General features: G+C 46.0%; 4 protein-coding genes and 3 long non-coding RNA genes across 9 annotated transcripts; 2 read left to right on the top strand and 5 right to left on the bottom strand.

The window, feature by feature from the left end:
• Positions 1-2,335: 2,335 nt before the first annotated feature.
• On the bottom strand, positions 2,336-47,064 carry P4HA3 (prolyl 4-hydroxylase subunit alpha 3). Of its 2 annotated transcripts, XM_079973836.1 has the most exons (13): positions 46,473-47,062; positions 39,310-39,452; positions 30,058-30,281; positions 28,102-28,251; positions 24,881-24,932; positions 22,905-23,068; positions 21,886-22,062; positions 14,713-14,777; positions 10,548-10,707; positions 9,340-9,402; positions 7,578-7,646; positions 5,506-5,602; positions 2,341-3,087 (listed from the first exon to the last, which is right to left on the bottom strand). In XM_079973836.1, exons 1-13 carry the CDS (start codon positions 46,640-46,642, stop codon positions 3,017-3,019), a joined length of 1,605 nt encoding a protein of 534 aa, XP_079829962.1. In that variant the 5' UTR covers positions 46,643-47,062; the 3' UTR covers positions 2,341-3,016. The 2 variants fall into 2 exon arrangements, with proteins under 2 accessions (XP_079829963.1, XP_079829962.1); XM_079973837.1 differs by lacking the exons at positions 22,905-23,068; positions 24,881-24,932 and having other exon boundaries at positions 2,336-3,087; positions 46,473-47,064.
• LOC307215250 lies at positions 7,636-7,964 on the top strand. The gene is made up of 2 exons (XR_013838427.1): positions 7,636-7,690; positions 7,804-7,964. It is a non-coding gene; the product is annotated as an uncharacterized lncRNA (long non-coding RNA).
• Positions 47,065-53,285: 6,221 nt separating the features above from the next.
• LOC307215169 lies at positions 53,286-59,965 on the top strand. Its single transcript, XR_013838342.1, has 3 exons — positions 53,286-53,689; positions 58,103-58,226; positions 59,808-59,965. It is a non-coding gene; the product is annotated as an uncharacterized lncRNA (long non-coding RNA).
• A 2,012-nt stretch (positions 59,966-61,977) lies between these two features.
• Positions 61,978-70,062, bottom strand: LOC307215453 (sialidase-3-like). 2 transcript variants are annotated; one of them, XM_079974682.1, is made up of 3 exons: positions 69,936-70,062; positions 64,559-64,770; positions 61,978-63,235 (listed from the first exon to the last, which is right to left on the bottom strand). In XM_079974682.1, the coding sequence occupies exons 2-3, from the start codon at positions 64,763-64,765 to the stop codon at positions 62,174-62,176; spliced, it is 1,269 nt and encodes a 422-aa protein (XP_079830808.1). In that variant the 5' UTR covers positions 64,766-64,770; positions 69,936-70,062; the 3' UTR covers positions 61,978-62,173. The 2 variants fall into 2 exon arrangements, with proteins under 2 accessions (XP_079830808.1, XP_079830807.1); XM_079974681.1 differs by lacking the exon at positions 69,936-70,062 and adding an exon at positions 65,976-66,177.
• Positions 70,063-74,106: 4,044 nt separating this feature from the next.
• LOC307214873 (sialidase-3-like) lies at positions 74,107-89,117 on the bottom strand. Its single transcript, XM_079973937.1, has 4 exons — positions 88,836-89,117; positions 84,005-84,235; positions 75,997-79,384; positions 74,107-75,748 (listed from the first exon to the last, which is right to left on the bottom strand). Exons 1-3 carry the CDS (start codon positions 88,872-88,874, stop codon positions 78,335-78,337), a joined length of 1,320 nt encoding a protein of 439 aa, XP_079830063.1. The 5' UTR covers positions 88,875-89,117; the 3' UTR covers positions 74,107-75,748; positions 75,997-78,334.
• A 1,198-nt stretch (positions 89,118-90,315) lies between these two features.
• On the bottom strand, positions 90,316-92,506 carry LOC307215176. The gene is made up of 2 exons (XR_013838350.1): positions 92,080-92,506; positions 90,316-91,837 (listed from the first exon to the last, which is right to left on the bottom strand). It is a non-coding gene; the product is annotated as an uncharacterized lncRNA (long non-coding RNA).
• Positions 92,507-92,578: 72 nt separating this feature from the next.
• On the bottom strand, positions 92,579-101,186 carry LOC307214899 (sialidase-3-like). Its single transcript, XM_079973978.1, has 3 exons — positions 100,652-101,186; positions 95,508-95,713; positions 92,579-93,611 (listed from the first exon to the last, which is right to left on the bottom strand). Exons 2-3 carry the CDS (start codon positions 95,706-95,708, stop codon positions 92,628-92,630), a joined length of 1,185 nt encoding a protein of 394 aa, XP_079830104.1. The 5' UTR covers positions 95,709-95,713; positions 100,652-101,186; the 3' UTR covers positions 92,579-92,627.
• Between the last annotated feature and the right edge of the window lie 7,684 nt (positions 101,187-108,870).

Genomic DNA, 108,870 nt, shown 5'->3' with positions numbered 1-108,870 from the left:
GCTCGGAAACGTACTGGGAGCCAGTGTAGGTCTTTCAAGACGGGTGTTATGTGGTCTTGGCGGCCGCTCCCAGTCACCCATCTAGCTGCCGCGTTCTGGATTAGTTGTAGTTTCCAGGTCACCTTCAAAGGTAGCCCCACGTAGAGCGCATTGCAGTAGTCCAAGCGGGAGATAACCAGAGCATGCACCACTCTGGTGAGTAGCAACATAGTGATATCTCTGAGTTGCAAGCCTGGGCTGTGTGTCTATATAGATTGTCTGGTTGCTCCCACCTCCGTAGACATTTGAATCCCTTGTCCCACACCTGACAGTCCTCAGATTAAATGAGAATAGGAAGTCATAAAACACGATAGGGATACATTTGAATTTGCAATTGGATATAACAGGAACAATACAGATATAAGGTAAAGGTAAAGGGACCCCTGACCATTAGGTACAGTTGTGGCCGACTCTGGGGTTGCGGCGCTCATCTTGCTTTACTGGCCGAGGGAGCCGGCGTACAGCTTCCGGGTCATGTGGCCAGCAGGACTAAGCTGCATCTGGCGAACCAGAGCAGCGCACGGAAACACCGTTTACCTTCCCACCGGAGTGGTACCTATTTATCTACTTGCACTCTGACATGCTTTTGAACTGCTAGGTGGGCAGGAGAAGGGACCGAGCAACGGGAGCTCACCCCGCTGCAGGGATTCGAACTGTCAACCTTCTGATCAGCAAGCCTTAGGCTCTGTGGTTTAACCCACAGCGCCACCCGCATCCCATCAATACAGATATAGCAACAGTTAAAAATATATATAAATTAAAACTTAGTCACTAACACATAACCTAAAATTATCATTTAAAACCTTAATCATTATGATAATACAGTTTCTTCCCTATGTTTTATGGAAATCGCACAGAATTTGGCTACCCTTAAAGTGATCTCAGGAGCCTTATCCTCTATCAGGGATTTTAGATGCTGAAGTTCGGATTCATTTGGAGATTTTTGCATAGCAGGGGTACTAAATACCGAGGGTATATCCCCTTAGAAACGGCAGCCTAACAAGGCATGAGAGACAGCTTCTAACTCCATCAAGCCGCAGGGTCAGAATATAAAAAAGGCTGCTTGTATCTAGTCTCAGCATCTTAAAAAGTAGAGACATCACCTTGCCAACAAAGGTCTGTATAGTGAAAGCTCTGGTTTTCCCAGTAGTGATGTATGGAAGTGAGAGCTGGATCATAAAGAAGGCTGATCGCCGAAGAATGGGTGCTTTTGAATTATGGTGCTGGAGGAGACTCAAGAGTCTCCATGGACTGCAAGAAGATCAGACCTCTCCATTCTGAAGGAAATCAGCCCTGAGTGCTCACTGGAAGGACAGATCCTGAAGCTGAGGCTCCAAGACTTTGGCCACCTCATGAGAAGAGAAGACTCCCTGGAAAAGACCCTGATGTTGGGAAAGATGGAGGGCACAAGGAGAAGGGGACGACAGAGGATGAGATGGTGGGACAGTGTTCTCGAAGCTACCAGCATAAGTTTGACCAAACTGCTGGAGGCAGTGGAAGACAGGAGTGCCTGGTGTGCTCTGGTCCATGGGGTCACGAAGAGGCGGACACGACTAAACAACTAAACAACAACATTATCTAGTCTCACAGTGGCCAAGCAGATCACCGCCGCCATGATTTTATTTGTACTTCATCTCCCCAGAGCTGAGACTTCGCTCGGGGAGGCTTACAACACTTAAAGGTTTATGCCATCACAAACGTCGCAAAAGTTGTCATGAACAATAAATAAAAGGCACCCAAAAATACAAAAACAAAAGGAACTATTTTCACATAAATCATATCAAGATCTAAGAAGAAAGGTACAAAAAATTTAATCCGTTCTGGAAGTCCTTTTCAAAGCCAAAGCGTTCCAAAACCAAGGCGTGCTTTCCCATAGAAAGTAATGCAAAAGGGATTAATCCGTTCCAGACTTTTAAAAACAACCCCTAAAACAGTAATTTAACATGAATTTTACTATCTAACAAGACCATTGATCCATAAAATGAAAGCAATAATCAATGTACTGCAGTCACACAATCAATCAATCAATCAATCAATCAGTAAGAACTGATATGGATTTGTTTTTGTGGTTTTTTTTTAATGTTGGTTTTTGTGTTTTGTTTATGGTTATTTTTTGATATTTTTCGTGTTGTTGTGTGGAAAATGCTAATAAAATTTATAATTAAAAAAAAAAAAGTGAAAAAAAAACAACTGGGTTCCACACAGTCACAAAAACAAAGCAAAAAAGCCGCAAAAACAAAAATAAATAGCAAAAACAGACAGACCTCAGTGTAACACTCAAAATGGAAGTGGTGGCACTCAAAATGGAGCATGTTCGACTTCTGGAAAAAGTTCACAAACCAGAACACTTATTTCCGGGTTTGCAGTGTTTGAGTTCCAAGTTGTTTGAGTACCAAGGCGTTTGATAACCAAGGTACCACTGTACCGGCAACAAAAAAACATACCCTGTCAGTTCAGCCTCAGCTTTTGCAGCTGGAGTCAGTCCAGGCCCTGCCCTTCCAGGGAAAAGACCAGCAAGGCAGGGAGCAGGTCTTCCAAGACTCACAGCCAAGATGGCCGCAACCAAAGGCTCATGGGGAACCTGCGAGCAGGATTCGAACCCAAGAGCAACTATCCTCTCTTGTGGCTTCCAGCAACTGAGATTCAGAACCATTACCGCCTCCGACTACGGCTCCAGAGGCCACTGACAGCCCTTTCCTCCACGAATTTGCCCCATCCTCTTAAAGCCGTCCAGGTTGGTGGCCAATCACTGCACCCAGTGGCAAGTAGTTCCATAGTTTAACGATGTGCTACATCAACAGGTCCTTTCTTTCTCGGATGCCTGAGAAAACCTTTGCCAAGGTGTGGTTTGGCCGTGGTTCACTCCGAGGTGGTCTTTCCGGACCAGGCTGTGTTGGGATAGGGAGTGGGCCCAGATTCCCTCCCCACACTTGAGCCTCTGGCATTCGCCGAACGCAGCTGAGAGTACTTGAACATTTTAGTCTTCTGGGCTGGTGCCACACGGCCTCCGAAATTCCTGTCCATGTTCATGGAACCACTTGTTGGCCACTATTAAAAAGAGGTGGGGATTAATAATAATAATAATAATAATAATAATGTCCTGCATTCCCCCCTGATAGGAACAGCTCAAGGCAGCTTACAGTTAAATCAGAAACAGCTAAAAACACAGAGAGAAAAAAGCAGTAACTAAAAAACAATTAAATATGAGTCTGTTTGGCAACTTTCATGATTATTCAATATGTTTGGTACAAAGAAGAACCTTGTATTCATTCCACTGTTGAATATATTTTACACCACTCATTCTTTTTCAACCATTCTTTGATTATTATGATTATCGTTCTATTATCTTGTGCTTTTATTCTTCCTGCTCTTATGACTGTTTTTATTATTACTTCTAGCTTGATGTTTTCAAGTTAAATTGAAAAGCAATTTAGATATAGATATAGATACAGATACAGATATATAGATGAGATCTCTTAAGATATACAGAGCATTATGATAAAAGCAGTATGATAAGAGCGTCTCCACCCCCATCATTCTGCCCGGACACTGAGGTCCAGCTCTGAGGGCCTTTTGGCAGTTCCCTCCCTGCGAGAAGTGATGTTGCAGAGAACCAGGCAGAGGGCCTTCTCGGTGGTGGCACCCGCCCTGTGGAACGCCCTCCCACCAGATGTCAAGGAAATAAACAACTATCTGACTTTTAGAAGACATCTGAAGGCAGTTTTTACTGTTTGATGTTCTCTTGTATTTTTAATATTTTGTTGGAAATCGCCCAGAGTGGCTGGGGAAACCCGGCCACATGGGCAGGGTATAAATAATAAATTATTATCATTATGATGATACCCACCAGACTGTTTTCATTCAAAACAGTCAGTTCCCCAAAGCCTGTTGGTCTTCACTTGCTAGCAGGAGGACAACAAGGAGGGAGCCATTCTGACTTCTCCAGGCAGGGAGTTCCAAAGTTGCCTGGGAGAAGCCACTGCTGAGAAGACCCTGTTTTCCCTGAAGGGCATCCTTGGAAGTTCTCAAAACTCGGGCAGGTTCTTATGGGGAAATACAGTCCTTTAGATAACCTGGACCAAAGCCATATAGGTAAAGGCACCCCTGACCACTAGGTCCAGTTGTGGCCGACTCTGAGGTTGCGGCGCTCATCTCGCTTTACTGGCCGAGGGAGCTGGCATACAGCTTCCGGGTCATGTGGCCAGCATGACTAAGTCGCTTCTGGCGAACCAGAGCAGCGCACGGAAACGCCGTTTGCCTCCCCGCCGGAGTGGTACCTATTTATCTACTTGCAGTTTGACGTGCTTTTGAACTGCTAGGTTGGCAGGAGCAGGGACCGAGCAACGGGAGCTCACCCTGTCACGGGGATTCGAACCGCAGACCTTCTGATCGGCAAGTCCTAGGCTCTGTGGTTTAACCCACAGCGCCACCCATATAGGGCTTTATACGTTATAACCAGCCCTTTGAATTGTGCCAGGAAGAAAGACCTGCTTTATCACGAGAATCGTCTGCTCACCATAACCACCCCCGGTCAGAAATCTAACTCCAGCTCTTTGAGCCAGCCGAAGTTATTATTATTATTATTACATTTATTCGTCGCTTTTTCTTGCCACATATTGGCATAACTGGAAACGATTGCCCTGTGCCATGAAAACACAAGCAAAAAATAGCAATTCCCCTGCCTGGGTCTTTTCCTGGCAGGCTCTTTGAAGAGAGGGCAACCAGGTTCACACTTTATTTTATTTTTTATATAATTTTTATAAAATTTTCTGCTTTACAATTTAAAGTACAGTGCTCATTTTTACATCCTTCAGATCTCAATGACGTCTTCTCTTTCCATGGCTCATTTGGCATATCATCAGTCCCCGCATATTTTACAAAAACTGTACCATTGTTCCATTATTACATCCATCAAAACTTATTTACACTCTTGAATTTATCTTAACGCTGCCCAGGAGTCACATTTTGGACATTCGCCCCTTTTTAGGCATCCCTCGCCACAATTGAAGTCAAAACTAATTTATAATTTATTGTTATATAATAGTAATTTATTGTTTATTATTTTATAGGACAAATTTAGCCAGCTAGCCCTGGTGATCATCTAATGTTTATTGGATGGATTTCCCCCCTAAATTGATTTTTAAATTCTGAATTTATTGTTATTCGCGTTTTATACTGTATTTTATGCTGTTTTTTGTTGCATCAATTAAGTGTTTTAAATTTCTTGTTAGCCGCCCTGAGCCCGGTTTTCTGAACCAGGAAGGGCGGGGTATAAATAAAAAAAATATTATTATTATTATTAATCATGTCTATTTCACTTCCCAGCTTTTGATGGCACAGCAGTGAAATAGACCGAGCTCCTCGTCAAGGCATTTTTTGTGTGAGCCCCCTACCCTCGTAGGAACCTGACAGCTGAAATTAGCCAGTCAGTTCCTTCCTCCCTGCACCCTAAGCTCTGCTCCTTACCCCATTTGTCTCCGGCAAGGACCGGGCAGCCAGCGTGGAGGGTGTCGTCGTCCCCCTCCCCGTTCCTGTGAAGGTTCCACCAAAAGAGAGCCGCGTTCTGCAAAGGGGACCAGAGAATAAGAATTTTCATGGCGTGTCTGCAGAGAAATAACCCAGGCTCCAGACTGAGCAGCGTGGCAGGTGTGATAAGAATTTTAAGGTCTTAGATCTGTAATCAGTGTTCATAAATGTACCAAGCAAACACGTACATAACTATATAAACCACATATCTGAAAACCCCATGGAAAAAAAGTCCTGAACAAATTGACCTCAATTATTTCTCTGCAAGGTCAAAGTGGGAAACCTCCCCATTGTCTTTTTCCTTCACAAATCCTGTCTTAAGGGCACATTTAAGATATGAATAGGATGTGAAGCTGTGACCTGGCTCAGGAACTAAGTATTTATCATTACAAAAGACTGGCCAGGCTCCCCAGGGTATCCAATCAAGTGACCATTAAAGAGGTAACCTGGCAGATGAGATAAACAAGTCACTCAGATTTCTGCTGTAGACCACCTTTTCTGTGATGTAGGTATGATGTATGGAAGGGTGGTCTTGAGCTCCAGGGCAGGGAATTTAAAATGTCTATATAAGGCCTTGTATGCCATTGTTCTGGGTTCCTCCTTCCTCCTGCGTGTAGTGAGTGAGGACCCTGTTGCAACAGATCAATAAAGATCAGGCTTACTAGCTGCTTTGCTTCTCTATGTTCTCTGGTTGGCCTCTGTTATTTTCTCCTACCAATAGGGAACCTATCTATACGGACTCTTGGATACCCCATAAGGGGAACAGGGCAGATTTTTTGTTTACAACATAGGCACCAAGCTGAGTGCACAAATCCCGTTCCTTTGAGCATGTACAGGGGGCAGTTTCCCTGAAAAAACGTGTTGAAAACAGGTAAAGGTAAAGGGCCTCTGGACGGTTAAGTCCAGTCAAAGGCGACTGTGGAGTTGCGGCTCTCATCTCGCTTTCAGACCAAGGGAGCCGGCGTTTGTCCACAGATAGCTTTCTGGGTCATGTGGCCAGCAGGACTAAACCGCTTCTGGCGCAATGAGACACAGTGACAGAAACCAGAGCGCAAAGAAACGCCATTTGCCTTCCCGCTGCAGTGGTACCTATTTATCTACTTGCACTAACGTGCTTTCGAACTGCTAGGTTGGCAGGAGCTGGGACCGAGCAACGGGAGCTCACCCCGTCACGGGGATTTGAACCGCCGACCTTCTGATCAGCAAGCCCAAGGGGCTCAGTGGTTTAGACCACAGCGCCACCCGCGTCCCCAGGGAACAAGAACCTTCATGGCATGTCTGCAGAGAAATAACCCAGGCCCCAGCTGAATGCACAAACCCGTTCCTTTGAGCATGCGCAGAGGGGCAGTTTCCCTGGAAAAAAAAACATTTGCTGAAAACAGACAGCCCCCTGAACACAAAGGGGTGTGTTGGCACAGCTGCCAAAGGGGTGAGAGGATGATAAATTTGAGCCTCAGACACCTCTTTTTTATTTGTGCAAGGAAGTGATGACTTGTTCCTCTCTCTCTTTTGATCTTGTTACCTTTGATACCTCTTTTCACTCCCCAGAGAACCCTTCTTTCTGCAGTTCACAACACACAGACCCAGGGGCGCCGACTTATAAAAAATATTGGGGGGGGGGGCGGGGGCCCATACCGACTTATAAAAAATATTGGGGGGGGGGCCCAAGACCTCCAAACCGCTGCTGCTGGGGGAACGAAAGGGGCGAGCCCCGGGCTGCCCCGACCTTAAGTGAACCTGTGAGGGCCCGCCCTTTGCGGCAGCCGATTGGCTGCCGCCGTGGGTGGTGAATATTAATGAGCTAGGGGGAATCCCCGCTTCTCGCGGGGCTGACGCCAGCCCCGCGAGATTGTTGATGGGTCGAGAGCCCGCAACCCCACCCCCTCTCTAGATTGGGAGTGGCTTTGTTTTTCTTAAATTATTGGGGGGGGACAGAGCCCCCCAAACGAATTTTTGAGGGGGCTCGGGCCGCCTCAGGCCCCATGGAGTTGGCGCCTATGCACAGACCTCACCTTGGCAGCAGGAATGCTGAGGTTTGCATAGATGAAGGCTGTGGACCCTCCGGCTTCTACCAAACTCAGCTGAGCAGGAAAAGAAATGGGACAAGGTTATCCTTCGGCTCAAGGTGGCGTATGTGGTTCTCTATATCTCTCAGCCTAACTACCTCACAGGGTAGTTGTGGAGTTTAAAAGAGGACAGGGAGAACCATGCTGAGTTTGTTTTTTGTTTTTTGCACAGAAAAAGAAAGTTTTGGAGCTATTTTCTAGGAAATTCACCAAAATCTACACTTCCGGCGTGGGTTGCCAGACGTATGGCAGTGCTAGGATATAAAGCATGAGACTTTTTTTAAAAGAATCGTTTTTATTACTTTTCCAATGAAAAACATCCAATTGACATGAGACTTAATCTCAGGGTCATGAGTCTGAACCCCATGCAAATAATAATAATAATAATAATAATAATAATAATAATAATTTATTTATACCCCACCCATCTGGCTGGGTTTCCCCAGCCACTCTGGGCGGCTCCCAGCAGAATATTAAAAATACAATATAACATCAAACATTTAAAACTTCACTAAGCAGGGCTGCCTTCAGATACCTTCTAAAAGTCAGATTGTTATTTATTTACTTGACATCTGATGGGAGGGTGTTCCACAGGGTGGGCGCCACCACCGAGAAGGCCCTCTGCCCGGTTCCCTGCAACCCACCTCTCGCTACTTTGCAAAATGGGCAGAACTGATCCTCACTGCCATTAAAGAAACTAAATATAGTAGCTGCTTTGGCTGGTGTGATGAGCATTTAGAAATACCAGGGGAGGTCTGCTTAACCCTGTTTTCCCTTCTCCAAATCAACCTTCGACCCAGTGAGACTTCCCTCCCATGAAAACATCTCCCAAATCACAGTGTTATGTACTGAGTTGAATAGGATCCAAACTGCAGCAGTCTGATTGGTCCTAGAACAATAGGATTCAAATGCAGCAGTCTGATTGGTCCTAGGACAATGCAGCACTATGATTGATTGGCAGGAGCCACCCAATCCAGCTCCAGATAGAAGTGAATCCACAACCTGATTGGCCTACAGGAGAATCCCGGATTAGCCAATCACGTGCAGCCCATTGTGTAAATAATGTATACAAAGCAGATACAGTGGTGCCTCGCAAGACGAAATTAATCCGTTCCGCGAGTCTCTTCGTCTAGCGCTTTTTTCGTCTTGCGAAGCAAGCCCATTGACGGTTTAGCGGTTTAGCGCTATTAGTGCTATTAGCGGCTTTTAGCGGCTTATCGGCTTATCGGATAAGCGGCTTAGCGGCTTAGAAAAGGGGGGAGAGGGGAAAAAACCCGCAGGAACTCGCAAGACATTTTCGTCTTGCGAAGCAAGCCCATAGGAAATTCATTTTGCGAAGCACCTCCAAAACGGAAAACCCTTTCGTCTAGCGGGTTTTCCGTCTTGCGAGGCATTCGTCTTGCGGGGCACCACTGTACTTTGAGGGGACTTTCATTCCCTCCTCACCACTATGAGCTGAATAAAGAGCATGAAATCCACTCTCGACTCTGAGTATATTTCACACGCTTGTCCTAGAAAATGCACTGCAGAAATCTAGCTGGAGAAGAAACACTGGGCCAGCTGTTTGAAGCTTGGAACTTTCCGTTTTAGCCATGGAATGACAAAACAAAAAACAGGAGCAGCCCAATCCTTCTTGAAGCATATACAGAGTTCCCTGGCAAAACCGCAAGATCCTTTTGCAGATCCCAGCAAAGAGAAGAAGACTCACATAGACCATCAACGTGGCAATTCGGTTTCCGGATTTCATCCTGTAAAGGGGGCTTTTCCTCGACTGCATTGGAAAAAAAGAGAATTCCTAGATTACGGAACACCAGGTGGTTGCATTCATACCGTTCTAGTACTTCCAGAACTGGGATTATCTACCACAAGACCTGAGCGTAACTACAAGTGCAGAACTTCTGTAGTCAAACTGGTGGGAAGTCACGGGTAGAAAAAAATTTGTACGGGAAAACAAGTATTCAGTTAAGAATCTATGCTGTAAAGAAAACAAGTATATATGTATATGTACAATTTACATTTAATAAAAACTATATAAATACACACACTGGTTTAAATTTTAAAGTGTAGGTGGAGTTTAGGACTGTGCTTGTGGCAAGGGGAAGCAGGAAATATAATTATAATTATAAATGAGAGAAGTTTAAAAAGACAGAAAGGTTTGGATTGCTTCCAACAAAAAATGCAAGTGTTTACATCTCGGAAAATACAGTGGGACCTTGGTTCTCAAATGCCTTGGTACTCAAACGCCTTGGTTCCCAAACTCTGAAAACCCAGAAGTAAGTGTTCCGGTTTTCAAATGTTTTTCGGAAGCCGAACATCCGATGCGGATTGTGTCCTCGGCGCCTGCACCAATCAGAAGCTGTGCCTTGGTTTTTGAGCATTTTGGAAGTCAAACGGACTTCCAGAATGGATTAAGTTTGGTGCTTTCGTTTTTGCTATTTATTTAGCGTTTTTGTTTTTGAGGCTTTTTCGGTTCATTTGTTTTTGTGACTGTGTGGAACCCAGTTCAGCTACTGATTGATTGATTGTGTGACTGCAGAAATGGATAAAAGCCCCCCATCCAAACAATGACTATCATCAGTGCAGGTAAGAAAACAAAATACTTTTAATTTTTTTCATCTACAATACTGTCTTATTTACTTTATAGTACAGTACATTGATTATTGCTTTCATTTTCTTGATCAGTGGTCTCGTTAGATAGCAAAATCCATGTTAAATTGCTGTTTTAGGGGTTGTTTTTAAAAGTCTGGGACGGATTAATCCATTTTGCATTGCTTTCTGCGGGAAAGTGCACCTTGGTTTTGGAACGCTTTGGTTTTGGAACGGACTTCCGGAACGGATTAAGTTTGAGAAGCAAGGTTCCACTGCATCAAACTGCTTTCATGCCCTGCCGGACTTTGCAGCAACAGGTTTACTCACCGTCGCGTGGTCAAAATGGGGCTCATAATGCCCGCCCAATCCGTAGTTTACCACCTGCAGGTATTCTGCGTAAGGGGGCTGGGTGTTGAGGCCGGTCAGGGCTGCGATCCGTCGATCTAAAGCCACGATTGCTGGATCCAAGGTGTCTTTCAGCCAGGCACTAAACAAGGCACAATGCCAGAAAAATTGTACATATTTACCATAGCTGTCAACTTACAGATTTGAAAATAAGGGAACAACAGCCTCGAAAATAAGGGATCAGCAGCCCCTCCGAGCCAAAGGCAAAAAGCCCAGCCAGCAGCCAAATGAAGCCTCAAGCGGTGGTTCCCACAGCGCAGCAACCCAGCAAAGGGGATGCAGCAAGGAAAACCACCGTCACCTCTCCGCTGGGAAGCGCTGAGCAAAGGCGAGACCCCAGGCAACGCAGCCGATTTGATCGGCACAAGGCATGCAAGCTCCACCCCCCAGTCGTTCTTAGACTCCTTATTGGGTGAGCAACACAGCCAAGCAACACAGTTGGAGCCTCCCTCCTCCCTGGCCGGCAGGGAGGGAGGAAGAGGAGCTGCTTCCTTTGAAACCCGGGAAATTTAAGGGACATCATCAATAAGGGACAGCAGTGGGACACGGCGCTAGGATAAGGGAGTTTCCCGCCAAATAAGGGACGGTTGACAGCTATGCTCTGATGTTGTACTGGCTAAACCTTTGATACCTGCAGACGTTTGGGTATTTTAAAATTTTACCGTATTTTTCCAGGTATAAGACTAGGTTTTCTTCTTAAAAAATGTCAAAAATGAGGGGGTGTCTTTCCCGCCAAATAAGGAACGGTTGACAGCTATGATATTTACACAACTGCACTTATGAGCTCAAGTGCAGTCGTGTAAATATGAACAATTTTTCTGGCAAAGGACATTTAAGGAGATAACAGAAATCCCTGGGTTAAAGCTGAGCAAAAGTCCAGAGGCAGCATTATTATCAATTTACCATGGGGTGGAAGGTTCACAGGCTACAAAGGACTCGCTCACAATTTTATTGACAGCTGCATGAATTACGATAGCTAGGAAGTGGAAGGGGCAAGAAAATATAAAAAGGAAGAATGGTATAAAGAAGTGTGGGATATAGCTATTAATGATAAATTAACATGTGCCATTAAGGTAAGACGGGGAATATGCATTTTGAGGAGATATGAAAGGTGTTTGTAGAATTTGCACTGCTAAAACGGAAAGGGGTCAAACCAGGACAAGAGGTATTGAAATTTTGGGAGGTTGAATAGTTTGCAATGGAATGGTCCCGGTGGTGGGGTGAACATTTTTTTATTCTTATTTATTTATGATGATTACTTTGTCAAAATAAAATAAAATAAAATAAAATAAAATAAAATAAAATAAAATAAAATAAAATAAAATAAAATAAAATAAAATATAAAATAAAATAAAATAAAATAAAATAAAATAAAATAAAATAAAATTAATTTAGATTAAATTAAATTAAATTAAATTAAATTTACCATGACTGTAAAAAAAGGAAAAAGAAGAAGTGCGGTTGTGGCAGGGTATGGGTGGGGAGAAAGAGATAAAAAGGTCAGGGCTAGGGGTGGATTTACTATAAATCTAATGAAGCTTAGACCCTCCTAGTGTCCCTATTTTCCAGGGACAGCCCCAGATTCACAGAAGCTGTCTTGGGACTCAGCTACATTAATAAAAAAAACCACAGAAGTGTTTTAAATGCATAATAAACTCACAGCAGCAGGTGGCGCTGCAGAGCACAAAACTTCCCATGTGATTTTTACATAGCTTTTACCCCCTTTTGTTATAACGATCTAATGTATGACTTAATTGTAGCGGGGGTTTTCCCTGTGTGTAGATCCACCCCGGTTTTTTATTTGATGCCAGAATGTCCTGCTTACCCTCGTGATGTTGCACGATGTCGTGACCTTATGAGAGCAATGCCGCGAAGAGCCAGTCTGCTGAGCCCAACGCCCCCTGAATATTGAGGGGGCTCACAAAACTACTTTGAGGGGCCCGAAACTGCCTTGGCCCCTAGGACTCAGCGCACCTGCACAGAACCCAAAACAAACTACAGCTCCCAGGATTATTTGGGGGGAGGGCATGGCTATTTAAAGTGGTAAAAGGTAAAGGGACCCCTGACCATTAGGTCCAGTCGTGGCCGACTCTGGGGTTGCGGCGCTCATCTTGCTTTATTGGCCGAGGGAGCCGGCGTACAGCTTCCGGGTCATGTGGCCAGCATGACTAAGCTGCTTCTGGTGAACCAGAGCAGTGCATGGAAGCGCCGTTTACCTTCCTGCCGGTGTGGTACCTATTTATCTACTTGCACTTTGACGTGCTTTCAAACTGCTAGGTTGGCAGGAGCAGGGACCGAGCAACGGGAGCTCACCCCGTCACGGGGATTCGAACCGCCGACCTTCTGATCGGCAAGTACTAGGCTCTGTGGTTTAGACCACAGCACCACCTGCGTCCCTATTTAAAGTGGTACAGCGCTGCTTTTAAATGCATAGCGCAGATGAGGCCAGAGTATTAATCGATTTAAAATAGCTTCACTGGCATACGATTCTGTTCATTTTACCACTGCCGTTTCAAGCCAAGTTCCTTCTGTTTTTCCCAACGGGGCCAGAGGTGAGGGAAGAGTTAACTGCTCGTTCATCCAATCATAATTCAAAGCCCCCCACCCTGCAGAGAATGGCATTCCGGCAGTCAGTGGGGGTCTCTGAAACCCAGATTGCAAAACCCAGCACTGAGATCATCTTGGAAAATATTTGCCAAGGCTGCTTTGCAACCACAGCCTATGTCTCCGTCAAGCTTTGTGTGGAAATTCCATATCTAGCTCTGCATTGCAAGACGACTCAATGAAGTCATTTTTCCCCAGCCTCGGAAGCCTGGAATGATAAATGCAGCTGTTGGCTATAAATCCTGCCCTTTGGCAGTTTGCAGAAGAATGGAAACCTGGATTATAGCGTACTAGGGAGATGGGAGGCCTAATCCTGAACTATTCACCTCTAGATTGCTTGCTCAGATTCCTTTGCTCAGTGGCAGAACACCTGGTTGGCATGCAGAAGGTGGCAGCTTAACCAAACAGAACGCCTGGTCCGCTCCCCAGCCTCTCCAGTTAGAAAAAAGGATTTTGGGAGAAGCCCATGTACATTTAGCAGGAGCTTCCAAACTTTTTTGGACCACTGTCCCAATGGTTCCATAAACTCATCCCCAGTGTCACGCCCGGCCTATGAAAGATTCCATCAACGGTGTCACCAAAAAATGTTACACATCACTTGGGAAGACTGGTGAACTAATGCCAGTGTACTGGAAGAAGCAAAGATCACCCATGTCGAAGCAATGATTCTTCGACATCAGCTTTGTTGGACTGGTCATGTTGTTTGGATGCCTGATGATCATCTTCCAAAGCAACTACTCTATTCCAAAATTTAAAATGGAAAGTGTAATGCTGGTGGTCAACAAAAGTGGTTCAAAGACTGTCTCAAGGCAAATCTAAAAATATGTAGTATAAACACCAAGAATTGGGAAACACTGGCCTGTGAGCGCTCCGGCTGGAGAACAGCCTTTACCAAAGGTGTTGTGGGCTTTGAAGACACTCAAACTCAGGACGCAAGGGAGAAACGTGCTAAGAGGAAGGCACGCTTGGCAAACCCTCACCGTGATCAACTCCCACCAGGAAACTGTAGAAGGACGTGTGAATCCAGAATTGGCTTCCACAGCCACTTACATTGTTAAAACCGTGTTTATGGAAGACAATCTTACTCGGCTACAAGGGATCGCTGGAGAAGAAGAAGAAGACCCTATGAAAAAGATTTATTCGGAAGAGCAGTTTGCACTACCCACTGAGGAAGATCACAACGCAGTAAAATCCAGCAAATAATATTGCATGAAAAGTATTGTTTATGCATTCTTGCTAACAAAAACATAAGGTTGAAGGAAATTTAGGGCATAAAATGTTTTGATTGATTGATTGATTGATTGAGCTAGCCTGCAAACGTGACAAGAAGGCTAGCAACCTCAACCCTGCGGTGTGGGGTGTCCCTGGAGGCACCCCTAAATTTCACGAGGGGGCCAGCTCTTTGCACATCCGTTGGTGCATCAAGCGATGTAGCTCCTTTGTTCCCTGAGATTTCTGTGTGTAGCTAGCAAAGAGACTTTACCTTTTGCTTATTCGGTAGTCTGCCTTCTGCTGCTTTTCTCCCGAGGCAACCACAGACCTCTGCAACTGGAGAGGGGAACAGAGAGAGAAAAACGCAAGAGGTTGCAGTGTCAAATCTGGAGTGGAAGGGAGACAGAATTGGCTTCGCTTCTGATGTTTGGCTGAGTTATAATACAGTGGTGCCCCATAAGACGAACGCCTCACAAGACGGAAAACCCGCTAGACGAAAGGGTTTTCCGTTTTGGAGGCGCTTCGCAAAACGAATTTCCCTATGGGCTTGCTTCGCAAGACGAAATGTCTTGCGAGTTCCTGCGGGGTTTTTTCCCCTCCCCCCTTTTCCTAAGCCGCTAAGCCGCTTATCAGCTGATCCGCTGATAAGCCGCTTAACAGCTGATCTGCTAAAAGCTGCTAAACCGCTAATAGCGCTAATCCGCTAAGCTGTCAATGGGCTTGCTTCGCAAGACGGAAAAACCGCTAGATGAAGAGCCTCACGGAACGGATTAATTTCGTCTTGTGAGGCACCACTGTAATCAAAAAACAATGGGAGGATGACATAGGCTCTGAGATTAATCCCACTCAATGGAACAGAATGTGGTCTAAACCCCCCCCCTTTAAATCCATATCAACAAAAGAAAAGAACTCACTCTGAAACTCACCTTTCTTGGTACCTAACACCAAAACTAGCGCTAATAAGCTACCGCAGTGAGATGACCCAGAGTCACCCATGGAACCGAGTTTGGGGGTTTTCTTAATGTTTTTTTTAAAAAAATATATTTATTTATTTTTCCAAAAACAAAAAAATATTTTTTTAAAAATATATTTATTTATTTTTCCAAAAACAAAAAAAAAAACATCAAAACAACACAAAACAGCAAAGACAATACACCAAATAAAAAATAAGAAAAAAATAAAAAGTTAAAAACAAAAACTCCAGTTTTCAGACTCATGTTTACAAAACTTTGTTTCTTGACCTCCTCACGCCTCCCTTTTTTGTGTTCCTCTTTGTCCAATCAAATAAAGCAAATCCTTACCCTTCTTCAAAACTTATTTCTGGTTATTGTAATCACTTCTATTATGTCCCCAATCTTTCCTCCTTATAATTAAACACCTTTAACATATTGTTTGCTTTGACATAATATAACCTTGTTTTTTCACCCTTTTTCTATTACATTTTTTACATATTTTTTAACACTGTACCACTGATGCCGTATTATTTCATGCCCAACATCATTTTAGCATTCGTACACTTTACAGTGTTTCTGCAGATAGTTCTTAAACTTCTTCCTGTCCTCTTCCACCACTTCCTCTCCCAGGTCTCGGATTCTGGCAGTCATTTCTGCCAATTCCATGTAGTCTATTACTTGCATCTGCCATTCTTCCAAGGTGGGCAAATCTTGTGTCTTCCAGTGATCAGCCTTCTTTATGGTGCAGCTCTCACTTCCATACATCACTACTGGGAAAACCATAGCCTTAACTATATGGACCTTTGGCCTACGATGCAGGGATTCTCAGAACTGCACTCCAAGAGAATCTTGCTTCTGCCCTACCCACAGCCTTAGATTCAGACAGACACCATGCTCTGCCTTCCTGATTCCCTTATACATGACTCCTTCGCAGGTTTCTAACTCCCATCACTTTACCTGTAGATCGCACAGATGCTTTGTGTCCTTCCTAATGCTCCATCCCCAGGCTTTCACTTCACACAGGAGGCCAGCCTAGGTTAATAAGCCTTTAACACATGCTGATTTCAGAGGATTAGCAGTGTCTAGCACACAGCTTAATCAGGGCCGGATTTAGGTTTGATGAGGCCCTAAGCTGCTGAAGGTAATGGGGCCCTTTATAAGGAAGACGTGTGCCTTTATTCTTTTAGGAGGGAATCTAAGGGGTCTTACCAGGAATATTCCCCAATCTGGGGGTGCCAGATTGGATTGCTTAACTAAAGGGATTCAAATGAATCTGGAACTAGTTTCTTGCTGTGTAAAGTGGAACGAGTTGTGCTATATATGTGTGACTCACTAGCGTGAGTTAGGAAGGATAATATTTCACCAATATATACTCTCCTACTACCCACAACAGGGACGCGGGTGGCGCTGTGGGTTAAACCACAGAGCCTAGGACTTGATCAGAAGGTCGGCGGTTTGAATCCCCGCGACGGGGTGAGCTCCCGTTGCTCAGTCCCTGTTCCTGCCCACCTAGCAGTTCGAAAGCACGTTGAAGTGCAAGTAGATAAAGAGGTACCACTCCGGCGGGAAGGTAAACGGCGTTTCCGTGCGCTGCTCTGGTTCGCCAGAAGCGGCTCAGTCATGCTGGCCACATAACCTGGAAGCTGTACGCCGGCTCCCTCGGCCCGTAAAGTGAGATGAGCGCCACAACCCCAGAGTCGTCTGCGACTGGACCTAATGGTCAGGGGTCCCTTTACCTTTTTTTACTACCCACAACATTCCCACAGCTGTGCCTGGAGTTGCCACTGGAGACTGAACGTGGGGACCTTCGGTATCTAATAAGGATATTCCCACAAGGCCGCACGCCTGTTAAAGGTGAAGGCGCCACCTGTTCCTCCTGGCAACCAGAGACACTCTCAAGACGCTTCCAGCTGCCTAGCAAAGCTAATGTCTGCCTTCGTCTTTTGCATTTCTGGTCATACCTCGGGTTACAGACGCTTCGGGTTGTGTGATTTTGGGTTGCGCACTGCGCCGAACCCGGAAGTACCGGAACGGGCTACTTCTGGTTTTCGGCCCTTGCACATGCACAGAAGCACCAAATTGTACTTTGCACATGCGCAGAAGCGCCAAATTGCAACCCGTGCGTGCGCAGATGCAACGCTGCAGGTTGCAAACGTGCTTCCCGCACGGATCACGTTCGCGACCCGAGCATCCACTGTAGTTAAGGAAAACAGCCCTAGGCAGTTGTTAGGAGCAACGCGCCCGGCGGAAGGGCGTCTAGCCCGGAGAACTGCGGCCACGATGACACACTTGGCCGAGATGCCAGGATGTCTGGAAGCTGCCCAGAGGAATTGTGATGGATTGGCAGCCAGAGCCAAGTGCCGTCTGGCCTTAGGAAGGAGGAGAACCGCAAAACCGATGTCCCATCCACGCCGTGGATTAGGTTAATAATCTCCATGTGGGCCTGTTTGCGCGGTTGCCGAGGCAACCGGCCGGGATGTTGGATGGAGAAGGAATTGTTTTGGCCAAGTGTGGAGGAGCTGGACCGCAGGGTCTCCTCCTCTTTCTCCTCGATCTTGTCTCAAGGAGGTGGCAATTTCTAAGCTTAATTCTCTCGGCTGCTGAAGGAATCTGAATAACCAAAAAGGAAGTTTTCTGCCTTCTTGTTCAAAATAGGGTTGGGCACACCATGTTAGCAGAACTCGAGTGATACTTGTAAACACAACAAATACCGTTTGTGGAGTAGACGGGAACAATAATAATTATAATAATTATGATTTATTATTTATACCCCGCCCATCTGGCTGGGCTTCCCCAGCCACTCTGGGCGGCTTCCAAAAAAAATATTAAAATACTGTAATACATCAAACATTAAAAGCTTCCCTAAGCAGGGCTGCCTTCAGATGTCTTCTAAAACAATATTAAAGAATATAAAACTGTGCGGAAAAAACGACGACAGTATAAACAGTACAATGAGAATGATTGGAAGACTCGTTTTGTCAGAAGTCTTTTTTATTTAAGTGTTTATTTAAGTATTAATTAGGAAGTTTAAGATTTTTTTATGTATGTAAATCTGCTTTTTCTTCTTTCTTTTTTCTGTGTTTTCTGCTTTTCTTAATTGTTTTTTCTTTAATTTTCTTTTTGGACTGTGAGATTGTAAATTCTTTGTATATTCTTTGTATATGTGTGTAATTTAAATTAATAAAGATTATTTTAAAAAAACAAAGTAGGGTTGGGGATGCAAATTGGGGTGGTTCCCCCCCCCTTTTTAGGGGGTTTTCTAGTATAACAGAATTTGGAAGGAACGAAATTCTCCAGCAGATTAACCTGGTTAAATCTTTTGATTTAGCTGTGATTCCTGCATTGTGGGGGTTGGTCTGGATGACCTTTGGGGATCCCTTCCAACTTTACGATTGTATGATTCTATGATTTATTAGTTGTCCTTGGGGGACTTACTAACCAGTCATCAATACTCCAAACCCATGAGAAAGCCTCAAAAATCTCATCGACCACAGCAGCAGTTAGAAAACAAGTTTGTGGCCCAGGATAGCCGTCCTTTGGCTCCTATGGGAGTAAGAGGGGCAGGAAAGACACCCAAAGTACAAAATAAATGACGATCCATCAAGTGCTCTGGTAACCTCAAGGTTGGTTACTGCAAGGCATGGGTAGGCAACCTAAGACCCGGGGGCCAGATCCGGCCCAATCGCCTTCTAAATCCGGTCAGTGGACGTCCGGGAATCAGCGTGTTTTTACATGAGTAGAATGTGTGCTTTTATTTAAAATGCACCTCTGGGTTATTTGTGGGGCCTGCCTGGTGTTTTTACACTGCTGTTTCCAGTGAAATGAGGCTGTATTTTAATGTTTTAATTTTTTAACGTGGTATTTTAATCTTGTTTTTAAGTTGTATTTCAATCAATTGTTTTTATGTCGGGTGTTAGCCGCCCTGAGCCCGGTCTTGGCTGGGGAGGGTGGGGTATAAATAAAAATTATTATTACTATTTACGTGAGTAGAATGTGTGCTTTTATTTAAAATGCATCTCTGGGTTATTTGTGGGGCATAGGAATTCGTTCATTCCGCCCCCCCAAAAATATAGTCTGGACCCCCCACAAGGTCTGAGGGACAGTGGATGGGCACCCTGAAGACGGTTCGGAAACTTCAGTTGGTGCAGAATTCAGCAGCCAGGTTGCTCACCGGAGCAAGACGGTTTGAGCATGTTACACTGATCCTGGTCCGACTGCACTGGCTACCAATTAGTTTCCAGGTCCAATTCAAAGTGCTGGTTTTGACCTATAAGGCGTTAAACGGCTCAGGACCGCAGTACCTCAAGGGCCGCCTCTTTCCATATGAACCTACCCGGACCCTGAGATCACCTTCTGAGGCCCTCCTTTGTGTGCCTCCTCCTTGAGAGGTCCGGAAGGTGGCAACACAAGAACAGGGCCTTCTCTGCGGTGGCTCCCCGTCTCTGGAATGCTCCCCCCAGGAAGTTCGCCTGGCGCCTTCATTACACACCTTTAGGCGCCAGGCAAAAACGTTCCATTTCAACCAGGTCTTTGGTTGATCTTATTGACATCCCATGCCTTTTTAAAATGTAGTTCTTTTTTTGGGGGGGGGGGTGCTATTGGGTTGTTGTTTTTATTTTGATTATACACAGTGAGGGGGGAAAGTATCTGATCCCCTGCTAAATTTGCTCGTTTGCCCTCTGACGAAGAAATGACCAGTCCATAATTTTAATGGTAGGTTTATTGTAGCTGTGAGAGACAGAATAACAACAGGAAAAACCCCAGAAACCCAGAAGACAAAAGTCAGAGATTGATGTGCATTATAGTGAGTGAAATAAGTATTTGATCCCCTATCAACCAGCCAGATGTCAGGCTACCTGCTATCTTCACTGTATGTAACGAGCTGAGATTAGAAGCACCTGCTGTAAGGGAGAGGTCTTACCTGTAATCCCAGCTCGTTACAGTACCTGTACAAAAGACAGCTGTCGACAGAAGCAATCAGTACCTGGAGTACTGTGTCCAGATCTGGGCACCACAGTTCAAGAAGGACACTGACAAACTGGAACGTGTCCAGAGGAGGGCAACCAAAATGGTCAAAGGCCTGGAAACGATGCCTTATGAGGAACGACTAAGGGAGCTGGGCATGTTTAGCCTGGAGAAGAGGAGGTTAAGGGGTGATATGATAGCCATGTTCAAATATATAAAAGGATGTCACATAGAGGAGGGAGAAAGGTTGTTTTCTGCTGCTCCAGAGAAGCGGACACGGAGCAATGGTTCCAAACTACAAGAAAGAAGATTCCACCTAAACATTAGGAAGAACTTCCTGACAGTAAGAGCTGTTTGACAGTGGAATTTGCTGCCAAGGAGTGTGGTGGAGTCTCCTTCTTTGGAGGTCTTTAAGCAGAGGCTTGACAACCAGATGTCAGGAGTGCTCTGATGGTGTTTCCTGCTTGGCAGGGGGTTGGACTCGATGGCCCTTGTGGTCTCTTCCAACTATGATTCTATGATTCTATGAATCAAACCAGCAGATTCCAAAACTGCCACCATGACCAAGGCTTCGTCAGGGGGCAAATGGGCAAATTATCAGGGGACCAAATATCTTTTTCCCTCACTGTATATTGTGGTTTTTATATTGATCTTGTTCTGTGAACCGCCCTGAGACCCCTGGGTATAGGGCGGTATATAAATTCAATCAATCAATATTATTATTAATGTTGTTATTCACAGAATTGTAGGATATTAGTGTTGGAAGGGACCCTGGCGGTCATCTAGTCCAGCCCCCAGCAATGCTGGAATCTCAGCTAAAGCATCCATGACAGATGGCCATCCAACCTGCTTAAAACGCCCCAAGGAAGGAGAGTCCACCTTCTCCCGAGGGAGACCGTTCTACCATTGAACGGCTCTCCCTGTCAGAAAGTTCTTCCTGATGTTTAGCTGGAATCTCCCTTCTTGTAGCCTGAAGCCAACGAGGCAAGAGATTATGATGGAAAGAAAGGGAGTTAGTAATTTGAACTAGTTAATTTTATTAGAAAGTGAATATTGGGAAATTGCTAAAATGAGATTCAATGAAAATCCGTTAGGAAGGATTCGAGGAAGTCATTTAATAATGGAAATTAATTTGGAATTTTAATTGGAAGAAATTTTATATGTTTGTTTTTCTTCTTATATGTTTTGTTTATCGTGTTATGTTGTATTTGTTATAAATCTGGAAAATTAATTTTAAAAATTGGGGGACGGGACAAAAACGACACAAGAGCCCAGGAGTGACCCATCCCGTTTTGCCGCATAACACGCCTTCCATGCTCTGGCAAGATATTGCTAGAGCCCTGCAAGATCTCGCAGGGCTTTTGTGAGGTCCCACCAGAACCTGGAAACCACTGCCGCAGTCACTTCCGCAGCAGGCCTGCCCCTTCAGTTCCGTCGCCTGAAGCGGCTGCCTCAGTCTGCCTCCTGGATGGGCCGGCCCCGCAAGACCCCATTTCCTGACGCCCCAATGCCCCTGAGCTGCTCACCCGTGGAGCGGCAAGCTCCTTGATCTTCTCCGCTTCGGCATCGCTGACGAAGTCGTGGTAGAGTGCGATGTGGGGCTGCTGGTGGACAATCTCCCTCTTCAGAGGCTGGAACATCAGGAAGGGGGTCCCATTGGTCTCGTAGGAGCAGTAGAGGTGTTGTTGCTGATACTGGGGTGGCTGGAGGAGGACCAGAGAGAGAGGGTGATGCAAGGGGACCTACCTGCCAACCAACCAACCAACCAACATCAATAGGTCAATGTCTACTGCACCAAGTTATAGGCAAAAGGTCCTAGCCTAGCCCAGTAGTTGGAACCAGTGAAGGCAGTGAATGTCCTGTGTGAATGTCTGGAGGCAGTTGGAAGGTGGATGGTGGCCAACAGATTGAGGTTGAAACCTGACAAGATAGAAGTACTATTTTGGGGCGGGCGGGGCGGGTGGGTGTGGAGGACTCTGTGGTCCTGAATGGGGTAACTGTGCCCCCTGAATGACCAGGTGCGCAGCCTGGGAGTCATTTTATATTGCAAAATTGTCCCTCAGATATCACAAGCAGATCATTGGTGTTATCTATTTACCGTATTTTTTGCTCCATAAGACTCACGTTTTCCCTCCTAAAAAGTAAGGAGAAATGTGTGTGTGTTTTATGGAGCGAATGCAGGCTGCACAGCTATCCCTGAAGCCAGAACAGCAAAAGGGATCGCTGCTTTCACTGCGTAGCGATCCCTCTTGCTGTTCTGGCTTCTGAGATTCAGAATATTTTTTTTCTTGTTTTCCTCCTCCAAAAACTAGGTGCGTCTTGTGGTCTGGTGCATCTTATAGAGCGAAAAATACGGCATTTAAAAGCTCATCAGATTCCCCATGCAATGTTGGCATTTCTATCCCAAGGACATGGAAGGCACATCAATGCTCATTCCACAGTCAACACCCGTCTGCTAACATCATCCTAACACTGCTGGGGTTTGTCACTCTTTCGTAAAAACAAAACACCAAGGTTGGATTCCGTGCCTTTTCTGTGGCCCCACCTGAGACCCCAGAGTCTGACACAGCTTCTCATAAATATCTCTGGTCTCCAGCTGGGTCACGTTTGGCCTCTGCAGGGACACCCCTTCTTCGCCACTCTCGGGGTTCACCAGCAGCAGCTTCTCGTACTTGAGGACATTCTTTGCCATCCTCTTGTTGTTTGGATCTGGTCGAGATAAGAGGTAATCTGAATCCAAAAGTGGATATACATTTTTAAAAGCCCCCCCCCCTGCCCCTTTAATAGCCATCTAGCATGCAGAAATGAAGCGGTCGCCCATGTACAGGAAAGTTCACTCCATGTGCCAGGTTGCCACTGAAGGCAAAGGAGCAGAGCCAGTAAGAAAAAGTTGGCAACCCGGTTTTAATTATTTGTAGCTTTTCAACTTGGCCCCATGACCGTGCCAACTTGGCCCTGTGGCTGTGGGGGGGGGCAGGGTCGTGGGGGGGCCCCCATGCAGTGTGAATATCCCTGGCATAGAAATTTGTGGGTGCCCGGACCCTTCATGGGGAATTTTGTGGGTGCTTGGGCACCCAGAGCCCCAGGGAGTTGGCACTTATGCAGAGCAGTACTGAAGTATGGTAAGTAATGAGCATGACATTGAAACAAAGGTTTTGCTTTGTTTTATTTTTTTGGGTTGTTGTCTTTTGATCACTTTGTGGGTGGGTTGCCAACTGACTGTAAAAAATGTCCTGGCCTGCTCTTGTACTTCCCACCCCCCATTATTTTATTTTATTTTATTTTATTTTGACAAAGTAATAATCATAATAAAATAAAAATGTGCACCCCACCAGTGAGACCATTCCATTGCAACTATCCAGCCTCCCAAAATTTCAACACCTCTTGCCATGGTTTGACCCCTTTCCGTTTTAAGAGTACAAAATTCTACAAACATCCTCCATACCGCCTCAAAATCATTTCTCCTGCATATTCCCCATCTTACCTTACTGGCACATGTTAATTTATCATGAATAGCTATATCCCAAACCTCTTTGTACGATTCTTCCATTTTATATTCTGCTTGCCCCTTCCACTTCCTAGCTATAATAATGTGTGCAGCTGTCAATAAATTTGTGAGTGAGTCTGCCATGCTCTTGTACTTTTAACAGCAGCTGAATTCAGCCGAAAAGCTTCGTGGCAAGAAACTGAGCACAATCACCTGCTAACTGAACGGCTGTTAGTTAGAGGCTGTTGTTCAAAAGCTAGCAGCTCTGGTGGTTTATGTACAGGCAATATTATTATTATTATTATTATTATTATTATTATTATTATTAATACCCCGCTCTTCCCGGTTTTAGAAAACCAGGCTCAGGGCAGCTAACAACAAATTTAAAGCACTTAATTGATGCTACAAAAAACTGCATAAAATACCGTATAAAACGTGAATAACAATAAAATAAAAAAATCAATTTAGGGGGTAGAATTAGGTGGGTCTTTGGCCGGCTGCAGCCAGCTCCCTTTTACCTTCTGATTCTCAAAGTTATTTGAGAATCTCTGCAATAGAGAGAGAGATGATTTCAGTGTCCGTTACTGATACATGAAATCATTACCAGGAGACAGCATTACTTTCCAGTTAGGTAACCCAGAATAAATGTGGAATTGCTGCTCCTTTTTCAAATGGAGGGTTCTTAGTTGTGTAGGGAATTTCAGTAGGAAACAAGTCGTATCTGCTGAAAGTCCATTTTCACGGCTATGAAAAGTGCAGTAGCTTTTTGTTTAAATGCCCGCCTCGTTTTAATGTTCCTCTGATATTTATTTCCCCATGTTCAACCCGGAATCCCTTACTCCCTGGGAGAAAAAACGCCCTGGCTGGTTTGAACAGAAACTGTCCCGTCCCGTCCCCCCCCCCCCCCCCAGTTATGAAGGCCCACTGGTGATTGTGCAATTTTTGAGGAGCCCGTCTAATCCTTCAAAGCTTGATGTTTGGAGTGACTAAGTAACATTCTTCAGTCTGACAGGATCTGGACAAGAAGCACATACCATAGTGAAGAAATTCTTGGGAAAGGCTTAAGGCATGAGAGATGTTTCCTGCCTTTAAAAAATGAAGAGGGGAGAGAGCAAAAAGTTAGATTTCTGGGGGGAAACAGACACTCAAGCTGACATGAAAGCAAAGTGTGTGTGTGTGTGTGTGTGTGTGTGTGTGTGTGTGTGGAGGCTATTCTTACTCAGCGAATGGGGAGGGTTGCACTCTACACATGCTCAGAGGAACACCTGATTTAGACTTAAGGAGAGAAGGATGAAAGATGGTCCATAGGGAGTCAGGGCATGCTGTCAAGAGTCACCCAGGGTCCCAAGTCAACAATTCAGTCTTCCATTGCCAGGCAAGCTGAATATTCCATGCAAGGAGTTCCACCGGTGTGACAGCAGAGGGGAGCAGCACACTGTGAGTGTCTGGAGGCAGTTGGAAGATGTTTGGCGGCTAACAGATTGAGGTTGAATCCTGACAAGACAGAAGTACTGTTTTTGAGGGACAGGGGGCGGGCAGGTGTGGAGGACTCCCTGGTCCTGAATGGGGTAACTGTGCCCCTGAAGGACCAGGTGCACAGCCTGGGAGTCATTCTGGACTCACAGCTGTCCATGGAGGTGCAGGTCAATTCTGTATCCAGGGCAGTTGTCTACCAGCTCCATCTGGTACGCAGGATGAGACCTTACCTGCCCACAGACTGTCTTGCCAGAGTGGTGCATGCTCTGGTTATCTCCCGCGTGGACTACTGCAATGCGCTCTACGTAGGGCTACCTTCGAAGGTAACCCGGAAACTACAACTAATCTAGAATGCAGCAGCTAGACTGGTGACTGGGAGCGGCCGCCGAGACCACATAACACCAGTCTTGAAAAACCTACATTGGCTCCCAGTATGTTTCCGAGCACAATTCAAAGTTTTGGTGCTGACCTTGAAAGTCCTAAACAGCCTCGGCCCAGTATATCTGAAGGAGCATCTCCACCCCCATCGTTCTGCCTGGACACTGAGGTCCAGCACCAAGGGCTTCTGGCAGTTCCCTCATTGCGAGAAGCAAAGTTACAGAGAACCAGGCAGAGGGCCTTCTTGGTAGTGGCACCCGCCCTGTGGAATGGGCGGGGTATAAATAATAAATTATTATTATCCCACCCTCCTCCCCTTCTTGAGTGAATCATCTTGTGCAGAATGTGGGATGTGATACTTAAGTAGCAGTCAAGTGCAACATCCTTGTTTTCCTAGAGTGGACATGCAAGGGGATGTTTGGTCCAGCCAGTCGAAAACTTCCTATTTCCTCCTGGCTGGGGTATACTTCCTTTGCATGTGACTAGAGGTGGGCGTGACCTTACCTGCGCAGGTAAGAAAAGGACAAGTCACGCAGCACACCTCCTCTCTTTGACTTCATTAGAAGCAGCTTCGTAGAAGCAGTAGCCTTTTATCTAGAGATGCTCTGTTGGCTGAAACCCAACAGAGGACAAAGAGACCATCTCCAATAGTTCCACATGTATATACTTTGTAACTAGGTCGGCCTTCAGGGATCCCTCTGTGAACTGACGATGTGAGTAAATATCTTTTATATACTTTAAATAAGACTGCCGTGTGTTTATTCTTTTTAAGAGGGACAATAAGGGAACTTACCAGGAACATACAATTCAGTATTGAGTTGTATGATAGCAAGAGGCTTACACAAGCCTGCAACCAGCTACCCGCTGTGCGTTAAAAGGGGAATTGAAGTGAAGGGCGTGAGGCAGGAGTTGGTAATGCAGGCAAGCTGCGCATAAGCAAGCTGCCAGCTAGCTCTGCTGAGGCTCTTTTTATTGAACGACAAACCCCTGTGATGCCGAAGTAGTAAGTGAATAACAACGTAGGACAGTGATTCCGGATAATCTGACTGTTTCGTTGGAATATACATATTCATATGACCACTGCTCCTTGTGCATTTTTCTAAAGGTTGACAGACGTGTGTTCATTTGATTTCAAATATATTAGAGAATTTACAAGTGTACACATTTTGTTGTACTAAATCATGTATATTATGCAATAAGAACTGCAGTGCTATCTAGTATACTGGTCTTCGCATTGCTTGTATTGTTTGTTGAGGCTCTTTTTATTGGCACAATATGCAAAACTAGTCAGATACATTTTGGACTGTGCCCTTTGCACATCTTCCAATCACGAGATCGGGGTGGTGGTACAAAGTTATTTTGGCACCTGTTTCCACCGCGTCACTTTTCCCCTGAACAATGTATGACGAAGGAGACCAAGGTCACAGACAGGGCACGGCAGACCACTGAGAAAGCCAAAGGTTAGGTAGAGGGCATGATGTTCAGACAGCTGTGGCTTGTCTGCGGGTAGAAGTGTGCTCCGCACCCGGCGATCATTCCTTCAGGGAATGTAAACTCTGCTAAGTAAAGGGACTCACTAACGCGAGTTGTTGTTGTTGTTGTTTAGTCGTGTCCGACTCTTTGTGACCCCCTGGACCAGAGCACGCCAGGCACTCCTGTCTTCCACTGCCTCCCGCAGTTTGGTCAAACTCATGCTGGTAGCTTCGAGAACACTATCCAACCATCTCGTCCTCTGTCGCCCCCTTCTCCTTGTGCCCTCCATCTTTCCCAACACCAGGGTCTTTTCCAGGGAGTCTTCTCTTCTCATCTGGTAGCCAAAGTATTGGAGCCTCAGCTTCATGATCTGTCCTTCCAGTGAGCACTCAGGGCTGATTTCCTTAGGGATGGATCAGTTTGATCTTCTTGCAGTCCATGGGACTCCCAAGAGTCTCCTCCAGCACCAGAATTCAAAAGCATCAATTCTTCGGAGATCAGCCTTCTTTATGGTCCAGCTCTCACTTCCATATATCACTACTGGGAAAACCATAGCTTTAACTATACGGACCTTTGTTGGCAAGGTGATGTCTCTGCTTTTTAAGATGCTGTCTAGGTTTGTTATTGCAAGGCAAGTTAGGAAGGACATTAATAAACAATATATCCTCTCCAGCCTCCCTGAACTTTCCCACACAGAATCAGCATGGAAGTTGTGCAGGATGAGCGGGAGTTCTGCAGGAGGACTGTAGCTCGGTGTCAGCGCATCTGCGTTCATGAGGCAGGCTCCAAATTCAATCTCCAGTGTGGCATCCCCCCTGCCTGGAGAGCTGCTGCCTGTCCGTGCAGACAGTACTGAATTAGATGGACAGAGAGTCCAACTCGGTAAAGGCAGCAGCTCAATGTGTCCTCCTGCAACATCCTGTCTTACCTTGAAATAAGAAAAAGCCAGGTGGTCCAGAGCATCTTCAAGGCTCCCCTCGTCCTCCGTGTTCCAGCTCCCGTAGGAAACGCGGAAGAGCCTCACGGCCTCCTCCAGCCACAGAATGGAGTGGTAATAATCTTCCATGTCGTAGGCAACCTGGAAGAAACCAGGAACGGTAAGAGAAAGCCCTTAGGAACTTGGGACCACTTTAACCTGCGAAATCACTGTCTAGGTGAGGAGTTTTGCCTACATAATTTCTACTGCTGCCGTTCCCGTGAACCAATGCAAGATTTTAAGTAAGTACAGTGGTACCTAGGTTCTCAAACTTAAACCGTTCTGGAAGTCTAATCCGAAACCAAAGCGTTCCAAAACCAAGGTGCGCTTTACCATAGAAAGTAATGCAAAAGGGATTAATCCGTTCCAGACATTTAAAAACAACCCCTAAAACAGCAATTTAACATGAATTTTACTATCTAATGAGACCACTGATACATAAAATGAAAGCAATAATCAATGTGCTGTACTATGAAATAAATAAGACAGTATTGAAGATGATATTTTGTTTTCTTACCTGCACTGATGATAGTCATTGTTTGGATGGGGGGCTTTCCACAGGCACACAATCAATCAATCAATCAATCAATCAATCAATCAATTGGTAGCTGAACTGGGTTCCACACAGTCACAAAAACAAATTAACCAAAAAAGCCTCCAAAACAAAAACGCAAAATAAATAGCAAAAACAAAAGCACCAAACTTAATCCATTCCGGAGGTCCGTTTGACTTCCAAAATGTTCAAAAACCAAGGCGCAGCTTCTGATTGGTGCAGATGCCCTGGAAACAATAGCCGACAGCCACAATGGACGTTCAGCTTCCAAAAAACGTTCGAAAACCGGAACACTTACTTCCGGGTTTTCGGCATTTGAGAACCAAGGTACCACTGTAAAATATATTTTTAAACTGAACCCCCAAGTTGCTGCCTGATTCTTGTTTAAAGAATATCTGAAAAAACATGTTAATATTTAAATCTTAGAATAGCTTTGGAAGTAGATATAGGTTGTAGGGTTAGAAGTAGAAGATAGCATATTTTAAAATAGTATTATTCATAAGTGATAAAATGTGAAGATTTTTATGGTAAAAGTAAATGTGATAAAAAAATGGTTAAAAATTATGATATATGAAACTGCTAAAGGTGAGGTAAAATGAAAATCAGATAGGGGGGAGATGGGGAAACTCACCTAACAATGTTTAGGGGGGAAAAGGATAAGACAAGAATTTGTTTGTATTGTTTGTGTTTCTGTTTGTATAGTTTATTTGTGTTATAAAATGAATAAAAAAAAATTGGGGGGGGGGAGTTACTGCCTGATTCTTTGTTAAGCAGGGCGAAAAAGGGAGAACCAGTTTAGTAAAGGTAAATGGGTAAAGGGACCCCTGACCATTAGGTCCAGTCTTGGCCGACTCTGGGGTTGCGGTGCTCGTCTCGCTTTACTGGCCAAGGGAGCCGGCGTACAGCTTCTGGGTCATGTGGCCAGCATGACTAAGCCGCTTCTGGCGAACCAGAGCAGCGCACGGAAACACCGTTTACCTTCCCACCAGAGCGGTACCTATTTATCTACTTGCAGTTTGACGTGCTTTCGAACTGCTAGGTTGGCAGGAGCAGGGACCGAGCAACGGGAGCTCACCCCGTCACGGAGATTCGAACCACCGACCTTCTGATTGTTAAGTCCTAGGCTCTGTGGTTTAACCCACAGCACCAACTTTGTAGCTAATTCGTAATTTTGCAGCCTAATTCCTATGCTTTTAATGTGTTGGCAAGGATGGAGGGTTAAACTGCAATTCATATAGCTCGCACAGCACAACCCTAGCAACCCCTTGCCTCTTAGCATGCCTGCCAGGTAATCTCACTGACCTCCAGGGGGTTTGTTACTGCCCCCATTGGAAACCACTGACCTGCCCCCTCACCTTGCCAATATGGAAACAGTCATCGGCGGACAGGGAGAAATCCTGGCTGGGGTTGTAGACGTCCGGAAGCGGAGCATTGCTAACCCTCTGGAATTTCCCTTTGGCCAAGCCCTTCACGCTCAGGGAGTAGACATCTTGTAGGCGCATCACCCCCCGGGCTGCTCCTTCCAGGTCCTCAAAGATGGGCAGCTCCTCCTCCAACCGTTGGTAGCCATTCTTCAGTGCTGAGAACAAAAGGTAAAAAAAACGGTGAAGGATCCCTGGATGGTTGAAATATACTCGGAGTCGAGTGTGGATTTCATGCTCTTTATTCAGCTCATAGTAGTGAGGAATGAAAGTTTCCCCAAAATATCTGCTTTATATACATTATTTACACAATGGGCCCCACGTGATTGACTAATTCCGGGATTCTCCTGTAGGCCAATCAGGTTGCGGATTCACTTCCACCTGGAGCTGGATTGGGTGGCTCCTGCAGACCAATCAGGCTGCTGCATTGATCTAGGACCAATCAGACTGCTGCATTTTGGATCCTATTGTTCTAGGACCAATCAGACTGCTGCATTTTGGATCCTATTCAGCTCAGTACATAACAATGGTTAAGTCCAGTCGCAGATGACTCTGGGGTTGCGGCGCTCATCTCGCTTTATTGGCCGACGGAGCCGGCGTTTGTCCACAGACAACTTTCCGGGTCATGTGGCCAGCAGGACTAAACCGCTTCTGGTGCAACTGGACACCATGACGGAACCCAGAGCACAGGGAAACACTGTTTACCTTCCCGCCACAGCGCTACCTATTTATCTAATTGCACTGGTGTGCTTTGAAACTGCTAGGTTGGCAGGAGCTGGGACAGAGAAACAGAAGCTCACCCTGTCGCGGGGATTCGAACTGCCAACCTTCTGATCAGCAAGCCCAAGAGGCTCAGTGGTTTAGACCACAGGGTCACCCGTGTCCCTATCAAGATAAAGGTAAAAGGTAAAGGACCCCTGGATGGTTAAGTGCAGTCAAAGGCAACTATGGGTTTGCGGTGCTTATCTCACTTTCAGGCCGAGGGAGCCAGCATTTGTCCGCAGACATCTTTCCGAGTCATGTGGCCAGCAGGACTAAACTGCTTCTGGTGCAATGGAACACTGTGACAGAAACCAGAGCAGCGTGCAGAAATGCCGTTTACCTTCCCGCCTGAGCGGTACCTATTTATCTACTTGCACTTTGACGTGCTTTCGAACTGCTAGGTTGGCAGGAGCAGGGACCGAGCAATGGGAGCTCACCCTGTCGGGGGGATTCGAACCACAGACCTTCTGATCAGCAAGCCCAAGAGGCTCAGTGGTTTAGACCACAGGGCCACCCGTGTTCCTGCTGAGAACAATACCAATCCCTCCTTGGTACCGAGCCTTAACAATAGGGGCAGGGTAAAAAAATTTTAAAATTCCTTCCCGTAGCACCTTAGAGACCAAGTAAGTTTGTTATTGGTACGAGCTTTCGTGTGCATGCACACTTCTTCAGATACCTGCCTTCATAAGAAATCATTTTTATTTATTTTTTTGAATTTACATTTCAAAATATTCATTTTAACAATCTTAAACCAATGACTTCCCTTCTTCTCTTTCCGTGGTTCATTTTGCTTACCGTACATCCCTGCATATTTTACATGAACTAAACCATTCCGTATTCCATTATTACATCCATCAAAACTGATTTACACTGTTGAATTTATCTTAGTGCTGCCAGTGTTTTTAAATGTACACAATTTCCACCCACATATTCAGTAAACATTTTCCAGTCTTCTTTAAATGTATGTTCTTTTTGTTCTCTTATTCTGTATGTTAAATCTGTAAGCTGCACATATTTCATCAGTTTGTTGCCATCCTTCTTTAGCTGGGACCCCGCTGGTTTTTGATTTTGGGGCTAACGAAACATGGGATGCAGAAGTGGCGTACATAAATAGTCTTTTTTGAGATGTTGAAAATATCAATAATAAAAAAATGGGTTTGAAATAGAAATGGGTTTGTAAACTAAATGAATACTTAACTCTGGCAAAACTAACAGCTATTATAAGAAACCAATCAAATCAAAAATTAAAAATTAAAATTAAAAAAGGAGTGGGAATATTTTGATGAATATATGGTAAAATATCGCTCAAAAAAAGATAAGATAATATGCCTAGATTAAAATGTAAAGTATCTGAGGGAAGGTAAATTAGTAAGGAAAGATAATAAGAACATATAGAAGATTTGAGAAGATTGTAAATGTAAAGATGTAAAGATAAATGTAATCTCAGAATGTAGAGGACATCGAGTGGGGGCGGAGGGAAGCAGGGGGAGGGACAAAAGAATATTCAGTCAGCTAGCCCTGGGGATTATCTAATTGATTTTTGAATTTTATTGTTATTCATGTTTTTATACCGCATTTTATGCTGCTTTTATAATTAAGTGTTTTAAAGTGTTTAAATTTGTTGTTAGCCGCCCTGAGCCTGGTTTTTGAACCAGGAAGGGCAGAGTATAAATAAATAAATTATTATTATTATTATTATTATTATTATTATTATTATTTATTAATATTATGGAGGATGTGGTGATGGCTTTGGTTTATTTATATTGTGATGTAATATGGGAAAAACCAATAAAATACAGGATTGGAAAGGGGGGGGGTTAGTCTTTTTTGACACCTAGTAATTTCCCTCTGAATTGTGTGGCTATTCCCTCCCCCCCACAGGTGGAATAAATGAAGACAACGGACACAGAGTTTTAGGTTAATGGGCGAAAAATGGCCACAACTTTATTGATTACAGGAAAGAAGGGTATTGGCTTTAGGCATTGGCCCTAACCGACTATCCGGTCTGACCGGGAAGGGTTAAACACCAACAGGGGGAGCCACCCGAGATGCATATCCCTGGGCGCTCCCCAAGGGGTTACCGCTCGGGGGCGCGCTTTAGGCCCTAGCCTCCGTAGGTTTCGGACGAGGCGTCGCCCCTCGGAGTCCTTTAACGAACTACCCTTCAAGCATTGGGGGAGGTGATGGCGTTCCTCCCCCCCAACCTCATCTGCATGATAATACCCCGGCCAATGCCTACCGCCAAAACCGAGGGAGTTGTGACGATTTGCTACGAGGTAGGCGAAAAAACCAAGTGGCTCACAAAACCAGCCAATTAGCCAAATGGAAAAACTCCTACCAGGCCCCTTGCAGCGACCAGCCGAAGCCCATAGCAAGGTCAGTGGCAAAACCTAAAGGGCGGGTGGGTGGGAAACTGCGTCGTCTCCAGGGAAGAAAGGGGGCGAGCCAGGGGCTGCCCTGACCTTAAGTGGCCCTAGGAAGGCCCGCCCCTGCCACCAGCCAATTGGCTGGCACCACAGGGTATGCTAATTGGGTGAATCCCTGTCTCCTGCGAGGCTGACGCCAGCCTCGCAGAGTGAGTGTGGGCGGGGTCGTGATCCCACAACCCCCCCTCCTCCTGAAGATCGGAAGGGGCATTGTGTGGCTATTCCCTCCCCCCCCACAGGTGGAATAAATGAAGACAATGGACACAGAGTTTTAGGTTAATGGGCGAAAATGGCCACAACTTTATTGATTACAGGAAAGAAGGGTATTGGCTTTAGGCATTGGCCCTAACCGACTATCCGGTCTGACCGGGAAGGGTTAAACACCAACAGGGGGAGCCACCCGAGATGCATATCCCTGGGCGCTCCCCAAGGGGTTACCGCTCGGGGGCGCGCTTTAGGCCCTAGCCTCCGTAGGTTTCGGACGAGGCGTCGCCCCTCGGAGTCCTTTAACGAACTACCCTTCAAGCATTGGGGGAGGTGATGGCGTTCCTCCCCCCCAACCTCATCTGCATGATAATACCCCGGCCAATGCCTACCGCCACCGAGCCGCAAGCCGGCTCGCCGCCAATACCCTCAGACCTGTAACCAATCCCTAACGCCTTGAAAATTATCTGCCAACCAAATAGCATTGCCAGCATCAGATAGATGCACGCCATCCCAGTGATAAAGCATTTCCTTGTCAAACCGTATGCACGCCATCCCAGTGATAAAGCATTTCCTTGTCAAACCGTATGCATGGGTGCTGAATGACCCGACCGCCCCATGCGGCCACTCTACGAGCCACCGTGCGCTCCACAATCCTCCTAGCTTTGTTCACAGCCACGGGTTTTTCTGCATCCCTTTCCAACATCGCCTTTCCAGCAAAGATGACCAGATTATTGTAATGTTTTCATGGGATGCCCTCAACAATTCCAAGTCATTGATAATGTTCCATATCAAGTCCACCCCTTTCCTATACGCCAAGTCGTTCTCGCTCAGCTGGATGACCATGGCACTGGGTGGGCCCTCAATGCCACTCCCACCCAGGGCTGCCACTCTACGCACCACCGCCCAATGCCAGGCTTTCCTAGCCCTGTTTATGGCTATCGGGCACTTGCAATCTCTCCAAACCCGCCTCTCCATCCACGAGGCCCCAAATAAACTAGTAGTGACGTTTGGGTAAGAGGCCTTAAGTTCCTCCAAGTCACTAAAGATATGCCACATCAAGTCGACTGCCTTTCTGTAAGCTAACACTTTTCGCCTAATTGGATATCTAAAGCATCTGGGGGCCCCTCCGCCGCCTCTCTGGCCCTAATAGCGGGCAACATTTTTTGGCCCAGCGCATTCTCCTTCGAGAGATCCAAGATATATTTATGTAGCTAAGGTGCGGCCCGAGACCGGAATTGATGGCGCGGACCCTGGCCCAATGCACCATGCTGTGCCTGATTATCCAGATGCGCGCCCTCGTAGCTCCTGCACCCTAGGTCCCCATTAGCGGCATGGTTTATATCCCAGTGGACGGTGCAGGGCCTATACTCCAAATATGCATCACAACGTCACCTGAAAGCAAAAGAAGGTAACAAAGCCAGGTCAGGTATACTGTGAACAATCACAAGGTCTTATGAATATATCCTTTATATGCATCAGACTTCCCTTAATGCATCAGACTTCCACTGCCCCCAAGTCCTTCATCCTTTCAGATGAGAGTCCAAAATGCACTGCTGTGGTGGCGGCCCCAATCCGAAAGGAGTTAACCGTGAATTTAGCTGAGGGTAAACCTCAGGCAGCAATCGCCCTTCGCATAACGTGCATGGACTGATGCCGTGCAAGGCCGGAGCCATCCCAATGTTCGAGGAATGGACCTGAGACGGTTGGTCCCATGTACATGAATTGTTTAGTGTCCTTTACTGCTGATCGGTTTTGGAACATTGGACATGCAGGACTAAATTGGATCTGAACAAGGTCAGGTCTCTCAAACTACCTCGGGCAATGGAATCTGGTTGGCCCTTACAAACCACTTCGCCACTGCGCATAGCGCCAAAGGCAATGGAGTATGCAGCTGTAAATAACTGGGCCTTGTCCTCGGACCAACAGATACTTCTTAATTTTCTTCCTTCTTGTTTTTTTTTTTTATGGTTTATTATTATTATTATTATTATTATTTTACATTTATTTATTTATTTATGAATTAGCATAGAATGTCATAAGTTAAGGGCCTTCTACCATCACTTTTAGGAGGCTGCGGCCTGCGCCAGCCCCACAGTGCCCTTCACACTAAGAAGGCCACACCAGGGTCTCTGGATTAAACAACCTTACAGAAAAAAGAGATTGCCGCCTACTGGATGTTTAAGAGTCTTTGCTGCACGACCCAGCACTCTCCAATGTACCAAGTATTGCAGAGCTTCAGCCTTGGTAGGAGGTGTGTGAAGCTTAGGATTTTTAATTTACCTTGAGGTGTGTCAAGCGTAGGTTTTTGTTTTTTGTTTTTTTTTTTACTATTATTATTATTGTCATTATTATTATTATCATTATCATATTTATAATTATTATTTTATAAGTTTGCCTTGAAACTCCATAAAGTCCACCCAAGCCCTTTTAAAGATCTAAGCGTGGGCTTGGCTCCTGAAGCTAATACTCCCTTCAGGACATCATGTTCCCAAGGCTCCAAAGGTGCTCCCGGAATGGCTGTGGCAATTCGCTGCACCTGTGCATCCGTGATGCCCTTGTTAACCCCAGGGGTAAATTTGTTAGAGAAGTAGATGTTTATTTCTAAGCACTAAAGGTCAAAGGTCCGGGACAGGTTTGCCACTCTAGGAGTGCGATAATTGTTTAGACGGGACACTTCCCGAACTGATTCTTTGGTTTGGGGGGGGGGGTTCCCCGAGTTAGGGGGTAATGAAATGAGGATCCTGAGGCCATAAGAGAAACTCTTTGCTGCCTCTATTTTTAGGGTATCTATCGAGAAGGGTTCTAAGAGGTGAGGGCTCAACAGAAGAGAACATGCCAGTCAAGGGCCAAATTAATACCAGTTTCTGGCTGTTCTTTTTGGCGGGTCTGTGAGCTTTTCAAGACCCCTGATGGAAATGCCCCCTGCTGCCCGGAAAAGGCTGTTTACCTTTAAAACACGAAGACGCTGGGTGGTTACCTAGGCACTTCTCACATTCATGCACATACTTACAATTTGGCCCTTGGCACACACCCGTGTTGTACTCCCAGCAAACCTCATGGTGAGGGACTCGCTTGGCTTCAAATTTTCTGACTTTCCTTTTCCCACATAGGGACCCATATGCTCCATCCAGTAATTCTGGTCGCTCGGAACACAGCAGGTGGTGGGCAGCAGGAAGCTTTTCTGAATCGTCCTCGGCATCAGAAGGCTTACTTCTTTTGCTCTTCTTGGCCGAATGCTTCTTCTTACTTAGACTTCTTTCTCCCTTCCACAGCATTCCCTGTGGAATACTGGGAAAGTCTGGGGTATACTGAGAGGCAGAAAGGTTATAATTGTAAGCATGAGCCCTACCTCCCGAGGATCTGTCATTGGAAACCCAGGGACACGTAGACTGTAATTATGTGTGAGGATGCATAAATGGATTGCTACCCGAATGTGGAACCCTAAATAAGGAGGCCAAAGTGCAAAGGAGCTCCTCACTATTTCGGAAGAGGCCGTAGTGACCATGGGCCTGAATTGTTGGTAAAAGGTTTCCAAAGCAGAGGAAACACTGACTAGGCCTGTGGGTTGCAGGGCACAGGAGGCTACCCTAACCCATCTTGGACACAGGACTCACTGTTGAATCATTGGCTGCTCTCAGCACTGCTGCGGTGGCCGCGGAGGTACCAGGGCGGTCCACAACGTAGGTGGCGTATCCGGGATGCATTCTTGGGTGAGCGCAAGAGGTGCCGCTGCCACCTGGCCTGCGGGCCTATATTGCCTATAAAATGTCTAAGAGCATTGAAAAACTGTGCCAAAGTATGTGGGTTACTAGGCACTACGAAGGCCTGAGGCCCCTCTTGGTTCCCTTATGCCCCCCCCCCCGATACAGTAGGCATTACAAAGCCTGGGACCCCTCCTGGTTCCCTTGTGCCACCCCAGATATAGCGGCATTTTGAGCAGACATAGTTTGATACCCTTAATTAGCCTGGTTCAGTAAAATCAACGCCAACTAGCTTGGATTATATGGGTGAGGTGCGAGCAATATCACAGTAGTTCAGTATTGTCCGCACTGGTGAGTTTAAAGGAATCAAAGATGCCTAACTAATCTCCAACAAATTGTATTTAGCTGCAAACAATATCACCGTAGCTCATTATTATCTGCACTGGATAGCAAACCAAAATACCAGCCCACACCTCAAGCAATGTATTTAGAGGAATACTGAGTCTATAATAAACAGAAGAGCACCTTTGATAATGTCAGCAGCTATGCAGCAAGCTAGAGGTAGAATTATACATTGTAACCCAGCAATACAGCAGTGAAAGATGATAAGTTGACTTATGCAACAAACCTATAAGCAAAGCAAAGCTCCCAAAAGCCCTTAAGCACTATTATCAAAATCAACCAAATGATTTAAAATTGCCAGATTAAATATATACTTATAAACTAACTGATGAAATACCAGAAAGAGATGAACGTAAAAGAGGCATGAGCTATTTGCTTTAGATTCCCTATAACCTGTATGCAAAGCTCGCAAGAGATTGCAGGCGAAGAAACCCTTTAATAAATCAAATGATGTAAAACCTGGATCTCTTTTCCTTATAACTATGAATTGACTATACCAAATTATAAAATTAAAGCCTAGGCAGAGAGTAAATGACACAGCTCCACAGAGCACCGCAAGCTGAATGAAATAATTTGAATTCCAATATACTATGCACTAATGCTTCAATTTGATTTAAATGTGTTTCCTAAATTCCCAGAATGAAATTCTCGAGAGTGTAAGTATAAACAAAAGCAGTCAAATTAATTAGAGGATATTAATTCTAAGATTAGCCTAGCCAGAGACGCTGTAGCCAGCTCTATGCAAGCTTATGCACCAAGAGGAGGGGCTCCCTGCAGCCCCTTGCATGCTCATATTTAAGCTAGGCTCTATTAATAGTTGCGCTATCATCCTTTGTTTATATAGCTTGTGTTTATTTCCTTTGTTTATATTGTTTATATTGCTTTTGAATTTAAAACCAAATAGAAAGTGAGGGGCACTCAAAAAGTAGATCCCACGTGGTTTTGCCTCTCCTAAAATGGCCGCCGCCGCAAGGCCACGTGGGCAATCAAAATGGCGGCCGTAATGCGTTCCCACTGCCTAGCGGCAAGGAACATGTGCGGAAACACTTAACGCTAGCCCTATAACACTGAAAAATTCCACAACCGCAAGAGCAAAACCTGCAGGCATTCCCCACGTACCCCTTATGAACATTAATTATTTCCCTGGTTTTTCCGCCGTTTTTGCGACGTCTCCAGGGAAGAAAGGGGGTGAGCCAGGGGCTGCCCTGACCTTAAGTGGCCCTAGGAAAGCCCGCCCCTGCCGCCAGCCAATTGGCTGGCGCCACAGGGTATGCTAATTGGGTGAATCCCTGTCTCCTGCGAGGCTGACGCCAGCCTCGCAGAGTGTGGGCGGGGTCGTGATCCCACAACCCCCCCTCCTCCTGAAGGTCGGAAGGGGCATTATCCCCAACAAAAAGGACTCTGGTTTTTTTGGGGGGAAAGGTACATTTTTATTTTTTTTAAAGGTGCCTTTTTTAAAAAAAAGGTCCATCTATCTCAGGGCTGCCCGTACTGGCCGGCAGCTGCCGCCCAGAGTTTCAGGAAGGCAACATTCCTACCTAGAGGTGCTACTGTGGCTTGAACCTGGGCCCTTCTGCATGCCAAGCAGGTGTCCTCCCGCGATGCAACGAACCTTCTCCAAATGCCCATTGCTATCACTGTTATATTCCCAGCAGCTAAACAGTATGCCCTGCCTTCAGCTCACATACCTTGGGCGTTCTCGCTGGCTTCCACACTGTACACCACGTTCAGCCAGTCTGACTGCAACCTCTTGATGAGCGTGTAGGCCAGTAAAGGGTTAACCACGGTGTTGCCCGCGCCTTGGTGCAAGGCCTGGATCTTCCTGTAGAATCTGGTTGGGGAGGGAGGCATGAAGAAGGAGTTTAGACAAAACTCAGGAGGAGAGGGCTATGGAAGGCTCCTATGGAAGGCTCCACAGTTGGGGGCAGCGATACTAGCCTAGTTGTGGCAGCTAGACTGGGGACTGGGAGCGGCCGCAAAGACCATATAACACTGGTCTTGAAAGACCTACATTGGCAGGATGAAACGGTTAAATCAGCTATGATTAAATGGGCACAAGATATTGGTCATAATATTATGTTTGCGGACTGGGAACAGTTGTGGACCACCGGTATGAAATTTACGGCATGTAATGCCTTTGTTGTTGTTTAGTCGTTTAGTCGTGTCCGACTCTTCGTGACCCCATGGACCAGAGAACGCCAGGCACTCCTGTCCTCCACTGCCCCCCGCAGCTTGGTCAGACTCATGCCGGTAACCTCGAAAACACTATCCAACCATCTCGTCCTCTGTCGCCCCCTTCTCCTTGTGCCCTCCATCTTTCCCAACATCAGGGTCCTTTCCAGGGAGTCTTCTCTTCTCATGAGGTGGCCAAAGTACTGGAGCCTCAGCTTCACAATCTGTCCTTCCAGTGAGCACTCAGGGCTGATTTCCTTCAGAATGGAGAGGTTTGATCTTCTTGCAGTCCATGGGACTCTCAAGAGTCTCCTCCAGCACCATAATTCAAAAGCATCAATTCTTCGGCAATCAGCCTTCTTTATGGTCCAGCTCTCACTTCCATACATCACTACTGGGAAAACCATAGCTTTAACTATACGGACCTTTGTTGGCAAGGTGATGTCTCTACTTCTCAAGATGCTGTCTAGGCCTGTCATTGCCCTTCTCCCAAGAAGCAGGCGTCTTTTAATTTCGTGGCTGCTGTCACCATCTGCAGTGATCATGGAGCCCAAGAAAGTAAAATCTCTCACTGCCTCCATTTCTTCCCCTTCTATTTGCCAGGAGGTGATGGGACCTATTATGAAAATGATGTACAGGTGGTACATGACCCCAGTCAAGCTTGCAAAAATTTATCATTTGCCCGATAATAAATGTTGGAAATGTAAAGAGACTGAAGGTACATTCTTTCACCTTTGGTGGACGTGCCCAAAGATTAAGGCTTTCTGGGAAATGATCTATAATGAAATGAAAAAGGTGTTTAAGTACACCTTCCTGAAGAAACCAGAGGCCTTTCTCTTGGGCATGGTTGGCCAATTGGTGCCAAAGAAGGATAGAACTTTCTTTATGTACGCTACAGCAGCAGCAAGAGTACTCATCGCAAAGTATTGGAAGACACAAGATTTACCCACCCTGGAAGAATGGCAGATGAAAGTAATGGACTATATGGAATTGGCGGAAATGACTGGCAGAATTCAAGACCTGGGAGAAGAGCTGGTGGAAGAGGACTGGAAGAAATTTAAAGACTATTTACAGAAACAGTGTAAAATTTATGAATGTTAAAACGATGTTGGATTAAAAATAAGTGGTATTAGTGACAAAGTTAGAAAGAGTATGCAAAAATGAATTTATGGATGAAAACATTGGAGTTGTGATATGTTAAGGTACAAAGTTAAAGATGATAAATGGAAAGAGGGTAAGGATTTGCTGATTTGATTATGTAAATGGGAATACAAAAAGGGGAGGTGTGAGGAGGTCAAGAAAATAAGGATACGAGCTTCAAAGTTAGAAAAAGAATAATGGATTTTTTCTTTCTTTTTTCTATTTTTATCGATTTCTTGTGCTTTGTGTATTTTTTTGTTTTGTATTTTTTTCTTTTTTGTTGTATTTTGTTAAATTTTTTAATAAATATTTATTAAAAAAAAAAAAGACCTACATTGGCTCCCAGTACATTTCCATGCACAATTCATAGTGTTGGTGCTGACCTTGAAAGCCCTAAACCAGGGCTTTAAAGGACCAGGTGCACAGCCTGGGAGTCATTTTGGACTCACCACTGTCCATGGAGGCACAGGTCAATTCTGTGTCCAGGGCAGCTGTCTACCAGCTCCATCTGGTACGCAGGATGCGACCCTACCTGCCTGCAGACTGTCTCGCCAGAGTGGTGCATGCTCTGGTTATCTCCCACTGCAATGGGCTACCTTTGAAGGTGACCCGGAAATTACAGCTAATCCAGAATGCGGCAGCTGGACTGGGGACTGGGAGTTCAAAGTGTTGGTGCTGACTTTGAAAGCCCTCAACAGCCTCAACCCAGCAGACCTGAAGGAGCGTCTCCACCCCAATTGTTCAGCCCGGACACTGAGGTCCAGCTCCGAGGGCCTTCTGGCGGTTCCTTCCCTGCGAGAATTAAGGTTACAGGGAACCAGGCAGAGGACCTTCTCGGTGGTGGCACCCGCCCTGTGGAACACCCTCCCATCAGATGTGAAGGAAATAAACAACTACGTGACTTTTAGAGGACATCTGAAGGCAGCCCTGTTCAAGGAAGTTTTTAATGTGTGATGTATTTTCAATCTTTGTTGGAAGCCGCCCAGAGTGGCTGGGGCGGCCCAGCCAGATGGGCGGGGTACAAATAATAAAATAAATAATAATAATAATAATAATAATAATAATAATAATAATAATAATAATAATAATAATGGTCAGGGGTCCCTTTACCTTTTATACATTTTAATCCACTAACTATAATAATAAATTATTATTATTATTATTCTGAGTCCCAGTTGCTGGAAACTGCAGGAGTGGAGAGTTGCTCTTGTGCATGCAGGCTTCCCAGAAGCCTCTGGTTGGCCACTGTGAGAAGAGGATAATAATAATAATAATAATAATAATAATAATAATAATAATAATAAATTTTATTTATACCCTGCCCTCCCCAGCCAGAGCCAGGCTCAGGGCAGCTAACACCAGTAAAATTACAGTAAAAACATAATGGGGGGGGGGATTTAAAATACAGGTGCTGTACTAGATGGGTCATTGGCCTGATCCTATATTTCCTAAAACTGAAAAGTCACACACTCTGCAAACTTTCTTCATACAGGCATCGTTTCATCCCCTGGATCATTTTAATTTTCTGAACCTTTTCCAATGGAAATATATATCCAATATGTTTTTACTTATGAAAACCCAATTCTTTATGGGCTGTTCCCATAAGGGTTTTTTTTTGGTGGGGGCGGGGAGAGGTTGTACTCACTTTCCCTTTCAAAAAAAGCCCAAACCACAAAACCCCAGCCCTTCTGGTTCACATTCTATCATACACAGCCAACACCTACAAAAGGGCAGATGAATATTTGCCAAGACACTGTTTTGAATTGCAATGCTCTCTTGCCAATTTTGCCGTCCAGAAGTTTGGTGCAGAAGGATTGATTTTCCTCCACACCCATCCCCGGAAAACTGCATAGCGAAAACCTCAAACGAGGAGGGGCTGTTTGAAAGTGGACATGTTCGTGGCTGGTTCTGGCGTGGAACCGGGCAAGGTGGCTGCCTCAAGTGGCAGATTCTGGGCACCTGTTCTGGTGGATCTGGGCTTTTAAAAAATATGCACCATATTTTTCGCTCTATAAGACACACTTTTTCCCCTTCAAAAATTAAGGGGAAATGTGTGGAGTGAATTCAGGCTCCTTGGCTTCAGCGATAGCAACGTGAAGCCTCCGAAGGGCAGTGGGAGAGCTCCCCCCGCACTCCGGAGGCTTTGCGTTGCTTTCGCTGAAGCCGCCTGAAGCCCCCGGAGCGCAGGGAACTCCTGCTGCGCTCCGTGGGCTTCAGGCAGCTATCCGCAAAGCCTTCGGAGCGCAGCAGGAGATCCCACCGTGCTCCGGGGGCTTGCGGATGGCCGCCTGAAGCCCCCGGAGTGCAGCGCAAACTCCCGCTGCACTCCGGGGGCTTCAGGCAGCTATCTGCAAATCTTCAGAGCGCAGCAGGAGTTCCCACTGTGCTCCGAAGGCTTGCGGATAGCCGCCTGAAGCCTGGAGAGTGAGAGGGGTCGGTGCACACTGACTCCTCTCGCTCTCCAGGCTTCGCTGGAGAGGTGCTGCACAGTTTTCCCTCTCTGCACAGCGCCCCTTCAGCGAAGCGGGAGGAGAAATGGAAGGGGCTCCGTTTCTCCTGCCGCTTCGCTGAAGGGGCACTGAGCAGAGAGGGGGAATCTGCCCCCCCGTTCTCCCCCTCCTATGGTCCGGTGCGTCCTATAGAGCAAAAAATACGGTATGTATAATTGCAAGGCACAGAAGATGGAAGTAGGAAACAACTAGCAAGGAACAGTTGGGAGAGTGCCTTCTGGGAAGCCTCCAGACTGTTGTTGTTTGGGGTGGGAATCCATCACATACTGGCAAATTCAGGACCTGCAAGTAAATGTGATTTGGAGCTCTTGTGCAACAAACCAGCTCTCCCCAAATACCAGACTTTGTGATCGGGAAAGTGGTGAGAAAATGTGCTGGGAATCTTGGGATAACTTTTGCTTTGAGTCAATGTCGGGCTCCCTCATGCTGTCGATGAATGTGGATAGTTTTTGCACCTCCATTCGTTCTCCTTTGTCTCTATCAGTTGCTCCTCCAAATCTCTGTCTCCGCCTCTCCAGATCTTCAGACATGCCTGCAGGCGCCAACAGGAGTCTGCCAACATCTGGAGAAGTAGAGGTTCCCCATTCCCACTTTAACTAGAGATGGCAGGGATTGAACCTGGCATAGCTGTCAACATTTCCCTTTTTTAAAGGGAAATTCCCTTATTCCGAATAAGATTCCTCGCAAGAAAAGGGAAAAGTTGACAGCTATGAACCTGAGATGTTCTGACAGCACAGCAGGCACCCAGTATAGCACAAACAGAAAACTAATGAAACTGGCAAAATGGATTTCAAAAGGGACAAATTTCAGGTTCTGCACCAAAATAACCAGATACACCAAAGGTCCCTATAGTTAAAGCTTTGGTTTTCCCAGTAGTGATGTATGGAAGTGAGAGCTGGACCATAAAGAAGGCTGATCGCCGAAGAATGGATGCTTTTGAATTATGGTGCTGGAGGAGACTCTTGAGAGTCCCCTGGACTGCAAGAAGATCAGACCTCTCCATTCTGAAGGAAATCAGCCCTGAGTGCTCACTGGAAGGACAGATCCTGAAGCTGAGGCTCCAAGACTTTGGCCACCTCATGAGAAGAGAAGACTCAATGGAAAAGACCCTAATGTTAGGAAAGATGGAGGGCACAAGGAGAAGGGGAGGACAGAGGGCGAGATGGTGGGACAGTGTTCTCAAAGCTACCAGCATGAGTTTGATCAAACTGCGGGAGGCAGTGGAAGACAGGAGTGCCTGGCGTGCTCTGCTCCATGGGGTCACGAAGAGTCGGACACGACTAAAGGACTAAACAACAACCAGATGCACAAAGATAAGACTTGACAGCAGTACATGTGGAAAGGATCTAGGAGTCTTAGTTAAGCACAAGCTGAACATAAGTTCCCAGTGTGATGCAGCAGCAACAACAGCGAATGCGATTCTAGGCTGCATCAACAGAAGTCTAGTGTCCAGATTGAGGGAAGTCATAGTCCTGCTCTATTCTGCCTTGGTCAGACCACACCTGGAGTCCTGTGTCCAGTTCTGGGTGCCACATTTCTGAGCACAATTCAAAGTGTTGGTTCTGACCTTGAAAGCCCTAAATGGCCTTGGCCCAGTATACCTGAAGGAGCGTCTCCACCAAAACATCATTCAGCCCAGACCCTGAGGTCCAGCTCCAAGGGCCATTTCAGTGGTGGCACCTGCCCTCCCATTAGATGTCAAGGAAATAAACAACTATGTGACTTTTAGAAGACATCTGAAGGCAGCCCTGTTTAGGGAAGTTTTTAATGTTTGCTTTTTTATAGTGTTTTTAATATTCTGTTGGGAGCTGCCCAGAGTGGCTGGAGAAACATAGCCAGATGTGTCAGATATAACAAACAAACAAACAAACAAATAAATTGTTGTTGTTGTTGTTGTTGTTGTTGTTGTTATATTGACTGACTGGAAGGTGTACAGAAATCTGGAAATCGGGCCATATGAGGAATGGTTGAAGGAGCTGAGTATGTTTGGCCTGGAAAAGAGGAGACTGAGAGGGGATAGCCAGTATACCCGAAGGAGCATCTCCACCCCTATCCTTCTTTCCGGACGCTGAGGTCCAGTGCCGAGGGCCTTCTGGCGGTTTCCTCATGGCAAGAAGCAAAGCTAAAGGGAACCAGGCAGAGGGCCTTCTCGGTGGTGGCACCCGCTCTGTGGAACACCCTCCCATCAGTTGTCAAAGAGATAAACAGCTACCTGACATTTAGAATACATCTGAAGGTAGCCCTATTCAGGGAAGTTTTTAACGTGTGACATTTTACTGTATTTTTAATCTCTGTTGGAGATTTGTGGGAAACCCAGACAGATGGGTGGGGTACAAATAATAAATTATATTATTATTATTATTATTATTATTATTATTATTATTATTATTATTATTAAGGTAAAGGGGCCCCTGACCATTAGGCCCAGTCGTGACCAACTCTGGGGTTGCGGCGCTCATCTTGCTTTATCGTCCAAGGGAGCTGGTGTTCAGCTTCCGGGTCATGTGGCCAGCATGACTAAGCCGCTTCTGGCGAACCAGAGCAGCGCACGGAAACGCCGTTTACCTTCCCGCCGGAGTGGTACCTATTTATCTACTTGCACTTTGAAGTGCTTTCGAACTGCTAGGTTGGCAGGAGCAGGGACTGAGCAATGGGAGCTCACTGCGTTGCGGGGATTCAAACCGCCGACCTTCTGATTGGCAAGTCCTAGGCTCTGTGGTTTAACCCACAGCGCCACCCGCATCCTACTGCCACCTGTGTCCCTTATCATTATTATTTTAAATATCTGATGAGCTGTCACCTGGAGAATGGAGCAAGCTTGCTTTCTTCTGCTCCAGAGGGTGGGACCCAAACCAACACATTCAAATGCCGAGAAAGGAGATTCTGGCTAAGCAAAAGAGTAGTCAGAACTGTTTGACAGCAGAATGGAAGCTTATCCGGCAGGGATTATTCAGCTGCGATTCCCTGCATTGGAGGGGGTCGGACTACATAGCCCTGGGGTGTCCCTTCCAACTCTACTATTCCCTTACCTCCTGAGGTCCTCCAGCCTCTTGGCTTCCTCTTCCAGGTAGGTGTGCAAAAAGCGCAGGAGCTCCCTCTCGGTGCTGAGCGCCTGGTGGATGCTCAGCATGGAAGTGTAGGTCTCCGCCTGGACGCACTGCGAGAGACCGGCCAGGAGGACCACTGCGGGCCACAGCATCGCCTTACTCTTCTGCACAATGCCTCTGTCTCTCGCCTCCGCCTCCCTTCCTCTCCCGCAGGCTGGGATCCAAAATCTCCCCTCTCCTGCACCCACCCAGCTCTTCCAGTGCCACCCAGTCCCTCTCCCGAAGCCAAGGGTGCGTCGGTGGTGTCATGGGCGCAACCGGAGCATCCCTTTGCGCTGCTGCTGCGCGCCCTCAGTCCTTCTCCTCCTCTTCCTCTGGAATCTCGCCCTGAACTGCGAAAGCCAAAAGGGCATCCCAGCACCGACTTGAATCTCTCTCTTTCTCTCGCAGCAGCAGCAGCAGAAATGAGCCGAATGGAAACCAGATGGGGAAAGAGGCAGTAAAAACCGCTGTGCGTTTTTCGCTTCCCTCTCCAGTCTCTGCACAGCTCCGGCAAAGATTCGCTGGGGCTGCTCAGAAATCCGCCTATCTCTCCCTGTTTACTCCAGGATTGAAAATGGGGTGGGAGGGGAGACGGGAAAGTCCTCCCTTGGCTCAGAGGCTGAGCATCTGCTTTAATAATGATAATAATGATAATGATAATGATAATGATTAATAATAATAATAATAATAATAATTGTCATATCTTGGGTTCCATATAGTTAAAGCTCTGGTTTTCCCAGTAGTGATGTATGGAAGTGAGAGATGGACCATAAAGAAGGCTGATCGCCGAAGAATTGATGCTTTTGAATTCTGGTGCTGGAGGAGACTCTTGAGAGTCCCATGGACTGCAAGTAGATCAAACCTCTCCATTCTGAAGGAAATCAGCCCTGAGTTCTCACTGGAAGGACAGACCCTGAAGCTGAGGCTCCAATACTTTGGCCACCTCATGAGAAGAGAAGACTCCCTGGAAAAGACCCTGATGTTGGGAAAGATGGAGGGCACAAGGAGAAGGGGACGGCAGAGGACAAGCTGGTGGGACAATGTTCTCGAAGCTACCAGCAGTGGAAGACAGGAGTGCCTGGCGTGCTCTGGTCCAGGTGTCATGAAGAGTCGGACACGACTAAACGACTAAACAACAACAACAGACGCTTCAGGTTGCGTTTTTTCAGGTTATGGACCGCTGAAACCCGCAAGTACTGGAACAGGTTACTTCCAGGTTTCGGCAGTCATGCATGCGCAGAAGCACTAAATTGTGCTTTGCGCATGCGCAGAAGCGTCGAATTGCAACCCACGCAGACATGCCACTGTGGGTTGTGAATGTGAATCCCGCACGGATCACTTTCACAACCCGAGCGTCCACTGTAATTTATTATTTATACCCCGCCCATCTGGGTGGCTTTCCCTAGTTCCAGCAAAATATTAAAATGCAATAATTCACCAAATATTAAAAGCTTCCCTAAACAGGGCTTGGTATGCAGAAGGTCCCAGGTTCAGTCCTTGACGACTTCAAGGCTCCCACCTGGAAACATGAAGGAGAGGGTTCTGGCTGGCTCCTAGCCACGATCCCTATACGCTCTGCCTCCACAGCTTCTGAATCCCAGTTCAGAGAATCGCAGAACTGTAGCATTGGAAGGGGGACCCCTGAAGATCATCTAGTCCAACCCCCCTTGCAGGGCAGGAATCTTTCGCCCAAGGTGGGCTCAAACCCTGACCCTGAAGTCTCATGCTCTTCAGAGAAGAAGAAGAAGAAGAGGCCATCCTTGAAGAGGATTTGGAAACGATTTGTAGATTGTTTTCTTTAACAATTGCTGCAAACATGTTAAAACGCGAGTCGGTTTGGAGTAAGCTCAGCAGTAAAAAAATTGTTATGAGAATAAAATGATTGGAAGAACGATTGCAATTATTATAATGTGCAGCAGTAAGAGATAATTTGAGGAAACCATGGAAGGGTGGAAGGGAAGTCGAATAACAAGAAATAATTTGGTGTATCGGTTAATTAATTGTATTGTACTTTTCCTGTTTTTGCAGTTTTGAAAAACACACACACCACACACACACACACACACACACACATTATTATTATTATTATTATTATTATTATTATTATTATTATTATTATTAGAGTCTCATCCCCTACCAACAGAGCTATGCTGGAAAACACCAGCAAGGGGAAAAGGCTTGTGTTCGAATTCTGCTTGCTGGTTTCCGACAGGCTCTGTGAGACTGGGATGCCGAACTACATGGGCCATGGATTCAGCAGATTCTTAAACTTGGCATGCTGCTGCCAACAGTGTAGAGCAGTAGATCCCAACTGGTGGTCCGTGGATCCCAGGAGGTTTGCATAACCCACCCAGGGGGTCCATGAAACCATTCACATAACAAAAACTACCATAGAGATATCAACATTTCCAAAAGGAGGTGGTCCAAGGTGTGCTGGGCCCGGGGGTTAACCCGAGCCAAGCAGTCCAGATCCGGTCCCAAATCCAAGGATTCCAGGCTGGGTCAGGCACAGGGTAACAGGCAGGTTCCAGCAAGCAGCAATGTTGCTCCTGCAACCTGGGGTGGGGTCCGTTAGCCTTTTATCTCTGTCGGGATAGCGGCCGGTCCTGATCCCCCGGCGACTCACCTCCCTGTTTCGCCCGAAGGCGAGCACTCCTCCTGAGAGTATTCAGGTCTCTCCTTCTCTCAGACCTTAGTCTCTGCAGCTCGGGAGACGTCGGTGGGTTACTAGACCCAGAGGCTGCCTCAGCCTCCCCTGACCCAACCGGTAGTGGAGCAGCTGTAAGTGATGGCCCAGCTGAAGGCAACGAGGTCATCCCCACATCTGGAGCCAGGGCAGGCTCAGGCCCCTGACTCGGCCCAGCTGGTGTTTGTTGCAAGGGAACCTGTGCAGACTGGGGCTCTTCAGAATCAAGCCCCAGACTCGGTTCAGATGCCGCCTGAGGCAAAGGATCCGGTGCAGAGACTTCTCCAGCTCCGAGTCTGAGCCTGAGTCCCAGGCCATCACACATGGATTGGTTTTGAAAAACAGGGGTTCTGCGGTACTTAGCTAACTGGGAAGTCACTGGTGCAGAGATTATGGAGCAAGATGGATAAGGCAGCCTGGTCCATGTGTCTGGGTTACCCAGACAACAAGACCCCCCTCTCGGCCTCGCTGATGGGGTCCAACGGAAAGCAGAGCAAGACATTTGGCACCAGCTTGTCTGAAGGAATTGCCAGAAGGAGGTGTACAAGGTGCACGCTTCTGAATTGCAATTGATGGAAACCATAGCCAGTGGCGGATTTACATAAAGCAACTACTCTATTCCGAACTTAAAAATGGAAAGCATAATGCTGGTGGTCAACAAAAGAGGTTTAAAGACTCTCTCAAGGCAAATCTTTAAAAATGTAGTATAAACACCATCAACTGGGAAACACTGGCCTGCGAGTGCTCCAATTGGAGAACAGCCTTTACCAAAGGTGTCGTGGGCTTTGAAGACACTCGAACTCAGGACGCAAGGGAGAAACGTGCTAAGAGGAAGGGACGCTTGGCAAATCCACACCGTGATCAACTCCCGCCCGGAAACCAATGTCCCCGCTGTGGAAGGACGTGTGGATCCAGAATTGGCCTCCACAGTCACTTACAGACTCATTGCTAAAACCGTGTTTATGGAAGACAATCTTACTCGGCTACGAGGGATCGCTGAAGAAGAAGAAGAAGAAGAAGAAGAAGAAGAAGAAGAAGAAGAAGAAGAAGAAGAAGAAGAAGAAGAAGAAGACAAGCTATAGCTTAGGGCCCCACTCTCCTGCCCCCCCCCATGGTTCTTAATTGTATTTCACTATTAATATACTTCTTAATTGTATTTCAGTTCAACAATTACTTTGGTAAAATACATATTTTGTCATGTGCAAATGGCTTTAGATACCTATCAGGTCCATAAATTACCGTATAGCATATATTCAACATGAAAAACAGGGACAGTTTGTTGTTGACAAAGGACAGCTGGACATATAAAGGGCCCCATTACCTTCAGTATCTTAGGGCCTCATCAAACCTAAATTTGGCCCTGACCACAGGAGGGGAGAGCGTTGTGCTCAAATCCTGTTTGCAGGTTTCCCCTGAGGGCGTCTGGTTGGCCACTTTGGGAAGAGGATTCTGGACTTAGAATCACAGAATCTTAAGAGTTGGGAGGGACCCCGAGGGTCATCTAGTCCAACCCCCCGCAATGCTGGAATCTCAGCTGACACATCCATGACAGATGGCCAGCCGACCTCTGCTTAAAAAGCTCCAAGGAAGGAGAGAGTCCACCATCTCCCGATGGAGACCGTTCCACTGTCAAACAGCTCTTACCACCAGAAAGTTCTTCCTAACTTTTAGTTGGAATTTCCTTTCTTGTCACTTGGAGCCACGAGTTCGAGTCCTACCCTCCGGAGCAGGAGGAGCAGAGCTTGATAGGTCATTAGCTTGACCCAGTAATTTCTTCTTATGCTCTTCTTACGTTCCACCTTGCTGGAGATTCTGTCCTCCCGGCTGCTTTCATTTGCTCTAAATTTCTGAGAGGTAAACAGAGGAGAAGCCTCTGTGCAGACGATGGAGGCTTGGGCAGCGTGGCGATGCCCTGAATTTCTGAGCAAAAAAAAAGATCCCTGAACTTTGCAGGCAGTTATCCTTGGGATCCGAACATGAATGCCTAGGATGCCCCCTTGTGGGAAGCTCTTGCAGAACAAGCAGAGCATATTTGCTAGGCCTGGGCTGAATGTACAGTGGTACCTCGGGTTACAGATGCTTCAGGTTACAGACGCTTCAGGTTACAGACTCCACTAACCCAGAAATAGTACCTCAGGTTAAGAACTTTGCTTCAGGATGAGAACAGAAATCGTGCAGCGGCAGCGGGAGGCCCCATTAGCTAAAGTGGTACCTCAGGTTATGAACAATTTCAGGTTAAAAACAGACCTCCAGAACGAATTAAGTTCGTAACCAGAGGTACCACTATATGTGCATTTGGGGGGGGGGCATTAGAGTAGGGTTTTCAGGTGTGTGAAAGATTCCGCCGCCCCCTAAATCTCTGCTCATCATCAGATTTACTAGGCTGCCTTTTAGAGTATAAACAAATATTTCCTAAAATGTTGGACTGCTTCTGATAATAATAATATTTTTCAGATTCAGTGGACCCTCTGGATACGAATGTAATTTGTTCCGGGGGTCTGTACGCACCCTGAAAATTCCATAAGCAGAGGCGCTGCTTCTGCACATGCGTGAGCGGTGAAACCCAGAAGAATACACTTCCAGGTTTGCTACATTTGCAACCCGAAAGTTATGTAACCCAAAAGTCCACTGTATTTGAAAACAGCTATCATATCCCCTATCACTCTCCTCTTTTCCAGGCTAAACACACCCAGCTCCTTCAATTGTTCCTCATACGGCCCGATTTCCAGATTCTGCACACCTTCCACCCAGTCAATATAATAATAATAATAATAATAATAATAATAATAATAATAATAATAATAATATAATATTACTTATACCCCGCCCATCTGGCTGGGTTTCCTTAGCCACTCTCAGTATTCTGTTGGGAGCCGCCAAAAGTGGCTGGGGAAACCCAGCCAGATGGGTGGGGTATAAATAATAATTCATTATTATTATTATTATTATTATTATTATTAAGACAGGAGTGCCTGGCATGCTCTGGTCCATGGGGTCACGAAGAGTTGGACATGACTAAATGACTAAACAACAACAACAACAACAATTATTATTATTATTATTATTATTATTATTATTATTATTATTAACCCTAATGAATCAAATAAGCCTGGCAATGACAAGGCAAGCAGACTTTGCAGCAAGGACGGTCATGGGATGGGCCCAAGGCCAGGAAAGGGGAGACAAAAGTGTGAATAGAGCACAATTCTGCTGATTTGCTCGATTTCTGCTTTGTGATATAATAAGGGCTCACGCATGCCCAGACAGCAGTGTTGAAATCCAGACGTTGCCAACCTGGGGCTCTCCTCGTGTTGGCTCCTTACCTCTCTCGCCCTGACCTGGCCACTGTGAACCACGCGACGGTCACCTCCAGGCTTATTGTAACTTGCTCTACTTCAAGGCTGCCCTTGAAGCTGACCCAGAAACTCCAGCGGGTGCAGAATGCCGTGGCGAGACTCCTTACGGGGTCCTCGCCGCAGGATCACATTCATCCAATGCTTTACCAGCTGCACTGGCTCCTGGTGGAGTACAGAGTCAGGTTCAAGGTGCTGGTTTTGACCTTTGAAGCCCCATGCGGCCTAGGACCCTCATACCTATGGGACCGCCTCTCCTGGTATGCCCCACGGAGGACCTTAAGGTCACAAATGACAACACCTTGGAGGTCCCAAGTCACAAGGTGGTTAGATTGGTCTGAACTAGGGCCAGGGCCTTTTCAGTACTGGCCCCAACTTGGTGGAACGCTCTGTCACAAAGACCAGGGTCCTGCGGGACTTGACATCTTTCCGCAGGGCCTGCAAGACAGAGCTGTTCCGCCTGGCCTTTGGCTTGGACTCAGTCTGACCCTTATGTTTCCCTCCCCTTATGGTTTTGATGAGGCTGCATTTTAAATTGCATTTTAACTTGTATTTTAAATTGGTTCCTCCCCCCATTTTGTTTTTACTGAAATTTTACTGTTGTTAGCTGCCCTGAGCCTGGCTCTAGCCGGGGAGGGCAGGGTATAAATATTATTATAATAATTATGTTTCATATCCCATCGCTCCAAGGAGCTCAAGGTCGCTTGGGTCTCCCTCTCTTCATATCCTCACAACAACTGTGCGAGGTGGGTGAAGCTGAGCGGCAGTGACTTGCCCCGGGGTCATCTAGTAAATTTCATGACTGACCTCTGTTTGCCCGCTTGGGTGTGCGCACTAATGAATTCCGCAAAATAATTGAGTTTGGAGTAAACATGTATACGGTCAGGCTGTATACAATGCCGAAGCTAATTCCTAAATCCTGGCCTCTCTGAGTCACGATGCGGCACGAGTGTGCCAAAGTCCACATTTTTGCAGAGGGGCCCCCCAAAGGATAAATGTCCAGGGAGTTGGGATGGTTGGATGGGAGCCGGCAGAAATATTAGCACCCGATTGACGCAGAACCATGAAAGCGTTCGGACCACAGCTGCTTCTTTTGCTGGCGCTGCTAGGCTTCATCGGTAAGTACTGCATTTTTCGCTCTATATAAGGCACACCTGACCATAAGACACACCTAGTTTTTAGAGGAAAACAAGAAAAAAAAATTCTGAACGAAACAGTGGATGTATGATTTTTGTGGCTCATGCTGTGGCCACAGACATGTGATTTGATGGGAAGTTTGGGGTAGCCCAATGCAAAAATCCTGAGAATCCATGTGGATCTGTGCTTTGTAACCACGTTTTTGTGCCCTATTTTTTTTTTTTTTTTTAAGCATGATCTGCTTTTTGCCCCTGGGCAATTCGGCTCCAGGGACCACGCATTCGCTCCATAAGACGCACAGACATTTCCCCTTACTTTTAGGAAGAAAAAAGTGCGTCTTATGGAGTGAAAAATACGGTATCTTCCAGTGACCAGATGCAAAAGGAAGTCTCTGTCTTAAAGGGAAATATCTCAACTTGTCATGGGAGAAATAGTCTCTTTTCACTGCTGAAGGGATAGGATATATATATATATATTTTTGGGGTCTAATTGCCCTGCATTTTAAGGTGCTTTGCCACTGAGGACCTCTGTTATTTTAGCTCAGTGGTACACGATCGGTTTAGCATGTAGACAGAGGGTGGTGAACACAGCACATGATATTATGGGCTGTACCCTGAACCCGCTAGATGACATCGCAAGGGATCGATGCCTTAGGAGAGCGAGAAAAATTCTCAGGGACGATTCACACCCCGGCCAGCACCTCTTCAATCTTCTACCCTCAGGCAGCAGATATAGAAGTCTAATCAGTCGTACCAACAGGCTAAAAAACAGTTTCTATCCGTGGGCTGTTAGGCTGCTGAACAGAAAATAATACAGTCAGGTTACAGACGCTGCAGGTTGCGTTTTTCGGGTTATGGACCTGCTGAAACCTGGAAGTACCGGACAGTGGCGTAGCGTGGGTTGTCAGCATCCCGGGCAAGGCAAGTAATTTGCACCCCCTAACCCGTGGATTTGCGCCCCCTAACCCTAACCCCCAGATGTTGCGCCCGGTGCGCCCGGCCCCCCCTGCACCCCCCACGCTACGCCACTGGTACCGGAACGGGTTACTTCCGGGTTTCGGGGGTCACGCATGCAAAGAAGTGCTAAATCGTGCTTTGCACATGAGCGCCGAATCGCAACCCACGCGTGCGCAGACGCACCGCTGTGGGTTGTGAACATTGCAGGTTGCAAATGTGCATCTCGCACAGATCACGGTCGCAACCCGAGCGTCCACTATATAGTGCAACTGACTTTCAGGGTTGGTGTGTTGTGCGACAAGCACACAGAGTGCAATGAGACTGAATGTTTTTTTTGGGGGGGGGAGGGAGGCTCAGTTAATTTTATTGTGCACAGGTTGTACATTGACAATAATGGTATTATTACAGTGGTTAAGAACTTAACCTTGGGTTAAGAACTTAATTCGTTCCGGAGGTCCGTTCTTAACCTGAAAATGTTCTTCACCTGAGGTACCACTTTAGCTAATGGGGCCTCCTGCTGCCACCGCGCGATTTCTGTTCTCATCCTGAAGCAAAGTTCTTAACCAGAGGTACTATTTCTGGGTTAGCGGAGTCTGTAACCTGAAGTGTCTGCAACCCAAGGTACCACTGTATTAGGTTGAACGCTTGGCATCTCCCTGGGACCACCAGAGAGATCTTGTAGACCACTATGCTGTCAGCTAGGATCAGGGACAGATTTATGTATAAGCCAAACAAGCTATAGCTCTCTTGGGGCCCCCAAAAAATTTAAAGGGGAAAAAACCTGGATGTACATTTCCAAAATATGAGAGAAAAAAACAAATAAAATAAAACCTCTGGGCATAGGGCGGTGTATACAGTAGTTTTCCATGTATAAGACCAGGTTTTCCCCCTAAAAAATAATGTCAAAAATTAGGGGGCATCTTATACACGGATACATCTTTTCCCCATTTTCTTAAATCCAAGTTCCCCCAACATGGGGGCCTCTTATACATGGGGGCATCTTATAGACAGAAAAATATGTAAGTTGAATAAATAAAATAATAAAATATTCAGTTTCTCACTTTTCCAAACTTAAATGCAGTTCTTTGCATTTCTGCAGCGGTCTGTGATTTATTTATTTTTAAATCCTCATGAAAATTGGTCAACATTTTAGTCCAAATCTCTCCTTGATATCATTATACTTCCGGACCTGTTTACTGAGAATTCTTCCTGATTTCTCTGCGCAGTTTGTGGGGAGTTTAGACAAGCTTGTCTCTTTAATGAGCATTTATCCTAATTTGTTTCCGGGATGTGTGTGTGTGTGTGTGGTGGTTCGATGGCATTTCATCAAAACAAATGGTATCCCACAATTTCCTCTGCATTTTCCCAGAACTTTCCTTATCACAAAAACTCTGATTTTATGGGGGGGGGGGAGTGCTTAAAAGTGCCAATTCAGTTTTAATTTTGTGACCTGAATTTCAATTGCTTAGCTGAACATGTGCTTGATCTCAGTTGTGTTCACTCTAAGAACACCCCTGTGATAAATCTCTCAAATAGAAGCCCAGATGAATCACACTGGTTTAGACCGCAGGCACCATTTGAGACACGGACAAGCCATCCTTTGTAAAAACATTGGCCGGGAAGAGCAGCTGCAACGGAAAAAAATGTCTGGGCTTTGTGAGCTAATCTGCAGGAATTAATTGGGGCGACACAACATTAGTTCTGGCACTCAGGTTCTGTCAACAATCCCCTCTGTGTGAAGATGGGCTTGCTTTATTTGTTTATTCGATTTACAAAATATTCCTATACAATGCAAAACCAACAATAAAACAACCTCTGTAAAAAAAAAGCAAGCACGAAATACGTTGCCATTCAGTAGAAAGTTGGTGACATGAAATGGTGAGCCGGCCCACTCATTGCACAAATGGGACATTTGTCCCGCTGCTACTGATGCCTACACCCTTGTGCAAATTAATTGAAACAAGCAATGTAGTTTATTGGACGAAACTCATGTATACATGGACAAAACTCACATATACATACATTAGTAATAGATATGATCTCTGCTATTTTTAAGCAGCATTTGAACACGGTTTGGCATGGAGTCTACTAGTTTCGAACAGTCACTGTTGATTTTGGGATCCCTGTACCACACTTGAATCAGCGCCTGAATGAGCTTCTCCATAGTCATACAGTCTACAGAACGGAGGCGACTTTTGCATACAGCCCACAAATTCTCAATGGGATTTACGTCCGGGGAATTCCCTGGCCAATCAAGTATCTGTCTTTGCTGTCTGTCATTAATTTCTTCACCACTTTCAATGCATGACAGGGAGCTAGGTCTTTACCAGCTCTGGAATAACTCTCTTTCGTAGAACCTCAATATATTGTGGCAAGCACATCATTCCTTCTATTGGCTGCAGGCTTCCGACACCACAATGACCAACTGACTTTTCGTGTTTGTTTTGAGTACAAGATTAGGAGTAAGATAGAAAACATGCTTTTTTTCAATTAATTTGCACAAGGGTGCAGATGCTTTGCTCCCACACCCTTCAATCATCTTGCTGGTCCAGTGGGAGGGAAGGAGAATTACCAACCATTTGTTGTTGTTGTTTAGTCGTTTAGTCGTGTCCAACTCTTCGTGACCCCCTGGACGGAAGCACGCCAGGCACTCCTGTCTTCCACTGCCTCCCCCAGTTTGGTCAAACTCATGTTCATAGCTTCAAGAACACTGTCCAACCATCTCGTCCTCTGTCATCCCCTTCTCCTTCTGCCCTCCATCTTTCCCAACATCAGGGTCTTTTCCAGGGAGTCTTCTCTTCTCATGAGGTGGCCAAAGTACTGGAGCCTCAGCTTCAGGATCTGTCCTTCCAGTGAGCACTCAGGGCTGATTTCCTGCAGAATGGAGAGGTTTGATCTTCTTGCAGTCCATGGGACTCTCAAGAGTCTCCTCCAGCACCAGAATTCAAAAGCACCCATTCTTCGGCAATCAGCCTTCTTTATGGTCCAGCTCTCACTTCCATACATCACTACTGGGAAAACCACAGCTTTAACTATACGGACCTTTGGTTCATCTGGTTACTCCTGCCTAAGTGTGGAATCTGAAATTTGTCCCTGTTGAAATCCATTTTGCCAGTTTTGTTAGTTTTGTATTAGGGCTGCACTGGGTGCCTGCCGTGCTCTCAGAACATCTCAGGTCCAATCCCTGCCATCTCTAGTTAAAGCAGGAATGGGGAACCTCTGATTCTTCAGCTGTTAGCAGACTCCTGTTGTCACCTGCCAGCGCACCTGAAGATCTGGAGAGAGGCAGACAGAGATTTGGAGGAGCAACTTATAGGGCCACCTATAGCTTTAACTATACGGACCTTTGTTGGCAAGGTGATGTCTCTGCTTTTTAAGATGCTGTCTTGGTTTGTCATCACTTTTTAACCTTCATTGTTGTGACTTCCTATATCCTAGCTGGACAGGAGATGGGAATCCCACTGAATACACGGACCTGTGCCAGTTGGAGAGGTCTCTGCCGTCGCTCCTGCCTGGCTTACGAGATCCACCTCGGTGTTCACGGTTGCCCACGTCACTATAGGTATGGCTGTTCTCCTTGTGGGTTGATTGTTTAATGTTTGTGAGCACATTAAAGTCTCACCACGCTTGTTAATGCCTGCCTTGGTCCATTGTGACCCCAAGGTCTTGTTCGTTCATGGTCCCTCACCACTGTGATGTTCCCAAAGCAACGAAGGATTGGACTCTGATTTATAGAATACACACAGAGGCTTGACCAGCAAGACTCTGGGAGCAGTGCATACAATAATTCCTGTCCACTCCTTGGCCCAGGTCGTTTTATTCACAAAAGAACTTTTTACACAGTGTTCGTAAGAACCAATCAGATTTCCTCTGAGCATTTCAAAAAACCCCACGTGGGACAAAGTCAGATCAGAAGAAATTCTTTTAACTGCAAAGACTACTCTGAGCATGCATACACAATCTGAGAGTAAATAAAACAGGACTAGAGGAATGCATTCAGGTCATAAACAGGCAGGAAAGGAAGGAAATATGGCAAGGAAAGAGTATTTACCATCTCCTTGTGAACTCTCTTCCTGGCCCTTAAAGGTAAAGGGACCCCTGACCATTAGGTCCAGTCGTGACTGACTCTGGGGTTGCGGCGCTCATCTCGCTTTATTGGCCGAGGGAGCCGGCGTACAGCTTCCGGGTCATGTGGCCAGCATGACTAAGCTGCTTCTGGCGAACCAGAGCAGCGCACGGAAACGCCGTTTACCTTCCCGCCGGAGCGGTACCTATTTATCTACTTGCACTTTGACGTGCTTTCGAACTGCTAGGTTGGCAGGAGCAGGGACCGAGCAACGGGAGCTGACCCCGTCGTGGGGATTCAAACCGCCGACCTTCTGATTGGCAAGTCCTAGGCACTGTGGTTTAACCCACAGCGCCACCCGCCTCCTGGCCCTTAAGATCTACCTAAAGATTAAACTACATCAAAGCTAACTATCATCTTTATGACCCAGGGTGCCTGATGAAGCAACTGGCCTGTGTATTTAGAATGCTTATACGTGCCCTGTCAGGTGTAGAGAAATAGGACATAGATGCAGAGACATGGATTGATCAGAAATCGTATCCAAATGGCTCAAACCCAGTCAACGCAAGGCTTTCATCGCGGACACAAATGGCTTGTTCCATATTTTTTATAATTCCTCATAGCAATCCCACCTGATCACTACACACCACCAGCTGATAAGATATTTTGCTTCGACGTGCATCAATTTCCACTTGTTTAGGTCAAATTGAATTTGCCATTTTACCGCCCATTGGTTCAGGGCTGCCTTCCTGGCGTGGGGGCCAGTTTCCGCTAAGCATTGGGGGGAAAGGAAAGCAGGGGGAAAGAGCTATGAGGAGAGAAAACCCCTTTACATTAAGTCCAAACACTACTTAGGTCTCTGCAATTGTTGCATGGATTCTTTGTCACCTCCCCAACTTTGAATCCAGCGAAACAGCCCAATATTTGGGAGGCTCAGGACAATGTGTGGGGCAGGGTGTGGGGCAGTGCTTTGGGCACCAGGCAGGGTGACCTTTCAACAACCTGCAGCCTTGTTCTTCTGAGATTGCCCTTGGTGACTGCAATTCTGAAAAAGACTCGTTTCCTCTTCATTCCCAGATGCTGTGTGCTGAGAACCTAGCACAGACAGGAGGTCAAGGAAATCCATCACTCCGGTGAAGGGAAGGATGTTCCGGGTACAAGCTGATCAGAAGAAGAGTGGCCCCTGTTATAGACAGCATTTTGCAATACAGTGGTACCTTGGTTCTCAAACTTAATCCGTTCCGCAAGTCCGTTCCAAAACCAAAAGCGTTCCAAAACCAAGGCGCGCTTTCCCATAGAAAGTAATGCAAAACGGATTAATCCGTTCCAGACTTTTAAAAACAACCCCTGGATGGATTTTAATATCTAACAAGATCATTGATCAGTCACACAATCAATCAATCAATCAATCAATCAATCAATCAATCAGTAGCTGAACTGGGTTCCACGCAGACATGAAAACAAAACAAAGAGCTGCAAAAACAAAAAGGCAAAAACAGACAGACCTCAGTATAACACTCAAAACGGAAGGGTGGCACTCAAATTGGAAGCGTAACACTCAAAAGGGAGCACATTCGGCTTCCGAAAAAAGTTCACAAACTGGAACACTTCCTTCGGTGTTTGCAGTGTTTGGGTTCCAAGGTGTTTGAGAACCAAGGTACCACTGTATCTGTTTATTTGACATCGCCACGGAAATTATCGCCTCCCAACAATTCAATATGGCTTCGATTTGTTTTAAACTGATATGTTTTTAAGTTGCTTATCTCTGCCTTGCAGCGAGGTGACTGCGACTGTTTAATTTTCTTTAAAGGAAACGCTTCGGAGAACATACGACGCAACTTTTGAAAAGTTTGACAAGGCTAAAGTTAAAGCTTTGCAACTGTCTAACACTACTTTCTGCTTGTTTATTGTTCTCAAGACAAAGATGTAACACATAGTGTAACCAGCCGTAACAAAAAGCATGGTGGATAATTCATTGTTTGGCAATAATGATTAAAACATGCATTTATCTTGAACATTCTGTTTCAGCAAATGCACACCCACGACTGCTTTCTGTCTAGACAATAGGGTTTCAGTCACAGACAAGGCATAAACTAGGCTGGTTTTTGCTGCAAAACAGGAAATTCTGGAAATTCACTAACTCTGAAAGGGAACACACCAGGAAGATAACTTACATGGAAATATATGTTGCTGGCTGAGATGTGCATGTCCATTGTGTTAAAAAAAATTACATATATTTTCACACCAGCAGACAACAGAAGAAAAGTTTGTGCAAAATAATAATAATAATAATTTATTTATACCCCGTGCTTCCTGGTTTAGAAAACCGGGCTCAGGGCAGCTAACAACAGATTTTAAACACTTAATTGATGCAACAAAAAACAGCATAATATACAGTATAAAACGTGAATAATAAATTCAGAATTCAAAAATCAATTTAGGGGGAAATCCATCCAATAAACATTAGATGATCACCAGGGCTAGCTGGCTAAATTAGTCCTATTTGGGCCAGCGAGGAGACCAGGGGAGAATTAGCTGTGGGATCCCAGAGCGGGTAATCTTCATAAAGAGGGGAGGGGGAGGGAAGGAAGGGGAATAAAAGATCAGGCTAAGTTCAAATTGAAAGCCAGGCGGAATAGCTCTGTCTTACAGGCCCTGCGGAAGGAAGTTAAATCCTGAAGGGCCCTGGTCTCCTGGGACAGAGCATCCCACCAGGTCGGAGCCATCACTGAAAAGGCCCTGGCCCTGGTGGAGGATAGTCTGACTTCCTTAGGGCCCAGGACCTCTAAACTATGATTATTCATGGACCTTAAGGTCCTCTGTGGAGCATACCAGGAGAGACAATGAGATGACCTGCTCTGGTTCTCCTGTGTCTCTGGGCCTTTAACAACCCACAGAACCTGGAAGCTCAAGGGCTTATTATGTTTGGGTTTTTTTAAAAAAACTGTTAACATATACATTTCTGCATATCCAAGGAACCCCCTGCAAGCACATAGGAACAAGCACTGCCTTGCTTTTGTGGTGACTCTGATCTTTTTCCAAAATTACACCCAAGATCTGCACAATCCATGAAGTTATGGAGAAATCAACTGGGCCGTTTTAAGGTCAAAGGGCCTCTGTAGGTATGAACACCCTTCCCTTAGATCAGGGGATGACTAACTGTGGCACTCCAAATTATTATTATTATTATTATTATTATTATTATTATTATTATTATTATTAATAATTTATTTATTTATACCCCACCCATCTGGCTGGGTTTCCCCAGTGCTGAACTACAACTCCCATCGTTCCTGGCTGTTGCTGCTGCTGGCTGATCCTCCATCTCTAGAGGATGGTGGACTCTTCTTCCTTGGAGGTTTTTAAGCAGAGGTTGGGCGGCCATCTCTCATGGATGCTCTAGTTGAGATTCCCGGGTTGGACTAGATGACCCTCGGGGTCCCTTACTGCTCTGCGATTCTACGATTCCCAGGCCTTAGGTTCTTCAGAAGTTCAACGTTGCTGAAAAGCTGAAAGGCAATTTCTTCGCATGCAGTCGCCGCCCCGCACTCAAACAGGCACCCAAACATCACCGGCTTGCCCTCCTCCTGGCACACGGCCAGGTCCGAATACCCGCTGGGCCCTTTGTTCAGCACCCAAGGGGCTGCCCAGCACCCCTTCTCCAACGGAGAGGGGTTCAGGTAGATGCCCAGATCCGAACGCTTGTGGCTGTTTGTGGGGTGGGAGAAGACCAGCCACGACTTGGTGCTCCTCTTGCGAGGGGCCGAGGAGGGATCGAAACCCAGCAGACATGCCGATTCGCCATCGCCTTCCTCTAGGCCCAGATCCGAGGGTTTCGGCGCCGGGGCGAAACTCACCACACTGCCCTGGCACCCGTGGGGCGGCTCAGGCAGCTGCTTGCAAAGAAAGGGCTTCTGGAAATGGCCTCCGTTATCGGCGCTGAAGGCCTCAGCGCGGCAGCGGCTCCAGCCCGAATACCGGGCGTTGACGTACAGTAAGGGGCTTCCATCCTGGCGGTTGATCTCGGCCACCTGGCACTCGGTGGCTCGCAAGTCCTCAAGAAGCTGGCCCCGTGCCCAACTGCGCCCTCCGTCGTCGCTGAGCAACGCGAAGCAATGGGGAGCTGCACAGCAGAGCGGGCAGAAGCAAAAACAACGTTTGCTGATGTGGTAGGCGTAGGCCGGGACCGCCAGGCGCCCGGAGCCGAGCTGCACGCCGTGGCCCGGCCCGACGGCAAAGGTGGCCCACTTTCTCCGGTCGCCTCCAAACATCTGCCTGGTTAAGTCCACCGCCTGGCTCCAGGTGCGGCCGCCATCTTGGCTGGAGACGTAGCAGAGCTTGGCGGCGTTCCTCCCCGTCACAATCTGCCGCCGGGCTGTGATGTGGTCCAGAACGCAGATGAAGAACAGGTAAGTGGTTCCGCTCTTCTCCTCGTGAACCGGGCAAGGGTTCATGGTGCGGTATTTGGGGAGCGTGGCCGTTGGCAGGGGCTCCTGAGGACCCCACTGGAGAGAAGGAGAAGAAGAGTTTGGATTTGATATCCCGCTTTATCACTACCCAAAGGAATCTCAAAGCAGCTCACATTCTCCTTTCCCTTCCTCCCCCACAACAAACACTCTGTGAGGTGAGTGGGGCTGAGAGACTTCAGAGAAGCGTGACTGGCCCAGGGTCACCCAGCAGCTGCATGTGGAGGAGCGGGGAAGCGAACCCGGTTCACCAGATTACGAGACTACTGCTCTTAACCACTACACCACACTGGCTCTGAAACAGAGAAGGGACAAAAGGGTTTGCTCTCGGGGTGATGTCTCTGCGCACTTCACATCCAACCTGGAATCGTCATCATTAATTAAATCTGCATACCTTCCTTCGTCTGCAGATCTCAGGGCGCATCACAAGATGCAAGTTAGCGGATTAAAATGTATAAAAGGTAAAGGGACCCCTAACCATTAATAATAATAATAATAATAATAATAATAATAATAATAATAATACTTTATTATTTGTACCCCGCCCATCTGGCTGGGCTTCCCCAGCTACTCTGGGCGGCTTCCCACAAAGATTACATCAAAATGTCACACATTAAAAACTTCCTTGAACAGGGCTGCCTTCAGATGTTTTCAGGTAGTTGTTTATCTCTTTGACATCTGACGGGCAGGTGTTCCACAGGGCGGGTGCCACCACCGAGAAGGCCCTCTGCCTGGTTCCCTGTAGCTTTGCTTCTCGCAGTGAGGGAACTGCCAGAAGGCCCTCAGAGCTGGACCTCAGTGTCTGGGCAGAATGATGGGGGTGAAGACGCTCCTTCAGGTATACTGGACCGAGGGCGTTTAGGGCTTTAAAGGTCAGCACCAATACTTTGAATTGTGCTTGGAAATGTACTGGGAGCCAATGTAGCTCTTTCAAGACCAGTGTTATGTGGTCTCGGCAGCTGCCCCCAGTCACCAGTCTAGCTGCCGCGTTCTGGAGTAATTGTAGTTTCTGGGTCACCTTTGCTCTTAGCTTGACATACATTCCTTCCTTCCGCCCTTGCCTCATCACCAGCTACTTGGCATCGCCCCAAGCCCCATCCACTTCTAAAGGAGATGGGGGGAGTTGCTTCAGAAAGCATTCCCCCCCCCATACATAGTGTGCAGAGCACCTCCCCGCCTTCATTAAACAGCTTACCTGAGCTGCCTGCCACCCTGCTGTCACGCTGGAGTTGGTGTGGCCGCATATTGGCAGGCCCATAAACTGCTGCGTGACGACAGCCTTACATTTATTGTATATAGTAAGAAAGAAAAGAAACATGCAAGGAAGAATAACAGCGTTACGCTTTCTGCTCCTGGCGTTACCTGAACGGACGTTCCTTCCTTCCGCCCTCGCCTCATCACCAGGAATTTAGCATCTTCGTCTCGGGGGGATGAGCGCTCCTCTGCAAACGCCAGGAAGGTGGACTCGGAGGGCAGGTAAAGCAGTGCAGGGATGCGGTAGGTGAGACCCCCTCGTTTTTTCTGGCTGAAAAGAGTCACCTTCCCAGAGCCAGCCTGAGCCTCGGCCATGTTTTCTGGGCATGCAGAAATATTTGGGGAGGTGAGAGGAGGGAAAGAGGGAGATGAAGAATCCAATTAGTTTGTTGCATCACCTGAAAGGTCCTTTCTCCCTTTATAAACCTGCCCAGGTGCCCAGTCATGGAAGGAAGCTTACATTACACTTATACCGAAAACAGAGACTGAAAAGACACAGCTTAAGAATTACCGCCCCATATCGCTGCTTAATGTGGATTACAAAATTTTTGCAGATATTTTGGCTAAAAGATTAAAAAAGGTGTTAGTAGAAGAAATTCATAAAGACCAAGCAGGCTTTCTCCCGGGCAGACACTTGTCTGACAACACGAGGAATATAATTAATATCCTAGAAAAATTACAAGTGAATATCAATACCAAGGCAGTTTTGATATTTGTGGACGCAGAGAAAGCCTTTGACAACATCTCTTGGAGCTTCATGAAGAAGAATCTACAGGGGATGGGGGTAGGTCAAGGTTTTGAAAATGGTATAGGTGCAATTTACTCAGAACAAAAGGCAAAATTAATTGTGAACAATGTAGTGACAGAAGAGTTTAAGATTGAGAAAGGGACACGACAAGGTTGCCCAATTTCTCCATTGCTCTTTATATCGGTCCTTGAGGTATTGTTAAATATGATTAGAAAGGACCAAGAGGTTAAAGGTATACAAGTGGGACTTAAACAGTACAAACTGAAAGCATTTGCTGATGACTTAGTATTGACTTTACAGGAGCCAGAATCTAGTACTAAAAGGGTATTGGAACTGATTCAAGTGTTTAAATTGCTAATAAATATTATCTCTCTCTCTCTCTCTCTATATATATATAGATATAGATATAGATGATATAGATATAGATATAGATATAGATATAGATATAGATGATATAGATATAGATATAGATATAGATATAGATATAGATATAGATATAGATATAGATATAGATATAGATGATATAGATATAGATATAGATATAGATATAGATATAGATATAGATATAGATATAGATATAGATGATATAGATATAGATAGATATATATATAGACCTGCCCAGGTGCCAAGATCCTCTTACCACCAGCCCATATTCCTCACCAGGGGGAACTAAAAGCTAAGTCGCACCCAGAATCCACTGTCTTCTTTGATTCCCATTAAGTATACAAATCCAGGATTTGCACCCTGTAAGGGACATCTTTCCTCCGGAACTCAGACCTGGAGAAATTTCACACCTCTGGCCAGAACCAGTCCGGGTTGCAAATTTGCCTGCTGACATGTACTGAGCAACCAGTAGCTAATTGGCAACCTGGGAAGAAAACCAGCCAAACAGACCCCCACCCCCCAATAACATCCAGTTTACAAAAGCTGTGAAGCTTGGTTACCTGCAAAATATTCCTGCTCACTAAAGGTGACCAGTAGGCTAGTTATCGCCAGAAATAATAATAATAATAATAATAATAATAATAATAATAATAATAATAATAATTTTTTATAAAAAAAATTCTACCCCGCCCTACCCGGCCAGAGTCAGGCTCAGGGCAGCTAACAACAGTGAAATTACAGTAAAAACATAATGGGGGGGGGGGACAATTCAAAATACAGGTTAAAATGCAATTTAAAATGCAGCCTCATCAAGACCATAAGGGGAGGGAAACATAAGGGTCAGACTGAGTCCAAGCCAAAGGCCAGGCGGAACAGCTCTGTCTTGCAGGCCCTGCGGAAAGATGTCAAGTCCCGCAGGGCCCTGGTCTCTTGTGACAGAGCGTTCCGCCAAGTTGGGGCCAGTACTGAAAAGGCCCTGGCCCTAGTTGAGACCAATCTAACCACCTTGCAACTTGGGACCTCCAAGGTGTTGTCATTTGTGACCTTAAGGTCCTCCGCGGGGCATACCAGGAGAGGCGGTCCCATAGGTATGAGGGTCCTAGGCCGCATGGGGCTTCAAAGGTCAAAACCAGCACCTTAAACCTGACTCTGTACTCCACCGGGAGCCAGTGCAGCTGGTAAAGCACTGGATGAATGTGATCCTCCAAGGTGTTGTTATTTGTGGACCTTAAGGTCCTCCGCGGGGCATACCAGGAGATGTAGTCCTGTAGGTACGCAGGTCCTAGGCCGCATACGTATTTAAAGGTCAAAACCAGCACCTTAAACCTGACCCTGTACTGATGATCTATAGGAAGCCCTCTTCAGCCAAACTGCAAGCCTTACATGCATAAGCTGCTTTATAGAGTCTCAGACTATTGCTCCACCTAAGCTCAATACTGTCAACACGGACTGGCAGCAGCAGGAATCACAGTTGAAGAATTCCTGACAGGGGGCCATTCAACCAGCAATGTTTCATCTTTAAACCCACCCACCCACCCACCGCCTCTCAGAATATTTGCACAGGGCTCACAGTACAGTATAATCCTCAGGGTAGAGAGAATAAATCCTAAATAGAATTAGCTATGCCTCTTAAAAAGTAACCAGTATAAAGTAAGCAGCACATAAGCGGCACACAAAACACTAAAAAACCATTTTACGCTCTAAATCTTATATTAATAATCCAAAAATTGAGAGAGCTATGTACAGCTACTACAGAAGCCACAAACAGAAAACTCATTCAAATTGTATCTTTTTAAATGTTCCTTTAGCCAGGCTCCTGTAGATATCAACAAAGGATAAGTTGGATCAAATGAAGTGTCGGTGGTGTTGCGCACAAGAGTTAGACAGGGTGCCGGAGTTTGTCACCTGTTTTGCCCCTGAAGAGTCTTAAAAAGTAACAGCTTTGGTTTGTGTGTGTCGGGATTCACAGAATGCTGTGTGAGATAGAAAGTCTGCAGGCTTGAGTTTGCTAGCCGATGCAGCTGGCTGATGCAATACCGTGGTGCCCCGCAAGACGAACGCCTCGCAAGACGGAAAACCCGCTAGACAAAAGGGTTTTCCGTTTTGGAGGCCCTTCGCAAAACAAATTTCCCTATGGGCTTGCTTCACAAGACGAAAATGTCTTGCGAGTTCCTGCGGGGTTTTTTCCCCTCCCCCCCCCTTTTCCTAAGCCCTAAGCCGCTTATCAGCTGATCCGCTAAAAGCCGCTAAACCGCTAATTGCGCTAATCCGCTAAGCTGTCAATGGGCTTGCTTCGCAAGACGAAAAAACTGCTATACGAAGAGCCTCACGGAATGGATTAATTTCGTCTTGCGAGGCACCACTGTACTTTCTATGGAAGTAATATGCTGTCAGTTGATTGGCTGTCATCGGTTTAAAAGGAAGGAAGGAAGGAAGGAAGGAAGGAAGAAGGAAGGAAGGAAGGTAGGTGGGTGGGTCTTCCTGTTTGCCTTAAGGTGCACCCAGGCATTCTGTTTGACTGTATGAAATTCTCACGTATTATAGCCTGTAGAATATTGTATATACAGGCATACTTTGGGTTACAGGTGGTAAAGGTTGCGTTTTTTCGGGTTACGGACCGCCGAAAGCCGGAAGTACTGGAAAGGATTACTTCCAGGTTTTGGCGGTAAGGCATGCGCAGAAGTGCTAAATCGCATTTCGCGCATGCACAGAAGCGCCAAATCGCAACCCGCACGTGCACAGACGCGGGTTGCGAACACTGCAGGTTGCGAACATGCATCCCGCACGGATCACATTCGCAACCCGAGCGTCCCCTGTATTTGTGTGTATATATATATGTTATGTACTGAGAACAATAGGATCCAAAATGCAGCAGTCTGATTGGTCCTAGAACAATGCAGCAGTATGATTGGTCCGCAGGAGCCACCCAATCCAGCTTCAGATGGAAGTGAATCCACAACCTGATTGGCCTACAGGAGAATCCCGGAATTAGCCAATCACGTGGGGCCCATTGTGTAAATAATGTATATAAAGCAGATATTTTGGGGAAACTTTCATTCCTCCTCACCACTATCAGCTGAATAAAGAGCATGAAATCCACTCTCGACTTCGAGTATATTTCTATATATATATATATATATAGCTCATAATATACTGCACTGCAATGAAGAACCTGGAACTCTGATCATTTCTGCTAAAGTGCAGCGGAGAATTCGTGACAGTGGGGGGGGGGGGTGTTGGGGCAGGATCAGTACCTTGGTACTGGGGAATGACTTTTTAATTTTCTACTGGGTTGCCACATTTCAAAGTCAAAACCAGAAAAACCTGAAAGTTGTTAACCTCTCTTGAGAAAAAGCCCGAAGTTTGACATATGGCACTCCTACTTCAGCAGTTAAAATGGTATCCCTGATCATTATTTTCACTGTAAGGAACATTTCCAGGAATCAAACCCTTGCAAGATTTCTCCCAGGAGACAAAACAGCAAGTTTGGACAATGCTTTATCCAAGTTGCAAGCTCACCAGCTGCTATTATTATTATTATTATTATTATTATTATTATTATTATTATTATTATTATTATTATTATCATTTAAGATGTGGGGAGATCCTTGTCCTAAATCTCTACCTCTTTGGCTCTCTCTTCTGTTTAAAGGACTGGGTTTCCACCACCCCCTCCCGTCACTGGCAGAAGCGTTTTGAAAACAGGAACTCGGCTGCTGAAATCCTCAAGCGCTTTCTTCGAAAAGCGGCGAGAAAAAATGCATTGCAAATATTGCAATCGGTACACCTGAGATTGCATCACATCCTTTTTTTGCAGGAAACGGGGGGGGGGGGGGACGGACACAAAAACACGACTCTCTTTGGATTTCCAGCACTCATTCTTCCCTCCCCCCCCCAAAAAAAAAATCCTGATGCGGGGAAGTGTCTTCCAGGGGACTAAAATCGATCTTCCTCCCTGGGCAAACTTCTGCAAAAATAAGTGTGGCTGCGGGAGACGCTTCCATCTAGGGCGGGGGGGGGGGGTTATATCCCCACCCCCATAAAAGAGATATATTCCCTAGTCAGTGTTTCCCAACCTTGTGCCTCCAGCTGTTTTTGGACTACAATTCCCATCATCCCTTGCCACTGGTCTTGCTAGTCAGGAATGATGGGAGTTGTAGTTCAAAAACAGCTGGAGGCACAAGGTTGGGAAACACCTAGTTTATATTTTACTCCTTTAAATGCATCACACTGGCCCCTCCCATCCTTTCATGGAGCTTCCCCTTTATTTTATTTTTTTTTTGGGGGGGAAAGGATAATTATGGGTTTTCTCTCCCTGGGATTTTCCTGCAACGTCCTTGCTGCATCACTCACCGTGCAAAGGCTTTTCCAACTGCGCAGGTGAAAGGGATACAAGCGGTGGCGCCGGGAGAGGATCGGTGCGCAGGATCAGCTCCCTGGATAGGGCGCAGGGCGAGATCAGGGTTTCCTCCTCCGCCGAAGCACCGCCCCTCCTTTAGCCACGCCCACTGAGCATCACTCAGCATCCCAGAGAGACATCCCACAGCATCCCTCCTGCGCCATTCAGAGCGCAGACCCGTGGGAAGGTTTGCCCGTGTGAAACGCTCGCGGGCCTTTCCTTTTTTTTTTTTTTTTAAAAATGATATTTATTAAGTTTCACAAAATATAACAAACTTCGAAACAACAAACAACAGACATCAGAAATACAAACAATATCAAAAAACATAAAAACAAAAACATACAAAAGATTCAACATAATAATAAAAGAAACATTAAAAGACAAGTCTGGTTCATTCTAATAGTCTTCAAAACCTTATTTTCCTTGCTTCCTCCCGCCTTCCCTTCTTGTATTCCACTTTAAAAAAATTTTTCAGCAAGCTCATTCAAATTCGTTTTATCCTTTATCTTTCCCTTTATACTCTTCCTTATCCTAATCACTGGATCCCCATCATTTCATTCGCGGGCCTTTCCTACCTTTGCCTTTGCCACTTCCACCCCCCTCCCGTTGACAATAGCCTAACATTACTTTAGCTCCTGCTCCATTTATGTACATCAAGCTGTTATCAAAGGCACTGTTGTTGTTTTTTAGAGAGATAATACCAGGCAGAAGTCACGCTTCCAAGGATTATTTGATGGTCATGATTTAAAAGAATAAACAGATGTTGGGTAAAGAAATCAAAAAAAGAAGATAAGATACTATTCTTTTATGCCACTACAGCCGCAAGAACTATGTTGGCACAAAACTGGAAAACGGAAATTATACCCAGTATAAATGATTGGCAGGTTAAAATGATAAATTACGCCGAGCTTGCTAGACTAACAGGTAGAATAAGAGACCAAGATGAACAGAAATTTCATGAAAATTGGAATAAATATTGGAAGTATATTGGAAATAATTTGTAGAGGGCACTGGCGGGGCTGGAACAACTCTAACAGTGAGCGGCTAATATTTAAGATTAAAAATAAATTACGTGACTGTAGAACTTATTTGACACTTACCAAAAGGGTGGAGGGGAGTCCAAGGCTAGGTAGAGCCTAAAATATTGTGATCTTTTGATTCTTTGTTTCCTTTTTTTATATAATTTGGGGAGGGGATATAAGAAACTATGTAAATGAACTCTATGTATATATATATGTACACTGATATGTTTATGGATATGTTTATTTATGTATTCAATACCTACATTGATATATTTATTTGCATCATTTGAATAAAAATGCATTGGGGGAAAAAAAAGAATAAACAGATTTATTGCTCCAAACAAAGCTACGCGGAAGCAAAGAGTATACTGTACAGTGGTACCTCGGGTGACATACACTTCAGGTTACATACGCTTCAGGTTACAGACTCCGCTAACCCAGAAATAGTACCTCGGGTTAAGAACTTTGCTTCAGGATGAGAACAGAAATCGCATGATGGCAGCAGGAGGCCCCATTAGCTAAAGTGGTACCTCAGGTTAAGAACAGTTTCAGGTTAAGAACGGAGCTCCGGAGCGAATTAAGTACTTAACCTGAGGTACCACTGTATATGACATTTCAAAAAATTATTCTTACCATGCAGGCAGCAAGGGAACCAACCGTTTTGCTTGATCCAAATGTGCTCTGTCAACTACCATTGTCTATTCTCGTCCCAAATAAGTTGAAGGATTTCTTTTAGCCACAACAATATTTATGCTGCCCTCGTGTTCCACGCCTGCCCTGACGCTGCAAATGCTTTTCCTTCCGGGATCTTGCTCAATCTTGTTTCTTATTTCTTTATTTTTTTTCCATTTAAAAAGGAACAAATAAACCCACCCACACAAACTATTATGTAGCTCAGAATCAGGGCCAGATTTAGGTTTGATGAGGCCCTAAGCTACTGAAGGGGACGCAGGTGGCGCTGTGGGTTAAAGCCTCAGCGCCTAGGGCTTGCCGATCGAAAGGTCGGCGGTTCAAATCCCTGCGGCGGGGTGCGCTCCCGCTGCTCGGTCCCAGCGCCTGCCAACCTAGCAGTTCAAAAGCACCTCCGGGTGCAAGTAGATAAATAGGGACCGCTTACCAGCGGGAAGGTAAACGGCGTTTCCGTGTGCGGCTCTGGCTCTGGCTCTGGCCAGAGCAGCGATGTCACGGTGGCCACGTGACCCGGAAGTGTCTCCGGACAGCGCTGGCCCCCGGCCTCTTGAGTGAGATGGGCGCACAACCCCAGAGTCTGTCAAGACTGGCCCGTACGGGCAGGGGTACCTTTACCTTTACCTTTAAGCTACTGAAGGTAATGGGGTCCTTTATATGTCCAGCTGTCCTTTGTCAACAACAAATTGTAACTGTTTTTTGGTGTTGAATATATGCTATATGGTATTTTATTGACCTCATAGGTATCTCAAGCCATTTGCACATGCAGAATGCGGGCACCCTATATACAGAAATGAGCAAACCAGTGATGTTTTAGGGAGCGGGATAGCAGGCGGGGCCCATGACTTACATCCTAGGAGCCTACACAACACAAAACACTGTTGCTGCATGTAGGTTTTATTTTATTTGTTTTTTTATCTTATATTTTGGAAATCTACATCCAGGTTTTTTTCCTTTGGGGGGGGGCAAGAGAGTGGGCAGCCCTAAGCTATAGGTTGTTTAGCTTATGTGTAAATCCGGCACTGCTCAGAATGCAACCAGCCTTTATGTGTTAACAGCTGCACTCGTATATTATGAGCGGGCAGCTTATAATATACCAGGGTTACGCTAGAAATGCTGGGGTGCGATTCTGCTTGTCTTAAGGCTGATGGGTTTTGCGGGGGGGGGGGGGGAGGGAAGCAGGTATGGAGGGGGACCATCAAGTTTCCTAGGCTGCCATCTGACCTAGCTTGTGCTAACTTTCCTTCTGATGCCCTTAGGCAGGGGTCAGCAGACTTTTTCAGCAGGGGGCCGATCCACTGTCCCTCAGACCTTGCGGGGGGCCGGACTATATTTTTTTTTTGGGGGGGGGGGGGAATGAACGAATTCTTTTGCCCCACAAATAACCCAGAGGTGCATTTTAAATAAAAGGACACATTCTATTCAGGTAAAAACATGCTGTTTCCTGAATCGTCTGCGGGCCAGATTTAGGGTTGTAAAGACTGCGCAGATAATAATTGGGCGCACTCTTCCCACCTTGGATCAAATCTATGCTTCCAGGTGCCATAAGAAAGCTGCAGAGATAGCGCAGGACAGCGCACATCCCGGAAATGATCTCTTTCAGCTTCTGCCTTCTGGAAGAAGGTACAGGGTTATAAAGGCTAGGACTAGCCGCCTGAGAAACAGTTTCTATCCAAATGCCATTTTGGTTTTAAACGCAGTGCAAGGTAGTATCTACGGGAGTATATTGTATTTTAAAAATGGGGTATCAGAGTTTTTAGGGGGCTAACCAGGCTGGGATAGCTGGCTTGTTAGTTTCTGAATGCCTGATGTAGATTTTCAGTTTCGTTGTTCTGTATGGGACAATGACAATAAAGATTATCGTATCGTATTATCATATCATATCGTAGAAGGCAATTGGGCCGGATCCAGCCCCCGGGCCTTAGTTTGCCTGCCCCTGCTCTTAGGGCTTGCTTGGGCTCACTCTCTACCACTTCTTCATCCTTTGAGAGAGGAGACATCTTTGTATCTCTCACCTGCTGAGAACGAAAAGCAGGCATCAATCTTTGTGTCTCCACCTTCATTAGTTTGAACAAGGCTCATTCATATAATAAAACATGCAATTCTTTTATCAAACTAGGCATACTTTCCTTCCCTGAACTGAGAGATTCAGGGTTCATTCACACTTCCAGTTGCCCCACGATTTTTAGGCAGAGTTCCGAGAGCTTTTCATTTTGTTCCATCTCTTTCCCTGGGAAAACCTGCCGATGTCTGTGTTTGTTCCAGTTCAGCAGTAAACATCGGGTTACATATACTTGTCTGACTTTTTGCAATGCAGTTATTGTCTGTTTCTTGTTTGTATATGTATGTGTGTGTAAATCTATTTTAGCATAAAATATATTTAAAAGTACACGTTTTAATGCACACTGAAATAAGCCTTTTCATAAAGATTTATTTTTTAAAAAACAAAAAACTGCACATCAGTACAGAAATGGAATTGAACTCTTGAATAAACATATAAGGCAAAACGGATGGAAAACAGAAGGCGTCTGATCTGATCTGCCCATCCCTTCATGTAATAATAATAATAAATTTTATAATAATAATAATAATAATAATAATAATAATAATAATAATAATAATTTTATTTATACCCCGCCCTCCCCAGCCAAGACCAGGCTCAGGGCGGCTAACACCAGGTATAAAACAATTGATTCAAATACAACTGAAAAACAAGATTAAAGCACAACATTAAAATGCAGCCTCATTTCAGTAGAAACTCAAATCAAAAGCTTTTTGGGGATGAAAACGTCAAATCTTCACCAAGGCCAAATATCCAGACTGGTCTTACGTGGGCCAAAGAAAGAGGTTTAGTACAGGCTATCTCCCCTGATGAGCTAGATTTCCAGATACGGGAAGTAGTGTTGTTGTTTTTTAAGGAGATGAACTGCAACAGGAAGCGGGAGAGATCTGAGGTGGAGCATGGGCAGAGCAGTTATCCGAAGTTATCGCCAGCACATGTGCCAGGACTTCATGCAATACAACATGTAGCTACACTAAGCAGAATTGGGTAGTATCACGCTATCCCCCACAAATAAGAGGGACAGAACTCACAAGCCTTTGGCCAACATGGTGCCAGCCAACCTGTAGGCCGGCACATGTGATATGTAACTTTAAGAACTGGTGCTAGAGTTTGCTCTTTTTCATTCCTCCTCCATTCCCACCCTCTTTTCCTTGTGTGTCATTGCCTTTCAGAATGCAAGCCTGAAGACGGGATCTGTGTTAACTACAGATCTCCGTAAGCCACTCTGGGGGTCCAGACCACGAAGAGAATTATTAGTTAATTGCAATTAAGAGTAATAGGGAAATTAAGAAATGCAGAATAAGTGATAAAGAACGGGAAATCATCAGAGGTGGTTAGACGGAAGTCTAAAATATTGTGTAAGATAAGAAGTTACGTTAAATGAATGTTGGAAATGATATGTAAAAAACCCCCCAATAAAAATGTATATATATATATATATATAATACTGTAGGTAAGTAAATGTAAATGTCAGTAAAATGATGGTGGTGGTCGTAATAATAATAATAATAATAATAATAATAATAATAATACAGTGGTACCTTGGAAAGGAATCTGTTCCGGAAGTCCAGTTGACTTCCAAAACGTTCGGAAACCAAGGCACAACTTCCGATTGGCTGCAGGAAGTTCCTACATCCAATCGGAAGCCACGTCGGACATTCGGGTTCCAAAGAACGTCCACAAACCGGAACACTCAATTCCGGGTTTGCGGGGTTCGGAAGCCAAAACGTTCAAGATCCAAGGTACGACTGTGATGCTGACGCTGATAATAATAAAAAACAATTATTATTAATAATAATAATCATTAATAATAATAATAATATTATTTCCTGCTTTCTAGCACTGTTGCTCAAGACAAATCAGAAAGCCATGAAAGGCCACCCTCTCGTTGCCACAGGAAAATGAACCTCTGGGCCCAAACTGAGCGACACCTTGCAGGAGTCAGGAAACAGGATACTCAAATAACCAAAAAACACACATCTGGGAATGAGAGAGACTTACAGTGGTGCCCCGCAATGTCTTGCGAGTTCCTGCGGGTTTTTCCCCCTCCCCCACCTTTTCTAAGCAGCTAAGCCGCTTATCAGCTGATCCGCTAAGCTAATAAGCCGCTAAAAGCCGCTAAACCGCTAATAGCGCTAATAGCGCTAATCCGCTAAGCTGTCAATGGGCTTGCTTCGCAAGACGAAAAAACCGCTATACGAAGAGACTCACGGAACGGATTAATTTCGTCTTGTGAGGCACCACTGTATTTCAAATGCAGCTCCTTTCTTTAGAAGGCACGGAAATTTGTGTGTGAGACAGAGAGCTGTTGTAGATGTTTTATGCATCCTTCCTAACAGGCCCAAGACATCTCTGTTTTGGACAGTCGTGTGATGGCTGTAATTTTGGTTTGTTTTGCAATGAGGCAACCACCCTCATTCATTGTCTCCTGAACTACAGACTTGGGCTCCATTCTTTAGACATCCTCCCCATTTCTTCACTTTCTGCACCCTTCTTGGGCAGAAGTGAGGGGAAGTCTATAAACTCAGGGTTTCAGCGTAGTTGGGGAGAGGCACATGGTGCCCCCACCACAAAGCTAACAGAAGATGCTGAAACTCCTGGCTTTGTCATTTGCTGCAAACCCAGAAGTCCCTTCTCTATAATAAATAATAACAATAAATTTTTATTTATACCCCGCCCTTCCCGGTTCAGAAAACCGGGCTCAGAGTGGCTAACAACAGATTTAAAACACTTAATTGATGCAACAAAAAACAGCATAAAATACAGTATAAAACGTGAATAACAATAAATTCAGAATTCAAAAATCAATTTAGGGGGGAAATCCATCCAATAAACATTAGATGGTCACCAGGGCTAGCTGGCTAAATTAGTCCTATTTGGGCCAGCGAGGAGACCAGGAGCTGTGGGATCCCAGAGTGGGTAATAAAAAGGGGAGGGCGAGGGAAGGAAGGGGAATAAAAGATCAGGCTAAGTTCAAATTGAAAGCCAGGCGGAATAGCTCTGTCTTACAGGCCCTGTGGAATGAAGTTAAATCTTGCAGGATCCTGGTCTCCTGGGACAGAGCATTCCACCAGGTCGGAGCCATCGCTGAAAAGGCCCTGGCCCTGGTGGAGGATAGTCTGGCTTCCTTAGGGCCCGGGACCTCTAAACTATGATTATTCATGGACCTTAAGGTCCTCTGCGGGGCCGACCAGGAGGGACAATGAGATGACCTGCTCTAGATCTCCTGTGTCTCTGGGCCTTTAACACCCCACAGAACCTGGAAGCTCAAGGGCTTATTATGTTTTTTTTAAAAAAAACTATAACATATACATTTCTGCATATTTAGGAACCCCCCACAAGCACATCGGAACAAGCACTGCCTCGCTTTTGGGGTGACTCTGATCTTTTCCAAAGTTACAGACGTCCACATGCTTTCGCGCATGTGCAAGAGCTCATGCAAAAACGAAGAGTGCCCGTTCCAGTGCCAAAAAATCCCAGAGGGTATAGCATTGCCCATCCGTTTTTGAACTTTGAAAAGTTCCTCCTTTCGTGTACATAAGTAGAAGGCAGCAAAGGCGGCAATGAGCCGATTCTGAACAATGCAGTTCTGTTTATATATCATTTTAGGCCCCAGGACATGGAAGGGTGAGACGTATCTTGTGACCAACAGGAGGCAGCGGTCAGCGATGGTGAAAAAGAGAGTCCCGAGGTAAAAATGAAAGAGAGAAATCACAACAACCTTGAATTGTAGACCGCCCCTTTCGATTTATCAATATAATTACGCAGAAGATGCAGTACAGTGGTACCTTGGTTCTCAAACGCCGAAAACCAGGAAGTAAGTTTTCCGGTTTTCAGACGTTTTTCGGAAGCCGAACATCTGATGCGGCTGTTGGCTATTCTTTCTGGGATGCCTGCACCAATCAGAAGCTGCACCTTGGTTTTTGAACATTTTGGAAGTCAAATGGACATCCGGAAAGGATTAAGTTTGGTGCTTTTGTTTTTCCTATTTGTTTTACGTTTTTGTTTTTGAGGCTTTTTTGGTTAATTTGTTTTTGTGACTGTGTGGAACCCAGTTCAGCTACATTGATTGTGTGACTGTGGAAATGTATAAAAATCCCCCATCCAAACAATGACTATCATCATTGCAGGTAAAATTTTTTTATATATATATCATCTGCAATACCATCTTATTTATTTTATAGTACAGTATGTTGATTATTGATTTCATTTTATAGTTCAATGGTCTCGTTAGATAGTAAAATCCATGTTAAATTGCTGTTTTAGGGGTTGTTTTTAAAAGTCTGGAACGGATTAATCCCTTTTGCATTACTTTCTATGGGGAAGCACGCCTTGGTTTTGGAACGCTTTGGTTTTGGAACAGATTAAGTTTGAGAACCAAGGTACCACTGTAATTCTTTTTTGTTTAGCTACTTTCAAGGAGGCAGAAGCGAGGGCCTGTTTATCGTCATCCCAAAACGACGGTCGTTTTCCAAAGCCTGCACAGTATAATACTATGGCGGAGACATAGGAGAGCCTGGCGGGAGAGGCAAGCGAGGGCACCCACATTTTCTGTCCTGGGGTGCTAAATGTCCCTCAGTGTTTATGCTTTCGAGGGAGAAGAGGGACCACAGCAGCTTTCCCTCACGTTCCTCAGGAGCTCGACACCCGTGAACAGTTGGAAGGCGATCTCCTCACACTCGCAGGACACCCCACACTCAAACAGGCACCCAAACATCACCGACTCACCCTCCTCGCACACAGCCAGGTCCGAATACCCGCTGGGCCCTTTGTTCAGGACCCATGGGGCTTTCCAGCACCCCTTCTCCAGCGGAGAGGTGTTGAGGTAGATGCCCAGATCCACACGCTTGTGCCTTTTCGTGGGGTGGGAGAAGATCAGCCACGACCGGGCGCCCTTGAGGGGGGCCGAGGAAGGATCGAGACCCGACGACTTGGCCCCGTCTTTCTTCCGGCCCAGATCCAACGGCTCCAGCTGAGGGGAGAAGCTCACCACGCTGCCCTGACAACCGTGGGGAGACTCGCACAACTCCTCGCACAGGGAGGGGCTGACAAACTGGTGGCCGTTGTCGGTGCACAGCGCCCCGACCCGGTAGTTGTGGAGGCTGCGGGCGTTGCAGTAGAGGACCCGGCTGTCGTCCGGGCACGACAGCTCGGCCACCTGGCACTCGGAGGTCAGCAAGGTCTCGAGGAGCGGGCTGCGCGACCAGCTCTGCCCGCCATCGTCGCTGTAGAAAGTGAGGCAGTGGGGCTTGATCCAGCACTCCAGAGGGTTCCCAAACAAGCGCTTGTGGATGTAATAAGCGTACGCCGGGATCACCAGGCGGCCGGAGCTGAGCTGGACGCCGTGGCCCGGGCCGACAGCAAACGTGGCCCAATTGGTCAGCTCTCCGCCAATGACCGCCTCAGTCAGGTCGGTCGTCTGGCTCCAGGTGCGGCCGCCATCTTGGCTGGAGACGTAGCAGAGCCTGGCGGCGTTCCTCCCCGTGCTGATCTGGTGCCGTTCCGTGATGTACTTCTGCACACAGATGAAGAAGAGGAAAAGGGTGCCGCTCTTCCTCTCGAATACGGGACAGGGGTTCATGGTGCGGTGGTTGGGCAGGACGGCTGTCTCCAGCGGTTCCTGAGGACCCCACTGAAATACAAAGCAGAGGCTGAGTTAGAGCACGGGTAAAGGTAAAGGGACTGCTGACCATTAGGTCCAGTCGTGACCGACTCTGGGGTTGTGGCGCTCATCTCGCTTTATTGGCCACGGGAGCCGATGTTTGTCTGCTTAGAGCTTCCGGGTCATGTGGCCAGCATGACCAAGCTGCTTCTGGCGAACCAGAGCAGCGCACGGAAACGCCGTTTACCTTCCCGCCGGAGCGGTACCTATTTATCTACTTGCACTTTGACGTGCTTTTGAACTGCTAGGTTGGCAGGAGCAGGGACCGAGCAAGGGGAGCTCACCCCGTCACGGGGATTCAAACTGCCGACCTTCTGATCAGCAAGTCCTAGGCTCTGTGGTTTAACCCATAGCGCCACCCGCATCCCTTAGAGCACGGGTAGTCAAGCTTTTAATACCTACTGCCCACTAATTCATCTTTCTTGATGGTAAAATTTCCTTACCACCCACCAGTGCTCGATGGAAGGAGTATTCGGCTTGTGCCGTAGAATACCTTACCGCTCACCTACAATCCTTAAACGGCCACTAGTGGGTGGTAGGGACTGTTGGAATTCCTGCTCCATGATTGCAGTCATGGGACTGTTGTCTTTCACATGACGGTGTATGTTTTGACTCCACAGAGTGGGAAGTGACGGAGACAAGATGTTTGTGTTACTGTGTTGCGTGAAGTGGGACTAATGTCCTTTGTTCTTTCTCTATCCAATGCTAGAGAGAGAGGGAGCCATGTTGCAGTGCTAATAATAATAATAATAATAATAATAATAATAATAATGACAACAACAATAATATATTATTTATACCCCGCCCATCTGGCTGGGTTTCCCCAGCCACTCTGGGCAGCTTCCAACAAAACACTAAAATACAATAACCTATTAAACATTAAAAGCTTCCCTAAAGAGGGCTGCCTTCAGATGTCTTCTAAAAGTTTGGTAGTTGTTTTTCTCTTTGACATCTGGTGGGAGGGCGTTCCGCAGGGTGGGCGCCACTACCGAGAAGGCCCTCTGCCTGGTTCCCTGTAACTTGGCTTCTCGCAGTGAGGGAACTGCCATAAGGCCCTCGGCACTGGACCTCAGTGTCCGGGCAGAACGATGGAGGTGGAGACGCTCCTTCAGGTATACAGGTAAATAAAGTAGATTAGCCAAAATGCTGAGTTGCTGAGGTCTGTCATGTGCATGATGTGCAAACTCTGTGGATCCCTAAGTGTGCCGGTGTCTGTTGGTATCGGTCGCTGTGATGTTCGGGTTGAAGAAAGCTTTCGAAGCTCCCGAACGATCGACCAGGAGGGAGAGAACATGCCAGTTGCGCATGTGTCTCTGCCAGGGTCCTCCTTGAGTGTAGGCTGAACTCCTGACAGAGACCAGGTTGACAACCTCCAAGTTAGAGAGTAAACCCAGATATTTCCCTCTCTTCACTGCGGTGCAGTGGTTAGAGTGTTGGACTAGGAACCAGGGAGGCCGGGGTTCAAATTCCCGCTCGGCCCAGGAGTGGACTTACCAAAATCACAAAAGAATCTATTTATGTATGCAACTACGGCTGCACGGACAGTATTAGCACAATATTGGAAAGAAGAAGGTGTCCCAGCTAAAGAAGATTGGCAAGTTAAATTAATGGAATATTCTGAAATGTTTAGGGAAGTTTTAATATTTAATGCTGTATTGTTTTTAACACTTGATTGGGAGCCGCCCAGAGTGGCTGGGGAAACTCAGCCAGATGGGCGGGGTATAAATAAATTATTATTATTATTGTTGTTGTTGTTGTTGTTGTTAATAATATTAATATTAATAATATTATTAGTATATAAATGGCAAAACTGACAATGAAATTAAGGGGAAGAGACGACAACAAATTCAAGGAAGAATGGAAGATGCTTATTGCATATATACAGGAGCATTGTACACAGATTAATACATTAGCAGGGTTTTTAAAGTACTTGTAATTTTACAATGAATGGATAATAGGTGATTTAAATATGTTCCAAATTGAACAATGGACATTCCTGTCTGAGGATAATCGCACTTTTTGCTGAGGACACAAGTGGCATCCCAGTGCTCGAAAAAGGCCGCTGGAGTGAGCACACAATCTATTTTTGGGAGGTTTAAATTCCTCTCCCTTCTCGAACTCCCCGCAGGCTGTGTGTTCAAGGAGGGCAGCTCTACCCAACACTCAGACCTCAACCTATTCCTATATACTGTACTTTCGGCACTAGGGGTGCGGGGCACCCGGGCGCTGGGCTCTCAAGGGCACCAGGCCGAGAGTCTGGGGCCCAAGAGTTGAGTCTGGTGAAGAGCCCGCCCGTCGGTGGAAGCGCCTGGGACTGGGCAACCTGGCGCTGCATATACTTAAGACAGCCCTGCGTACTTTTCCATCTATAAGACGCCCCCATGTATAAGACGCCTCCTATTTTGGGGGACTCAAATTTTAGAAAATGGAGGAGATGGCACAGAGTTGTTGAGCTTTTTGTGGGGGGATTTCCCAAGGTTGTGGGGGGATTGCGTCACTAAATCCGCCTCCCGTCTGTCCCATCACCGGTGGCCATTTAAAAGTTGTTCTGCTGAATCTCCAGTGGCAGAGAGTTCCACAGGACTGGGACATTTGACACTAAAAGCTAGGTTTATTGCTGCTGTCAGATGAGCCTCTCTGTCTCGGGGAATGATGAACAATGCTCCTGCAAATGATCCCAGTGATCGAGCTGAGATATCAGGGTTCTGGTGATCCCCATGGTATCCTAGACTGAAATTGTTCAGGGCTACAGTTGAGGAAAGTGAAACTTTCCAGAAGGAGCAGAGAAGCATTTCGGTGGCTTGGATTTGGAGAGGACAGAGCTGAGAGGCCTTGCCTGGATATCGTCTTTTAAAAAACAATCTCAAACTTGATCCCTGGAAAATTGATGCAGGATTAGGAAATTTGCCCTTTTTCTTGTAGGAGTGTCTGCTTGCTTCCGCTATCATATACCGGGCCTCAAACCCAAACCCCCAGTGTTACCAGGGCAAGTTTCCAGCAAGGCTTCAAGTTACTTATTGAGTCAGCGGCATAAATATGCACAGACTGGAACAGCTGTCAGTCGCTCAGCCTGACTGGCAAGCTGTTAACCCTATCTTTCCATTCCTTTTTTAAAAATGTGGGCAGAAGGCATATGGAACAGACTCTTCATAGCCACACGTGGAAGAATCTATGCCATATATCTGTTGCTCATGAAGTCAGGACAATTCAAGTAATCAGACAATTACTTGAATTACTTGGATCCGATTGTTGCAGCCTCAAAGCCAGTCAAATTTATCTGAATTTAGGTTTTGTCTGAATTTCCTTGTACAGTCGTTACCTTGGAAGTCGAACGGAATCCGTTACGGAAGTCCATTTGAATGCCAAAATGTTCGGAAAGCAAAACGCAGCTTCTGATTGGCTGCAGGAAGCTCCAGCTGCAGCCAATCGGAAGCCGCACCGGACGGTCAGCTTCCGAAAATCATTCGAAAACCGGAACATTATCGGGTTTCGATTGTTTGGGAGCTGATTTGTTCGGGAGCCAAGGCATTCAAGATCCAAGGTATGACTGCCTGTTTGTAAATCGTTATTAGCAAAGACTGTAGATTTTTTAAAAATCTAGTTCCATGTGTGCATATCATTATTATAAATACAGGGTTGTACACAATGGCATAATGTAATTTGGGACAAAGCATTTTCTGAAAAGAAAGGGGAATACAACAAAAGAGGTTTAAAGGCACTCTCAAGACAAATCTAAAAAAAAAAAAATGCAACATAAGCACAGAAAATTGGGAAACACTGGCCTGCAACCACTACAATCGGAGAGCAGCTTTTACTAAAGGTGTCATGGGCTTTGAAGACACTCGAACTCAGGACGCAAGGGAGAAACGCGCTAAGAGGAAGGCACGCTTGGCAAACCCTCACCGTGATCAATTCCTGCCTGGAAACCTATGTCCCCACTGTGGAAGGACGTGTGGACCCAGAATTGGCCTCCACAGTAGGGCTACCAGACGTCCCAGTTTCCCGGGGACAGTCCCCGGATTTGCGAATAAGTCCCCGGACAAATTCCATCCCCTGGAATGTCCCCGGATTTCATCTAATGGCCCCAGGAAACGCAGCGGCGGCAGTCTCAGTAGCCCGGAGCAGTTGGCTCTGGCTGGCTTCAGGAGCTGCTCAGAAGTCCCCATGAGATGGTGGTGCAGGGGCTCAAAGATGCAGCTTCCGGGCTGCCTCCACCTTCCCTGACCCCAGCAACTCAGCTGTGAAGGGAGGCTTCACGCTGCCTATCAGAGCTTGTGTGCAAGCAGGAGGGGGCAGGGATCTCTCAGTTAGGCAACAGGAAGCCTCCCTTCACAGCTGGGGGACTTGCTTCAGAGAGCATTTCCCCCCATTATACACAGTGTGCAGAGCTTCATTAAATCCCCGCCTTCATTAAACAGCTTACCTGAGCTGCCTGCCACCCTGCTGCCATGCTGGAGTTGGTGTGGCCGCATATAGGCAGGCCCATGAACTGCTGCGTGACGACAGCCTTACATTTATTGTATATAGTAAGAAAGTAAAGAAACGTGCAATGAAGAATAGCAATGTTATGCTTTCTGCTCCTGGCGTTACCTGAACGGACGTTCCTTCCTTCCGCCCTCGCCTCATCACCAGGAACTTAGCATCTTCGTCTCGGGGAGATGAGCGCTCTTCTGCAAACGCCAGGAAAGTGGACTCGGAGGGCAGGTAAAGCAGCGCGGGAATGCGGTAGGTGAGGCCCCCTCGTTTTTTCTGGCTGAAAAGAGTCACCTTCCCAGAGCCAGCCTGAGCCTCGGCCATGTTTTCTGGGCATGCAGAAATATTCTAGGAGACGGGGAAAGGAGAGAGCTTGAAAGCCAGAACTTATTGAGTTACATTTCCTTTTAGCGCGCCTGCGCTTCCAGCAGAAGCAGAAACCTTCAGATCGGTCCGGTTGATTTGCTGACATAGCTTACATCAATACATTTTGTTACAAAGGCTATTGTGCTTTGTATTGTGCCTGTGTGTACCTGCTACTTGTGTTCTTGCGATAAGCGTTCTAGCTCCTCTCTTCCCAAAGTGAAATACTTTCTCAGCAGTTTCTTAACAGTTTCTTAAAACGATAGGCTACTATAAGTCACTCCCAGGGATCCACATTATCACAATTTGGGGGGCCCCTACAACTTGACTTAATTTAACAAAATAGTTTGGATTTTGAAGAAATGTGCAATTAGTTGTTACTGTTTTGAATTTCACCGTGCCATTATTTCCTGTAGCGGGCCATGCAAACCGCTATTCTGAATTATGCTTTTTGCAAGGAACCAGGTACTGGGATGCAGCCCAAGCCAGAGAGCGGCTCCAAAAGATTTGGGAGCCGATGATCTAAACTATCGATCTTTCTTTGGAACAACCAGCCAGCTCCAAAGTTTAAAGCTACACTGTTTTGTGGAAGTAAGGAGGCTGGAGACTAGAGGGGAAAGACCACCCTCTTTCTGGAGAGAGAAGATGCAAAAAGTGAGGAGGGGGGCACATTTTACCCTTTGGGGAATAGACTTTAAAAACACACACCTATTTGTTGATTTATTTTTAATATACACCCACCCACTTCTACGTTGTCTACATAATAATAATAAAAATTTTTTATTTATACCCCGCCCTTTCTGGTTCAGAAAACCGGGCTCAGGGCGGCCAACAACAAATTTAAAACACTTAATTGATGCAATAAAAAAACACCATAAAATACAGTATAAAACGTGAATAACAATAAATTCAGAATTCAAAAATCAATTTAGGGGGAAATCCATCCAATAAACATTAGGTGAAATAAAATATTAAAAAATATGATAGAATTAATATTTAGCCAGTGTGACACAGTGGTCAGACTAGGACAGGGTTTGAATACCCACTTGGTCTGTGAATTCTCAGGTGCCATCAATAAAATGCATGTTCATAATATGTGTGCAAGGTAAACACACCATAAACCACACGTCTGAAAGACGGCTAGCTCTGTTCTTTGGTTGCCTCTGTTCTCAGACCCGTGATCAGAGCTTCATGGGGAGTTCGGCTGTAAAAGCCAACCCCAGTTTCCTTACATAGCTGTCAACTTACAGATTTGAAAATAAGGGACCAGTAGCCTCGAAAATAAGGGATCAGCAGCCAAAATAAGGGATTTTAGTCAACCAGCTCCCGAGCCAAAGGCAGAAAGCCCAGCCAGCAGCCAAACGAAGCCTCAAGCGGTGGTTCCCACAGCGCAGCAACCCGGCAAAGGGGATGCAGCAAGGAAAACCACCGTCACCTCTCCGCTGGGAAGCGCTGAGCAAAGGTGAGTCCCCAGGCAACGCGGCCGTTTTGATCGACACAAGGCATGCAAGCTCCACCCCCCAGTCATTCTTAGACTCCTTACTGGGTGAGCAATGCAGCCAAGCAACACAGTTGGAGCCTCCCTCCTCCCTGGCCGGCAGGGAGGGAGGGAGAGGAGCTGCTTCCTTTGAAACCCGGGAAATTTAAGGGACATCATCAATAAGGGACAGCAGCGGGACACAGAGCTGGGATAAGGGACTGTCCCGCCAAATAAGGGACGCTTGACAACTATGTTTCCTTATAATAACCTCACGGGGTGATTTCAGACTCGTTATTCCCTTCCAGGCTCACCTACCTCACAGGGTTGTTTGTGAGGATCAAATAGGGGGGAGAAGAACCCCAAACACCACTTTGATCTCCCTGGAGGGAAAGGTAGGGCGTTGATGCAACAAACAAATAAAAACAAAACAAATAAGTTGCTATTCCTGTCCTTGAATTACTCCACTAAGGGTGGTGTCTAACTAAGACGCGCTCAAAAGAGTGCGTTTGGTCCATTGATTCAAATGGGCCTGACTCTGCATATGACTAATAAAGGATGGTCACACAGTCCATGGCATGGGTAGGGAAACTAAGGCCCGGGGGCCAGATCCGGCCCAATCACCTTCTAAATCCGGCCTGCGGACGGTCTGGGAATCAGCGTGTTTTTACATGAGTAGAATGTGTGCTTTTGTTTAAAATGCATCTTTGGGTTATTTGTAGGGCATAGGAATTCGTTCATTTTTTTCCTTCAAAATATAGTCCGGCCCCCCACAAGGTCTGGGGGACAGTGGATCAGCCCCCTGCTGGAAAAGTTTGCTGACCCCTGTACTGTATGGGGCTTTTTGTTTCTGAACTTTGGCAGGTACATCATTTTAATTTTAATAGTATTCAAGCTGAAGGTAATTTGTGGATGAAAGAAGGGGGAAAGGAATTTTTTTTTGAAATAGTTAATAAATGTGCAAACACCAAATAGATAAGAGTTAGAGATCCAGATTTAACACTCCAAAAGTAGGTAGCCATTTTAAAAAGTTCTCAAAGGATTTCACCTCCAAAGGTGGACTGACTGATTAGGGCTCTGATATGTTAGAAAGAGAGAATTTCCCTCTCTCTTTCCTCATATAACGCTAGTGGATTGGCATGGGATTCAGGACAGCCAAATGAAAATACTTTTTTCACATGCCGCATAAATGAGTCGTGAAATTCTTGTACATAAGAAATGGTGGTAAAAAATAAAATAAAAATAAAATAAGGGATGGTCACCACTCTTTAAAGAATCTTAAAATGTGGGGAGAGGGATCTACAGCTTCCTCTGTGAGACCCTAAGATACTGAAGGGCCTTTTATATGTCCAGCTGTCCTTTGCCAACAACAAATTGTCATTGTTCTTTGTGTTGAATATATGCTATGTGGTAATTTATGGACCTTATAGGTATCTAAAGCCATTTGCACATGACAAAATATGTATTTTATCAACGTAACTGTTGAACTGAAATACAATTAAGAAGCAGCATATTAATAGCGATGATATATAGATGGTACATGACCCCAGTTAAACTTGCCAAAATATACCATTTGTCTGATAATAAATGTTGGAAATGTAAAGAACACGAAGGAACATTCTTTCACCTCTGGTGGACCTGCCCTAGAGTGAAGGCCTTCTGGGAAATGATATATAATGAGTTGAAAAAGGTATTTAAGTATACCTTCACTAAGAAACCAGAGGCCTTCCTTCTGGGCATTGTCGGCCAGAAGGTGTTAAAGAAGGACCGAACATTTTTTATGTATGCAACAACGGCAGCAAGGATACTCATCGCTAAGAGCTGGAAAACTCAAGATCTACCCACACTGGAAGAGTGGCAGATGCAGCTGATGGACTATATGCAACTGGCCGAGATGACTGGCAGAATTCGAGACCTGGGAGAAGAGAGGGTTGAAGAAGACTGGAAGAAATTCAAGATTTATCTACAAAAGTACTGTAATTTGGTTGAATGTTAAGAAGGATGCTAGATCATAAATAATTGCCTACCATTGAATTAGATTTGAATTTAACGATAAGTGATATTGAGGGAAACATAAAATTTTTGGAGATTAGATTAAATTAACTGAGCAAGACTTAAGAATATAAATAAGAGGATAAATTGCTGGGAAAAATTTATAATGATGTAAGTGGGAGTGGGAGACGTGAGGGAGTCCAAAGAAGTTCTGAAAAATGTGTTATGATCCATGCTATATTGTTTATTATTTTTGCATTTTGTATTTTAAAAAAATTTCAATAAATATTTATATAAAAAAAAGCATATTAATAGCGAAATACAATTAATAATTATATTAACAGTGAAATACCGTATTTTTCGCTCTATAAGATGCACCAGACCACAAGACGCACTTAGTTTTTGGAGGAGGAAAACAAGAAAAAAAATATTCTGAATCTCAGAAGCCAGAACAGCAAGAGGGATCGCTTCGCAGTGAAAGCAGCAATCCCTCTTGCTGTTCTGGCTTCTGGGATAACTGCGCAGCCTGCATTCGCCCCATAAGACGCACACACATTTCCCCATTCTTTTTAGGAGGGAAAAAGTGAGTCTTATAGAGCAAAAAATACGGTAATTATTAAGCTCCAACTTAAAATTTTTGTATTCATAACAAACTTAATAATGCAAACACATTTGGCAATAACAAAAGTTCCTTGAGAAACACAATTTACAAAGACTCGTAATCTAGTCTCTAGAAACTTGCTATAACATGAAACAATAATAGGTGTAAATATAGGATGCAAACTACTAATAATTATAAACAGCAGAATGTAGGCACCCTATATATAGAAATGAGGGAACCAGTGATATTTTAGGGAGCAGGCTAGCCGGCGGGGCCCATCGCTTACATCATAGGAGCCTACACAACACAAAACACTGTTGCTGTATGTAGCTTTTATTTTATTTGTTTTTTAATCTTATATTTTGGAAATGTACATCCAGGTTTTTTTCCCTTTAATTTTTTGGGGGGGCCCCAAGAGAGTGGGGCCCTAAGCTATAGCTTGTTTAGCTTATACCTAAATCTGGCACTGATTGCGTGCCCTGCGCTGCCCGCTTCCCCATCCATCCATCACTCACCGCGCAGCGGATTCCTCGCAGTGCATAAAGACCCAGCATGGGGGGGGGGAGGGGGGGTTGGGAAGCGCGATCCGCAGGCGCAGGATACGACCCTGCAAGCCGAGGAGAGAGAAAGAGAGACCAGGAGAGGCGCTTCCTCGCCGGCGCGCACAGCCCAGCTTTGGCAACAGCTGAGCGCAAATTGCAACAAGAAATATAAATATAAATAAATGCTCGGCAGCTGCTTCCACAGGCTGCCAGCCAGCCTGCTGGGATCCGGTTCCCCGCTTGGCCAATCAGGGGAAGGGATCTCTTTCAGAAGCCATAGATTTAGTCCATGGTAAGATGCATGGCTAGCAGCTCCTCCAGCCTTGGAGAGGCTTTTTGCAAAAGCATCAGAAGGAAATTCAAAGTCAACCCGCAAGCTGGCGGCAGTGTGTCAGTCTACCCTTTTTCTTTCTCCCTATGCCCCATGCAGATGAGCAAGAGGCAACGTCAGAGTATGTTAAATGAGCCATTTATGAATTGTTAATGGATAAAAACTTCCCCTCTTTAGCCACTGGTAGCTGCCAATTAATTGAGAGCTAACATTTAACCGAGAGACACAACTTTCACAGAATTGTAGAGAAACCCAATGGTCCTTGATTGATTGATTGATTGATTGATTGAATTTATAAAGTCCAGCCCCCTGCAGTGAAGGAAGCTCAACACATGGTCTCCCATCCCATTTGAAACCACGCCAGAAACTGCTTGTCTTTGCAAATGTCCTACAATTTTATTGCTGCATCACTAGGGGGCTTGAATAATGGCGGGGGTGGGGAAAATATATCTGTACAGCCATATAATAAAATACTAGTGTGGTGTAATAATACATAAAACACAATTTACCAAAAAAAGAAGAAGACCATCATTAAGGTGATGGGTTAAGCAAAGTACAAAATAAACACCTGCAAAGGTCTGTTAGCATTTAAAAAAAGAATTTGAAGAGAATGTCAAAACCAGGGGTGCCTGCAAAATCTCTTTCTTATACAGTGTGACTGGTGGCACCCTATATTTTTTTTAATCCATATGAAAATACCTGTTTAAATCCATATCCAGATTCATAGTTCAGTTAAAAATACAGACTGTATTCAATTCTCCGCCATCCCTACTCAGGATGTCTGTCACCCCATTTGGTGAAGCAAGACGGCTGTGTTAGATACTGTTTGTTTGAAATCTTGACGTTGGGCAGCTGAACAATGCAATAAAACAAGGGATGCCCACAAAATGGGTTTTTAGCCTGCCTGTTCCTGCAGGCTTTGGAGCGGGGCACAAACCTCATGATGCTTTCCCCTCCTCCTGTCCCAGAGAAGAAACCAGTTTTTCTCCTAACCGGTAGCATGAAAAGGATTTTTAGATTCATCACATGGCGTTGTGCCGTACAGTGTGCGTTCCGCGTGCTACGGTTTTTGATGTATGCAAAAACCCCTCCAGAAAAAAAGAAGGAAGCGGAAAATGGAACTGACAGCAGATCATTTTATTTAAACACATTCCCTGTAGGCTATTGTTCGTTAACAGCTTCCGCTTTTATTTCCCACATGCTCACAGTGCAATGTCCTGGGATTTGGCTGGCGTTGGTGCCAGAAACTTGGGCAATACAGGTAGACCAAACAAAGGCATAGACGGTGGGCAACAGGGAATGTGCCACTGCTTTAGGAAAACAAGCCAACTTCATAAACAACGTTTTGAAGTTTGGTTGTTTCAGTAAACCACAGTTAAGGCCAACCACAGTTTCTCGAGGTTCAGACATAACGCAGGAAACAATAGACAAATGGAAACTTCAACTTCCAATCTCCTCTTCATGGCTGCACCAGGGAGGGAAGAAGGTTGCTGAGAAGGCTTGTTCAGATTTGGCTGAGCTATAATTTTAGCACAGTAAGACCTTGCTGTGAAATGGACAAAGGCACATAAGGAAAACAGCCCATGCTGACAGCACTGCTAGCTTAAAAAGCAAAGAAAGCTCTTAGCTAGGGTCGCCATATTTCCAAAATATTATTTCCAAAAAGTAGAAACCAGGACAGCACCGAAATTGGGGTTTGTTTAAAAATAGCTCAGCAAAGTTGCTTGCAGCCCTATCTTAGCATCCTCTTTGAGGGAAGCCATGACAGTTAAAACTGGTAGAAAACCGATATACATTTGTAGCGTTTGACACATAATACATTTGCAGACAAGCCGTGTTCATCCAACATAACAGGAGCACAGCAGATTGCAAGCGTTTTGGCACAAGAGTTCAAAACTGAGTATAAAGATTTTGGCACAAAGATCTGGCTTAAGGCTCCAACATTTAGTCCCGTGCAGGCCCAGAAGGCTCAGAGTTAAATCTCCGGCGTCTCCAGATGAGGCTGAGAGAGAGAACTTTGCCTCAAACGCTGAATAGCCACTGACATTCAGTGTAGACAATAAACATCATCAACAACAACAATAATAATTTATATATATCCCGTCCATCTGGCTGGGTTTCCCCAGCCACTCTGGCTGGCTCCCAACAGAATATTAAAAACACGATAAAAGATGAAACATTAAAAGCTTCCCTAAGCAGGGCTGCCTTCAGATGTCTTCTAAAAGTCGGATAGTTGTTTATTTCCTTGACATCTGATGGGAGGGCGTTCCACAGGGCAGGTGCCACCACCGAGGAGGCCCTCTGCCTGGTTCCCTGTAACCTCACTCCTCGCAGGGAGGGAACTGCCAGAAGGCCCTCGGAGCTGGACCTCCGTGTCCGGGCTGAATGATGGGGGTGGAGATGCTCCTTCAGGTATACTGGGCCGAGGCTAACTAGGCCAATAGTCTGACTCTGTGTACAAAGTACTATTCCATTCTTGTCCCAGTCTTTCCAAGACCCTTGGGACTCTCCTCAAGTCCTTGAAGAATGGCAGGGTGTGTAAAAAGGTGGCCCCAGTATGAAATTGTCTGGTACCCAAAAGTTTTCCAGCTCTCTATATATCAGGAGTGGGGAACTGCTTGAAGAATATGCCTATACAGTGGTACTTTGGGTTAAGTACTTAATTCGTTCCGGAGGTCCGTTCTTAACCTGAAACTGTTCTTAACCTGAAGCACCACTTTAGCTAATGGGGCCTCCTGCTGCTGCCGCGCTGCTAAAGCCCAATTTCTGTTCTCATCCTGAAGCAAAGTTCTTAACCCAAGGTATTATTTCTGGGTTAGTGGAGTCTATAACCTGAAGCGTATGTAACCCGAAGTACCACTGTATAGTGTGTACACACACACACACACACACACACACAGTATAAAAATATTGTTAAATAAACAAAAATGAATTTTAAACCCTGCCTTTTGCAATGATGGAGGCGTGGTGCTAAAGGGGTCCGCAACAGCAGAGATCATATCACCAAAACCCAGACTTTCTGTGGTCTAAGGAAAGATGAAGGAGCCTCAGGGAAAGTACAGAATGTATCTGCCAAAATTTTAAGTGAATGAAATGACACCTTTCCACACCAACTGTTGAATATGGAAGCACCCAGGGTCTGAATGGAGCAGAAGGCTTTCTGTGCTCTCCTAATGAGGTAAGTTTGGAGGACCCAATTGTTGTTAACTAGAAACAGCGACCATTTCCGAAGACCTACACCTCAGTTTTGTAAGCCCATGACTTTACCAAGATGTGCAAAAGAGTAGAACAGGCTTCCCCAACCTCAGCCCTCCAGATGAGAGCCCTCCAGAGAGAGAGGGAGGGAGGGAGATAGAGGGAGGGGAGAAAGAGGGAGGTAGAGGGAGGGGAGAGGGAGGGAGGGGGAAAGAGAGAGGGAGAGAAGTGTCACAACATCATCCTTCCCTCACGTTCCTCAAAAGCTCATCACTGGTGAAAAGCTGGAATGCAATTTCTTCAATGGGATGGTGCACCCCACACTCAAACAAGCACCCAAACACCAGTGTGTTCCCCCCTTCTTGGCACACAGCCAGGTCCGAGTAGCTACTGGGGCCTTTGTACAGCACCCAGGGAGGGCGCCAAGAGTCTTTTTCCAACGGGGACTTGTTCAGGTAGATGCCCAAATCGAAGCGCTTGTGGCAGTTTGTGGGGTGCGAGTACACCAGCCAGGACTTTGTGCCGCCAAGCGAGGCCAAAGAGAAGCGAGAGCTGCCCTCCGGCTGAGGCAAGAAGCTCACCACGCTGCCCTGGCACCCGCTGGGCGGCTCGCACAAGTCCTCGGACAGGTACCCTTCCTCAAAGTGTTCTCCACCATCTGTGCTGAAAGCTTCGGCCCGGAACCTGTCCGGGCTGCGGGAGTTGCAGTACAGCACTGGGCTATCGTCCCGGCGGCTCAGCTCCGCAACTTGGCACTCGGATGTGTTCAAGTGCATCAGGAGCTGTCCTCGGGCCCAACTCTGCCCGCCGTCATCGCTGTAGAACGCGAAGGAATGAGGTCTGGTCCAGCAGTTGAGCGCATGCCCGAAACATCGCCTGTGGATGTAATAGGCGTAAGCCGGGATCACCAGGCGCCCGGAACTCAGCTGCAGGCCATGACCAGGCCCAACCGCAAAGGTGGCCCAGTTCCTCAAATGTTTGCCAATCACCTGCTCCGTCAGGTCGGTCGTCTGGCTCCAGGTGCGGCCGCCATCTTGGCTGACGACGTAGCAGAGACGAGCGGCATTCCTCCCTGTGAAGATCTGGTGCCGTTCCGTGACGTGGGTCTCCACGCAGATGAAGAACAGGAAAACCCGTCCGCTCTTCCTCTCGACCACGGGGCAAGGGTTCATGGTGCGATGGTTGGGCAACGTGGCTTCCATCAGAGACTTCTGAGGACCCCACTAGAAAGGAAGAAAGATGGAGTAGTTAGCCGGTGGTTCTTTCACTAGAACTGGGTGATGTATCCATATATCATCCAAAACCGGTTTGAAGTCTATATCGTGATATCGGTTTAATAGTTTTTGTCCTGACCATATATCACGAATCATGATGTGTTTTAGGGCTGGATGGAAGCCCTCAAAAACCGGTTTCCAGTCCATATAGTGATTTTGGTTTCATAATTTTTGACCTGGCAATATATTGCAAATCATGATGTATGAGGGTGTTTAGCGGTGTTGTAAACAAAAATATGCCCTTTTCCCTTATGGGGTATCCAAGAGCCCATATAGAGTCCTTACATAGGTTCCCTATTGGTAGGAGAAAATAATAGAGGCCAACCAGAGAATATTGAGAAGCAAAGCAGCTAGTAAGCTTGATCTTTATTGATCTGTTGCAACAGGGTGCTCCCCTCATACGCAGGAAAGGCGGAGGACCCACAAAAATGGTGTGCAAGGCCTTATAAAGACTTTTGAAATTCCCATCCTGTAGATCAAGACCACCCCCCAGAAACATCATACATACATCACGTGAGGGGTGTAACCTAAGACCACCCCTCAGATACATCACAGAAAAGGAGGTCTTAAAACAGAAATTTCAATATTTTTTCTCTCTTATCCTTGTTTACAGTAGTGCCCCGCAAGACGAATGCCTCGCAAGACGAAAAACTCGCTAGACGAAAGAGTTTTCCGTCTTTTGAGGTGCTTCGCAAGACGAAAATGTCTGGCGAGTCTGGCGAGTTTTTTCCCTCCCCCCCTTTTTTCTAAGCTGCTAATAGCCGCTAAGCCGCTAATAGCGCTAAGCCGCTAAGCCGCTAATAGGGGTGCTTCGCAAGACGAAAAAACCGCAAGACGAAGAGACTCGCGGAACGGATTAATTTCGTCTTGCGAGGCACCACTGTAATTCCTGTCCGGCAGGTTACTTGATTGGATTGCCTGAGGAGCCTGGCCAGTCTTTTGTAATGATAAGGCTCACACCCTTATTCAAACACAGACATACCCTTAAGACAAGATTTGTGAAGGAGGAGACAATGGGGAGGCTTTTCCATTTTGACCTTGCAGAGAAAACATTTGCTCAGTTTAGGAATCAAAATGGTTCCAGGTTGGCCTTCCTGTGCTGATCTATGTATGTGCGGTTATGAACATTACCATAAATCTAAGACCATAAAATTCCTGTCACAGCGGCAGTGGGGAGTTCCCTGAGGCAGAGGAAACAGAATCCATTTTCATGACACAGGTATGTGAGCTGGCAAAGTGCCGTAATATTTAAAGCAAGAGGTGTTTACCAATGAAGCCATTCTGGAATATTCTGGAATTCTGAAATTGGCCACAGTTCAAATGATTATTGGTACTAATATTATTTATAAACATTTGTTCATTTATTCTCTGTTAAATTTGCCACTTAAAACGTTAATGAAAAAAGAAGATGAGTTTAAAACAAACTTCATTGCCAGGTCAACTAACATTTCAGATTGAAAGGAGTCAGATAAGCTGTCCACAATGATTTCAAGACACTTCCTTGGGCGGTCAGTTCCAAGCCAATCCACTTTCCTGGCAATACTTTTGTTCCTGGAACCCAACTCAAACGCTACACAGAATGACAAATCAGGAAAAGCACAGTTACATTTCCTGCACCTGGTGTTACCTGGAACACCTTGTCACCAGGAACTTCACAGAGCACCATTAAAAAGCTCACCTGGGCCACCTGCCACCCTGTTTTCACACTGGAGTTGATTTGGCCACATATTGGTGGCCACATGAACTGCTATGTGATGACAGCCTTACATTTTATGTATATAGGAAGAAAGAAGAGAATTATGGAATGAAATATAGCTCGGTTACGTTTTCTGCTCTTGGTGTTACCTGAACAGACATTCCTTCCTTTCGCCCTCGTCTCATCACCAGGAACTTGGCATTTTCGTCTCTGGGCGTTGAGCGCTCTTCAGCAAACGCCAGGAAGGTGGACTCGGACGGCAGGAAGAGCAGAGCTGGGATGCGGTAGGTGAGACCTTTTGGGTCTTCCTGGTGGAAAAGAACCGTCTTCCCTGAACCAACTTGGGCCATGTTTCCTGAGCGTGGTAGAAAAAGAGAGGTCAGAGGAACGGACAGTTTTTCCAATGGAGAGATGTAGAAAGTGGAATCCCCAAGAATCAGAACTGGGACTGCTGCTTTTTAATTTGTTCATAATTGATCTAGAGAAAGGAGAGAGCAGTGAGGTGGCCGTGTTTGCTGATGATACTAAATCGACGGTGCTAAACAAAAAAAGAGATTGTGAAGAGCTCCAATAGGACCTCTCCACGCTCCGTGAATGGGCGGTAAAATTGCAAACGCAATTCAACGCAAACAAGCGTAAAGCGATGCATGTTGGGGCAAAAAAAATAAAAATCTTATTTCCACATATGCTCCCATGATGTCTGAACTAGTATTAGGTGTAGGTAAAGAACCCCTGGGCGGTTAAGTCCAGTCAAAGTCAACTATGGGGTTGCGGCGCTCATCTCGCTTTCAGGCCAAGGGAGCCGGTGTTTGTCCACAGGCAGCTTTCCAGGTCATGTGGCCAGCAGGACTAAACCGCTTCTGTCATCACGGGACACCGTGACGGAAGCCAGAGCGCACGGTGTTGTAAATAAAAATATGCCCTTTTCCCTTATGGGGTATCCAAGAGCCCATATAGAGTCCTTACATAGGTTCCCTATTGGTAGGAGAAGATAACAGAGGCCAACCAGAGAATATTGAGAAGCAAAGCAGCTAGTAAGCCTGATCTTTGTTGATCTGTTGCAACAGGGTGCTCCCCTCACTTGTAGGAAAGGAGGAGGACCCACAAAAATGGTGTGCAAGGGCTTATAAAGACTTTTGAAATTCCCACCCTGTAGATCAAGACCACCCCCAGAAACATCATACATACATCACAGAAGGGGTGTAACCTAAGACCACCCCTCAGATACATCCCACCTACATCACAGAAATTTTAATATTGTTTTTCTCGTGGTTTATCTCCTGTCTAGCAGGTTACTTGACTGGATTTCCTGAGGAGCCTGGCCAGTCTTTTGTAATGATAAGGCTCACACCCTTATTCAAACACCCTTATTCAAACACTTAAGACAGGATTTGTGAAGGAAAAGACAATGGGGAGGCTTTTCCATTTTGACCTTGCAGAGAAAACATTTGGTCAGTTTAGGAATCAAAATGGTTCCAGGTTGGCCTTCCTGTGCTGATCTATGTACATGTGGTTATGAACATTACCATATATCTAAGACCATAAAATTCCTATCACAACGGAAACGCTGTTTACCGTTGTGCCACAACGGTACCTATTTATCTACTTGCGCTGGTGTGCTTTTGAACCACTAGGTTGGCAGGATTAAGAGTGTTAATTAAAAACACTTTTTTTGCCCCAAAATGCATCGCTTTACGCTTGTGTGCGTTGAATTGCGTGTAAATCTTAAGTGTAAATCACCGCAGGGTAGTAGTCTACTTAATAAATTAACTGTGGCCATAAAGGAAAGTTGATTCCTCACGCAACACATAGTTCTAGGGAACTCCCTTCTGTAGCAAGTCAGTGATGGCCACAAACTTGGATGGCCAAGGATTAGACAAATTTAAGAATGGCTTCTGTCCACAACAGCAAACGCTGTGTCTCCATGATCCGAAGCAGGAGGGATGGAGTGTTCTTGTGTTCTTTCCTGAAGGCATCTGGTTGAGAAACTGGAGAACATGATTCTGGACCAGATGAACCATCAGCCAGCAGGCTCTTTTTAGGTTCTCACGTAATTAAAACCAGTCTGGCTTGTCCCTGACACATACATTCTCCCGACGTTATTCCCTTCATGTGGCGACATCTTTTTCTCTGCAACTCCCTGTCTCTGGATGTTAGTCAGGTGCCCTCACTAACCTCCTTCTAAGCGCCTAAAAAAAAACCTTTCGGTTTTGGCAGGCCCAGCTAGACACCCGTCTTGCTGACATTTCTCTTTGTTCTCAACGAATCCCTCATGGGCATTTGCTTGCAGTTGGCTTGGTGGGTTGTAGCCAGATCATTTCACATGCACTGCATGGAGAATTCTTCTTTCGATCAAAGGTTTTGTTGGGTTGTTTTGTTTTGTTTTTAGATAAACGAACAATGCACCTCCCCAATAAATTAAGTACCCCAAGCTGTTTGCCCCAGGAGGGAAAACAGGGAGGTATTCGGGAGGATGGTGTTTTTGCACTCAGGGCTATTGGTCACAATGGATATGTTTCACCTCCACTATCAGAAGCAGTGATCCTTCTGAACGCTGAGAATCGCAAGAGAGCAGGGCCAGATTTAGGTTTGATGAAGCCCTAAGCTACTGAAGGTAATGGGGCCCTTTCTATGTCCACCTGTCCTTTGCCAACAACAGACGGTGGCTGTTTTTTGTGTTGAATATATGCTATATGGTAATTTATGGACCTAATAGGTATCTAAAGCCATTTGCACATGTTGCCTTGCAACCAGTCCATGCAGAATGTCGGCACCCTATATATAAAGGTAAAGGTACCCCTGCCCGTACGGGCCAGTCTTGACAGACTCTGGGGTTGTGCGCCCATCTCACTTAAGAGGCCAGGGGCCAGCGCTGTCCGGAGACACTTCCGGGTCACGTGGCCAGCGTGACATCGCTGCTCTGGCCAGAGCCAGAGCCAGAGCCAGAGCCGCACACGGAAACGCCGTTTACCTTCCCGCTGGTAAGCGGTCCCTATTTATCTACTTGCACCCGGAGGTGCTTTCGAACTGCTAGGTTGGCAGGCGCTGGGACCGAGCAGCGGGAGCGCACCCCGCCGCAGGGATTCGAACCGCCGACCTTTCGATCGGCAAGCCCTAGGCGCTGAGGCTTTAACCCACAGCGCCACCTGTGTCCCTAACCTATATTTAGAAAGGAGCAAACCAGTGATATTTGAGGGAGCAGGCTAGCAGGCGGGGCCCATGACTTACATCCTAGGAGCCGACACAACGCAAAACACTGTTGCTGCATGTAAGTTTTATTTGTTTTTTATCTTACATTTTGGAAATGCATATCCAGTGGGGTTTTTTCTCTTTATTTTTTTTGGGGCCCCCCCCAAGAGAGCAGGGCCCTAAGCTATAGCTTGTTTAGCTTATACCTAAATCTGGCACGGTCTGTATGCTTCTCCCATGCGGCAAATAGCTGAATGGGGGGGATGAGTTTAATCAGGAAAACAGCACAGAGGGAGGAGGATTAAACCCTTCCCTTACTGCAGTTCTGTTCTGAATTTGGTAGCTCTGCCACCCAAATCTGAGTGGTCCCGGTGAATCTCCCAGTTTGTACCCTAAGAGTTCTTTGTTATCCAGAAGCATGCTCTTCCTGCTGTTGCTTGGTTTCTCTGCCGACAGCACTCTGTCTCCCAATAACCCTTCAAAATAAGGTGTGTGCATCAGGTGAGATGGAGGAATAAATCATGACTGTCTAGGCAATCCCCTAGAGCGTTTTTATATTGTTAACAATAATTTCAACTGGTGTCCTGTTTGGCGGCTGTTTTATTGATCCTGTGGCCACATCCTGCTCCAGAATGGATGGAGCGCAGGATATAAAAATATTTAATATAAAGAAGTACATGGTCCCAGGGTGGGTGCAAGGGCGGGGGCTGCATATACGAAACTTGGTGGACCAGGGAACTGGATAGCAGGCTGATCTTTAAGAGCATGCTGGTTTTCTGCATTTGGGGGAAGGGGGCTAAGAGGGGAGATTGTTTAATGCAGGGGTCAGCAAAGTTTTTCAGCAGGGAGCCGGTCCACTGTCCCTCAGACCTTGTGGGGGGCCGGACTATATTTTTTTGGGGGGGGGATGAACAAATTCCTGGGCCCCACAAATAACCCAGAGGTGCATTTTAAATAAAAGCACACATTCTGCTCATGTAAAAACCCAGGCAAGCCCCACAAATAAACCCAGAGATGCATTTTAAATAAAAGGACGCATTCTACTCATGTAAAAACACGCTGATTCCCGGACCGTCTGCAGGCCGGATTTAGAAGGCGATTGGGCCAGATCCGGTCCCCGGACCTTAGTTTGCCTACCCCTGGTTTAATGGGACTGTTTGCAAGACACACAGAAAGGGGGAAGAAGAATCTATTGCAGCTTAATGGACCACATAGGAAGTGCTGCAAAGAAGGCTCTGGGATTTGGAGAAGGGGGCTCTGCTGTTACTCTGTGCTAGAGGAATGCCGCAAAGCATCTCAGATTTAAGGATGTGCAGAGGGGAAATCATTTCCTGCTGAAGAGGTATATTCTTTAAATGAGATTTTGACTGGGGTTCTTTATCCCCTCTAATTTTATGGATTGGGCACGCCTTTCTTTTTGCTCTGAAAACATTTTTATTTTTTTAAAAGAAACCATCCGACTATAGGATGCTATGATTATCTATAATTGCACCTCCCGGCAGAAAGCAGTATTCAGGGTAGGTTAGGCTAGGACATTCTTTTTGAGAGAGAGAAATAATTAAAAACTAAATAAACCACCAGCCCCACCAGCAGGGGTTATGAACACGTGGGCCTGTCCTGGGAAAAGCTATACAGTAGTCTTAAATGCACAAATCCAGCCTCTGTACCTAAATAAATCAACAAAGGTTTGGCATCCTGATAGCAGCTTCACAGCACGGTCTCTCTCTCTCTCTCTCTCTCTCTCACTCACACACACACACACACACACACACACACACACAGAGGAATGCAGAAATAATTGTGGGTCTGCACCCCGCAGTCTGCCTCCCTCCCTTCTAACTCTTCCTCCGGCTCCGCGCATCTTTCTCTCCTTCTTCCTCTTCCTCTCCCTCTCCACCCACCTCGCCTGCAAAATGCAGTTTTAAAAGCGTGCCCTTACACGCTTGGGATGCTGTGGTTGTTGTGAGCGGGTGCTGGGGGGGAGAAATAGTTCATTTCCTGGCATAAAGGGCGAGAATAATGGGGGAATAATTCGGGGGTAGCCGCCCAATTCGGTTGTCCCCCACCCGCCGCCATCCCCTCCATCTTCATCTCCATCACTCACCAGGCAGCAAGCTCCTCCGAGATCAGGGGGAGAGGGAGCGCTTCGTGGGCAGGATCCACCCCACAAGTGAGGGCAGGGAGGGAGCTGAGCCTCTCCACCCCAAAAACCAGGGCAGGAGGAGTTTATCCTTCTTTCTCCACCCGCCTCCTCTCTGCAGCACCTGCCGAGCCCTGGTCGTTGCGTCAGGAATTGAGCAAAGCAGGTGTGTGGACTGGGAGGATGGAAAGAGGCAGAGGCGACAAGAACTAACGCCTAGCTGTCAACTTTTCCCTTTTCTTGCGAGGAATCCTATTCGGAATAAAGGAATTTCCCTTAGAAAAAGGAAAACGTTGACAGCTATGAACTACAGTGGTACCTCGGGTTACATACGCTTCAGGTTACAGACTCCACTAACCTAGAAATAGTACCTTTGCTTCAGGATGAGAACAGAAATTGTGCGGCAGCGGGAGGCCCCATTAGCTAAAGTGGTGCTTCAGGTTAAGAACAGTTTCAGGTTAAGAACTGACCTCCGGAACGAATTAAGTACTTAACCTGAGGTACCACTGTAATGGTGGGACGCAGGTGGCGCTGTGGGTTAAAGCCTCAGCGCCTAGGGCTTGCCGATCGAAAGGTCGGCGGTTCGAATCCCTGCGGCGGGGTGCGCTCCCGCTGCTCGGTCCCAGCGCCTGCCAACCTAGCAGTTCGAAAGCACCTCCGGGTGCAAGTAGATAAATAGGGACCGCTTACCAGCGGGAAGGTAAATGGCGTTTCCGTGTGCGGCTCTGGCTCGCCAGGGCAGCGATGTCACGCTGGCCACGTGACCCGGAAGTGTCTCCGGACAGCGCTGGCCCCTGGCCTCTTAAGTGAGATAGGCGCACAACCCCAGAGTCTGTCAAGACTGGCCCGTACGGGCAGGGGTACCTTTACCTTTACCTTTTACCACTGTAATGAGTGCTGGAAATGTAAAGAAGGGGAAGGTATCTTCTAATCTACCACATGGGGTGGAACTGTAAAGAGGTAAAAGGCTTTCTGGGAAATGGTATATAATGAGCTAAATAAAATGTTTGAAAATTTGTTGTTATTTAGTTGTGTCCGACTCTTCGTGACCCCCTGGACCAGAGCACGGCAGGCACTCCTGTCTTCTACTGCCTCCCGCAGTTTGGTCAAACTCATGCTGGTAGCTTCGAGAACACTGTCCAACCATCTCGTCCTCTGTCGTCCCCTTCTCCTTGTGCCCTCCATCTTTCCCAGCATCAGGGTCTTTTCCAGGGAGTCTTCTCTTCTCATGAGGTGGCCAAAGTCTTGGAGCCTCAGCTGTAACAGCTGCAGGGCAGGGCTGCTGGTGAGAAGTATAATCAGAACAACCATAATCATCTAGAAGCCGGTTTGGTTGGACTTATGAAACTCTGCCTCACTAACAGATTTTTATAAAACAGAACCAATTCTGTGCTGGAAGTGTAAAGAAGCAGAAGGAACGTTCTTCCACATGTGGTGGACATGCTAAAAAAAGGTAAAAAGTGTATTGGGAAAGGATTTATAATGAATCGGAGAACATGTTGAAAACTACTTCCCCCCAAAAACCCCAGTCCTCTTTGTTGGGAATAACCCAGACAGAAATTCCTAGGTGTCAGAAAAGATTATTTATGTATGTAACAACTGCGGCCCGTGTTAGCCCCAAAATGGAAAGTGAGTGAGGTCCCAACCAAAGAAGAATGGCAACTTAAACTGAGGGAATATGCAGAACTCTCAGATTTAACATATAGAATACATAAGAGCAAGAAAAACATATGTTCAAAGAAGATTGGAAAATGTGTATTCAATATATGGAAAATAACTTTGTATAGCTGAAAATGCTGGCAGCATTAAGATAAATTCAACAGAGTAAATAATTTTTGACGGATGTAAAAGTGGGAAACTGAATTGAATAGTTATAGTAAAAGATGCAGGGATGGATGATGGGTAAAATGAACCATGGAAAGAGAAGAAGGGAAATGATTGTTTATTATATGTTTATTTGATGTGTAAGTACCCTTGTTTTCCGCCTTCTTGATGTTTCCTGGGAGAGTAAAAGTAAAATGACAGTGCACGTTTTTCTGTTCATCCTGCTAGCAATTTAGGTTACTTAAAATAGTTCTTCCAGTCATCTGCAAACTTTCCCCATTACAATGGTACGTTGGTCTCAGATGCCTTGGTACTCAAATGCCGAAAACCCGGAAGTAAGTGTTCCGGTTTCTGAACGTTTTTCAGAAGCTGAACGTCTGATGCGGCTGTTGGCTATTGTTTCTGGAGTGCCTGCACCAATCAGAAGCTGCGCCTTGGTTTTTGAACATTTCGGAAGTCAAATGGAGGTATGTTCTGTAACAGCTGCAGGACAAGGCAGCAGGTGAGAGGTATAATCAGAACAATCATAATCATCTAGAAACCGGTTTGGCTGGAATCATGAAACTCTGTTCATATTTATCTCAAAATAGTCTCTCAGATTTTTTTGGGCCTAAGTCACTTCTTCATTCCTAAACAATGTGTCATTCATCCTCCATCTGAAGGAACCAATTGGTATTAGTTTCAATTCCACCTTTACAGCATTGTGGTCGGAGCAGGTTTTAGGGCATATTTCCGCCTTTCTAGTCTTTGGAGCCAAATTTGATCAATTCTTGTCCATGTCATTTTTGCCTCAGAGAAGAAGGTTCCCTCTCTTCCCAGAGGGTTTTTAATTATCCAAATGTCAACTAAATCTATATTGTCAGTCATGTCAAAGAAAGTCTTTGGTAGTCTACCATCCTTAGTGTCTACCTGTCTCTGTGCCTTGTCCATGTTTGTAGACACCACGCCATTCATATCCCCCATCAAAATCATATTATAGTCCAAATATTCCAACAGTCTCATGTAACTTCTTAAAAAATTCCAATTTCCCCTCATTTGGTGCATAAATGCCTAATATCAAAAATTTCTCTCCTTGTAATTGGATTTCAATTGCTACAAATCTTCCTTGGTCATCTTTAAAAAGAAATTTCGGTGATAGGCTCTCCTTTGCATAAAGTACTACTCCTCTTTTTTTAACTTTGTCTGATGAAATGAATTCATGTCCCAATCTTTTATTTATCAATATTTTCCTATGTAGCCTTATCACATATGTTTCTTGTAAACAAATTAAGTCCAATTGTTCTTTTTTTAATAAATGAAAGACTCTTCGTCTTTTTTCAGGGGAGTTCATCCCATTAACATTCCAACTTAATATTTGCAGTGCCATGATCTAGTTACTTTAAGTCTCCTCCAACTGCGCCCAGTGCTTGCTCTTGTTCTGTCGGTGATGTTGATATCCCTTTCACTGGGCAATCCAGTCCAAAAGATAGCTTTGCTATGTCCAGTATAGGTGATCTTCTGTCCAGTACTCTTTGCTCTAGTCCTCTATCTGGTGATCGTCTGTCTGATACTCCTGGTTCTTTTCCAAGTCCCTTCTGTAAATCCTCTCCGTGGTTGCTCAGAAATTTTTCTTTGTCCTCAACTGATCTTATTTTAATTTTCCTTCCTTTAAAGCTAAAGGATAGGCCTTGGGGAAATTCCCACCTAAAGATGATTCTGTTCCTTCTCAGCAAAGCAATCAAATCTCCATAATTGGACCTAAGGTCCAAAAGGTATTTCGGAATATCGTTAAATATTTCCACTCTTGTCTGCAGTATTTCCAAAGTCTTCTGAAAGTGCCAACCCAAAATTTTATCTCTCTCTTCTTTGGATCGGAGGGTAATCAAACAGTCTCTTACTCTATTCTTCTTCCCTCCTCTTCCAAGCCTAAAGGCACTCACAATTTTCACTCCTTCTTGTTCCAAATCCAACTTCCAAAACTCTGCAAATTCCTGCGTAAGAAATTCTATCAAACTATCCTTCTCCAATTCAGGTACAGCTCTGATCCTCAAGTTCGTCTGTTTTTCCTTGAGCTCAATCATAGAAAGAATCAGCTTATGGTCCTCAACTTGTCTCTGTATATCTGGGACTCTCTTTGTTTCTAATTGAATTACCTTGACTTCCACAGCAGCCACTTTTTCCTTAGTTTCCTCTGCAATCTGACGAGTCGAAGCAGATTCCTGTATCAATTTCTGTATAGCTTCTATGTTGGTATTCACCTTTTATCCCAAACTATTTATACTTTCTGTATTTATATCAACTTTGGTATTTGCAGTGTCCACCTTCGCATTTGATGCATCCACTTTTACATTTGTCGCCTCTACCTTCCTGCTAAGATTTTCCAAAGCTTCATTTATCTTACCTAATGCAATCGCTAAAGCTTCTTCTGATGTCATTCCTCTTGGTTTAGTTTGTGTTGGTACAGCTGCAGGTGAGGCAGAAGGACCAGATGCTGACGCTCTTCGCTGCCAAGACTTCCCAGATCTTGTTGTTTTTTCTGGGAGTGACGAGTCTATTTTTTCTTTCCCATCTGCCATAACACTCAGAAAATCCAAGGTGAGTCCCACAGTCAGGCACTTTTATTTTTCTAATGGAAAATTCCCCTGATCCAACTCTTATAACAGTTTCCAAACCTTCCTCTAGGGGGAAACCGTTACAATCCGTGCTTATATTGATCCAAAATAATTCCTTTTAAAGCATAACTTAAGTAGGAAATTTAGTTTCAATTTTTAGTTACTTTCTTTCTCCCTTTAGAGTCAGATGGGGACAGTTAGAAACAGTTAAATACAATGTATCTCTCTTTGACGGCTAACAGTCAGAGTGCGCTTCAGATACAGCAGCCTTATTGTCCTATTTGCAGTCCGTTCCCAGGTTCTGAGCAATGGAATTTTAGCTTCCTTCCCTCTCTCTCGCAGGTATAAATAGTCCGAAACTCCCCCCCTCTTCTCCTGCTTCCAGGGGTTTTTTTTTTTACTATTTTTGGAGGTTGAAATTAATCTTTTCCAATCGGCTTTCCAAGACTCTAGCTTGCAGCCTCTTTGCTTTGTTCTATTTACAAAAGCGGAAGGCGGACTTCCTGTTTATGCCTCCCCGCTACAATTCCGAATTGAATCTTTCTTCTTTTAAAAGTTTCCAATTTGTTCTACTCACGGGTAGTGTCTTTTAGAATCCAATTGTTCACAGGAAAAAGTCAGCGCTCTCTGGCAACGGCTGCGCGGCTTCACTCCGTGGAAAAAGCAGTCGATTGACAGCACCGCGCTGCTCACCCCACTTCGCTCCGGAGACCCGAAAACGGGTTTCCCCGCGAGTAGGGGAGGTGCAAAGGGTGCCCGCCGAATCCCACGTTCACAGGCTTCACCCGCCTGTGATTTCTGAAGGGTCTCCGCCTTCGCCGTGACGGCTAGACCCGATTTTCACGGAGTAAATTCCTCCTAGTCAGAGGAATTCCGCCATTACCGATGGCGCTAACCCGGAAGTCCTGGAATCATGAAACTCTGCCTCACTAACAGATTTGGGATCCCGAGGATATAATAATAATAATAATAACAATAACAACAACAACAACAACAACAACAACAACAACAACAACAACAACAATAATAATAATAATATATTACTTATGCTTTGCCAATCTGGCCAGGCCTCCCCAGCTGCTCTGGGCGGCTTCCAACAGGTTATTAAAAACACAGTAAAAGATCAAACATTAAAAACTTCCCTAAACAGGGCTGTTTGTGGAACCTGTAAATCAGGGGAAACCAATGTGGTGCGTTCTGGTTGTTGTTAGGCTATGATTCTCATCACCTCCAACCACAGGATCTGCTAGCTGGGGGATGATGGGAGTTGTAGTTCAGCAGCATCTTGAGGGCTCCACATTGGGTTCCGCTCTTCCTTTCTCTGTCAAAGTCTTCCACTGCACCCTCCTCTCCCCTTTTGCCTTTTCTTGACTGATGTGGCACAGCAAAAGTCACTGTATGTTTCCCTTGGCAGTGAGAGCTCCCCGAGGTTCCCGGCTCTGGAAGTCTTGCTCTTGGACGACAACCGCCTCTCCCATGCCAACATCTTTGTCAGCCTCACCAACCTCCACAGGTAAGGAAGACCTCCTGTGCTTACTATAATAATTTAATAATAATTTGTTACTTATACCCTGCCCATCTGGCTGGGTTTCCCCAGCCACTCTAGGCGGCTCCCAACAGAATATTAAAAACAGAATAAAGCATCAGACATTAAAAGCTTCCCTAAACAGGGCTGCCTTCAGATGTCTTCTAAAAGTCAGGTAGTTGTTTATTTCCTTGACATCTAATGGGAGGGCGTTCCACAGGGCGGGCACCACTACCGAGAAGGCCCTCTGTCTGGTTCCCTGTAGCTTCACTTCTCGCAGGGAAGGAACTGCCAGAAGGCCCTCGGAGCTGGACCTCAGTGTCCAGGCTGAACGATGGGGGTGGAGACACTCCTTCAGGTCTACCTACGGGACCGCCTCTCCTGTCATGCCCCGCAGAGGACCTTAAGGTCCACAAATGACAACACTTTGGAGGTCCCAAGTCGCAAGGTGGTTAGACTGGTCTCAACTAGGGCCAGGGCCTTTTCAGTACTGGCCCCGACTTGGTGGAACGCTCTGTCACGAGAGACCAGGGCCCTGCGGGACTTGACATCTTTCCGCAGGGTCTGCAAGACAGAGCTGTTCCACCTGGCCTTCGGTTTGGACTCAGTCTGACCCTTATGTTTCCCTCCCCTTATGGGCTACTATTAAAATGAGGCTGCATTTTAAATTGTTTTTCCCCCTCCCCATTATGTTTTTATTGTAATTTTACTGGTGTTAGCCACCCTGAGCCTGGATCTGGTCAGGGAGGGCGGGGTATAAGTAAAATTTTATTATTATCATTATTATTATTATTATTGGACCGAGGCCGTTTAGGGCTTTCAAGGTCAGTACCAACACTTTGAATTGTGCTCGGAAACATACTGGAAGCCAATGTAGGTCTTTCAGGACCGGTGTTATGTGGTCTCGGTGGCCGCTCCCAGTCATCAGTCTAGCTGCCACATGGTGAAGGCATGCAACTCTCAGCAGCTATCCATGAGCAGAGACACCCACATGTGCAATTTCAACCTTGAAATGCGTTCGGTTCAAACTGTTCAGGCGAAATGCGCATAAAATCTTCCTGCATTGCTGGGTGTCCGACTAGATGCCCCCCGACGCCCCTTCCAACTCTACAATTCTCTGATTCCGTAAGATGTGATTGTACCGTATTTGCTATCACATTGTTGTTTTTTTATTCCTGTTACCAAATTGTTCTCGAGATCGATTTTGAGATGTATCGCTGTTTTTGTTGTTGGAAGTCGCTTTGATTTTTTTGTGGGCGGAAAGGTGGCTTGCAAATAAAATGATGGCGGTGATTTAATTACCGTATTTTTCTGTGCTGGTGCAGGGGGGAGGTTACCGTGGGGCGAGGTCCAGGACCTGAGTCGAGGGTCAGCAGACAGTCCTCCACGGGCGAAGCGGGGTCCACAGCGAGGAGCCGGGCAAGGACAGGAACTCTGGGGGAACAGGACTGGGTGCTGGCCGAAACAGCTCTTCAACGACGTTGCTCCCACAACCTGGGACCGGGCTGACTGGCCTTTATCTTCTCTGAGGCCAGGGGCGGCCCCGGCCCCCAGGAGACCCGCCTCTCCTGGCCTTAAGGCGAGCACTCCTCCTGGGAGAAACCAGTTCCCTTCGCCTCTCTGCCCTGAGCCTCTGCAGCTCAGGAGAGGCTGAAGGGTTACTGGGCCCAGGGGGAGACTCACCTGTAGGCACTGAGTCCTCAACCACCTCTGGATCCAGAGTGGATTCACCTGGTTCCTGCTCCTGAGGATCCGGCACAGGTGCAGGCGCTTCAGAATCAAGGCCCTGCCCCAGTTCAGCCGGCCCTGGAGGCGGGGACTCCTGTGCAGGCTGGGATTCCTCCGGTTCAGCCTCTGAATAGGATTCCCAGGCCATCACATTTTCTCTCCATAAGTCGCACTTTTTTCCTCCTAAAAAGTAAGGGGAAATGTCTGTGTGTCTTATGGAGCGAATGCGTGGTCCCTGGAGCTGAATTGCCCAGGGGTGAAAAGCAGATCATGCTTTTCGCCCCTGGGCAATTGGTGTGCCAGTGTGGTGTAGTGGTTAAGAGTGGTAGTCTCGTAATCTGGGGAACTGGGTTCGCTTCCCTGCTCCTCCACATGCAGCTGCTGGGTGACCTTGGGCCAGTCACACTTCTTTGAAGTCTCTCAGCCCCACTCACCTCACAGAGTGTTTGTTGTGGGGGAGGAAGGGAAAGGAGCTTTGAGACTCCTGAAGGGGAGTGAAAGGCGGGATATCAAAT

Source organism: Podarcis cretensis (assembly GCF_951804945.1).
Source record: "Podarcis cretensis genome assembly, chromosome: 4".
In the NCBI taxonomy this organism is placed as follows: Eukaryota; Metazoa; Chordata; class Lepidosauria; order Squamata; family Lacertidae; genus Podarcis; species Podarcis cretensis.
This window is presented reverse-complemented; position numbering and strand designations above follow the sequence as displayed.

Excerpts from the sequence above, each read along its gene's own strand:
- P4HA3 (XM_079973836.1), bottom strand. The coding sequence starts at position 46,642 with ATGCTGTGGCCCGCAGTGGTCCTCCTGGCCGGTCTCTCGCAGTGCGTC. Across the intron at positions 23,069-24,880 it reads CCAAGAATTTCTTCACTATG|ATCCAAACAACAAGAGGATG; the intron begins GTATGTGCTTCT and ends TATCTCGACCAG. Across the intron at positions 9,403-10,547 it reads CCCATTTTGACCACGCGACG|TCGAGGAAAAGCCCCCTTTA; the intron begins GTGAGTAAACCT and ends TTTCCAATGCAG.
- LOC307215453 (XM_079974681.1), bottom strand. The coding sequence starts at position 66,036 with ATGTCAGCAGGCAAATTTGCAACCCGGACTGGTTCTGGCCAGAGGTGT. Across the intron at positions 64,771-65,975 it reads GAGGTGTGAAATTTCTCCAG|AAAACATGGCCGAGGCTCAG; the intron begins GTCTGAGTTCCG and ends CTGCATGCCCAG. Across the intron at positions 63,236-64,558 it reads AGGAAGGAACGTCCGTTCAG|TGGGGTCCTCAGGAGCCCCT; the intron begins GTAACGCCAGGA and ends CCTTCTCTCCAG.
- LOC307214873 (XM_079973937.1), bottom strand. The coding sequence starts at position 88,874 with ATGCTGGGTCTTTATGCACTGCGAGGAATCCGCTGCGCG. Across the intron at positions 84,236-88,835 it reads TGCGAGGAATCCGCTGCGCG|AATATTTCTGCATGCCCAGA; the intron begins GTGAGTGATGGA and ends CCCGTCTCCTAG. Across the intron at positions 79,385-84,004 it reads AGGAAGGAACGTCCGTTCAG|TGGGGTCCTCAGGAACCGCT; the intron begins GTAACGCCAGGA and ends TTTGTATTTCAG.
- LOC307214899 (XM_079973978.1), bottom strand. The coding sequence starts at position 95,708 with ATGGCCCAAGTTGGTTCAGGGAAGACGGTTCTTTTCCACCAGGAAGAC. Across the intron at positions 93,612-95,507 it reads AGGAAGGAATGTCTGTTCAG|TGGGGTCCTCAGAAGTCTCT; the intron begins GTAACACCAAGA and ends CTTCCTTTCTAG.